Source organism: Rhinoderma darwinii, chromosome 2, assembly GCF_050947455.1.
Source record: "Rhinoderma darwinii isolate aRhiDar2 chromosome 2, aRhiDar2.hap1, whole genome shotgun sequence".
Lineage (NCBI taxonomy): Eukaryota > Metazoa > Chordata > Amphibia > Anura > Rhinodermatidae > Rhinoderma > Rhinoderma darwinii.
In genome coordinates, this window is record NC_134688.1 from 426688687 (window position 1) to 426799174 (window position 110488).

Here is a 110488-nt window from a genome sequence, read left to right on the forward strand (position 1 = left end):
TTAAGAAGCAACGGATTGAGCTTCCACTGGGATTGGTGTAATATCGGGGCTTGCATTGTTAAGGATAGCGTGACAAGGGCATGATCTGAGAAAGAGATTGAATCAATATCGGCGGCCTGCAAAATTGGGAGTGAGCGATGTTTGACGAATATTAGATCGAGTCTGGAGTAAGTGTCGTGGACGGATGAGTAAAAAGAAAAATCTTTATCACCCGGATGTAGAAGGCGCCATGTGTCCACAAAGTTATGCTCGTGGAGCGCGCGTTTAATACGGCGCAGTTGGGAATGCATAACTGAAGATGTTCCCTTTGAGACATCCATGGTGGGCTCCAATGCGACATTGAAGTCACCTCCCAGGACAATGGTACCCTCCCCAAACTCCTCTAGCTCATCCAAAAAGCCAAGCAGAGCTGAACCTTGACCCACATTGGGTAGGTAGAAGGAAGCAAAGGTGTAGATCTGCGAATTAATGCTGCCTTTGAGTAGTAGCATTCGCCCCATCCCATCACTGCGAGAATCCAGAAGAGAGGAGGAGGAGGGGGGGGGGAGGAAGGTAAGAGGAGAGAAGAGGGGGGGGAGGGGGGAGAGGGTGTGAGGAGGGGAAGGGGAAAGGCGGTGGGGAGAGGGAAGAGATATGTAAGAGACTCATCAGAAGGAGCACTAATGCGATACTCAACAAGATACAGAATTAAACAAATCGGATCACAAATTAGGTCACAGGTAGTGAATGAAACCTTATGTATAATAATACTACCGCCTGTGACAACATCATGTGGCCTTGTGTATCAATACTAACAGTATATCGTACCACGAGCAGCTTCCTGACAATTCACGGGGGGGAGAGAGGGCGGGGGGGGAGGGGGAGGGGGAGGAGGACCAGAAAAAAAAAGAATGGTAAACTGTATGTCAGGTCATATTTACAGTTCTGTAGGCATCTGTGGAATCTTCGGTGACAGCTCACTGTCCAAGGAAGTCTCGGAAAGTCACGGAAGGAGTATTGGGACTGCTCACAGAGTTCCATTGGGAAAGGCACTCCTCGAAGGAGCTGTCAGGACAACCTGTAACAAAAAAGAGACGCTAGGCGCTGTACGGAGCCCAGCGCTGTAAACTGTAGATCAGGCGTTGCCATGGAGATCTGAGGATTCTTCAGAAGGGTAATCCACGTCAGGCCTCAGGAGGTAGTAGCAGCGAAAGATCCGGCTGGGACCTTAATGATTCTCAGAGCGAAGGCCTGCTGAGATGTTGGCTAGGGCGCCGAGTGCGCCGGTGTTGCGCTGGTTCCGGCCGGTCCGATGCCAGCCAATCCGGGACTGGAAATGACTCGATCCGCAGGAAATTGAAAAAGGCCTCCAAATCTGAGAAATGGCGCAAAAGGAAGGTGGCTGATTCTTTCCTGACGACCACGTGGAACGGGTGACCCCATCTATAAGTGGCTCCCGCAGCTTTGATCTTCTCTAGTAGTGGGTGCAGGAGGCGCCGCATGTAGAGCGTGCGTGGGGAGACATCTGGATATATCGTGACCCTGCATCCATCCACTGTAACCAGGCCATGTGACCACGCACCTTGAATGATTAAATCCTTGTCCGAGTAGTAATGCAGTCTACACAGCACATCACGAGGGTTGGCTAGTTCGTTTGGACCGGGTCGAGAAACCCTATGAACACGGTCCAGTAGAAATGTCGCTTCCAACGGCCTATTAGCGACCGTGTTAAAGATGGCAGTTATCCTGGTCGGCAGGTCATCTCTGGGACCCAGGTCTGGGAGGCCTTTCAGTCGGATATTGTTCCTACGACCCCTGTTCTCTTGATCGTCCAACTGTAACGCAAGGGACTGTATATGTGTTCTGCTGGAAATGGCTGCCTGCTCCAGAGCTAGCACTCTGCTGTCAATATTGGAGACCGTTTGGTCCGTGTTGGTAATCCTAGTGTCCACCCTATCCACTTCTTGTTGTAAGGCAGCGATGTCTTGTTGGTGGGACTGTTCAATTCTGGTCACCAGGGAATCTAAGTCCTGCCTGGTAGGGAGAGCTTGGATCAGTTCCCTCAGCAGGTGCAAATCTGCATGTAATGCGGGCTGTAAGGGGACAGAATCTGGGCTTCTGGGCAGGGACACGGTGGCTGGTTGAGGTGCAGGACCAGATAGGACAGGGGACACAGGGGACACATGTGGTACCTCATTGTTGCTGGCCCCAGGCTGTGGTGCGATCTTCTGTCCCTGTGTTTGAGCTCCTGCTGCCGCGTGCTGAAGGCCTGCAGATCTGCACGTGGCAGGATGCAGTGCCGGGTCCGCCATGACACCTGGGAGTACTTGAGAAGCGGACGCCGTTGATAAGAAGCGCTCCATGCTAGCACTCTGCGTCTGGAAGCTAGGTAAGGAGCGGGAGGGTGTAGTGCCTTGTCCCCTACGTTTTGCTGGCATCTCCTGCCGGTTTCAGGCGGGCTCAGGCTGCTATTTAGCACTCTGCTGCACGGAGCTCCCCCAAAACGCGCGCTCACTCCGCCATAGCTAAGCCCCGCCCCGGCTCTCTTCTCCTTGTGTCTGCCTTTCGCTTCATGTGATCGACCGCCAGCAGAATAGATGACCGGGTTTGCAGCCAGATCCGTAGAAAGTCCCGGAATGCAGAGTCAGCTGCAGGCACCTGTGACGTAGCTGACGCAGGGAGAGGAATTAGTGGCTGTTGGCCGTAGACAATAAAGAACGGTGTAGAAGCAGTGGACTCCCTTGTGAGGAGAATTCGGCCCAAGGAAGAAGCTGCACTCAGTCATCATGCTGCCTGGAGATGAAGTGTCATAGATAGTTCTCCATGAATTGGTTGATCCTCTCGTCTTGGCCATTGGACTGGGGATGGTAGACTGAGGAAAAGTCCAGCTTTACATCAAGGAGTTTGCAGAGGGCTCTCCAAAATTTTTAGGTGAACTGAACCCCCCCGATCCGACACGATATCCAGAGTTAAGCCATGCAGGCGGAAGATGTGTTTTATGAAGAGGTCGAGCCAGTCGAGAAGCAGAAGGTAAGCTGTTCAGCGAAACTAAATGAGCCATCTTCGAGAATCGGTCCACCACCACCAAGACCGCACTGCATCCAGCAGAGGGAGGCAGGTCCGTGACAATGTCCATTGCTATATGCTGCCAGGGAGGATTGGGCACAGGCGCGGCAGGAGCAGGCCAGCAGGCTTAGAGTGAGCAACTTTGTTAGCCGCGCACACCGTGCAGGACGAGACAAAGTCCATGATGTCTTTGGGCAGCGTGGGCCACCATAACTGACGGGCAATCAGGTCTCGGGTTTTACGGGCACGTGACCTGCCAGTTTGGAGCTGTGTCCCCAGCGAAAGATTCTCCCTCTGTCTGCCAAGTGCACAAAAGTACTCACCGGAGGGATGTCTCTTACTTGCAGAGGTTTGACAGGGATAATGCAGTATGGATTAATGATATTTTGTGGAGACTCCAAGGTGTCCTCTGTCTCAAACGACCTGGACAAGGCATCGGCCCTCACATTCTTGTCGACAGGGCAGTAGTTGAGCTCAAACTGGAACCGGGCAAAGAACAGCGATCACCTGGCTTGACGGGAGTTCAGTCGTTGGGCCGTCTGGAGATAGGTGAGCTTCTTGTGGTCAGTAAATATCAGGATGGGATGATCTGCGCCATCTAGTAGATGTCTCCACTCCTCCAGGGCCAATTTGATGGCCAGTAACTCCCGATCCCCAATCGAGTAGTTGCGCTCTGCGGAAGAGAAAAGTTTAGAGTAATAGCCACATACCACTGCCTTGCCCTTGGGACCTCTCGGGAACAGAAGTGTGCCAGCACCAACAGAGGAGGCGTCCACCTCCAACGAAAACTGTCGAGATACATCAGGATGATGGAGGGTAGAGGCTGAAGTGAAGGCATTCTTCAGGCTATTAAAAGTGGATTCTGCTTCTGAATCTTCTGAATTCTTGAGTCCACACCTTGGCATTCATGCTTTTTTTGGTGAGGGTAGAGATGGGAGCTGTCAGTGAGGAGAAGTTTGGGATGAACTGCTGGTAGAAATTGGCGAATCCCAGGAAACGCTGTATGGACCTTAAGCCTTGAGGACGTGGCCATTCCAGGACAGCCTTTACCTTCTCAGGATCCATCTTGGGACCTTGGTCCGAGATGATGTAGCCTAGGAAGGGTAGGGCATCTCTCTCAAACACGCACTTCTCCAGCTTGGCATACAGGCGATTCTCCCTTAATCGCAGAAAAACTTGACGGACATGTCTCTGATGAGTCGTCGGGTCTGGAGAAAAAATTAAGATGTCAATCGAGATAGACCACAACACAAACATAGAGGAAGATGTCATTCACGAACTCTTGGAAGACCGCGGGAGCGTTACACAGACCGAAGGGCATCATCAGGTGTTCATAGTGCCCGTTTAGGGTGTTAAATGCCATTTTCCATTCGTCACCCGGCGAATCCGGATTAGGTTGTAGGCCCCATGCAGGTCTAGTTAAGAAAAAAATCGTGGCTCCTCGTATGCGATCAAAAAGTTCTGAAATCAGTGGCAACGGATATCAATTCTGGACCGTGATCTGGTTGAGACCCCCTTTAGTCGATGCAGGGTCGAAGAGATCCGTCCTTTTTGATGAAGAAGAACCCGGCCCCGGCCGGAGAGGACGATTTTCATATGAAACCCCTCTCCAAATTCTCCTTAATATAGGCGGGCATACACTGAGTCTCTGGCAAGGAAAGAGGGTATACCCTTCGGGAAGGGATGCGTCAGGAACCAGTTCAATAGGGCAGTCATACGCCCGGTGTGGGGGCAGCGTCTCCGCCTCCCTCTTGCTGAAGACATTCGCAAACTGTGAATAGTGAGAAGGCAATCCTGCCAATGACTGAGACCGGGGAGGGTGGGCTGGATGGATCTGCCCCAGGCAGCGGTTGAGGCATTTGGGACCCCACTGGAGAACCTCTCCAGAATTCCAGTCCAGAACTGGGGCATGTAGTCGAAGTCAGGGCAGGTCCAGCAGCACAGGGTTGACGGCCTTGGGCAGGACAAGAAACGAGATGAGCTCAGAATGAAGGGCGCCCATTTGGAACCTCAGCGGTTTGGTCACAGCTACAATCGGGTATGGCAGAGGCAGTTCATTCACCGAGGCAACGGTCAAAGGCCTCTACAGGGGGGTTGTGGACAACTGTAGAAGCTCCACCAGGTCTCTCTGAATGAAGTTAGCCTCGGATCCAGAGTCCAGATAGGCATAGACCCGATGCGTCTTTTATCCGGACACTATGGTCACGGGGATGGACAATTTGGAAGAACGTCCCTCTTCACCCAGAGTTGTCTCTCCAACCAGCCCTAGGCTCTGGGGTTTTTGGGGGCACAAATACACAAGATGGCCTCCGAGGCCGCAATACAGACAGAGTCCCGAAGTGCGTCTGCGTTGTCTCTCCTGGCTAGACAGCTTGAGATGGTCCATCCTCAAAGACTCCTCTGGTGGAACAACTAATCAGGGCCGCAGGGGTTGCAGAAATGTAGGAGCCGGACTAGGGAGTCCTCCCTCCCGACGAGCCTCTTGGAACCGTTCTCGGATCCTTATGTCAATCCGGGTGGCCAGAAGAATGAGGTCATCCAGGGTAGATGGCAGATCTCGGGCGGCAAGCTCGTCCCTAATCTCAGGGGACAGTCCCTACCAGAATGTAGCCACCAAGGCCATGTTCCATAACAACTCTCCTGCCAGAGTGCGGAAGTGAAAGGCGTACTCGCCCATGGAAATGTCTTCCTGGCGAAGGTTCAGCAGGGAGGCAGCTGCCGTCCAGGCTCCTCAAACACTGTGCGAAATGTCCATAGGAACTCCTGGAAGTCACGGGTCTCTGGGCCTTGTCGTTCCCAGATAGGGTTTGCCCATGCTAGGGCCCTGCCAGTGAGGAGAGAGACGATGAAAGCATTCCTTGTACTGTCAGAAGAAAATGCTCTGGCATACAGGCTGAAGTGGATTTGGCACTGGTTCAGAAATCCCCTGCAGGTCCTCGCGTCTCCATCATAGCGATGAGGTAGTGGCAGAGAAAATCGGGGGTCAGCACTGACAGGAAGTGTAGTCGGGGGGTTCGTACTGCCAGGTGGTGTAGTAGGAGGAACAGCCAGAGCAACAGGAAAGGATGTCGAGATGACTGCAGTTTGTGCATCCAGCCAATGCGTAATGGCGTTCACCGCCTGGAGGAGTTGGTCTTGTCGTAACTGGCAGACTAGCATATCTGATTGCATGGCTTGTGCTGCCATCACAGGCTTGGTTTGACCAGCGGGGTCCATGCCCTGAGCCTACTGTCACGATCTGTGGGTATGTGGACCCACTGGGCCATACCGTCGTAGCAGGATAGCAGCTGGCCAATACAGAGTACCAAGTAAAGTCTATAGTTCAAGCAAGGGTACCTATGGTAGTTCAGACAGTAGCGATGACTGGACTCAGATGGGACCTTGGCAGCAGACACCAGGCGTGGTGTAACACAGCAGACAGACCGGTGGTACAACACGACTCCAACTCTTTAAGGCACAGGAACAAGGTAGCACAGGATACAGGTAGCAGGTACGGGAACACTGGGAACTGGAAAACACTAAGGGACCATTTGCTAGACTGACACGGGAAAACACAACAATGCTCAGGCAATGAAGGAAGGAGCAGAGGCCTTCTTATAGTCCAGGGTGATTTGGGAGCAATCAGTTCAATCTTACACGTGTGCTCTCTATCTCTTTAAAGCCGGGACTGAGCTCGCGCACGTACCCTAGTGGTCACTGCGGGACAGGACGGTCGCATGTGCTGGCATCTTCGGAAAGGAAGGCGTCGCCAGGATAAGAGGAGTCTGCAGTCAGTGACCGTGGATGTTACAGTACTACAGTGCCCCCGCCTTCCGTGACACATTGTATTCTCCCTAAAAAATTACCTCTATAATATATAATGCGTTGGAACATGCCCCAAAACTTCTGTGTACCTCTGTATAATACCGGAGGCACACATATATTAACCCATACCAGTCTGTGGACCCAACACGGATCCATAATATAGCTGTGTATGGGCCCTCAGGGTGCTTATGATACATGGCAGTCCTTTCATGGAGCCCCCTTTATGACAACTCCCTAACCTTCACCATACAAGTGCATAGTTGGCAACATTTGAATTTTTTTTTCCAGGGACACTTAGGGTGTGGCGTCTTTGGTGGCTGTGTCTTATGGGGCGTGGCTTTCCAGAATTTCTGCATACAAAAAAAAACTAACAAAATTTCTGCACTGGCTTGGCTGACAACTACCATGGTGCCGGTATCTCTCTGGTTATCCGCTTATTTACAGGCAGGTGATGTCTCATTTTATCACTAGGGCTAGGCGATATGGCCTAACCACTACTGGTAGCGTAAAAAACAGCGTAGATAGTGCCAGGCACAGTGCCCCTTGTAGATGATGCTCCACACTGCCCCAGTAGATATTGCCACACATTGCTCCCAGGAGATATTACCACACACTGATCCCTGTAGATGATGCCACAGTGCCCCATGTAGATAGTTCCACATGGCCCCCCCTGTAGATAGTGCCACAGAGCCTTCTGTAGATCATACCACAATGCCCTCTGTAGATAGTGCCATGCCGCTGTTATGGAATCACTGGTTGCGCAATTCCCAAAAGGCTGCTGGAGACTGTCAGGAGTAAGCTTGCAAATAAAACCGAAACTCAGATCGGCAGAATCTAAGGCTACTCTGAGGTAGTCACCAGAGACCACCGCAAGGCGGGATGGTTTTTGCTGCACAGTACCCAGATTGTTCTAACAGAGTTCAGTATTGGATAAGGGGTTCAATGCAGGCTATACCTTAAGGTCTCATGCACACGACCGTTGTGCCAATTTTTTACAGCATCCGAGTGTCACCCGATAGTCATTCACTTTAGCGGGTGAATCAGGTCCGTGAAAAATGGTCCGAGTCTCCCATCCGAGGAAAGATAGAACATGTCCTATCTTTGCTCGGATCACTGACGGGACTTGGATGGCACACACTGTTGTGTGCATGAGGCGTAAACAGGTAACCAGACAGCCAGAGGGTAAACAGAAAGCCCAAAACAGAGCAAGTGGAAATCAGGTACAGCAGAGCTCAGAACCAGCCGGGAGCAGATAATAAAAATCGGTAAACAAGAGGATAACGCGAGACAAGCCGAGGTCAGTTTCCAAGAAGTCCAGAAGTCTAGGGCACAGGGTAAGCCCTTATTTGCATGACAGGGTTTCCCGGCCGGGTGACAGCCGTTCATAAAACGGCCGTCACATGGCCGCAGTAGGAACAATAGACCCCTAATGGGGCTATTCACATGACCGATATTTTGACGGGCCGGGTAATACACGGCCATCACTGGAATGTGTCCCGAGTGACGGCCGTGTCTACCATCGCTCGCTTTCTCCTCCTGACAGCGCAGAGTGCACGTGAGGAGGAAGAGTTTATGCCATTCGGACGAAGCGCTGTATGCTGCAGGTGAGTTTCTACAATGTGGGGTTGCCCTTATACAGGGGTACTGCGTGGCAGGGCCGGAGTGAGCAGCAGGTGGAAGGGGGCGCTGCGCTGGCTCCCTTCACCTGCTTGTTTTAAAAGCGCCCTTTCCCGGCGAATCAACAGCTGCCTTTCCGCCCGTGCGCTTCATCAGGCATCGATACCGCTATAGCAGCCATAGTGGCTGCTAGCGGCGACACCTCCCATGGCCGATGGCACCGCTAGCAGCTGCTGCGGCTGCTACTGCTGTAGCGACGCCACTATAGCAGAGCAGGGAGGTATCTCCCTGCTCTGCTATATGCTAGCCCCACTTTAGCTCCCTGAAGGAGCGGAATCCCTGTGTGTTCAGGGACTCCACTCCTGGCCGTTTTGCATCCATTCCATTTCCATTTCGGGCCGTGTTCTCGTTTTTAGCGGCCGATTTTGACCCGTTTTGCAGCCGTTTTTTTCCCTGTCTATTTTAAAATCGGATGAATTTCATTTGTACATTTTTTTGCCACACACTTCCCTCTGTAGATAATGCCACAAAATGCCCTCTGTACATACTGCGACAGCCCCCCTGTAGGTAGTGCCACACAGCCCCCCTTGTAGGTAGTGCCACACAGCCCCCCTGTAGGTAGTGCCACACAGCCCCCCTGTAGGTAATGCCACACAGCCCCCCTGTAGGTAATGCCACACCCCCCTGTAGGTAATGCCACACAGCCACCTGTAGGTAATTCCACACAGCCCCCTGTAGATAATGTCACATAACCCCCTGTAGATAATGCCACACACTACCTTCTATAGATACTGCCACAGCTCCTCTGTAAGTAGTTCCACACAGACCCACTTGTAGGTGGTGCCAGACAGACCCCCTTGTAGGTAGTGCCACACAGCCGCCCTTTAGGTAATGCCACACAGCCCCCCTTGTAGTTAGTGCCACACAGCCCCCCATGTAGGTAGTGACACACTGCCCCCTGTAGGTAATTCCACACAGCCCCCCTGTAGGTAATGCCACTGTCAAAGGTGCGGGGTGTGGACCCACTGGATAGCAGCTGGCCAACTAGGTACAATACAATGTCTATAGTCCAGAAAGGGTACCTGAGGCAATGTAGACAGTAGCGGTGACACAACTTGACTTTCACTGTAGATGGCACAGTAGATGCAGCGGAAGACATGACTTGACTTACACTGTAAATGACCCAAAGGCACGGTAGCACGGGATACAGGGTACAGGCAGCAGGAACGGGTAACACTGGGAACTGGAAAACACTAGGAGACCATTTGCAAGACAAACTTTATGTATACAACAACGCTCAGGAAAGGATCAAGTGGGAGCCCTTTTTATAGTCCAGCAGCATTCTGGGCTAATTACTGATTATTAACAACTGGACGCGTACTGGCTCTTTAAGGCCGTGCGGGCGCGCGCGCGCCCTGCGGGAAACAGTCTCAGAACCCGGAAGTGAATGCCGGCGTCTCCCTGGAGGGAGATGCCGCCGAGAACACAGATGTCCATGGCCAGGGCCATCAAAGGGTAAGCCTGAACGACGGTCCGCGGCCATAGACGTTACAGCCCCCTGTAGATAATACCACACAATACCTTCTATAGCTACTGCAACATCTCCTCTGTAGGTAATGCCACACAGCCCCCCTTGTAGGTAGTGCCACACAGACCCACTTTTAGGTAGTGCCACACAGACCCCCTTGTAGGTAGTGCCAGACAGACCCACTTGTAGGTAGTGCCACACAGACCCCCTTGTAGGTAGTGCCTCACAGCCCCCCTGTAGGTAGTGCCACACAGCCCCCCTGTAAGTAGTGCCACATAGCCCCCTTGTAAGCAATGGCACACAGCCCCCTGTAGGTAATGCTACACAGCCCCCTGTAGGTAATGCTACACAGCCCCCCTGTAGGTAATGCCATACAGCCCCCCTGTAGGTAATGCTACCCAGCCCCCTATATATATGGACAGTAAAGTCAGGGACTTCTGCTAGAGCGGAGACACCGGCCACATCGCTGGGGATTCTGCTTCAGAAGTCCCTGACGTCACTGTGTCCATATATGGACAGTGAATGCAGGGAGTTCTCCTGGAGCGGAATCACCGGCCACATCACCAGGGATTCCGCTTCAGAAGTCCCTGCCGTCACTGTGTCCATATATGGACAGTGAATGCATGGACTTCTCCTGGAGCGAACTCCCCCGCCACATCACCAGGGATTCCGCTTCAGAAGTCCATGATGTCACTGTGTCCATATATGGACAGTGAAGTCAGGGACTTCTCCAGGAGCGGAATACCCAATCCCCGGCCACAGCGTTGCCGAAGCTGTGGATGGGGATTCCGCTCCTACAGGGAGCAAATAAATAACCTCCTCCTATGCACTTCGCACTGTGAGGAGGAGGAGGAGGAGGAGAGAGGGAGCGACGGAAGACACGGCTGTCACTTGGAGCACATTCAAGTGATGGCCGTGTATTACCCGGCCCCATAGACTTCTATGGAAGCCGGGCGGCCGGGAGAACGGACGAAAATAGGGCATGTCCCATTTTTTGACGGGTTGTCAAAAAAACGGTCGTGTGAATAGCCCCATTTGGGGTCTTTTGTTCCTACTGCGGCCGTGTGACGAACATTTTTTGAACGACCGGGAAACCCTGTCGTGTGAATAGGGCCTTAGGCTTAATGCACACAAACGTATTTTTGTCCTCCCGTAAATACTGGCGTAAATACGGGTCCTTGGTCACACGTATTCGACCCGTATTGCACCAGTATTTACGGACCCGTGTCCGTAAATACGAGTCCGGTGTCAGCAGTATTCCACCCGTATTTACGGGCACGTTTTCGCTGCAAAATTGCACTGCAGTAATCGGCAGCCCTTCTCTCTATCAGTGCAGGATAGAAAGAAGGGACAGCCCTTTCCGCAGAAAAAGTTAAAGAAATTCATACTTACCCGGACGTTGTTTTGGTGACGCATCCCTCTCTTGACATCCAGTCCGACCTCCCTGGATGACGCGGCAGTCCATGTAACCGCTGCAGCCTGTGATTGGCCTGTGATTGGCTGCAGCGGTCACATGGGCTAAAACGTCATCCCGGGAGGCCGGACTGGAGGAAGAAGCAGGGAGTTCTGGGTAAGTATGAACGTCTTTTATTTTTACAGGTTGATCTATATTGTGATCTGTAGCCACTGTCCAGGGTGCTGAAACAGTTACTGACGATCGTTTATCTCTTTCAGCACCCTGCACAGTGACTATCCCCTGACGTCGCCTAGCAACGCTCCTGGATTACGGGTGCACACACGTAGTCATCTGTAATTACGGGAGCCCCATAGACTTCTATGGGCCTGCCCGTGCCGTAATTACGGCCTGAAATAGGACATGTTCTATATTTTTCAATGGCACGAGCACCTTCCCGTAAGCATACGGGGAGGTACCCGTGGCCAATAGAAGTCCATGGGCCCATAATTACGTGCCGTAGTTACGGGCGTTTTTACGTTTGTGTGCATGGGGCCTTAGTAAGAGCTTTATCACAACACCTAAGGAGAAAATTCACAAGCAAAAAGAGGGAGGAGGCCAGGTTTAAATACCCCTCTCTACACCTGACAGGAATAAGACAGAGAAGTGGGATAGGCTCAGGAAGTAAACAGAACAGCCCAGAAGCTAGATCAGTAGTCATGACGATCTTAAAGACACAGACGCTTCCTAACAGCAGCCCCCCTGTAGATAGTACCACACAGACCCCCTGTAGATGATGCCACACACCCCCCTATACATGCCACACACACACACCCTGTAGATGATGCCATACACAGCCCACTGCAGGAGGTGCCCCTGACATCACTGCCCTTATATAGACAGTGAAGTCATGGGCTACTCCTGGAGCACCGGAAACCCCAGCCAAAGCGTTGCTGACGCCCTGACCGGGAATTCCGCTCATAGAGAGAGCCCTGACTTCACTGTCCATATAAGGACAGTGATGTCAGTGGCACCTCCTGCAGCGGAATCCCCGGCCAGGGTGTCGGCAATGCTTTTGCCTGGAGATTTCTCTCCCGGAGGAGTGAATGACAGAGCAGGAAGTGGATCGTTTCCTGCTCTGTCATAGTATTCAATTGTATTTGCGTCCTGAGGACGCAGATACAATTGAATGTAGCAGTTGCCGGTACATGTCCCGGGACAGTAATTTGCTGGGACTGTCTCTGTAAATTCGGGACAGTCCCCGGCAAATTCGGGACATTTGGCAGTATGCATATGCCTCCACTAGATCCCACACTACTACCAGACCCTACAACCACAGACATTGACTCACACACTTCACTAGATCATGATATAGAGGAGTGTGTGAGAAGCTATGTGAGAGGCTAAGAGGCCCCTTATTCAGACTCCTTACCAGACCAATTCTCATCACTTTGCTCGCACTGCTTACTAAAGCCCCACCGGCAAGGGGGACTCGCATACCATGGAGTAATACTAATAATCTACATAGTGCCGAGAGACTGGTGCTGGGAGAGTAAGGCTGGGTTTACATGACCTATTTTCAGACGTAAACGAGGCGTATTATGCCTAGTTTTACGTCTGAAAATACGGCTACAATACGTCGGCAAACATCTGCCCATTCATTTGAATGGGTTTGCCGACGTACTGTGCCGACGACCTGTCATTTACGCGTCGTCGTTTGACAGCTGTCAAACGACGACGCGTAAATTGACTGCCTCGGCAAAGAAGTGCAGGACACTTCTTTGCAACGTAATTTGAGCCGTTCTTCATTGAAGTCAATAAAGAGCAGCTCAAGATTACGGGCGTCAAAGACGCCTCGCATAATGCGAGGAGGAGCTTTTACGTCTGAAACGACGCAGCTGTTTTCTCCTGAAAACAGTCTGTCTTTTCAGACGTAAAAGACAGTTCTCGTGTGCATATACCCTTATAGATAAGTGAGCGTCTGCTTAAAGGGAAGGTGTAAAGGATCTGCCAGGCACAGCTTCGGGGTTAACGCCCATAGATAATCAGTCTGCACCTGCTTCTATGTCTGTGAGACTGACTCCATCTTCCACCACTCAGGGTGGCAGGCTTAGGAGTGGGAGAACCTATCACAGCCTGGCCAGACGGAGCTAGCTCCCGCCCTCTGTCTATTTATACCTGCCTTTCCTGTTCCTCCTTTGCTTGTGATTCTTCTCGTTTGGTTTACTGGCCCTGCTGCAGCTCTTGTACTATTGTCCTTGCTTCATATTGACCCCGGCTTGCTGACTACTCTCCTGCTCTGCGTTTGGTACCTCGTACACTCCTGGTTTGACTCGGCTTGTTTACTACTCTTCTGCTCTGCGTTTGGCACCTCGTACTCTCCTGGTTTGACTCGGCTTGTTCACTTCTCTTGTTGCTCACAGTGTTGCCGTGGGCAACTGCCCCTTTCTCCCCTTAGCTCTGTGTACCCTTGTCTGTTGTCTGTCGTGCACTTATTGAGCATAGGGACCGTCGCCCAGTTGTACCCCGTCGCCTAGGGCGGGTCGTTGCATGTAGGCAGGGACTGAGTGGCGGGTAGATTAGGGCTCACTTGTCTGTCTCCCCACCCCTGTCATTACATAATCACAAGCCCATACCTAGTCTACCCTGGTCCCTGACACCACTATGGACCCCCTTGAGACCCTGGCTCAGCAAATGCAGGGTCTCTCCCTACAGGTCCAGGCCCAGGCTCTGAGGGTCAACCAGCCTGATGCTACCATGGTAGTCCCCCGCACCTCACCTCTTGAACCCCACCTCAAGTTGCCCGACCGGTTCTCAGGGGACCGGAAGACTTTTCTCTCCTTTCGGGAGAGTTGTAGGCTCTATTTTCGTTTGAAGCCCCACTCCTCAGGTTCTGAGAGCCAGCGGGTGGATATAATTATGTCCCGGCTCCAGGAAGGGCCCCAAGAATGGGCCTTCTCCTTGGCTCCTGACGCCCCTGAACTTTCCTCCGTTGATCTTTTCTTTTCTGCTCTTGGACTCATCTATGACGAGACTGACAAGACTGCTTTTGCCGAGAGTCAGCTGGTGACCTTACGTCAGGGTAAGAGACCTGTTGAGGAGTATTGCTCTGACTTTAGGAAGTGGTGCGTAGCTTCTCGGTGGAATGACCCTGCCTTAAGGTGCCAGTTTAGGTTGGGCCTGTCGAACGCTTGAAAGACCTGCTAGTTAGCTATCCCTCTTCTGACTCCCTAGACCAGGTTATGGCTTTAGTGGTACGACTTGACCGACGTCTCAGGGAACGACGACTTGAACGTCTTGATGTTTTCTCCTCTGACTCCCCCATGATGCCTCCCGAGGTTCCGTTGCTTCGTTCCTCCCCGGAAGACTCAGAGGTACCTATGCAACTCGGGGCCTCCGTGTCCCCCCAACAACGTAGAGATTTCCGCAGGAATAATGGTCTCTGCTTCTACTGTGGGGATGTCAAGCATCAAGTGAAAAACTGTCCTAAGCGTAAGATTGCAGCCGGAGAACTTCCGCGCCTAAGTGATCATCGGGGAGGTCACTTGGGCGCACAGGTATTTCCTGTAAATATGAAACGTAATAAAATCTTGCTTCCCTTTCAGGTCTCTTTTGGTGGTAGGTCTGCTACCGTCAGTGCCTTCGTGGATTCAGGGTCTTCTGCTAATATCATGTCTGTGGAATTTGCTATGTCTCTAGCTATGCCTTTGATTGATTTGCCTAAACCTGTCCCGGTAGTGGGTATCGACTCCACTCCTCTTGCTAATGGTTATTTTACACAGCATACCCCTGTTTTTGAACTCCTTGTTGGCTCCATGCATTTGGAGCAGTGCTCTGTAATGTTAATGCAGGGATTATCGTCCGATTTGGTTTTAGGCCTACCCTGGTTGCAGTTGCATAATCCCACGTTTGGCTGGAATTCTGGGGACCTTACCAAGTGGGGTAATGAATGCTTGACGTCATGTTTTTCTGTTAATTCTATTTCTCCCCCTGAGGTGGTGAACACGCTACCTGAGTTTGTTCAGGACTTCGCCGATGTTTTCTCTAAGGAGGCCTCCGAAGTGTTACCTCCTCATAGAGAATATGATTGCGCAATCAATTTGGTACCAGGAGCTAAGCTCCCTAAGGGTAGGTTATTTAATATCTCTTGTACCGAACGTGAAGCCATAAAAGAGTATATCCAGGAATGCCTGGCCAAGGGTTACATTCGCCCCTCTACTTCTCCGGTAGGTGCTGGCTTCTTCTTCGTAGGGAAGAAGGATGGTGGTCTTAGGCCATGCATTGACTACCGAAGCTTGAATAAGGTCACTGTAAGGAACCAGTATCCCCTTCCTCTGATTCCTGATCTCTTTAGTCAGGTTCAGGGGGCCCAATGGTTCTCTAAGTTTGATCTACGGGGGGCGTATAACCTTATCCGCATCAAAGAGGGGGATGAGTGGAAGACTGCGTTTAACACGCCCGAAGGTCATTTCGAATACCTCGTCATGCCCTTTGGGTTGTGTAATGCTCCCGCGGTCTTCCAGAATTTCATAAATGAGATTTTACGAGACTACCTGGGGGTATTTCTTGTAGTGTACCTTGATGACATACTTGTGTTTTCCAAGGACTGGTCCTCCCCCATTGAGCATGTCAGGAAGGTGCTCCAGGTCCTTCGAGAAAACAAACTGTTTGCGAAGACCGAAAAATGTGTGTTTGGGGTGCAGGAGATACCATTTTTGGGCCAAATCCTCACTCCTCATGAATTCCGCATGGACCCTGCCAAGGTCCAGTCTGTGGCGGAATGGGTCCAACCTGCCTCCCTGAAGGCGTTACAGTGCTTCCTGGGGTTCGCTAATTATTACAGGAGGTTTATTGCTAACTTCTCGGTCATCGCTAAGCCTCTTACGGATCTCACTCGCTAAGGTGCTGATCTCCTCCACTGGCCTCCTGAGGCTGTCCAGGCTTTTGAGGTCCTTAAGAAGTGCTTTATCTCGGCCCCGGTGCTGGTTCAGCCCAACCAAATGGAGCCATTTATCGTGGAGGTTGACGGCATTTATCGTGGAGGTTGAGGTGGGGGCTGTCTTGTCCCAGGGTACCAGGTCCCTCACCCATCTCCGTCCCTGTGCCTACTTCTCCAGGAAGTTTTCACCCACTGAGAGTAACTATGATATTTGCAACCGCGAACTCTTAGCCATTAAATGGGCATTTGAAGAGTGGCGCCACTTCCTGGAGGGGGCTAGGCACCAGGTAACGGTCCTTACCGACCACAAGAATCTGGTTTTCCTAGAATCTGCCCAGAGGCTAAACCCGAGACAAGCTCGTTGGGCGTTATTTTTTATCAGATTCAACTTTGTGGTTACCTATAGGGCTGGGTCTAAAAATGTTAAGGCTGATGCACTGTCACGTAGCTTCATGGCCAGCCCTCCTTCGGAGGAAGATCCTGCTTGTATTTTGCCTCCAGGTATAATAATTTCCGCTATTGATTCTGATTTAGTCTCTGAAATTGCGGCTGATCAAGGTTCAGCTCCCGGGAGCCTTCCTGAGAACAAGCTGTTTGTTCCCCTGCAATTCCGGCTAAGGGTACTTAGGGAAAATCATGACTCTGCACTATCTGGCCATCCAGGCATCCTGGGTACCAAGCACCTCATTGCCAGAAACTATTGGTGGCCTGGGTTGCCTAAAGACGTTAAGGCCTACGTCGCCGCTTGTGAAGTTTGTGCTAGGTCCAAGAATCCTAGGTCCCGACCAGCGGGCTTACTATATTCTTTGCCCATTCCCCAGAGACCTTGGACCCATATCTCCATGGATTTTATCACCGATTTGCCTCCATCTCAAGGCAAGTCGGTGGTGTGGGTTGTAGTAGACCACTTCAGTAAGATGTGCCATTTTGTGCCCCTCAAGAAACTACCCAATGCTAAGACGTTAGCTACCTTGTTTGTCAAACACATCCTGCGTCTCCATGGGGTCCCTGTCAATATTGTTTCTGATAGAGGGGTACAATTTGTTTCATTGTTTTGGAGAGCCTTCTGTAAAAAGTTGGAGATTGATCTGTCCTTCTCCTCTGCCTTCCATCCTGAAACTAATGGCCAAACTGAGAGGACTAATCAGTCTCTAGAACAATATTTAAGGTGTTTTATCTCTGAGTGTCAATATGATTGGGTCTCATTCATTCCCCTCTCCGAATTTTCCCTTAATAACCGGGTCAGTAACTCGTCAGGGGTCTCCCCCTTTTTCTGTAATTTTGGGTTTAATCCACGGTTCTCTTCCGTTTCACCTGGTAGTTCCAACAATCCCGAGGTAGAGGTCGTTCATCGAGAACTGTGCACAGTCTTGGCTCAGGTTCAGAAGAACCTAGAGGCGTCCCAGAGCATACAAAAAACTCAGGCAGATAGAAATCGTTCTGCTAACCCCTTGTTTATGGTCGGGGATCTGGTGTGGCTATCGTCTAAAAATTTGCGCCTTAAGGTCACATCCAAGAAGTTTGCTCCCCGGTTTATAGGGCCGTACAAGGTCATTGAAGTCCTCAATCCTGTCTCCTTCCGACTGGAGTTGCCCCCATCTTTTCGAGTACACAACGTGTTCCATGCCTCCCTCCTTAAACGCTGCTCCCCGTCCTTGGCTCCCTCGAGGAAACCTCCGGTCCCTGTTCTCACCCCTGAGGGGGCAGAATTCGAGGTGGCCAAGATTGTGGACAGCAGGATGGTCCAAGGCTCCCTCCAGTACCTGGTTCATTGGAGAGGATACGGGCCTGAGGAGAGGACTTGGGTACCCACTCGGGATGTTCACGCTGGGATATTGGTCAGGAGGTTTCACCTTAGTTTCCCAAGTAAACCAGGTCCACTTAGAAAGGGTCCGGTGGCCCCTCATAAAAGGGGGGGTACTGTAAAGGATCTGCCAGGCACAGCTTCGGGGTTAACGCCCATAGATAATCAGTCTGCACCTGCTTCTATGTCTATGAGACTGACTCCATCTTCCACCACTCAGGGTGGTAGGCTTAGGAGTGGGAGAACCTATCACAGCCTGGCCAGACGGAGCTAGCTCCCGCCCTCTGTCTATATATAACTGCCTTTCCTGTTCCTCCTTTGCTTGTGATTCTTCTCGTTTGGTTTCCTGGCCCTGCTGCAGCTCTTGTACTATTGTCCTTGCTTCATATTGACCCCGGCTTGCTGACTACTCTCCTGCTCTGCGTTTGGTACCTCGTACACTCCTGGTTTGACTCGGCTTGTTTACTACTCTTCTGCTCTGCGTTTGGCACCTCGTACTCTCCTGGTTTGACTCGGCTTGTTCACTTCTCTTGTTGCTCACAGTGTTGCCGTGGGCAACTGCCCCTTTCTCCCCCTAGCTCTGTGTACCCTTGTCTGTTGTGCACTTTTTGAGCGTAGGGACCGTCGCCCAGTTGTACCCCGTCGCCTAGGGCGGGTCGTTGCAAGTAGGCAGGGACTGAGTGGCGGGTAGATTAGGGCTCACTTGTCTGTCTCCCCACCCCCGTCATTACAGAAGGTGTCATGATTTATTTTTATTTTTATTATATTGCTTTTAATATAATATTAACAAAATTTTTATTTAATTGTGTTCTTATTTTTTACTTTTACTTCTCTATGGGGGCTGCCATTTTTTCTTCATCTCTGTATGTGTCGATTAACGACACATACAGAAGTGGAATACGGCACATACAACCCCATAAAGCATGCGAATGGGAGCCGTTCCATTCTCAGAAGCGTACGCCGTCTGTGTGGGAACGGCACATGCGCCGCTCCCATACAGACCAAAACGAAGCTCGTTCGTAGAGCGAAATCCGGCAACATTTTCATGTGGACCGGAAGCCGCTGCCGGACAGTAAGATGACGACTTCCGGCCGCGGCTTCCGGCCATTGTTCAACATAGCGAAGGCGCAAGGAATAGGAGCATAGACCAGCGGAGGCGGCAGGAGCAGGTAATTTATGTTCGTGTATGTGATGTGTGTATTATGTTCGTGTATGTTCGTGTTATACGGTCTGCTGAGCCCTGTATCCAATCCTCCTACACTGTGCAGTTGGTCAGAAAATGGCAGCACACAGTGTAGGAGGTTTGAAGACATTGAAACCCTTCCTTCTCCTGGCACTAGCCAGCATAAAGGAGGGGGGATTGTGTGAGGACACTAGAGGAGAGTGTGTCCACCCAAAATTTGCAGCATAAATCAATGAGGTGGCTTTACCACAGTGACCATGCTGCAATTTTGGGAACTGCTCCCTCTAGTGGCCAGCACATGGAAATGTTATAAATTAGAATCTAATTTATAATATTTCCTGACTTGTGAAAAAATTAAAACAATGTGTAATCATTTAAATACTAATTGTTTAACTGAAAATTTTTTTTAAATAATTTCTCGCGACACATTCCCTTTAAATGTCCCTGGCATTGTGCAGAGGTGCTGGATCAAGGAGGTGAGTGTATTTCTAGTTGAACAAATGACTGGCACTTTTAACCCTTTCACGCCGTAGCCATTTTTCGGATTTTCACTTTCGTTTTTTCCTCCCCACCTTCCAAAAGCCATAGCTTTTTTATTTTTCCGCCAATATAGCCGTATGAGGTCTTGTTTTTTTCAGGACGAGTTGTAGATTTTTTCCTCTGGGACCCGCACTTACTAAACCCCGTTCTAGTTTTTGTGCTCATGCTGACTCCCGGCCACTTCCTGATTATATGGTCGGGAGTTACGCTGTTTCCGTAACTTCCATAGTTCTGAATGTCAGTTATGGAAGCAACGTAGCATGCGAGCCAGGAGTGAGTAGAGAGGGCCGATAGGTGGTCTTGTGTGGTGTGGCCCGGGCTCCAGAGGTTGGATGGGGGCTGCCACCAATGTAAATCCAGCCCTGGTTACCACTATTGCCCTTAACCCCTTAGTAACCACCAATAGGCCTTTTCACGGCGGTCACTAAGGGGACTTAGGCTAGGCCGTCGCCTTTTCACGGCGGCCCAGTCTAAGTCCTGGACGGGTGTCCCGTGCATGCTGGAGCCAGGGCTCGGCTGTCTCATGAGAGCCGGGCTCCTGCTCCAACAACCGCAGTCGAAGTTAACTTAGATCGCGGCCGTTTAATCTGTTAAATGCCGCTGTCAATAGCGACCGCGGCATTTAACTTGTTCACAGAGGAAGGGAGCTCCCCCTCTCACCCATTGGCGGCCCGCAAATGCAATCGCGGGCCTCCGATCTGGTGTCATGGCAACCGGGGGCCTGATAAAAGCCCCAGGTCTGCCCTGGCTATATCAGATTTAAACTGACAGGCAATAATGCTTTGGTATACCAAGTATACCAAAGCATTATAGCAGCAATCTAAAGATCGCATAATAAAGTCCCCTAGTGGGACTAATAAAATAAGTAAGCAATGTGAAATAAAAATTATAGCAAAAAAATAAATAAAACCATTTTTTTCCATAAAAAGTGGTTTTATTTAGTAAAAGTGTAAAAAATAAGTAAACGTACACATATATGCTATAGCCGCGACCGTAATGACCCAAACAATAAAGTTAATATGTCATTTAAACCGCAAGGTGAACACCGTAAAAAAAACGCAAAATACAATAGCGAAATTGCTATTTTTTTCCATTGCCCCCAAATAAGTCATAAAAGTTAATCAATAAGTCCCACGTACCCCAAAACAGTACCAATCAAAACTACGTCTTGTCCTGCAAAAAACAAGCCGTCATATAACTTCATTGACGGAAAAATTTAAAAATGACGGCTCTTGGAAAGCGACAATGCAAAGACAAATAATTTTAGTTCGTGTTTTTTTTGCGCAAAAGTCGTAAAACATAAAAAAACTCTACATATGTGGTATCGCCATAATCGTACCGACCAATAGAATAAAGGTAACATGTTATTTACGCCGCAGAGTGAACGGCGTGAACTTAAAACGCATAGAACAATGGCAGAATTTCAGGGTTTTTTTCTATTCCCCCCCAAAAAAAAGTTAATAAAACGTAATAAAAAAATTATATAGCTCTTTGAACGCGACCATAGAGAAACGAATAGCTTGGTCATCAGGGCCTAAAATAGGCTGGTCACTAAGGGGTTAAAGGTCCAATCAGGGACCTACAGGAGGTGGAGAGGTTATGGTCGCAAATAGGCCCTGGAGTTAGAAAGGGCCCAAAAAGTCTATCTACCCCATTTAAACAGAACAGTATTATAAATGATGTACGCCAGTTGGGGGCTATTACAGATTTTGCATTGGGGCCCAGAAGCTGCACTTCTGGGTCCAATGTCCACGCCCCTTGATTGGAGGCTCACGAAGCTGAGGGGACGTGAGGTACGACTGCCATAACAGCATCGATAATAGTTCTCGAGGATGTCCTGACAAGCCACGCCCCATAACCACTATTGGTTATTGGTATCCTATGGGCGGGTTTTAGAGTCTTAGCGTGGGTATGTGTTGTCATTATCATATGTCAAAGAAGGGGCGGTCCTCGACTATCTGTCAATCACACAGGAAGCCGGAAGTGAGGCAAAAATGCAATAAATGCGTTGAGATACTGTCAGCCCTGCCGGAAGTGAGGCACAAAAACCGGAAAGAGGGTCTCTAAGTGAGTGGGTTGGTTGCTAGGTTCAGGCAGGAAGTCGGGAGGTGGGGGTGACAGGATGATGGCAGCTGTCCAGTCTGGCTGGGGCAGGATGGCGATGCCTGTACGATGTCTACCGGTTTGCTCCGTGCTTCTAGTATTCGCAGCGTTATTTAGCACGGTGCTCCCGGCACATATTAAGAAGGCGATGGAGGAAAGTCCGGAGACGTACAGCCAGTACTATAACCACAATGAGCTGAGCGAGCGGTTGCACTCCCTGGCACAGACGTACCCGGAGCTCTGCCGGCTCTCCAGCCTTGGCTTATCTGTGGAGCAGCGCGAGCTCTGGGTCATGAGAGTCACCGCTGACCCTGACGCCGCACCCCCGGACCGACCGCAGTTTAAGTACGTCGGGAACATGCACGGAGATGAGACGGTGTCCCGCCAGGTGCTCATCTATCTCGTTCAGTATCTGCTGGAGAACTACGGCCGCGACTCGCGCATCACAAGCCTGCTCAACGCCACCGATATCTACATCGTGCCCAGCCTGAACCCTGACGGCTTCGAGAGGGCACAGGAGGGGGACTGCCAGGGGCTGAAAGGCGGCCGTGAGAATGCCAGGCACCTGGACCTCAACCGCAACTTTCCAGACCAGTTTTCCAACCAGCAGCCGCCTGATCCTCAGCAGGTGCCCGAGGTGGTGGCCATGATGAAGTGGATTCAGGAGAACAGGTGAGCTGGTGTGTGAGGAGGGCAGTGTATGGGTCTAGTCATGGGTATGATGATGCCCATCACATGTTACTTACATAGCACATTGATATGACTGTTGCGTTGGATGCTGCAGATTTTCCTGCCTCGACTGACGCGTGTTGATTGTAGCTCGTTCGCTCCATTTATACGTAGCAATGTTAGCAAATATAGGAAATACGATTGTTTGTCCCCGTACATTTTGCATTTTGTTGGTTGTACATTCCCGGTTTATGTAGGGAGATGTGCTGCCGATTAGCGGGTTCCAGCCCGTGATGTGCCATAAGCTTCTAAGATGGGAATACCCCTTTAAGCTCCTTTTAGACACTACTGGCTGTGAAACCGTGTCGATCAATGATGCAGCTCGTTGATCGGCACTTGTTATCTGCGGTCACAAGCAACAATGATCAGTTATGTATGGGAACGAGCGATCGTTACTACAATCGTTCTTTCCCATGCGTTTACATCGTGTAGACACTGGCCCGTCTCCCTGTTTACGCAGGAAAATGTGCCGCCTTTCTTTTGCACTAGTTTTAATAACTGTATTGAAAAGGTTGACCCATCAGGGTGACCCCTTTCTATATGTCCTATGAGGCGCATGTATTTTATATAGTGGTGTCCTCTGCTCAACACCCAGAGAACTGCGTATATTTTTTGGACGTCTGTTCATTTGAATGGACCTAGTGTTAGGCTGTGTTCACACTGGCGTTTTTGCCTTTTAGGCTGTGTTGTTTTGCTTTTTGACAGTGAGCGTGGTGTAGTCTGCGATGCTGGTCTAGCCATAGGTTTGCTTGAAAAGTAATCTGTCATCGCTCCATTATAACGGAAGCCATGACTCTAGTGTGAACAGACACTCTGCGTTATTCGTCAGACCATAACAGCTGATTGCTGGGGGACTGTCTCTTCATGGGTCGGTCCCTCTAAGGATTTTTATTGATGTTGTCAGATAATTTGAGTCCACCCTCCCTATTCTATTTTTTATACTTTCTGATATAAGAAATAGATATCAGAGGAGCTGTTCATCTCTCCATTCGGGGCCTCCGTGGCAGAGGTTACCGGAAACAATAGCGCAACATGCTGCGCTTTTTCCGCTAAAACCACTGACACCCTTACTGAAAGCCGTCGGAACCATTAAAGTCAATCGGTTTCATTGCCTGCTGGTGGTGTCCGTCGTGCAACGGAACATTCACTTCCAGTTTTCCCTTGTTCTGCTCCTCTGACGGAGCCAAACAACGGAAAGCAGCGACGCAGGTGTGAACGTAGCCTTAGTGGTGGAAACTACAGCTGTTTTTTTTTTTTTTCAGTCGTGACAACTTTTTATCCTTCGTTATATAAAGAGCAGCTTTCACCAAATGTCAATCATCACGTTTTAGATGTCCCTATGAACTGCTAGTGCACAGGGAGAATGACAACTCTGATCACTTGTTATTGTATTACACGGCCGCCCATTCATTAGAATGGATGTCGTTTTGAGGTAATGTGTGAGTGGCAGCATCTTCCCTCAGCAATCACCGCTGATCACCAGAGGGACTACATCTAGGAAGGAGTTTCTATTTGCTGGACAACTCTTTTAAACATTAAGGGTATGTGCACACGACCTCTTTTTAGACGTAATGGAGGTGTTTTACGCCTCGAATTACACCTGAAAAGACGGCTCCAATATGTCGGCAAATATCTGCCCATTTCTTGCAATGGGTCTTACGATGTTCTGTGCAGACGAGCTGACATTTTACGTGTCGCTGTCAAAATACGCCGCGTAAAATGACGGCTCGTCAAAAGAAGTGCAGGACAATGCTTGGGACGTTTTTGGAGCCGTTTTCTCATACTCTATTGAAAACCGGTCCAAAAAACGCAGCGAAAAACGTCTGAACATCAGGAGCTGTTTTCCCTTGTGTTTTCAGACGTATTTTGTTAATCGTGTGAACATACCCTAACCGTTTTCCATAAAATGAATTGTCTGAGTTAGGGTGCAGTCACACTCAGAACCGATAAAAACACAGGGACATATACAAAAACACAGACAAAGGCCATACTTGCAAATGGACACAGCCAGGCCAGAAATGCTGATGAAAGGGCGAGCAGGTGCTTTAAATAATAATAGCCACTCCCACTAGTCTTGAGGGGAGTGGTGTGTGGTGCATGGGATGTGTAGTAAGAAATAATAAATGAATAGTGTGTGTGCAAGTGTAATACTATAAGTGAAATATAGGGGGCAGTAATAAATGAAGTGCCTCAATAGAAATAAATGGATAATGGGGTGCAAGTGAGTGAAACATGGAGGGATAGTGTGTACGTCATGAGGCACAACGTGTATAGCCAGGTAGAAGCCTATTTGTGACGCCTTGATAATTCATAGAGCGGGCTACCCTGCTTGCTATGCCAAACAACAACACACCATGCTCTCCCAGCATCAAAGACCCGGCTGTGTCCAAGAGAAGCGAATATACATAATAATGAAAAATACCTGGGGTATTGGTAATCATTTTGGCCAAAAGGACGCAAGCTCGCAATCCACGACAAGGATCCCCAGACTTGCGAGTCCCTAACTCCTAAACTGGAACAGAACGTTCCTGATGCACAAACAGAACCGATAAAAACACAGGGACATATACAAAAACACAGACAAAGGCCATACTTGCAAATGGTCACACTCAGCAGATTTCGTTGCACAAATTTCTGCGACTAAAAATCGGTACCGTGTGTGCCGCCCCAGTCCCGTCCGTGATCTGTAGTAAGACAGGACATATTCTATCTTTCCACGGATCGCAGAGTGGATCCGACTCACCCACTGAAGTGAATGGATCTTTGAAAACTATCGGATGCCGTGAAAAACGTCCCAAGTGGCACTTGTTTGTGTGCAAGAGGGCTTAAGTTGCCCTAATGAACATGAGGAACAACTTTGTCTTCTTAAGGGTCGGCGTCTGTATGAAGTAGAAAAATGTGAAGTTGTTTTATAACAAAAAAATAGCCTCTGAAAACAAGGCGTTTTTGAGCCAGATTTGCCAAATGTTTTTGAGGTGTTTCTTCAAAGCGTTTTTGGCATTGCTCATAGAAAATGGTCCAAATCTGCCTCAAACGCCTCAACAGGTGACATGCACTTCATTTTTCGTGTCGTAATTTTACGCTTGTTTTTTTTAAATAGCGGCATAAAATTCTCTCATATGCACTACCTGGCTTTTGACCTCTTGAAGGCATGTTTCGGAGCAAAATGCGACCATTTTACTCTCTGAAATACGCCTGAAAAACAGTTTGAACACACCCTAAAATTGCTGTCCATCATCCGCATAATCCTTCTTGACCGATCTGCACACGTTTACCATCGGCAGTTTGTTGTGCCGTTCGCCCACTTGCTTACTTTAAACTGCTACGGGTGTTGTACCTGTAATGTGGCAAATTCCCAGAACTGGCTCTAGCAGGATCAAGATCTCCAGGGCTTGACAACTGGGTTTGCCGTCGTTTCTCTGACCTGAAGGGACACAAACTTCAATGCTTCGAAAGGAGGAATGCAGCACAGTGAAAGATACAAAATACTAAATGTATTACCCACATGTAGAGAGAGCATACAAAAAAATCACTGAGTAAGCATTTCGAGCTTGTGAGCTCTTAGTCATAGCTTAGTCAAAGCTATGACCGAGTTTGTAAGCTTGAAGCGCGTAAGCAGTGTTTTTTTTTTCTTTGTGCACGCTCTACATGTGGGTAATACGTTTTGGGTTTTACAGTTGCTCAGTGCCGGATTCCTTCTTAAAGTTTGTGGCTGCTGAGTACTAAATGGTTCAGGAATTCCAAGAGTGGCGCTAAGGCCGAATTCAGGTGACCGTGGTATACGTCTGTGTGACGGCCGTTAAAACAACGCATGTATTTCAATGGGGCCGTTGTCTCAACGAACGGTGTGACGGGTCATTTGAAAAATAGTACATGTTCTGTTTTCACGGATCCCTCGATAGACTCAAATCTCCGTCCGAGTTTTCCCACGTTCGTCTGAATTCGGCCTAAGTCTAAAAATCAATAATGACGGGGGAGATTTCAGCTGCAGCAAGTTACCTCCCTGGCAATGACAAAACCGACTCTTTCACACGGCAGTATTGTGCATTAGTATTTGGAAGCCAAAACCAGCAGTGAAACCTACACAGAAAAAAAGTATGATGGAAAGATTTGCTGTTTCGAATTTTTTTTGGACCCACTTCTAGTTTTGGCTTCTAACTAAATATTGTCCAGAATACTGCTGTGCAGAAAAAAGATCCAATACTAATACATACATTCCCCTGCCAGCCTATGCGGATCTGGTCTTGTTTTTCTTAGGACATATAGGGCTTTGATATTACGTAATAAAATAAGTGATTATATTTAATCTTTTTTAAATATAGAAGGAAAAAAAACAAACCAATAATTTTCCTTTAGTTGCTTCTACAATGAAAACTGATACGGCAAGTGGTTTTACCACAAATTGGCACAATTTTGCAATCCTTGTTTATGATTGCGTGGCTTTTGCAGGTAAAATGACTGTTTCACCTGTAAAAAAACGAACACGGACATAGTCAAGCATTTCAAAACTGCTGTGATTTGCGGTAAAAACAAGATTGATTTCTTTTTTTCCCCCTGCTGATTGGTCTCCGGGTAAAACGCTGTGATTTCAGCTGTCTGGAGGCAGTGTGGTGACGGAGCTTTGATGGAGTGGGAGGGGTGAAGTCTGCAGGACGTTTTAAAACGTCCTTGCAGAGATAGGTGTGGACAGCCATGACGTTTATAGTCTACGGACAACTGGTTAAGGAATTAAAGGGGTTTTCCCACAATGTATCCTCTATCCACATGATGGGGGATACATGTGTGATCGCCGGCGGTCCGACCGCTGGAACCCGCAGCAATGAGGAGTATGGGGGACCAAAAGTTCCCGACGTGCTTCATGAGGATGGCGCGATGGTCGGCATGCTCGGCCAGGGCTCCATTCATTTCTATGGGATTTCCGGGAACTCCATAGAAATAGACAACCTATAAATATGTACATACCCATAGGTAACGAAGGGATATAAGATGAATACTAGGCACTACTACGATATACAACCAATCACTATAGCCATAGTTCCAAAGATATAAATCATTGTGCGAAAAAACAAAATTACCTTTATTAGTAATCCATAAAAGACCAGAACAGCTGTACACAGCTATACCCATACATTACATATACGCTAAGGACATGTCAAATCGCAGAGTGTAGAACAATGGGGGACACAGCAGGTAACAAATGGTATTGATGCACATAAGACCAATGTCTCAATAATAATCAAGAAAAAAAATTCAACAATAAGTAGGCAATGACTGATATAAAGTGTTTGAATGCAATGCGAACAGGCAGTAAATACTGACACAAGATGCAAAATTAGTTATTCATCCCAAACATAAGGAGAAATAAAATATAGACTATTTGTGTATGTTCCATAATTTGTGATACACTTCTACGGTCCGGACACCTTCCCGCGAATATACGGGAAGGTGTCCGTGGTCAATAGAAGTGATTGTGTCCGTAATTGCGAACGATTTCTAAGGTCGTGTGCATGGGGCCTAGAGGTATGCAAACTAAATGAAAGCATAAAACAGACCTGAATTGGCCATGTTGCAAATAGAAATGACTGGAGCGCTGGACGAGCATGTGCACCAGATCTTCATTCTCATGGAGCACTTGCGGGAGACTTTCGGTCCCCCATTCTCCTCATCGCTGGGGCTCCCAGCGGTCGGACCCCCAGCGATCACACATGTATCCCCTATAATATGGTTAGGGGATACATGTGTTTTGTGGGATAACCGCTTTAAATAACAGGACCCAAAAAAGTGATTGAAAGACTGCGACAAACTGATCCATTATCATGTGTTAGAAGAAACATGCCCCATAAATTTCCATTGTCAGCTCCGCTATGAAATGATAGAACAGACTTGAGCACATGGGCTTGTCCACACGTAACGGAATTGCTGTAGAAAATTTCTACAGCAATTCCGCAGAAACCAGCAGAAATGCGCTGCGAAAAAACCACCATTTTCCTGTGTTTTTTTTTTTACTGCAGAAAATGATGCAGACTTCGCAACGTTTTTTCAATACTAGGAGATGGTGAGATCTCCTCTGAAAATCGCAGCAATTCAGTCCACTTTCCACAGCAGGAATTGAAATGCTGCGGTACGAAAAATACGCACCGCATGGGAATTTCTATTCTATCTAACCCGTTTTGCTGCTACTTTATTCTGCTGCGTATTTTCCGTCCGCAATTCCGGACAGAAAATACGCAGCAATTTAGTTACGTGTGAACGAGCCCCATGAGGCAGGAGTTGTCTCTGCTGTAACCATCTTTCTTCCACTTGGTAATGGTGAACAGCTGGACTAGTGAGACTGGTTTGTGCTCTTGTCATGATCAGTAAAAGATTACGCAGTGCTTGAGGTTACCGTAGGGTGACTGCTGTGGTTTGTGGCGAAAGCGTTTATTTGTTCAACAGCTGCTATTACCACATGCCATATGTCAACCGTGTTTGGTAACTGCATGACAATATCTGGACAATATCCCATTAGTGTATTCATAGGTAGCTATGCCCACCTGTTTATTGCACTGGCATCATGCAGTTGGCTCAGTATAGTGTGAATTTGCCCTTTTAGGCCCTTTTCCCATTGAGGTTTTTTTCTTTTGCAGGCAGAAAAATCTGCCTCAAAATTCCTGCCAGCGGCGGCCATACCAGGCAAAACGGGGGTCAGGACCCGCATCTATCAGACGTTTATGGCAAATCCTACAAATATGACATAAATGTGTGAGTAGAGCTGGGCAGTTAATCGACCCCCCCCCCCCAAACTGAAATTGAGCGCAATTAATTTACATAATCTTGCACCTTTTTTAGTTTGGTTTTTTTCAAAAATTGTTTTCCCCCGGTTTAAACTGTGTCTGCATTTTTAGGACACAGATACAGTTGAATCAAATGGTGGATCAGAGGCATTATACTGTGAGGGGGCAGCTATGGGGGACTTTATATTCTGTGGAGGGCAGTTATGGGGGGGCATTATACTGTGTGGGCGCAGCAATGGGGGACTTTATATTCTGTGGCGGCAGCTATAGGGGGCATTATACTGTGTGGGGGCAGCGTCCGCTTTATGTTATATGCAGTAGTATACAGCCGGCTCAGAGGATAAATATTAATTAAATGGCGTAGCATGCAAATAGGGGGCGTGGCATGCACAAAGGTGTGGCGTAAATAATCTTTATCGAGGTTACATATTAAATTTAATCGTGATTTTGATTTAGGTCCTAATCGCCCAGCCCGTTGTCTAAGTTGGGAATAACCCCTTAATTTTCCCTGTGTTGGTACTGCAGGAGAATTGAACACTTGTTCCCAGTTTCCCCTTCAGATTACAGCAGAACGCCCTCTGATCAGCTTATCCTTGAGGGGCTCATAGTTTGTTGGCCAATCAGTGATTTAACAGAACGATAAGTAATCTCTATTTAATGTATTGACCAAGTTTCATTGATAATTGACACCAGTTGATTGACCATAGTCCGGTATTGTTACAATCAGTCCCGTTTGAATTAAGTACAAAAGTTAGTCCGCACGATCTAAGGCTACGTTCACATGTGGACCCTGCAAATTTTCGTCTGGAATTTCCATGCGGAAATTCTGCAGTGTTTTCAAAAGAGAAATTGACAGAATCTGCAGCACAGGTCAATTTCCGCACGTGTCTTCAAGATTTTTCCCACTGCGTGTGGATGAGATTTGCTGCTAATATAATACTTTGTAGAAGTTCTGCATGGAAAAACCAGCCAGAATCTCTGCAGTATTTACGCTGTGTATGGACATACCCTTAGGCCAAATTCAGACGTGCGTATATCTCGTCCGTTTTTTTAAGAAGCATGTATTTCAATGGGGCCATTCACACGCCGTTGTTTTAACGGACTGTGTGAAGGGCACATGAAAAAATACAACATGTTCTTTTTCGTCCGTTTTCACAAATCCCTCAATAGACTCAAGTTTAAGATTATTTTATATTGCTTTAGTGCTATTAGAATAGAGTACAGTTAATTTTGTAGGCCCAGGAAATAGGAGTATGTTTAGGCCAGGGACTCCTCTGTATGAGCTCGACTTGTCGTGGCCGGTGCGCTCACACACTTATATGCTGGCATCCCATCTTGTGTAAGCGTAGCAGTAATGCAATTTATAATCTATATATACAATGTTTGTGTTAGTCGTACCGCTCGCAGTGTCGGATAGGCCAGACCATACAAGTGTGAAATATACAGCAGCAAAGTATGTGACTGGAAACCTCTGCTTATGAGCGCACGCACCTCTTTTCAAAGGACGTTTTTTGTGCGATCCTTGGCAATAAGGCCAGGCCTTTTGTCTGGTCTTGTCTGTAAGCTTAGGTCCATATTAATGCTAAAGATTAATTAATTTTTAGGTCTATCAATAGGAATCTGTAGTTGTATAAATGTATTATCAATGGATAGTTAGGCTTTCCTCTACCTACACTGTCTGTCTCCATTAGAAATGTTCATAGACGTCATGATCCGTGGAGAAATGTGTGGAATAGGGTCACTGGACAAAACCGTTTCATCAGAACTCCTGCAATGGATCAGAAAGCTGCTATACCTTTCTTCCGGAGTTGTCATCTGATGTTACTTCGCCCTTAGCAATTGCTTTTCTTCGCATTATAGAAGAAAGCTGTAAAACCTGCTGATTCAGTTTTACCTGTAAAAAATAAATCCTTAAATGTCACTCTCTGTACTCATAACCCACTTATACTGTACATAGGACAACTATCTGATAAATGACAGCCAGCAGATATGTGACCCCCACCCATAAATATACACGTTCACCTTGGCCGAACTTATGTCTAAAGGCCCTATTAGACGTAGCAAATATCGTACAAATTTTTGTATAATCGCTCAAATGTAAGGGATAATTGCAACGTGTAATAGCAGGCAATGATGAAATGACTAAGGGTATGCTCACACGGAGTGTTTTCAGGCGTATTTCGGGGCGTTTACGCCTCGAAAAACACCTGAAAAAACTGAAGCTGAACGCCTCCAAAAATCTGCCCATTGATTTCAATGGGAAATACGGCGTTCTGTTCCGACGGGGCGTTTTCTATGCCTCGTTTTCCAATAACTGTGCATTAAGACGCCAATAAAAAAGAAGTTCACATCACTTCTTGGGACATTTTTGGAGTAGTTTTTCATTGACGCTATAGAAAAACTGCTCAAAAAACAGCTGTAAAAAACACTGCGAAAATCGCAAGTGGCTTATAAAACGTCTAAAAATCAGGAGCTGTTTTTCCTTCAAAACCGCTCCGTATTTTCAGACGTTTTTTTAGTAAGCGTGTGCACATACCCGAACTATAAATTGTTGAGTTTCCGTGGATCGGCCATATCTGCCTGAGTGAGAGATTTTGTCACGCCACGTTCCATCGTCTAACCAGAAATCTTCAAATCGTTATCAGTCCAGAGATGGTGTGGGCGAACGAGCAACGATCTTCGTAACAACTGAACAGTGAAAATCTTTAGTAATTGTCACGTGTAATAGAACGACTTTCAAATGCAAACGACGTGCTAATTCATCTCTAGTTGCTCGTTCATGAAAGAATTTCTGCCTGTCCGTTTTGCGGATAACACACAGACCCATTCATTTATATGGCCCCATGCGCACGTCCATGATGTTCACGGATCCACGTGGGGGCCACAATTCCAGGCTGCAAAAACTCAGGACATGTCGTTTTACTATCCGTATTTGTGGCACAGGCTTGTCTAGGGGATCATGAAAATTGCGGACTGTATACGGGATGTCTGTGTGTCGTATACGATTGCGGTATACGTTGCCATGTGATTCAGTGATCATGTGACATGGTTGGGACAAACTGGTGACATTAATTCTAGCCTTCTTTTTTTTTTTTTCCTGTGAATACTAATGCACATCGAGGGGTGGGGGGCCACAACTATGTTCAGAATCACCAATCTGTTGCCCAGAGAGTAGAGCGGTTACCAGGATCGTCCCTTGCTCTGGAGGAACCGGTTTTGTCCTGCATTACACAGACAACCCGTGTAATGCTTCTTTTCCCCTGTAGTGGCGCTGCAGGGATATTGAGTATTTACTGCCTGGTTTCTCCACAGATTACTAGTGGTTGAGGACTTCTTATTGCCAAGGGACCTATTAACCAGTGGAGAATATAGAAAGTGGAGCTCCCTTTAACAAGCTTTTACTGAAACATTTTTTGGAACCAGAAGCAAAACGACACCACAATTTTATCTATATACAATTATATGGGGAAACCACAGACTTGTTACGGAAATGTGACCGCAAATTAAGCAGGAGTGGCAGGATACGTGCACTTCTAATCTGTATTTTAGCTACTCAAGTTTACACCATTTTGGCCTCTTTCACTATAGAGGTAGATTCACACACTGCAGATTTTCTTGCAGAAATGTCTGAAAATGAAAATCTCTTACATTTATCTGAACTGAACTTACAGAAATCCACGTGAAACAGCCCCATTCAAATGAATGGAACTGATGTTCAGTCTAAGAAATGTTTTGCAACAAAATCTGCCACGTGTGACTCAAACGCATTTCGCAGCACAGAATGAAAACCCAGTCTAAATGTGTTTACAGGTGAGCTTAAAGGATATGGGAGTTAATAGAATCATATCCTCAGGATAGACCACAAATATCTGATCTGTTGGGGTCCCTCTGCTTCCCTCTTCAACGCACACGCTGCTCAACACGGTCATACGCCTGGGAGAAGGTTGTGATACTGTGAAACGCCACTACAAGCGTATAGGTGTTTGACATTTATTGAGCAGCGAAGGCGCGCTGCGGCCCCTTCAAAACACCTGAACGGGTGCAGAGAGTCAGACCCCCCACTGATCAGATATTGAGGATCCATCCTGAGACTAGGCCATCAATTTTCTCTCCCAGGAAAACCCTTTTAAGGTTGGTTAGCACAGGCTGATGTGCCCACCTATAATTACAGTTCGATCGGCGCTCATTTAAAGGCCCTTTACGTGGGCCAATGTAAACTGTATGCAAATGAACTATCGTTCATACGATCACACGTTCCCCATACAGTTTACATAATGTCGGCGGCACATCCCATGTTTACACTGGGAGATGTGCTGCCAAAAATGATTATGTTCATTGCAGCATAAAAGATCAAATCGGCCAACGAACATGCTAGTTCGTTGACTGATTGCTGCCCAGTTTACACAAGGCAAAAATCGGGATTAAGCGTTTGTGTGCGCGCTCGTTTGTCCGATCGTTGTGCGTGTATATGGGCCTTTACAAAGATGACTTAAAGAGGATCTGTCACCAGATTTTGCAACCCCTATCTGCTATTACAGCAGATCGGCGCTGCAATGTAGATTACAGTAACGTTTTTATTTTTAAAAAACGAGCATTTTTGGCCAAGTTATGACCATTTTTGTATTTATGCAAATGAGGCTTGCAAAAGTCCAACTGGGCGTGTATTGTGTGCGTACATCGGGGCGTGTTTACTACTTTTACTAGCTGGGCGTTCTGATGAGAAGTATCATCCGCTCTTCAGAACGCCCAGCTTCTCGCAGTACACTTGACTTTGATGTATCCTCCTCATCGGAGAGTCTGAGCAGTAGACAAGATGTCTAAAAATCCCCATGTAATTGTAGTTCTTCCCATTTTTGGAATACAGCCCTATCTGTCATGTTTGTGTGTGGCCAGTTTAGGGGTATTTTCAGAGAACATCCTTTTTAGCAAGTATACTTACATATTTTAAGATCTTTTAACAAACTTTTTAATATTTTGCCTTGCACTCTAGGTTTGTACTTTCTGGCAACCTCCATGGTGGCTCTATTGTAGCCAGTTATCCTTTTGATGATTCCAGTAGTCACACGGATACCGGACTCTACAGCAAGTCTTCTGATGACCGAGTGTTCCAGTACCTGGCAAAGGCTTATGCATCTAACCACCCAATAATGAAGACGGGTCACCCAAGGTGCAAGGGGGAAGAAGAAGTGTTTTTCCCGGGTGGAATTACTAATGGAGCCCACTGGTATGATGTTCAAGGTATGATATCAGATCTAATGTATCACAGAATAGTGTACCAAGTGAAATAAATCAAAGGAACCAGTAAAGAGCGTTGCGCTATAAAAGCTGAACTAATGGGCGCAGTTGCACCCAGTAAATAGGTGTTGACATCTATTGTTTTGAAACATTAAACTTTAAGGCTATGTTCACACTGAGTTTTTTGACAAGTTTTTTGACGCAGAAACCGCGCGGCAAAACTAGTCAAAAACGGCCCGAAATGCCTCCCATTGTTTTCAGTGGGAGGCGGGGGCGTCTTTTTCCCGCGAGCGGTAAAACCTCCTCGCGGGAGAAAGAAAGGACATGCCCTATCTTCAGGCGTTTACGTCTCTGACCGCCCATTGACTTCAATTAGAGGCAGAGATGGCGTATTTCGCTGCGTTTTATGCCCGTGGTGCTCAATGGCTGTGGGCGAAAATCGGCGTGCAGGGAGAGGAAAATCTGCCTCAAACTTCCAAACGGAATTTTGAGGCAGAAATTCCGCCTACAAAAAACTCTGTGTGAACATACCCTAAAAGAATAGAAAGAGGATGAATAAGCCATTGCCAGACTCCTCTGGCAGTAGCAGATCTCCCATGCAAACAAACCATTGGCATTTGTCGACACACAAGCTGGCCATACACATTAGATGTATGTCGGCCTAACCCGCGATTTCAGCGTGCCCGGCCGACCGTCCAATGTGTATGGCCCGACTTACCCCCCCCCCTCCAACGACAGATTTCAGGGAAGAGAAGGGTCGAGCATGTTGAATTTCAACATGCGCAAACCTTTTGTTCGTTATTAGATTAGCCACTGCCAAAAAGTTCTTTCTCCCTGAAAACACATGTGGTCGTGTGTATGGGGGAGTCAAGAGGAATAGCTGTCGGCCGAATGAGCATTCGGCCAACAGCTATATAAAATATGTGGCCAGCCTCAAATTGTTGGCTGATGACAGTGGCTTTAGTTGACTTTGTTCTCATTGATGGGCCAGCTTAAGATCCAGTACCAGGTTTGATCCACTTATCTATTTAATCAGGGTCAAGCGAGACGTCTTAGATAAATGTAGCGCACAGTTACATATTCTCCAACTAAATCCAGAAACGGTTCTTGTGAAGGGCACACATGTCAACGTTGCAGTAATTTGTATGACTACTTTCTATTTGGTAGCAGTGGATTTGGCTCCAGGTCTCGCAGTCCCTGCTAATTGGAGACGTTGCTTACGTGGCTCCTGTGTTTGCACTTTGTATGGCTGGATGAGGTGATTTAGATGAAAATTGTGTGACTCGAGATACTGTACCAGGATATCCTGCAGAACAGATTAGCTTAGTCACTTTGGGCAGTCTCCAGTAAATATATGTATAGTGTTAGTCAGTGAGGTCACCACAATTCAATTACTGTATGCACAGAGCTTGAAAACGGTAAGGAATAGATACAAAGTACTGTATATTAGAAAATTGTACAATGAATAAGCTTTACTTGTTGAAACCGTACTGTCCCGTTTAAGTTGGCTCCTGAATTTAAAGTATGGCCATGTTCAGGCGTAACGGAATCGCTACGGATTCCGCTCCACAAATCTGCGGCAATTTACAGTACAAATTATGTGGATGCGGTTTTCAAACTTCCACATCTCAGCCTTTTTTTTTTTTTTTTACCCCTGTAAGTAATCAAAAGTTTTTAGTTGTTTTTTATTATCTCCGACATTTATGAAGTATCCACAGGATGTGCCTTAATGTCAGATGCGGGTCCCACTTCTGGCCCCTGCACCTATCTCTAGAATAACTCCAGTCCTACTGATGCTGCTCTACGGCCACTGAGTTACGAGGTGGCTGGGAGTACGGAAATAGCTGAGCTACACTATTTCTGAAACTTCCATTCATTTTTATGGAATATACTGAAAACGCACAGCTCAACTGCTTCCATAGTCCCGGCCAAACTGTAACTCCGTGGCCGGAGAGCAGGGTCAGCGGGACAAGGTAGGAGGAGGGTCGGGATTTAGCTGGAGATAAATTCGGGTTTCAGAAGTGGGACTTGCTTCTATCGGACATTTAGGGCACATCCTGTTGATATGCCATAAATGTCCGAGATGAGAATACTACCTTTAGGCTATGTTCACACAGGGCAGATGCGCTGTGTAAAGGCACACCGCGTATCCACCCTGTGCACCGCAGGGATTCCGGACGAAAAACTGCACTAAATTGTGCCCGGAATGTCTGCTGCGGAAGACTGCACACATTTAAAAAAAAAAGTTTTGTACTTAAATAGCCATGACGACGCATCCTTCAGCCCGGTCCCCCGGGATGATGTTTCATCCCATGTGACCGCTGCAGCCTGTGATTGGCTGCAGTGGTCACAAGTGATGAAACGTCACCCCAGGAGGCTGGCCTGGCTGAAGAAACAGAATTCTGGGTACGTATTTTGTTTTTGCAGAGAAATCGCTTCTTTTCCACTGCAAGAAATGCAACGTCTATTTGTTGCGGGTTTTACCTCCCCATTGAATTCAATAGGGAAAACCCGCAACAAATAAGCAGCGATTACGCAAATACAATTGACATGCCGTAGATTAAAAAAAAACAATGTAGATAAAATTTTGCGTTTTTTTCCGCTCATTTACTTAGCGTGTGGATGAGATTTCCGCAAATCTCATCCACTCTGCTGCTATTGTATTATGCTGCTGATTTTCCGCAACAAAATTTTTTGCGGGAAATCTGCAGTATTTACGCTATGTGCGAACTCCCCTTTGAAGTAATACATTAGAATATAATATTAGTGGGGCCGTATAAAAGGCAATTTTGGTTTTTACCCAGCTTTCCCGGAAAAGGAAAAAGCGGATTAGAACTTTAATAATAAAACCATGAGTTGACAATTCAAGAATATGTATGTATATGTGTAATGATCGTGACTTAAAGAGGCTCTGTCATAAGATTTTGCAACCCCTATCTGCTTTTGCAGCAGATAGGCGCTGCAATGTAGATTACAGTAACGTTTTTATTTTTAAAAAATGAGCATTTTTGGCCAAGTTATGACCATTTTTGTATTTATGCAAATGAGGCTTGCAAAAGTCCAAGTGGGCGTGTTTAAAGTAAAAGTCCAAGTGTGCGTGTATTATGTGCGTACATCGGGGCGTGTTTACTTCTTTTACTAGCTGGGCGTTGTGTATAGAAGTATCATCCACTTCTCTTCACAACGCCCAGCTTCTGGCAGTGCAGATCTGTGACGTCACTCACAGGTCCTGCATCGTGTCGGCACCAGAGGCTACAGTTGATTCTGCAGCAGCATCAGCATTTGCAGGTAAGTAGCTACATCGACTTACCTGCAAACGCTGATGCTGCTGCAGAATCATCTGTAGCCTCTGGTGCCGATGTGTCCTCGCTCGTCTGACACGATGCAGGACCTGTGAGTGACGTCACAGCGTGATCTGGCAGAAGCTGGGCGTTCTGAAGAGAAGTGGATGATACTTCTATACACAATGCTCAGCTAGTAAAAGTAGTAAACACGCCCCGATGTACGCACATAATACACGCCCACTTGGACTTTTACTTTTCAACACGCCCAGTTGTACTTTTGCAAGCCTCATTTGCATAACTACAAAAATGGTCATAACTTGGCCAAAAATGCTCGTTTTAAAAAAAAATAAAAACGTTACTCTTATCTACATTGCAGCGCCGATCTGCTGCAATAGCAGATAGGGGCTGCAAAATGTGGTGACAGAGCCTCTTTAAGGAGGATTTTTCTTATGTTGCTTTATTTTAGATGGCATGTTCCCCTTTTAGCTGGGGTTGTGACTCTTGGCATTCGTGACCGTGTTTTATGTGATCTTGTAACATGAAGCAGAAAGCCGTTTCTATATTAGTAGCAGTTACATTTTAATGTGTAGGTAAAATACAATGACCTATTCATAGAGCCAGAATCTCTGCCGCAGAGACACCGTATACTTTATTATTTGTGACTGAAACCGGAGCCATAACTTAATTAAAAGTAAGAATAGGCCTATGGGATGTTGGTGAGAGGACATCATGGATCTGTTATCAGCGATATCCTTCTCATGTGGACTCGTAGTGCTGGGGTACAGTTACCTGTTTGACCATTGTTTTTTACAGGGTTTTTTGTTTTTTTTACATAAGGGCCCCTAAAATTACAGGAGATATTACACACCTTACAGAGAAAGCAAGTCTCCAGCACAGTCTGCTGACTGCTGTATTTATATTACTCCCGTTGACTTCATGTATACAGTGAGCTCCACCTTGTGGCAAATTCAGGCAGTGAGAATTATATCCTTATATGGCTGCATGAAGGGAAGCATTGTGTGGGCACTGTTTACCAGGGGGTTCTTTGCAGGTATTATTAGTAGCTGTACTTTGGTCGTTATGGGATGTGGCCTATCATTGTGGGCAGGCTTTTCTTAAAAAAAAAACCAAAAACAACAAACCCCAAAACGTTCTATTTACGGGGGGCACTCTGACATTGTTTATAAAGGGGCATTGTGCTGCTAGGATTTTGGCTGTGGTTATGTGGACATGTCTGTAATTGGGGGCGAGTTTTACTTTTATAATTTTCTGGCGTGGCTTAAACATCATATGTCAAGTCTTACTAAAAAAATATTTTTAAATTGGGCAAGTATGTATGGTGCTGTAGGAAAATCTATGCACTATAGGTATATATAACTGTATATATGCTGTTTGAGACTGCGTTCAGTAGATTTTGCTGTGTCCGTACTTTGGATGAATTGTGCTCTATATTGGCAGTGATTATGCTTACGAGACAACTCTTGGACAACGATCGTCTCATGTAGAGAATTTCTACTGCCCACAGGGATGCTGCGAACGTTGGCTGTGCTCCCAGCATCCCTCAGGTCTGCAATAACCGCGCCGCACACATTTCAATGAGCAAAAAGTTAAATTATAGTGACATGTGCAATATGGTCGCAACCTGCTCGTAGTTTATTGGAGATGGTGGTCATGGCCACGGCTCATGGCTTATCGGGAATATCCAGTTACTCTTCTACTGACACCGTCTGATATAACAGTCTTACTATGAGAGAGCTGGTGTCAGAGGTTCAGGATAGTGGCCTCCACTTCTTCCACCAAATCTGGCGTATTTATAAAAACTGAAATATGAAGTAAAAGTGCGTCCTAATTATTGTCTATAGTCATCGCCTCGTTTTTATAAATGTGACTTTGTTGGCATATGGACATATTATGTTTTCTTTTGTGCTTTCTATGTCGGCTAGCTATAGAAATGTTATGCCCATGGCTCCGGTTTCAGTCTCAAATTTGTATCTATCTTTTGATGCTGAAATCCTATAGACGTCGGAACCATAGAAGAAAGAGTAGATTGAGAATCCGTCCGCCTTACAATGGCCTCACCAGCAACAAAAGCTTGGCCCCTGTTTGATGTGTGAAATGGAGATCGAGTGTCGCCTCACGAAGTGAATATATGACCAATTGAGCGAGAATCCGGACTTCTATCCTAAAGCTGGTATAAATAATCCCAACCAAGAAATCGGCTGGAGTCTCCTGTTCAGGACCCCATAATGTTACCCTCCTCGAATATTGTGTTTGTCTCCTTTTTTTTTTTTCTATCTTTTGTTTATTACCCTGTTTATAGTGACCTGCAGCACAGAATTACAGATTCTCTAATTTACTGTGTTGTTTGCAGGAATTTCATAACCACTCCCAGACCAGTCATTGTAAATATGCGCCCACATTTTCTTGCCATTTTGCAGAACCAACGTAGATCTGTCCGTTCTTTTGCTGATGTGTGTCCCGCCCAGCAGCCCCAACACCCCGATCTGCATGTTACTAACAGCCTCTGGTCCTGGTCACATCATTGGGACCTAAATGGTTCAGGTCCCAATAACATGATCACGATGACAATAAATTATGGCACGCACAGGAAAACTGACGCAGTAACAAATTTTCCCAGGGTCTGTGCTGTATAAACTCCTGTCGCTCCTCCCGTCTCATGTCCGACTGAGACCTGAGGAGAGACAAAGCTATTAGACTGTTTGCATGATGTGTTTTTGTTGCGTTTTATAGCATGTGGTTTTTTTTGGTAGATAAGCTTTTCAGTATGGGACAGTATTCCCGTGGGGAGGCAGTGACTCACAGCGTCATACATAACTAATGCTAGTAGCCCGGCTCCCTTAACTGTCTTCGGTCCGGGAAATGCAGCCAACATGCGGTCCGTATATCACAGACCGAACACTGTTGTGTGCATGAGTCCTAACGCCACATGCACACGACCGTGTGTGCCATCCGAGTTCCGTCAGTGATCCGAGGAACGATAGGATATGGTCTACCTTTCCTCTGATCGGAGACTCGGACCATTTTTCATGGACCCGATTCACCAGCTAAAGTGAATGGATCCGTGAAGACTATCGGGTGCCACTTGGATGCCGTCAAAAACGGCCTGAGTGGCACAACAGTCGTGTGCATGAGGCATTAGGCCTCAAGCGCACTTCAGTGAAATGCTTCAGTGTGCTATCTGTTTTTTTAACGAATAGCACACTGACCCATTCATTTCCATGGGGCCATGCACACTTCTGTTATTTTAATGGTTCCATGCGTCCGTTCCATGAAAAATAGAACATGTCCTACTCCTGTCCATTTTTTGCGGATCAGTCTCTGCCTTTCTATTTTATCCGATAAAACAATGGACCGCACACTGAAGCCATCCGTGTGCGTTCCGTGTTTTGCGGATCCGTGATTGACGGCTATGTATTTGGCAACGAACGTGTGCATGAGGCCACAAGTCCGTAAGATTTTGAAAGTGGAATATCACCTCTGACATGGTATGACATTTCCTTAGAATACTTGGCCCCTAAGTCCTCGCCCTAATTTTTGTTCTTGTTGCTGTATTCTGTTAACGGTTATCCGGGAAGCAATAAAATGTTTTAGTAAGGGCCGCAAATGAAATAAATAAAAAAAGCAATACCTACCTTTCCTTGCCCCCGGCGATCCAGCACTGAGGCACCGGTGGCATTCCCGGTGATTATTTACATGCACGTGGCATGTATATGCTACTGCCAATCAGAGGGCTCAGCAGGACTCTGTGGCGACAAATCGTATTTCTGACATAATGCCAGAAATACAACATATGACCACTGAGCTCTCTGGCTGCAGCGGTTACATGTCATGTGCATGTAAGTAATCACCCGGAGTGCCACCGGTGCCTCAGCGCTGGATCGCCGGGGGCAAGGATAGGTAGGTATTGCTTTTTTGATTTGTTTTATTTGTAGCCCCTACTAAAAAAGTAACTTCCCTGATAACCCCTTTAATTGTGACATTCGCATTTCTAGTGCCCAGTATAAAATGACGTTTGTGTGTTGTCTTCCTACCTTATTTAACCTCTTGCATGCAGTCTCAGGAGTAATAGGCCTTTTACATGAGGCGATTATCATGTAAAACTTTGTAATATCCAACTAAAAGTTTGCAATCATTGGCCACCGTTCACATGTTTAAGGATTGCACAACCAGCATTGGCCTTAGGCCTTATTCAGACGAACGTTGTATACTTCTGTGTGCTATGCGTGAAAACCTCAGACCGCACCCGGAGCTATGCCACTCAATTCGTCTATTCAGACATGCGTGATTTTTCGCGCAGTGTTTCCTTTGCATGAAACTCACTGCATGCCTGTTTTGGTCCGTTTTTGCGGATCACGCACCCATTGAAGACTGGGTGCGTGAAAAATCACAGACTGCACACAGACGTCACCCGTGTGCTGTCTGTGTTTCACGCAACTCTTACTAAAGAAATGCAGAGAAAATAAATAAATGTGCACCAACACGGACCTGAAAAACCGATGGCACACGGAGCGCACGCACGCACACTGCGCGCGCGCGCGCACACACACGGCGCGCGCGCGCACACACACACACACGGCGCGCGCGCGCACACACACACACACGGCGCACGCGCGCACACACACACACACACACACACACACACACACACATGCCACACACACACACACACACACACACACACATGCCACACACACACACACACACACACATGCCACACGAAACACACACACACACATGCCACACGAAACACACACACACACACACACACACACACACACTGATGGCACACGAAACACACACACACACACACACACTGATGGCACACGAAACACACACACACACACACACTGATGGCACACGGAACACACACACACACACACACACACACACACACACACACACACTGATGGCACATGGGACACGCACACGGAACACAAACACACATACACACACACACACATGCCACACGGAACACACACACACACTGATGGCACATGGGACACGCACACGGAACACAAACACACATACACACACACACACATGCCACACGGAACACACACACACTGATGGCACATGGAACACACACACACACACACACACATGGAACACACACACTGATGCCACACGGAACACACACACTCACACTCTGATGGCACACTGATGCCACACGGAACACACACACACACACACACACACACACACACACACACACACTGATGGCACACGGAACACACACGCACACACACACTGATGGCACACGGAACACACACTGATGCCACACGGAACACACACACACACACACACACACACACACACACACACACTGATGCCACACGAACACACACACATGCCACACGGAACACACACATGCCACACACACACACTGATGCCACACGGAACACACACATGCCACACACACGCACACACTGATGCCACACGGAACACACACTGATAACACACACACACACACACTGATGGCACGCGGAACTGCAACGCATGAAAAACGCTGCGTTTTTAGTTAAATACGTTAACCACTCTCTATATCATCGATTGGCGCTCATTTAAACACATCTGCAGGTGTAAAAGGACCCTATAGACGTTGTCTAGCCATAGTGGATTTATCTGATCTTTCTATTATCTAGAAATGCTTCGTACACAAATCCTTCTTACCTTGTAAATGGCAATGTAACAAGTTTTGTTTGGCCATGATAAAAGCGTAAAGTATACAGGAGGGGATGGTACCCGGGTGTACATAATGGGTGGATAAGTGTAAAGGTCACCTTTTCTGCTTTGTGTTTGAATATATCCTTCCCGTATATATATTTATTTTAGCATCAAAATTGTTTACTTAGTTTATGAAGTAAAACGCGTGTTTCTTTCATAGTGTTTCTGCCTCCGGTACGGATACGTGTGTTTTAGATCACATTTCTCTGTCGTGGTCTTTCTACGCTTACATGGCAGTGTTTAAAACTGGCCTTAGGCTAAATTCACACTTGCGTTATATAATCTGTTAATCTGATCTGTTTTTAGATCTTATTCTGATCAGTAAAAAATCCCATCAGTTAGCATATGTTATGTTAGTCATCCGTTTTTTTAAATTGAGATATTAGAAGTGCAGAGTACAGGACTTTTACTCCGTTCAAAAAGCAAATGTCTAACAGGTGGGTTATTTTTATCATTGGAATCCATGTAAAACGGATACAAACGGCTTGTAATTCGTTTGCATCCGTTATTTTGACTTTAATGGGATTTTTAATTGATCAGTTTTTTTAGATCAGAATAAGGATAAAAACTGATCAGAATAACGGATTATACAACGCAAGTGTGAACTTCGCCTCAGACTTCAGATTGCGGCTGAATGAAGTGCTCAGCGACCGCTAACGAAGCAGTCGTACCTTTCTCATTTCTGATGCAGGTTAAAGGGGTTGACCTGTGATTAAATATGACATGATCTATTCGACCATATAAAAAGATAACTCTTTAAATTGGAATAAAAAACATTTAAAATAAAAAAAACACTCCTGTCTAGATATTGCTGTTACATATTTGTTATGGCGCCCACTGGTGGTGGTGTGATTCTCAGAACATGCACCTAATCGGTCTAGCCGCTTCTAGTGCGCCGATTCTTATTAGCGGACCTTCACAATAGCAGAAATCACTCCACCGATTGTATTAAAGAAGATATGGACGTAGGACTGCGATTCGGCCGTTTGGAGAGGGTTAAAAACACCAGGGGGCGCCATAACAAGTATGTAACAGCAATATCTAGACAAAAAGCTGAATGAAACGGTTATTTCTGAGGAAGGAGCAAAATAGCGGATGTCAGACTTTGGACAAAAATAATAAAATGTAGTATCCGCCATACTAGAAACCAGTTACATAACAATTGTGTGGTCAATGGATAGAGGAGGAAGGGAGGGGGGATGTTGGGGATGTCCACCAAATATATACAAAGCAAAGCAAAATGGTGGCGACGTGAATGTTTGAAGGCAGATGGAATTACTTGCAGTGACATTCGCGAGTATTCTAGATTTCATGGGTAAATATTAGTAGTCCTGGCATGCTGTAAATTAATAATGTACATTAATTTGCCTGGTACAGAGGATTACCCTTTGTCTGGGCTCAGATATAATCAGTAAACATAGTCCAAGGTTACGAGGATACAGTATAAAACAACCCTGGACGTCATAGAAACCTTATTCTGCACCAGTCCCGTCAGGACTATTAAGATCGCACCGCCGCCTTCATCACTGATTAACTTTACTACAGAGAATTTCGTACCAGGCGCCCAAGATTAAGATTATCCATTTGTATTTGTACGCTGTTCGCTGTGCATCAGAAGTCCAGTAATGTTCCTGTGGTTTCGCACCGTTCCAATAACCTTAATCTACATACAGATTTTCTACAATTAGGAAGGTTTTCATTATTTAAAGAAATAAATAAAATAAAAACCCTTCCATTCATCAAAAACTTCACCATGATACTTCCCTCCCCTACATGGAAAATTCTCGAAGATTACTGGTGTTTGGGTGCAGGGAAGAAATACCAGATCCAGACTAATAATAATAGTTTTATCATCGTTTCTACTTTACTCTGTAGTTTTCCTTTACTCATCGGAGCGTTTTTCATAGATCCAGGCTCGTATGAATGTATTGCTGTGTACAATGACCATAAAGTAGAGCTTCACACTGCAACTTGTAAGAGGTTATTCACATAAGCGATTTAATTGGCCGTGTGACGTTTTTTTTTTTTTTCTTTTTAACGGTAGTCCCACAATGTACTTCTATGGGGCACAGCTGTTCACACAGCCGTTGTTTTAATTTTTTTGCCAGTTTTCATGAATCTTTCGATACTCAATTCTATGAGAATCTGTGAAATAGTCCGGCACGGATGCAAATCGGCAATGAGAAACTGGAGTTTTTCAGTCCCGATTTGACATACGTTCGTGTGAATAAGCCTTTAGTGTCTGCACCCTGTCCTATTAGCTGAGACATTCTAGTCACTATAGGTTGGGTTGTGGTATTACCAGATTATTCTAAGGGCCAATGCATACGACCGTATTGGTGTGAGTTTGCGGCTCGGACAACCGCTGATGTCATCCGCGGGCCGCCCACAAATCACGGACCGTGCACATGGCTATGTGCATTCATTTCAATTAACCTGGATCACAAAATGCGGCCGTAATAAAACATGTCCTATCTCGTTGCGGTCCAGGCTGCCGGGCAATGCATGGGCCCATAGAAATTAATGGGACCGCAGTTCACCCACAGATTTGCGGGTGAATTGTGTCCGCAAAAAACATGTACGTGAGGCCTAAGCATATATTTAGATGGGAGAACCTCTTTAAGGCAATATTCACACACAGCATTTTGATGCGTTTTTCTTGCCATTTTTTTTTTTTTTTTTTAGTGCAACCAGATGTTTAAAGTCTTGTAAAATCTAAAATACTCTACATACGGTTTTGAGTGGGGGTTAAAACACTGCGACGCACGTGAAAATGACGCACGTCGCACGGCCCTCTGTTAGTCAATGGGGCTGTTCAGACATTCCACAGCGTGTGTCCGCTGCGTAAAACTCACGTCATGTCCTATACTTGGGCGTTTTTCGTGCATCACGCACCCATTGAACTCAATGGGTGCGTGAAAATCACGCGCAGCACACGGAAGCACTTCTCGCCAATCGGCTGTTTTGAAGGGGCCGCAGTGCTCGTACTTAATTTCCTTTACTGCTTGTACTGTGAACCGCTGACACACTTGTAGCGGCAGTTGACCGTATTAGGGTATGTTCACACGTACACGTCAGATACGCCTGAAATTACGGAGCTGTTTTCAGGAGAAACCAGCTCCTGAATTTCAGACGTAATGGCATGTGCAGGCGTTTTTCACAGCGTCCATTACGGACGTAATTGCAGCTGTTTTTCCATTGTGTCAATGGAAAACTGCTCCAATTACGTCCCAAGAAGTGACAGGCACTTCTTTGACGCTGGCGTCTTTTTTTTTTTTTTTTTTTTGCGCGCCGTCTTTTGACAGCGGCGCGTAAAAAAAATGACCGTCTGCACAGAACATCGTAAAACCCATTCAAATGAATGGGCAGATGTTTGCCGACGCTTTCAAGCCGTATTTTCGGCCGTAATTCCAGGCATAAAACCCCTGAATTACGTCCATAAATAGTGCGTGTGAACATACCCTAACAGCCTTCTCCCATTGAAGTGGAAAGTAGGGATATGAAGTCATGCTGGCTACACATGAGCACGGCACATGCACGTCATGTCATTGAGCACATCCTGGAGGCGGGAGTGTTGATCAACTAGATGGAGGCGGAGTTTCCTTCCAGACACATGAATACCCCGGGCACTGCCTCTGTGCCTATGCCAGGAGTTTGCAGGGCGTTCCAAAGTGCAAATTTACATACGACACAGGAAAAGTTTTATTGCGATTATCAAAGGCAAGGGGCATACTTGTAAAACTGTAAATGGGAAGGAGTGATGTTTCATTATTTTTACATGGTAGTGTGCTTTGGGTCACAAAATGGACCTGATCGGTTCCCTTTAAGACTGTATTAATAAAACTCCCCATAGTGTTTTTGTTGCGTTTTTGGGGGTCAGTGGTTTTTTCTTCTATCTACGGTTCTTCGCCACATGCTTGTCGATTTTTTTTAAAACGTTAAACACCTGTACAATATCCATGTACAAAATTACATAAGTTTAAGGCCTAATTTTGATTTGGAAACCGCGTCTGAATCGGCACCAAAAAACTGCCAAATCTATTTCACATTGATTTCAATGGAGGCGGAGACGCTTTCTTCCCAGAGCGGATTCTAACTGTAGGAAAAAAGTGGCATGTTCTTTCTTGCCACGGTTCTGCCTCTGAACTCCCATTGACATCAATGGGAGGCAGGAAATGCGTTTTTCGCTGTGTTTTTTGCTTGTGGTCCTCAATTGCCATGGGCGAAAAGTGCAGCAATAACCGGGGCAAGAAGGTGCCGTGTGAATAGGGCCTAAAAATTTTTTTAAAAAACCTCTTCGAGCTGCTGCTGTTTTATAAGATTTTTTTTTTCAAAAACAGAACAAAAACCTTGTGTGGAAAAGGCCTAAAGGTGTTGTCCAAGTAGGACAAGCTACTGTCTTGGCAATAAGCTGATTCTTTGGGGGTCAACTGATGGAACACTTGAGAATAAGCTGTTTTTATCTCCAGCGGTGAGTTGCATTTGCATCCACATATACAATAGGCCTATGCACAAGGGATGAAACGTCACCTGATGTGATTATGGCATCAGAAAAAAACCTTTTAAAGATACCAGTTTATATACACAGTCGAGTCACATTATTAAGACCACCAGCTAATATCCAGAGTAACCACCGTGTGCAACACTGGCAGCAGCTAGACGGGCTGGGAGTGACTCAAGGTGCTGGTAGGTTGTCGCCGGTATCTGGAGCCATGCTGACTGCAGTACATCCCACATTTTCTGGAGGTTGTGTGGGTGAGGATCCATAGAGCGAACCAGACGATCCAAGTCCCACAGATGCTGAATTGAGTTCAAGTCTGGCAAATTAGGGGGCCAGGGGAGTACCTGGATGTCTTGGCCGTGCTCTTCCAACCACTGTCTGACATTTCTAGCCATTTGACATGTCGCATTGTCTTGCTGGAAAATTCCATCTGCCCAGGGAAGACTAACCGTATGTAGGGGTGGATGTGATCTGCAACGATGGATTTGTACCCAAATCGGTTGAGTGCCTTCCACATGGATGAGTGGGCCCAGAGAATGCCATGAAAAAATTCCCCAGTCCATAACGCTGCCGCCACCATCTTGTGTTCTTCCAGCAATGTTTGCAGGGTGTTTGTTCTCTGTTTCTCGCCTGACACGCCAACGTCTATCTGTCTGATGAAGCAGAAAACGTGATTCGTTGGAGAAGGCAACCCTTTACCAATCAGTGGTCCAAATCCAATACCACCGTGCAAATTGAAGCCTTTTTGTCCAATGCACCTTTGTTAGCAGAGGAGCAGTGACTATCCGTCTTCTTCGGAGCCCCATGCGCAGTAGTGTTCGCTGAACTGTTTTAGACATGTCTGGTAGCCCCCTGGTTGACTTTCATGGCGAGCTGCTCCACTGTAGCTTGTCGTTCGGCCCTCGCGCACCTTCGTAGCCGACGTTCACCTCTCATCAATGGCACGTGGTGTTCCGCAGTTTCCACATCGGTTATTCCCAATGGGGCCATTTGTCTACTCACGATACACTTTCACCACAGCAGTACGGGAACAGTTCACAAACTGCGCTGTTTGAGAAGTACTGCCACCCTTGCCCTGAAAGCCAATAATCATCCCTTTTTGCAACTCTGGTAAATCGCCCCTTTTACCCATTGCAATAACGAGTGATATGTGTTCAGACAGCCTATCTCACACTTTATATACCCACCAAGCCAGCCCACGACACATCACTTCCAACATGGGCTACACGCTGCCGACGGCGAAAGTAGGAGGTGGTCATAATAATGTGACTCGACTGCATAATAAAGTTTATGGAATTTTATCTTATCCTTGACATAAGCTGCAGTCGATATTATAGTCCAGAGCTGCATTCACAATTCTGCTGTTTGATATTGAAACCAGTAGACAAGCTTGTCCTTATCTGAGCTACTATAATCCAGGGGGAGATTACTGTACACTGATGAATAGACAACACTTTGTAGACACTGAGCAAGCCAGAAATACTGGGGAATTTTGGCTCTGAAGACTGCAAAATTGTGAATGCAGCTCTGGACTATAATGGAATCTAACTCCGGATTAGTAAAACAGAATTAGTGCAATGTATTCACAAAGTTACTCAACTGTTTATGTAGGTAACTAGATCTATGTATATAAGTAAAGAGGTGTCCAATTTTACAGCAACATGGTGATATTAGTTGCTCGTAGCCCTGACCGTATCATCAACTGTGGATGGTCGGGTGCTATGGGGACCGGAGATGCACTCCTGATTTTGAATCCCAATGTGCGTTGCTGCCTTCTGCACATGTGGAAGGCATGGTTTGAGTGTTGCGGTCAGCTGACTTGGTGATTTCAGCCCATTGGCGCTCTGCAATATGTAGGTAAATACAGCGTCATCGTCCATAGAGCTGAGATACATGAGGATGTGATCTGTCTATATGCCACCTGCTAAATAAAAGCCTTATGTCTTTATACCAAGGACAGGATATTTTTTATTTTTTTCCCCCAATCGTAATTATAAAGTAAATAGTAAAGGCTATTACCACATTGGTGCCAATATTTATTTTGGCTGTCTCCCTCGACAATGTTACATGTGTGATGTTGTAGTGACGAGATGTGGCCTCATTCAGTGTGTTTGCTGTCACAGATCTGCCCTAGATAATGTTGGCACCACATGTAAACTTTACCTAAGCTTCCAAATGTTTGACAGTGCGGATTCATGTAGCGAAGCGACAACGTATTGACTTTCCCGTGTCCCCATTGATTTGTGGTTGTGTGCGGTTTACAAAACTGGACTAATTAATACCCAATTCATTGCTGATTTTGTTTGGCGTGCGTGGTTTGCCCACCAGCATGGATGGATATGTCCTGATACTAAAATGTTAACTATCCACTGTTTTCTGTAAACAATTGTCCATTATGTGGAAGATACAATGGGATGCTGTGTGGATTGTGAACATCTGTCTATGGGAATCTATGGAGCATTGTCAATTGTCACAGCAGATTGGAGCATGAAAATATATGTACATAGAAAATGAGGGGGTTTTGTTCTTGGTAAAATTGTGCAGATATTAGGAAATTAACATATGTCACTAAACATTCATATCATAAGTGAATCAAGTTAACCCCTTTCTGATCGATATCCTGAAAAAAAACCAAAAAAAAAAACCCCCGTCATCAAAAAAGGATCAATGTGAGTAGCGTTTTGTTTTTTTAAGAGGCAAAGAAATTAATAAAAACCTATGGAGGTCTATGGGAGAAAATGCCATTACTTGCTGGAGGAATTCGTAAGAGCCCTGCTGCAATTTTGAAAAGACGCCACTGACCCAAAAACGCAAGACCATTTTTATATCCCACCTAAAAAAACTAGGTTATAGCACGTTTTTATACTTCCCTATGGACTATAAGCTCACATCTGACTGCAGCGTGTTTTGGTTAGAACAAACGCCATGTTGTTTTACCCTAATGCTCTTCAACTGCAATACTGAATACCGCATTGCAAAACGCTGGCGATCCGCGGTAAATGCATGTGGCTTTTACGATCCATTTGTTACAGCAGTTAATAAGTACATGAAAATCGATACAAAACTGCAGTAAAACACAATCAAAACGCTGTGTGGAATCCCAGCCTAAAGGACAATTTTTGCATGTAGACTCTTGTACACATTATTGCGGTTTTCTTTTTAAGGTGCAGATTATATTTTAGACCCTGTATAGATTGGTGAGAAGAATGCTGCTACAACATTCTCTCCAAACTTTTCCATCTGTCTGCCTTTTCAAAAAGCCGCACTGCTGCCTGTTTGTTGTAATGGTGATACTGCGTGGCAAGGGTGTACGCAACATTCTGCCCCCCCCCCCCCCGCTGGAGAAGAGGGGTCTCTGGCGAAGTTGCCGGTGTCCCTTATTTTAAAGGGTGTCGATCCCTAGGTCCTACAGTAAAAGCAAACCAGCATGTAAGAAATTGCCCCAAGTATCCTGTATATGAGATAAGGTGCAAACAAGCACCGTCCTCCTCTCCCAGTTGGTTAGTGGTGTGGTGGTGTTAACCATCAAGAGAAGGGGGCCCTATCTAAGTGTTTGCTATGGAGCCTCCTGCAAAGAGCTAACCTACCCACTCAAATTTATTTTTTGGCCTAGTTTGTTTTTTCCCCCTAGTGTTTTTGTATAACTGGGTCTTTCCATCAATGTCTTTGGCTCCAAAATGCATACCTCCCAACTTCTAAGTACGGTAAAGAGGGACCACTAATGCGCTGCAATATTGTTTTCCACGCCTCTAACCCCCTGCCCATACACACCCAGTTCAGCCCCCACAGTATCATACTCTTAGTGCCTCTCCACAGTATAATGCCCCCATAGTGCCCATCACACAGTATAATGCCCCCATGCAGTGTAATGCCTCCATGGGGACCAATAGAAATAAAATACTCACCTAACCTATTCCCACGACAAGTGGAAGAGATCCCTCTGCTCCTCCGGTTTAAGCTCTGGGTGGCTCGGTGCAGACCGGCGCAATAACTTCACTGCACCGTGCCTGTCTGCACCGAGCCCCTCACACCTGGAGTTACATAGTGAATGGTGGAGCAGAGATCTGATGGCTCCCTGCTCCACCATTGGGTTCACCTGTATTTGCTGACCCAGGACCATTGGGAGATTTGACAAAATGCACTCCTTTAATGGAGACTACTGCTGTAGTAACCAATTTGCAAGAAAAAGTCACTAGAAGCCACCATAAAGTGTGCATAAATGTTACTTTTTTTTTTTTTTTTTTTATTGGGCTAGCACATAATGTAATAGTAATGGGTAGTGCGTTTTACCTTTTTATGAGTTGCTGAGCATATAACTAGTAGGTTGTACATTTATAATATTACGTAATTGGATAATGATTGATGAAATTATTAGTCCTCAGTAATATAGCCGTGTAGGTCTGTGTACTACTACTGTGTGTAATTCTATTCCCTTAAAGAACTAGAATACCCTTTTGTAAGTTGTGTGTCCTTTCTAATAGGATTCCTGAATAAACACTCCAACAAATAAGTGGCCTTGTTGGTCATAGCAACCAACCAGTCATTCTCCGCTGTAAAAAAAAAAAAAGAAGCTTTTAGTTGATGGTGGCAACTAGGCCAGTGTCTTGGTACAGGTGGCCCTACATTACATCTACAATATAGGATCGTGAACATTCTATTTACATTGTAAGTTCTATGTTTTGTGTTTTCTGCCCTCTACAGGTGGGATGCAGGATTACAATTACGTATGGGGAAACTGCCTGGAAGTCACATTTGAACTGTCCTGCTGCAAGTACCCAGTGGCATCTGAATTGGCTCAAGAATGGGACTATAACCGAGAGTCACTTATCAAGTTCATGGAAATGGTAACCATGTTTTTTCTCTTTATTGTGTTTTACCTTTCAGTATTTCAGTGTTGTTTGTTCTGAGTTACTGCTCAAAAGACATCTTGTGATAGTTATAATGGGTCGCCAAGATGTATTCTTAGCCTGACTTGTGTATTACAGATAACTGGACTTCTTCCTTCACTACTATGCCGGTGCGATGCATTGTAACCTAACAGACCCGACTTTTCCAACAAAATTTACTTTCAATAACTATCCGCAATGGCAGTCTAAGGCTATGTTCAGAGTTTTTTGACGCGGAAACCGCTCCGCAAAACGTCAAAAACGGCCCGAAAATGCCTCCCGTTGATTTCAATGGGAGACGGGGGCGGGTTTCTCCTGCGAGCGGTAAAACCACCTCGCTGGAGAAAGAAGGGACATGACCTATCTTCGGGCGTTTACGCCTCTGACCTCCCTTTGACTTCAATGGGAGGCAGAGAAAGCATATTTCGTGGTGTTTTATGCCCGCGGCGCTCAATTGCCGCGGATGAAAAACGCCACAAAAAAGCAGCGAAAATCGGCGTGCAATTCCAAACGGAATTTTGAGGCAGAAATTCCGCCTGCAAAAAACTCTGTGTGAACATAGCCTTACAGTGGGCGGCCATTTATATCTATCCTGAAAATAGGAAATAACACTTGTTTACACCTAGCAGTCACCTCAACAGGACAAAATACATTTTTAACCACAATGCAAATGTTTACCGTGTTTGATTAAAGTGTGTCAATTTTTATGTGTAAAAACCCATATTTCTCAGTGTTCTGTGTAAGCCAGGTTGCCAACTGTAATGCTTAGCAAACTGCAGTTTGCGTTATACTGTTGGGTCTTCAGGGTAAAATGCAGCGGATTTTAGTATGTTACCAGAACGTTCCACGTATTTCAGTAATTACATATCGCAGGATTATGCCGTTACTTGTTGATTGGAAGGGACTTGACTGCTGTGACCCTATCTGATTACCAGGATTAAGGGGCTGCCACGCCCTGAGGAGCCCCATGGCCCCTTGTGATGTTTTCCCTGCACAGCACCACTGCCCTCCAGCAGCTGTGCAGGTACTGCAACTCATCCCTATTCACTTGAATGGAGCTGACAGGCAGTTCTCTGCACGTCCGTATGGCAGCGGCAATGTGTAGAGAAAATGCCAAATAAAATTCTGCCCCTTTGTTCTCTTGATCTGTGTGCAGGGATCCTCACCGATCTACAACTGGAATTCTAATCACAACATCACATTAGACAATTGCCAGTTATGCAGTTCTCTTCCATGATCTTCAAGCGGCTCTATAGCTTTTTTTTTTTTCTAAACAAAACGTTGTGTGAGACCATCGTAGATGCTATATGGCTTTTTTTCTCAAATGAAGTGTGAAACACTAGAGCTGGAGTCAGCAAACCGTGGCATCCGTGGCACATGTTTCCCTGGAACTCTTCCCTCTCCTGATGCAGCGCTGCCTTATGTGCACTGAACTCTGGGTGTCTCTCTCGCTCGAGCGGGCCTGCATGGTTCTTCATTACTTTTTTTTTTTCTTGCTGTACAAAAAAGGTTGTAGACCCCTGCACTAGAGTAATGTAGTTTGTGTCATTTGCTATCATCTCTGTAACTCATCCTCTTGCTCAGTGGGACCCGCTCAGGTTTCTCAGGCTACATTCCTACCGTATACGTTTGCTGTATACTCCTGCAGTCTTTGGGCACCAATGATCCAGTATGTAGTACATGGTCTTGTATTAGGCTTTTTCACAAATCTGCAGCTACTAGGTCCAGCATTAACACTTGCATGTACACTCACTAGTAAGAAAACATTTCCTTTAGTTCAGCACTTGGGGAAGTTGGGATTGTGTCATTGACCTTTTCCTGTAAGTGACTTCCGGTGCCTCTTTACGTTCCTGTCTTGCGGAATGTCTTTCAACGCTTATACTAGCTGTGTGCTGAAACATCTGTAAGGTTTTTCTTTGATTATTCCGGTTATGACTAATAAATTCTGTTCGACGTCTTCTGCCACTTTTGTTGTGACGGAGTTACTTGTCATTCGAGCCTTTGTGAGAAGGCTGGGAACACAGGTGATACTTTAACCATTAGCCAGTCACCTTACAAGTGTCTTCTGAACTGTAGAAGGAAACTACTGAACCTCAAAGTTCCAGATTCTAAGAACTTTTATATACAAAATCTTAGTGGTGCTTTCTTTTTCCGGCCTATGTAGATGTGAATGGATCTTCTGCTGCTGTGCACTGATTTAAAGGGAAGGTCCACCTACTCAACCCATCTACATTTTTATTTATTTTTTTTATCTCAAAGCATCTAAAACAAAAAATAAAGCAACTTTGCTTATGGTTTTGATCAACAATTTCCTATTGTTTGGTGTCTACAGATCCTATGTATCGTATCTATGGTAACAGACTGCAAACTTGTATTCTGATGTCCTCCTTCTTACTAACCTACATTTGGGTACAGATGGAGGATAGTATAACTGCAGGATTCAGATTTGTTTGTAGTCTGTTACCATGGAGATGCATAGGAGCTTTGGACACAGATAATAGTTGGTTGGAGAGGTGAACATAGCCTTTTAAAACAATCTACCAAAAGCTATCCATATATGGCTGTAATATAAGAATAAATTATCCAATATATATTGTTAAACCGCATCAAATTATGTGACAATGTGTTAACTTTAAAGAAATGATTGACATAATGACACAAGGGCTTGGTTGAAATAGTCACTAGTATTTGTAAGCGTGCGCATATACACGAGGTTTTAACATGAATTACCGCATTTTTTTCGGATCTGTTTTTGGTTGCACATCTCACAGGTAAAACCTGTTCAAACCAAAAACCGTAGTAATATTTGGTAAAAAGGTGTGCTGTTGTGTCAGGCGGTACTTGTTCCCACTGCACATTACCACAAGGTGTGTGTGCATCCATTATTTGTAGCTATTTACATACACGCTAAACATAGGCTAGGTTTACACCGCGTTTATCCCCTAAGAGCAATGTCCATGTGGGTGGTTTCCCTCCCGAGTGAGATTAAGCAGATCATCTTCTGATAAACATCAGTCTACACTATTAAAATCAGATACAACTATTTGTTACATTGTATTTGTCACATATTGTTGACGCATAGCTGGGGTTTTTAGGGCCTTTTTACATTTGCGTTGAAGGCTCCATTAGGGGCCACCGTTGCAGATCTGCCCAGAAAATACAGGAAAGAGTGCAGCATGATTGGACTGTCAGACTGTAGTGACACACCCACAACTGAAAACCGTTTGTCAATTTATTCATACATTTCTAAGAGGAGTAACAGAGGAATGACACAATGCTGCATTTTACGAAAAGCTGCTCCAGAATTGTTGTTTTATGGGGAATGCAATTATTTAAACAGACGTGTCAGGAGAGGTGACTGGTCCTCTTTAAAAGCGTTTTATGCGGTGACAATACGGTTACATGTTGTTATTTATTTGGTTGTCTCCTGTTTTGTTTATAGGTTCACATTGGAGCCAGAGGCTTTGTAAGAGACACTGTTACTCAAAAAGGGATTGAGAATGTGACTATATCTGTATCCGGGATTAAACATAATCTCACCACTGGGAATCTGGGAAACTTCCAGAGATTGCTAGCTCCGGGGTCCTACAACATCACTGCTTCAGTTACCGGGTGAGTAGTCCTATAATCAGTGGATAATACGGGGCAACATAGCAAATATCAAAATGGGACCCCCATTATGGTGCCGGGTTTACCCACGCAGGACAGAAGAGCCATTACCCTTGGGCTAATTTCTCACCCCTATGCTTTCTAACATAGCAATTTTTCTGGAGAGGGGAGTCCTGCACAGGTCCTCAACACCCAGTTGCAAAGGGGATGAGACGAACAAGGAGGATATATGGAGCCATATGGGCTCTGTTAAACTCCATATGTACAGTGATCTTCTCTACAAAAAGCAATGCTTCTAGGGGAACATACATACAGAGTCTGACGGCGCATGCCATCAGATATCGTGCGTATGAAATCTGAGGCATATGTAGGCACAGTTGCGGCCTCCTAGACCACTACATGAGAACACTCTATATGCTAAAACAATATTTTGCTTAATCACAAACCATCGACTAACCTGCATATCATATCCTATAAAACTAGTTGAGTATTCTAAGTCTGTGTTTTACCTGGGTCTTCTGTCAGATGAAGGTCCGAGCTCAACGCTAACCGTAAAGATATCGTCTTGTTAAGGTTTCACAACCATTGTAGAACTAAATTAATTCTAACCAGACCCCAAAATTAAAGTGACTCTCCAGTTTCACCAAAAAAAAAGTCAAGCTAGGGAATTCATAGTAAATGTACCTGGTGCCCTCCCTTTCACTTATTGTGCCACCACTTCCCGGGCCCCTCTACTTTCACCTAAGTTGGCAGCAACACTTCTCAGACTTCCCAATGCATCCTGTGCTTCGGTAGTCTGCGACCCTCTGCCCTGCCCTCTGATTGGTTAGCACTGCTCATGTGAGTGTCATTAATTTCTTAATGATACTTGCTACTTGATTTTTAATATACATATCGTGATAACTAACTGTCCTTTCACCTAGGTACCTGCCACAGACTATTACTCAGGTGGAAGTAAAAGAAGGACCAGCTGCCGTGCTTGATTTCCAGCTCAATCCTTCAGTATCCATTGAGGCCTATGATCCGCCGGACACTACTAGTGCTCCACTACCTGTGACTGAACCTCCAGTGACACTGAAAGCCGAGAACATCCCTCCAGTTCACAAACCAATCCAGCCCCAGGACTTCCGCCATCACCACTACTCTGACATGGAGATATTCCTGAGGAAGTACAACAGCGAATATGCCAGCATCACACATCTCTATTCCGTTGGCAAGTCTGTGGAGTCACGAGAGCTTTATGTGATGGCGATATCGGATAATCCACACGTTCATGAGCCAGGTAATATTTGTCAGGTGGGGATTGCAGACCTAGAAACTTGATTCCACTGGAGGTCGGCTTTGCATGGTAATCCCACAAAACCTCAGGATTTCAGAGAAAGAGAGACAGAGAAAATTAAATAAAAAAATAAATAAAATATATATATATATCGATCACCGTGACCATTGTCCATTATGTACACCTAATCTTGAAATTATTGCAGGTGAACCAGAGTTCAAATACATTGGGAACATGCACGGTAATGAAGTGGTGGGAAGAGAGCTGCTATTGAATCTCATTGAATATCTGTGCAAGAACTATGGAACTGACCCAGAAGTCACACAATTGGTCAACACTACCAGAATACACATCATGCCCTCAATGAATCCTGACGGCTACGAGAAATCTCAAGAAGGTAAAAACAAAAACAAAAAAAGTATTAATGGCTCAGCACTAGATGGGAAAATCTCATTTATTTAACACTGGAGGTTTGTTTTAAAGTCAGTGCTCTCAGATCCTGTACAGAACCTTTCCCTTCAAAGCATAGCCACTTTTGCTGCAGACCTCTCCATCTTTCCCAGTCGGTTTGCTAGCTCACATTACATTTGCCACCCCCACCTTGTTAGGATACTCCTAGATACTGCTGGAATTAGTGCTGAGGCTGCTGGAATCACAGGACTGTTTTTTCCCCTCTACGGACACACATATCAACTTGTTATACTCTGCTTGGGTAAACTATTAAAAGGAGTTGTCCGGTTTCAGCAAATAGCTGTTATATTTTTTTGTATAAGTTATACAATTTTTAACGTGCTTACTGTATTCATGCCTCACGGTTTTCAAGATCTCTGCTTGTTGTTATTCAGTAGGAACATTCATGGTTTCCTTCCAGTGGATAAAATTCTGTCCGTGATCATGTGATGGACACAGGTGATGGAATCGGTAGAAGTCACGGCTCTGATACCTATACTGTAATAAGCCCTGCACCTGTGTGTACATCACATCACCATGGGCCTAATTTATCATGGACTATATATTATGGAATAGTGTAGTGGACTAAGTTTTGGTGTTTTTTTTTTTTTTTTTTTTTTTTTGCACACATGGTAGCCTATGGATGACAGATGCCACTGTATGGCATCCATTAAACTGTTAAGTCATGAGCTTTTCAACATATTTTTGTGACTTATCCGTTAAATGGTAGCCGTACTAGTCTGACGGATGCGTTTAATGGATGCTCAACAATGGCATTTGTCACTCTCCGACTATAATAGTATCCGTTTAACTGATGCATCATGAAAGGGGTTCTGAGAGTTTATGATGTATGGTTAAAAGTCTATGGGTGACAAATGTCATTGTTAGGCAATTTCTCCGACATATATGCTGGAAAAATCTTCTGCTTCATTTCTGATCAGCTTTCCTCTGAGTGGTGTCCGAACTCAATAGTAAGTCTGAGTCCGGACACCCCTCGCTCTGCTTTACGAAGAAAGCCGATCAGAAAGTAAGCAGCACATCGCTTACCTGAGCACTTTTGCCGCTTCGTTTTAGCGATCGGTGGGGTCTCAGTGCTGGGACCCCACCGATCAATCAAAACTTCTGACATTTCACTATGACATGTCAAAAGTTTTTTAAACGTTTAGTTACCCTTTAACTTCTTTCATTTTCCAGCAGTGGATTTTGCAGTGAGCTGCCTCTGGATCAGCGTTCCCAGATTACTATAGAATACTGGCTGACATTGTTCATGTTCTCTTCTCTGTGCAGGGGACCGCGATGGAGTTATTGGCAGAAACAACAGCAACAATTATGATCTTAATCGTAACTTCCCTGACCAGTTCTTCCAAATCACAGACCCTCAGCAACTTGAGACGTTGGCTGTTATGAGTTGGCTGAAGATTTACCCATTTGTCCTGTCTGCTAATCTCCATGGAGGTAACTTATTCATCACACTTGTCTCTTGTGTCTTCTACAAGAGTGTCGAAGACAGTTTTTATAATCTAACCACCTGGATTTTAAACAAAGCATATTAACCCCTTGCCGTTATTTTTTCCTCTCCACCTACCAGAAGCCAAAACTTTTTTTCATTTTTCTGGCGATAAATCTAACGTACTGGGAAACTGGAAAAAAGTTATTAGTGGGGTGTAGTTGTTTGTTTGGGTTTTGTTTTCACTCCATTCACCGTGCTGTAGAAATGGCATGTTAACTCTAAATTCTGCGGGTTCATACGATTACGGCGATATCAAATTTTTTCGGTTTTGTGTTTTACTCCTTTTGCAAAGAAAAAAACGAATTGTTTAAAAAAAAAAAAAAGTGTTTTGTGTCGGCGTGTTCTGAGCTTGAACTAGCTCTTGCACAATATTCTGCAATACTTATGAATTGCAGTATACTGCTTTTTTTACCGGCTCCTATTAAGGGATTAAGAAGTATGGCAGACCTGGGGGCCTTCATTAGTTATCTCTGATCCCAGCCATTGCAGTAAAGTGTCACAAGCTCCGCTCATGAGCCCGCTCCATACTTTACCGGCTATGACATAATGCAAATACAAAGCTTGGGCTGGCCGTACACATTAGATAGCTGTCGGCTGACCGTTCTTCCTCTTAATCCCTCCATACACGTCCCGGCTCGGCTGGACGGGCATGTATTCAGAATGTGGAGAGGAGTAAGCCCCTGCCAGACACTTTTGGTGGCGGTTTATCTTCCCTGAGAACAAAGGGATCGTTCATATTGAAATCCAGCATCGTGAACCTTCTCTCCAGCATCATCTGAGGAGGTCCCCATACACCTTAGACATTGGACTGTTCCTGCCAAAGGTTGGGCCAACAATCTAATGTTTACGGCCACCGTTGAAATTCACTCCAGAACTTTTATCATCTTAATTTTTCATGAAAATGATGATAAATAACGTAAATTTACCGCAACATTTGTATTGACCAGAGAAATTATTACGACGGTTGTCAATTTATTCACACATTTGCAGGAAGAGTAACAGAAGGACGGCACAATGCAGAGTTTTAAGAAAAGATGCTCCAGATTTGTTATTTCATGGGGAATACAAGCATTTGCTAAAACAAACCCGTCAGAGCCCACATGTCCTCTTTAAACAGCAGGGATATATTTTTCTCTTTATGGCCCACTTTATGAGAAGGAACGTAGTAGTGACAGGGAAGTCACATCCATTGCTGCTGCACTCAAACCTGTCAGCAGAATATACAGCAAGTTGTGCCGCTGTGGTTTATATGTTCTGCATCTTGTATATTACTGATTGTATTAAAGAGGCTCTGTCACCAGATTTTGCAGCCCCTATCTGCTATTGCAGCAGATCGGCGCTGCAATGTAGATAAGAGTAACGTTTTTATTTTTAAAAAACAAGCATTTTTGGCCAAGTTATGACCATTTTTGTAGTTATGCAAATGAGGCTTGCAAAAGTCCAAGTGGGCGTGTATTATGTGAGTACATCGGGGCGTTTTTAATACTTTTACTAGCTGGGCGTTCTGATGAGAAGTATCATCCACTTCTCTTCAGAACGCCCAGCTTCTGGCAGATCACGCTGTGACGTCACTCACAGGTCCTGCATCGTGTCAGACGAGCGAGGACACATCGGCACCAGAGGCTACAGTTGATTCTGCAGCAGCATCAGCGTTTGCAGGTAAGTAGCTACATGGACTTACCTGCTAACGCCGATGCTGCTGCAGAATCAACTGAAGCCTCTGGTGCCGATGTGTCCTCGCTCGTCTGACACGATGCAGGACCTGTGAGTGACGTCACAGCGTGATCTGCCAGAAGCTGGGCGTTCTGAAGAGAAGTGGATGATACTTCTCATCAGAACGCCCAGCTAGTAAAAGTATTAAAAACGCCCCGATGTACTCACATAATACACGCCCACTTGGACTTTTACTTTTAAACACACCCACTTGGACTTTTGCAAGCCTCATTTGCATAACTACAAAAATGGTCATAACTTGGCCAAAAATGCTCGTTTTTTAAAAATAAAAACGTTACTCTTATCTACATTGCAGCGCCGATCTGCTGCAATAGCAGATAGGGGCTGCAAAATCTGGTGACAGAGCCTCTTTAAGATGTAATTCAGAGGCAGGGACTGTCACCTCCATGTCTTTTATTCCATTCAAATCCTCATAAAAATGCCGTGCACTAGTGAATTACGCTATGTTTTTAAGACTAGTTGACCTGAAGATGCCGGCTTCTCCTTCTCCTTATTATCTCCATGTACCTGGTCGTGCAGCCGTGTACTCCTGGGAATGGGAAGTGAATTTTGTAGCTGGAGGAAATCTATGTCCCCTGGGAAGAAGAGCTGGTGTCTGCTTGTAGGCTGATTTTCCAGTATTTATTGTTGGAGCCCTTCCACTCAGAAAAGGAGCAATTCTGAGAACAGATGTAAATGATGGAATTGCTGTCTATGCCGTTCCCTATATGTGGAGATTCATTTTTAAACGAGCTCGATTTTGCAATTGTCATTTCCTTTTGGTGGCATCGCTTTTCCTGTAAATGATCGCTGCTTTGTGGGTAATGTAGCATGGTGTGTTGTCAGGATCGTCTGACCAGCTAATGTATATGGGCCCTGCCGACACTCTCCCGAAAACAGATGTTGATGAAGAAAAGGATCGGGCAGTTGGATTTCAACATACCCGATTCTCAGGGGAGATAATCCGCTGTCAGCGGGGCTCATGTTACCCATTTGCAATACATGCACACTCGGCCGAGGTAACTGGGAGTCGTTTTGTCAGCATGAGGGACATTCTGCAGACAGCTCGTGCTTCACAAGTTCCCTGTTTGGGAATTTGGGGGGGCTCATCAGTGAATATTTCTCATTCACTAGCTTAGGATTGTTAAAGGAAGATTATATGTAAAGCCTATTCCCCAGAGAGGTGGTGCATGACAACGGGATTCAAAGAGCGCGGAAGAGATAATCCTGTGTCATGCCAGAGGGGACGTTGCAGAAGTGTTTGTTTTTTTACCTGAGCGTTCCTGTTGGCTCTGTTCACACTTCTGTCTTGATTTCCATTTTTACAGGAGCCATGACTGGTATGTATCCGTTGTGATCAGTTATGACGGATCAATCATGTTTCCGTCAGGTATGCCTTTGGTTTTTTTCTGGATACAATGCTGCAGCATGCTATACTATTCTGACCATCAAAAATCAATGGAAGTCTGACTGAAAAGAACTCACGGAGGTGTGAACAGAGACTTAGGGCACTTAATAGATACTCCAATTTTATGTAGGTCTGTTTCTGTGACAGATTGTCTGTAAAGTGATCCTAACACCTACATCTGTGTATGCATGTTCTCATTTCTTACACGTTGGCAGCTTGTGGGTTTTCTAACAGATCTGACTTGTGTCTGCAGGTTCTCTTGTGGTTAATTATCCGTACGATGATGATGAAAAGGGATTGTCCATGTACAGTAAGTCCCCCGATGATGCCGTGTTCCAGCAGCTGGCTCTCACCTATTCCAAGGTGAGGCTTACAGCAACCAAGCACAATGTTCTGCCAGTGCCAGCAGTAGGCACGGTGCCCTGGACGAGTCTGTGCCTGGGTTATTCCTGCCTGTTATCAATATCACGTCTAAGTTTGACCTTGTTTAATATTTCTTCACTTCTACAGACTTCTAAAATGTACTTCATCCATTTTTACCAAACACCTGCTTAAAGGGAAATTCCACTGTCGTTTAACTTCTGACATTTCCTAGAGACCAGGCTCCCACTGATTCGCAAATCAAACCTTTAATCCACCTGTTGCTGGGTTTAGAATTCTGTTAGGTCATGTTCACACAGGGCAGATGCGCTGCGTAAAAGTGCACAGCGTAACCACCCTGGAGCCTGCAGGGAATTCCACCCGGAAAACTGCACTAAATCGTTTTATCTCATGTGACTGCTGCAGCCTGTGATTGGCTGCAGCAGTCACATTGGGATGACACGTCATCCCAGGAGGCCAGCCTGGACGGAGAACAGAGACACGTCGCCATGACAATGGAGAACGGGGTAATTTTTTTGTGGGGTTTTTTTTCCTTGCGTTTTTTGCAGCTTTTCCGGCAGAAAAATCACAACATTTGCGGGTTTTACCTACACATTGAATTTAATGGGGAAAGCCCGCAAAAGAAAAGCAGAGCTTCCAAAGCATAAATTGAGATTCCGCGGATTTAAAAAAAAAACTCACTGCGGGTCAATTTATGAATGTTTTTTGCTGATTTTGTAATTTTTTTTACGCAGTATGTGGATGAAATTTGTTCACATTTTATTCACTCTGCTGCTACTGTTACACTGCGGATTTTCCACAATGAAATCGGTTGCGGAAAATCTGCAGTATTTTTACGTTGTGTGAACTTACCCTAACTGGAAATCCCCAGCAGAGCTCGTAGTGCAGCTGCAATGATTTTGGTTGATTTGTATCATGTGTTCTCAGATTCCACATTTCCTATCCAGTGGCACCTTGATTTTAGGTGATCGGGCTCCTGTACCCCCACCACAGTTCTGAGCTCTTCGGACATCATTTGCAGCAGCAGTAGACTCTAGTTTCTTGCCACAGTTGTGTTCCATAGAAAGGCTTTTTCTGCGCTGATTTGATTATGGTCCAAAGCAAAGACTTGAAATCTTCTCCCCATTTCTCCGCAATAACATGAAGCAATTGTGTACTTATTAAATTCTTCATCATACAAGTCTGTATTTGCAAGGAGACAAAGGCATGGATTACACGTAGCCTTTTTTTATTTTTTTTCTAAATGCCAACAGAAAATAACAGACCACAGCCATAAATAAGCACCGGGTCTAAAGAGGAGAATTGGGTTTCAATGTAATCTGTCCCACTAAGAAGAAAAAGAATTACAATCTGACCACCATTATCGCAGTTTGTAGCTGATCCGGGAAAAAACAAGAACACTGTGGAAAAAAGCAGCCCCCCCCCCCCCCTTGATGTGGTTGCCACAATAGCAAAATATCAAACTAAGAATTATCCTGATGTTCTAATTGGGGCCGAAATGTAAATTTGTAAATCTGCTCTTTATTGTTATACATTCATACAGTGCTAAAGATGCATTCCAAATGCCCAAAGCATTGTGTGTAGGGGTGTATTCTGACATTGCGGTTGGGGTGCCGTAAAATACGCTTACAAAAACTGCTCGTGTACAACGCACCCGCTCTATGTTCCACTGCTTTTCATGTTGCAGACGAGACAGAGCCACAAACACAGGACCTGCTCCAAATTTTGTGGCTTTGTCCCACAGCCCGCATAACGCATCAGCGGAATACCCGGTCGTGTGCATGGGGCCATTAGAAATGAGTGGGTCCTTGTGCTATCCGTTGAACAATCGATGGCACACGGAACAGTCGTGTTCATGGGGCCTAGGGCTACATGCACACATTGCTGCAGAGAATACGTATCAAACACAGGACATTCACAGGAAAAACACGCACCTAATCGCACGTTTTCCGATGCGTTTTTTTACGCTTTCAGTAAATCGGTGCGTTTTCATGCTGCGAGTTTTGCTGCGTTTTTCCTTGGAACTAGGCAGATACAATTCGCAAGCGGTAACGCAAGGTAAATTGACGTGCTGGGGATTTTAAAATTCGCACCGCAGGTGAATTAACATGCCGGAATAAAAAACAGCGTGTACATGAGATTTTCTGAAATCTCATTTACTTTGCTGGTACTGTATCACACTGTGGATTTTCTGCACGCAAATACGTGCTGCAAAGCGTAATACGCATCGTGCGCATTGAGCCTAAGGGTATGTTCATACAGCCATTTCGTAAACGGACGAAAAATCGGAAGCAGAACGCCTCCAAACATCTGCCCATTGATTTCAATGGGAAAAACTGAGTTCTGTTCCGATGGGCCGTGTCCTTACACGGCCGTTTTGAAAAACGGCCGCGAAAAAGTGCAGGTCACTTCTTGGGACGTATTTGGAGCCGTTTTTCATTGACTCTATAGAAAACCGCTCCAAAAAACGCTGCGAAAATCGCCAGTGGCTTAAACGCTTGAAAATCAGGAGCTGTTTTCCCTTGAACATACCCTAAGGGTATGTTCACACGCTAACGGCAAATACGTCTGAAATTACGGAGGTGTTTTGAGGAGAAAACCGCTCCTGAATTTCAGGCGTAATTGCTCATACTCGAGTTTTTTGCGACGTCCATTACGGATGTAATTGGAGGTGTTTTTCAATGAAGTCAATGAAAAACGGCTCAAATTACGTCTCAAGATGTGTCCGGGACTTCTTTTGACGAGCCGTCTTTTTACGCGTCGTCTTTTGACAGCGACGCGTAAAATGACAGGACGTCGGCACAGAACATCGGCAAACCCATTGAAAGTAATGGGCAGATGTTTGCCGACGTATTGGAGCTGTCTTTTCAGGCGTAATTCGAGGCGTAAAACGCCTCCATTACGTCTGAAAATACGTCGGCAAACATCTGCCCATTCATTTGAATGGGTTTGCCGACGTACTGTGCAGACAACCTGTCATTTACGCGTCGCTGACAAATGACGCATAAAAAATACGGCTCTTCAAAAGAAGTTCCGGACACATCTTGAGACGTAATTTGAGCCGGTTTTCATTGAAAAACACCTCCAATTACATCCGTAATGGACGTCGCAAAAAACTCGAGTATGAGCAATTACGCCTGAAATTCAGGAGCGGTTTTCTCCTCAAAACACCTCCGTAATTTCAGACGTAAATGCAGTTATCGTGTGAACATACCCTAAGAGTTGTTGCACAGCAAGACTGCTCACTTTAGTATAGTGCCACCTTGTGTGGAAAAATGAAAGCACACATGAACTAATTTACTGCTCCGTTCTACTGAAATGTGGTTTTGTATTTTTTTTTCTTTTTAAACTCATTGGTCAACTAGTTAGTACAAGTCACTATATTTTGTGTGTGTGTATATTATTATTATTATTTTATTTTATTTTGTTGTAAAAAATTTCCACCCAAAATGTAAAAGTCATTATATATTAGTAAATCAGACGTTGGAGCAGTAGGCAGGACTTGCAGCTATATTTGATGTTTACTTTTGAGCAACCTCTATTAAAATGATCATTTGTCATGTTGTCAGTTGCTGAGAAGCTAATCAAAATGTCTGTTTTGCACATTATTTGTATAGCATTGTAACAACTTTTTTTTTTTTTTTGGTCTGGGTTCACACCGTGCATTTTTGTTGCATTTTTAACATGCATTTTTAATTTTTTTTTTGGGTTTAAAAACTTCTGTTGCGAAATTTGGGATTTATCTACTAAATAAAAAAAAAACTCTGTTTAAGGCCTCATTTACACGAGCGTATTATACGCGCGTGCGACGCGCGTGCGACGCGCGTGCTTTTCACGCGTGTCGTACGCACCTATAATAGTCTATGGGGCTGTTTAGACGATGCGTGAATTTTGCGCTGCGTGAGTGCGTTGCGTAAAACTCACGACATGTTCTATATTCTTGCGTTTTTCACGCAACACGCACCCATTGACTTCAATGGGTGCGTGAAAACAACGCATGCCACACTGACGGTCCTGCGTTGCATGCGCGAAAATCACGCAAGAGCTGTCAAAAGGATGAATGTAAACAGAAAAGCACCACGTGCTTTTCTGGTTACAAACATCCAAACGGAGTGTCAAATTAGAGATGAGCGCACCGAACTTCACCGGGTTCGGCCGAACTCGTTTTAACCGAACCCGGCAAAAAATGTTCGGGTACGCGACGTCAGGAGACAGTCACTGCCCACGGTGCTGAAAGACTTAAACTGTTTCAGCACCATGGACAGTGACTTGCGATCACAATATACATATACGTGTAAAAAAAAAAAGAAGTTCTGACTTACCGATAACTCCCGGCTTCTTCCTCCAGTCCGACCTCCCGGGATGACAATTCAGGCCAAGTGACAGCTGCAGCCAATCACAGGCCAAGCACAGGCTGCAGCCAATCACAGGCTGCAGCGGTCTCATGGCCTGCCGCGTCATCCTGGGAGGTGGGGCCGGATGACAAGAGAGGGACGCGTCACCAAGGCAACGGCCGGGAGACCGGACTGGAGGAAGCAGGAAGTTCATGGTAAGTGTGAACGTCTTTTTTTATTCACAGGTTGGTGTATATTGTGATCGGCATTCACTGTCGAGGGTGCTGAAAGAGTTACTGCCGATCAGTTAGCTCTTTCAGCACCTTGGACAGTGACGGGCGTCGACTACCTCATCTCTATGATGGCGGCTGCGCGAAAATCACGCAGCCGCGCATCATACACGGATGACACACGGAGCTGTCAATTGCCTTTTGCGCACGCAAAACGCAGCGTTTTTTTGCGTGCGCAGAACGCACACGCTCGTGTAAATGAGGCCTAAAACACAACAAAAATGCCGAGCCTCAGCACACCCTTCACCATTCAGCTGATCACAGGATATCCTGCTGCTGGGACCCCCAGTGATCGGCTGTATTTTAAACCTGCTTTGCTTCAGTGCCACAGCAGGGGACATGAAACGTTACACCCTTCCCATTGCAGTCAATGGACTGCCCATGTAATGCACGGACGTGCACGGTACCCTAGAGCGGGAGACTATCTATGTATTCACTCTCTGTTCTGACTAACATGAGGAACCCGAATGTGGAACCCCCTCTCCCCTTAATTAAGATATAAAATAGGGTATTTAGAGAAGAATTTTCTAAACCAGACCATTCTTTCTGTTTTTAATAGGAAAATCGTAAGATGTTCACTGGCAGTCCATGTAAGGAGATCTATCCCAATGAGAATTTTCCTCAAGGAATCACCAATGGAGCAAACTGGTATAACGTGCCAGGTAAAATAGATCTGTGCTGAATATAAATTATTATTAATAAAAATCATTATTGTACTTTGCTTCTAAATTGTCAACACATTGCACATATACACTGCAGACGCCATACGCGGAGGGACCGAGGAGTCTCTCCTGAGATGGTTGACTTTCAGGCTCTCCTTAGACATTACAGATTACATAAAGTCAGTAATTGTTCTTGGGAAACCGGGTTAAATGTGAACAATACTGTTAAAGGGGTTTTCCAGTCATGAGAAATTGATGGCCTATCCTAAGGATAGCCCATCAGTATCTGATCAGTGGGGGTCCGACTCCCGCACCTCCATCGATCAGCTGTTTTGAAGGGGCCGCAGCGCTCATGTGGGCGCTGCTTCCCTATTCTGTCGCTGCTTGTACCGTGAATCGCCAACACGTTTGTAGCGGCGGTTCACAGGATTACAGCCTTCTCCCATGCACTTGAAGATAGGCCATCAATTTCTAATATCTGAATAAAAACCCTTTCAGGGGTTTGTTTTTTTGTTTTTTTTAATTAGTATATGATATTACCGCTATATGAATAAACTATTCTTACTTGTGTAATACCTAATAATAATAAAGGCCTGTTCACATCAGCGTTTGGGTAATGTTCAACCTTTCCGTCAGAGGAACCGATGAACGGAAAGCCGAACGCAAACTATAGCTTCCTTTTGCATTACCATTGATCTTAATGGTAATGCTTACGTTTCAGTAGGTTTCCGTTCTTTATTTTTTTTTTTTTCTGTTGAGGGGTTAACCTGACTGAGACCTCCGACGGAACCCCTCAACGGAAGGGCAACGCCGATGTGAACAGGCCCTTAATCATTTCCCATTTTTTACTTGTGTTTCAGCGGTTTTGTGTAAATAAATGGCTGTATAAAGCAATAGACAAGTGTTAGATTGTAGCGGATTGGATTTTATGAAAACCTGTTCACACCGTGCAGTTCCAGAGGCTGAAAACCCATAAATGACCTAATATTGCTCACAGCTGAATGGTAGATTCAATTATATAAAATAGATACCGGTCTTTTTTTTTTTTTTTTTTTTTTTTTTATCTAATTTTGGTTTATAGCATTGAAGGTGGTCCTATTAATACTATGAACAAGAACCTTCATGAAATATAAAAATAAAACCGTTCCCAATCTTCATTAAAAGACACGGGTGACAAATATTACAGGCCTCATGCACACGACCGTAGCCGTGTGCACGGCCGTGATTTTCTGGTTGGCCGGCTGCGGACTGTCAGCCGCAGGCCGCTCGCAAGTCACGGGACATGCACATGGCCGCCGCCATTGTTTTCAATGAGCCCGGACCGCAGAATAGGGCCGTAATAAGACATGCCCGTTCTTTCTGCGGTCCGGGCTCCCGGGCCGTGCAAGGACCGCAAAAACTACGGTCGTGTGCATGGCCCCATAGAAAAGAATGGGTCCGCAATTCTCCCGTGGATTTTCGGGGGAATTGCGGCCGCAAAAACACGTTCGTGTGCATGGGGCCTTACTCGGCCACTATAATCTGCTCCAGAAAACCTGTGTTGTTTACATACAGCTGTGGGTTTTCTGAGGCAGTGATAGCTGAAGAATTTTTTTTATGAAGTTTCGTTGGTAAGTGTTTTCTTTTTGTATTTAAAGCGGGTACCTACCTGTTTAACCCCTTCCTGCCCAAGCCATGTAAATTTACCTGGTTAAGGGGCTAGTTCTTGTGCCTGCTGCCAGTTCATTCACGTGCTGTCTTTAATGGCACTGCGCGCACCTGTACTATGACAGGGAATTGCAATATTCTGTTCCCCGGCACAAAAACCCTAAGCACAGCGCTCATATTGAGTGAAGTGTTCCCAAATGCAGAAACCGCTGGTTTGTGCGGGAACTCTGTGAAGTCAGTACGGATGTCGCTGGGATTTCATGTGTAAACGGGGCTGGGAAGGTATACAGATCACTGGTAACAGTGTGTTTCCTGCTAACCGGTGTCCTTATAGGGTACATTTTTTTTTTTTTTTATTTAGAATACAGTCAAATGTAAAAACAATTATATATAAATAAAATAAGGATTAAAATTGCACATCTCCAAACCCACCTGCACCAATTTTAGACATTCTGAGTGACTCTAAAGCGTTTTGCATGGACATCCGGTGCTTAGGCATTAATACGTATCGGTCAGGCAGAATATCTGTTATGCCAAACCGAAAATAATTACCCCCAACTACCAATTTTAGTCTATTCTACCCCGGCCCGATCTACTTTTGTGTCTGTACTTGGATAATTATCCTGTACAGAAGCTGCGTCTAAAGTTAAAGGGGTCATACTTGTTTCTTGGGAAAAGCCCTTTAAGGGAGGGAGATAGATTTAAAGCTAAAAGAGGGTTTTTGTTCTCTGTGTTATAGCGACGTCATACGTTACACAATGTACACATATTTTAAATCGCTATGTGCGGAAGAATTAGAGGGTTAAATTTGAGGGTAATTATTAATTGAACAAATTGCATTAAGGGGAACCTGTCACACTATGCGGCCTGATCTGCAGCGTAATGTAAAGCAGGATTTGCGGAGTCAAGTAATATATAGTTTTATGGGAAAAGATTCAGTATAAATTGTAAATTATTGATTTTAATCTCTGCTAACGGCTTAGGAGTCCAGTGGGCGGTCCATCCCAGGGATTGTATGTACACTCAAACTGGGAAGGCTATCAAAGATAGCTGTCAATCACGACGTAGCACCGCCAAATTTTTCTTATGTCAAGTTCCCCTTTAAAGTAAATAATTGCAATGTGTATTAATGAACAATATGGAAGTTGAATGTAACTTTCTCCTATTTTTACCTTCTAGGTGGAATGCAGGACTGGAACTATCTGAATACCAACTGTTTTGAAGTGACTATTGAGTTGGGCTGTGTGAAATATCCAATGGCTTCAGAACTTCCTGCCTACTGGGAAACGAACCACAGATCTTTGCTGGAGTTCATACAGCAGGTGAGTCAGTTCTGACACCATTTCTGTTACAATGTCCTATGTACAAAACACCAACCCTGATTCCTTGTTTAGGTACATAAAGGAATCGAAGGATTTGTACTTGACGCCACCGATGGAAGAGGCATTTTCAACGCAACCATCAGTGTAGCTGACATTAATCATCCGGTGACCTCTGACAAGGCTGGGGATTACTGGAGATTGCTAGTCCCAGGAGCGTATAAAGTCACCGCCTCCGCAAGAGGGTAGTTATCTCTACTACTATTTTATGGTCTAGTATTCTATAGAATGGAAAGGGTGCACCGTGACAGAGCAGAGAATCCGGTAATGGATAAGGGGTGGTTTGTCAAACAGAGTAAAATTTCTAGGGAATTTTGTGTTTTAGTTAAAGGATATGTACTCCTTTTGAAGATTTTTAGCGCATGATACAGCTTTTATGTATGCGGGATACATTGAAGCTGTGTCTGAAAAAGTTAAAATTTATTTTAATAAAATTAAATTACAAAGTTCAACAAAACACTCAAACACTTTTAGTAAAAAAAAAAAAAAAACCTCTTCAGGTGTACGTTTAGCCTTTAATAATCTTAAGGGTCTATTCACATGTTGCAGTTAAGGTGCTGTTACAACTGCGTCTGGAAACTTTGCAGTAAAAACGTATGATTTGGTGTGTTTTTCGATGCGGTGAAGTTTTTTGCCACAACCGCATCAAAAACGCACCTGATCGCAGGGAAAATGCATGCGGTTTTCTAATGTGTTTTTAAATGCAGTTCTTACCGCACCTCAACCGCAACGTGTGAGTGGACCTTATTAGTGGTATGTGAGGGACCCCACCATTGTCTTCAGGAGCAATCAAAAGCCTGCCGTGTGCCAGAATATCAGGGGTTTTCCTGTTGGGGTCCATTCACATGTTGAGGTGTTAGAACTGCACCTAAAACCCAAATGTGTTTTTTACGGCAATGTTCGATGTGGTTGTGGTAAAACACGCAACTGCATTGAAGAACAAACCAAATCGTGGTAAAAAAAAAACAAAAGCATGCATTTTTGGGATGTTTTTTTGTTTATTTTTATTTTATTTTATACGGTTCTAACTTTTTTATCTTCTTTTTGCATGAAAAACATTTTTCCAATAGAGTTTATTACAAATTTTGCTTAGTCATTGAGATGCAGCTTCTATGCATCCACTATTCATAGAAGCTGCATCTCAGGGCTCTAACCCAAATCAGTCAGTCCAGCAGACTTACGGCGTGCACTGAGCTTCTCCTGTGTTCATCTATTAGATCTATAAGAAAAATGTTTTTCGTGCCAAAATACATAAAATTCAAAGCAAAAAAATATTGCAAAGGGTTGCGGAGCCTTTAAAGAGGCTGTGCAGTTCCTCTTTCGCCCGATTTGATAATGGTCATGTAGAGACCCTGCTCCACGCCGGTCAGGACAGTTGCCCAGGTAACAGTTTGGCGCCCGGCAAGTATCGATTTCTCTCCACTCCCCATGTCTGATTGGGTGGAAGAGAGAGGCACTGCACTTACCCCCTTATGTTGGCCTTTAGTAGTTGCAGTGTTTGCTATACTTGAGCCTGTAGCACACCAGCATGTCCTGTTATCAGATCTGATATACCATGCACTCATCAAGGTGTTGGAGAGAAGCGCTTGTCAAAATTCAGTGTCATCCTATTCACTCTTTCTTTCCAGATATGTTCCTGTTACAAAAATGGTCAATGTGACACAAGGAGATGCGGCGGTGACAAACTTTACCCTTATTCGCTCTGGCACAGATTTACACAAAGAAGATAAAGGAAAAGAATCGGTGATCGAGCCAGAGAAGCTGGACCCCAACACACAGGAATTTGAGACCCTAATAAAGGATCTTTCAGCTGAGAATGGTCTTGAGCACCTGCTGCTGTCCACCTCAAGTGATATAGATCTGTATCGGTATAGACCTTATCATGACCTCTCTGAATCACTGCGAGGACTGAACCTGAACTACCCAAACGTTACTAAACTGACTAGGTATTCTTCATGATTATACTTTGCCACATGAAAACACAATCTGAGGTGGGGCGGGGGGGGGGGGAGGCGGGGGCTTATCCGCTTGGACTTATAAGGCTGGGTTCACACGTGGCGGAATTTCGCGGACACTCCGCAGCGTTAATCCGCAGCGGTGCCGTTTGTCGATTGACTTACACTTTAATTTAGCAGTGTTCGTTTAGACGAGGCGTAAAATTCCGCTGCGGAGCATAGGCTGCGGAGCGGAATTTGGTGTCCGCAGCATGCTCTGTCTGTTGCGGAGCAGTGGCGGACTCATGGCGGAATTTCTCCATTGACTTCAATGGAGAGTCAAAATTCCGCAATGAAGTCCGCAGATCTTATGTGTGCTGCGGAGCGTATTGGTTTTACTACCATGACATTTCTTCATTCTGGCTGGACCTATGTATTTCTAGGTCTACAGCCAGACTGAAGAAGTCAATGGGGCTCCCGTAATGACGGGAGCGTTGCTAGGAGATGTCTGTAAATAGTCACTGTCCAGGGTGCTGAAAGAGTTAAGCGATCGGCAGTAACTGTTTCTGCACCCGGGACAGTGACTACCGATCTCAATATACATGTATCTGTAAAAAAACATATAAGTTCATACTTACCGAGAACTCCCTGCGTCTGTCTCCAGTCCGGCCTCCCAGGATGACGTTTCAGTCTAAGTGACGGCTGCAGCCAATCACAGGCCAAGCACAGGCTGCAGCGGTCACATGGACTGGCGCGTCATCCAGGGAGGTCGGGCTGGATGCCGAAAGAGGGACGCGTCACCAAGACAACGGGCGGTAAGTATGAAAATCGTTTACTTTCACTAGGGAAAGTGCTGTCCCTTCTCTCTATCCTGCACTGATAGGGAGAAGGGAAGCACTTTTCCCGCAGTCCGCAGCAGCTAGTCCGCATCAATGTACTGCACATTTTGTGCAGATCCGCAGCAGAATCTGCAACGCAGATTCTGTGCGGCATTGATGCGGACAGTTGCGGAGGAAATCCGCCACGTGTGGTCATGCCCTAAAGGAGAATCCTTTATATATTTCTCCCTGGTCTGAATGAAATCTGAGACCGGAGAGGATGACATTGAGGCCCCCTGCACATGCTGCATATTTGCTGCAGACTTTCCATCCGGGTTTTTCATGCGTAAATTCTGCAGCCTTTTTCGCAACAAAAATTGACATGCTGCAGATTCTGTATCCGCATATTAGGTCAATGTCCACACCTCTTTTCTGTGGATTTGTTCTGCAGCATATGGATGAGATTTATTCAAAATTCGGACAGAAATTCTGCAGTAAATACACAGCATGTGCACGGGTTAAGTGCTAGAAACATGCAGCCGCAGTCCTAGGTATCTTTTTAAAAATGTGTCATTTTATTCCAAAATCTTTTTTTCTCAAAGCTGCATAGAACTGTTAAAAATGAAAGGTTTATGCTGATGTTAACAATTTAAGACTGGGTTCACATGTCGCAATCCATTTGCATTTGCTAAAATCTTTGGCGCGGTCTGCCGCAGTTCAATCAAAAAGCGGATTTTGACAAACATACGAACCCATCTTGGTATTTTTTTTGCCTCCGTCCAGCACATTAATAACCACACTTTCTGTGCTTACACTTCTTAGGTTGGGTCAAAGTGTTGAATATCGCTACATTTGGTCTTTGGAAATCTCAAATAAACCAAACATTTCTGAACCAGAAAAGCCAAAAATCCGATTTGTTGCTGGAGTTCATGGAAATGCACCAGTTGGTACAGAGTTGTTGTTGACTTTTGCAGAATTTCTCTGCTTGAATTATAAAAAGAACAGCGCAATTACAAAGGTAAGGGAGGTGTCATTAGTTAATGTCTGAGATGTGACTTGGGCCTGTAAGGCTGGGCTTTACACTTCGTTTTTAACATCTGTTTGTTTGTTTTTTGCCATATGAACTCCCAAACATACGCAACAAAAATGCTCAGTATGAACCCAGCCTGAGGCCCCATGCACATGACCGTGCCTGTAATCGGAGCCCACAATTGTGGGAATGGCAGTTTACTGAGGGCTGCCCACATTTTCGGGCTGTGCTTCCATACAAAGTATGGGAGCACGGCCCGTAAAACATGAAAAAACTGACCTGCTCCATAATTCTCGGCAGTTACACGGCAGGGACACCCATCCGTAGCGATACAGAAAGGTGTCCGCAACCAATAGAACTGAATGGGTCCGTAAAAACGTGGACCGTGTTACGGTCCGCGGTTTTACAGTCTTATGTATGGGGCCCAAGATGTAATCTGGAAAGTGTATCAAAGGGAAATCTGGTCTTCAAGCACACTATTATATCTTGTGCCCTTCGATAGACTGTGGTTGAACGCTTGTGGCAAGCAGCAGGAGTAATTAACCGGTTAAGGACTAGGCTGTTTTACAGCTAAATGACCAGAGCAAATTTCACAATTTTGCTATGCGCTTCTTTAGATGACTATAACTCAGCAGGTGAATAAAGTTCATCTTTGAATTTTACACTCTTTTTAAAGGACAGATAGGGCTTTGTTTTAGTGGCATTTGTCAGTATATATCATTTTTATTTTTTTCTCTAAAGTGGGCAAAATTGGAAAAAAATGCAAGAATTTAGCAATTGCGCCATTTTATGCTAGCATTTTTCACACACGGTATGGACCACGGACAAAATTAATCTCCTTTCACATTCTTCCACTTCTCCCGTGCATGGGGATACCAAATATGTGTGCCTTATTCACTGTGCGGGCATGTGCCAGGGCTTGGCATAAAAGGAGGCTTTTTGGCCTTTTCGGTCCAGGAATTTTGCATTTGATTTTAGAGCCGCATACTGTTTTCTGGGGGGCGTAATGCTGCTGAAACATTAGAATCACCCCATAAATGACTTCATTCGCACAAGTAGACCCCACAACCTTCAAGGGGTTTATCATATTTTTAGCCAGTCCAGTTTTCTTCTGAAAGTTTCTTGAATAAGATGGAACAAAAAAAAATCAGCACTTTTTTAGCAAATGCGTCAGTTTAGGCTAGTATTTTTCACATACGGCATAGACCACGGACAAAATTCATCTCCTTTCACATTCTTCCACTTCTCCCGTGCATGGGGATACCAAATATGTGTCCCTTATTCACTGTGCGGGCATGTGCCAGGGCTTGGCATAAAAGGAGGTTTTTCGGTCCAGGAATTTAGAATTTGATTTTAGAGCCGCATACTGTTTTCTGGGGGGCCTAATGCTGCTGAAACTTTAGAATCACCCCATAAATGACTTCATTCGCACAAGTAGACCCCACAACCTTCAAGGGGTTTATCATATTTTTAGACAGTCCAGTTTTCTTCTGAAAGTTTCTTGAATAAGATGGAACAAAATAAAATTACCTTTTTTTTTTTAACAAATGCGTCAGTTTATGCTAGCTTTTTCACACACAAAATGGACCACGGACAAAATTCATCGCATTTCACATTCTTCCACTTCTCCTGTGCATGGGGATACCAAATATGTGTGCTTTATTCACGGGCATGTGCCAGGGCTTGGCATAAAAGGAGGCTTTTTGGCCTTTTCGGTCCAGGAATTCTGCACTTGATTTTATAGCCGCATACTGTTTTCTGGGGGGCCTGATGCTGCTGAAAGATTAGAATCACCCCATAAATGACTTCATTCACACAAGTAGACCCCACAAGGTTTCCTTCAAGGGGTTTATCATATTTTTAGACAGTCCAGTTTTCTTCTGAAAGTTTCTTGAATAAGATGGATCAAAATAAAATTAGCAATTTTTTAGCAAATGCGTCAGTTTATACCAGCATTTTTCACACACAGCATAGACCACGGCCAAAATTAATCTCCGTTCACATTCTGCCACTTCTCCTGAGCATGGGGATACCAAATATGTGGCCTTATTTATCACATAGAGATGTAGGAGGGCGGAGGATAGAAGAAGATTATTTCACAAATCGCTTTTTTTCAAAGCTGGTTTTACAAAACTCAACAGAGTTTCTATAACACTTCCAAAATATCTGCTCTTGAAGCAGAAATCCCAAAATATTCATCTAGGGGTATAATGGGAATTTATTTTTTTGGGTTTTCTAAAATAAGAAATTGCAGGTTAATGCAAATGGACTCTCCAGCAGATGAACCTTAGAAAATATGCAAACATGACATCCACCCCCCACCCATTCCCTCCCTCACCCTTGGAGTAAAATCAGGGGAAAAATAAAAACGTAATGTAGGGCAAATATATTTTCAACGAATTAACTAAAATCTAATAATTCAGAACAGTGTGGTATTTTTTAAAACATGGCTCAATGCACAGGCCTGGTTATGAGGGACAGAAATATCGGGAATCTTTGCGGTGCCCGTCTTTTCTGCAGACGCGGCACTTTTTCTGGGGGTTGCTTCTGGTTGGTGTTGGGGGAATCCGACTGATGAAGTGTCTTTCAGTCAGTCGCGTGACATCCTCAGACTGGGGGCATTCTCGGGTGTCCTGAACATCAAAAATGAGGCCTTCAATAATTTTTTCCTGGAAATCCAGGTATGTGTCTCTGCCTCTGTTTTTTTTGTAGAGCACAAATGAGTTGTGGATGGCCACCTGTAACAAATAAATGGCCACCTTTTTGTACCAGGTTTTAGTTTTGCGTTTTACTAAATAGGGCTGTAAAACCTGGTCGCTTAAATCCACCCCCCCCATGTACTTGTTATATTCGGACACGCTCACTGGTTTGTGCTTGTCCGATGTTGCCCCCCTTTCCCTCACTGCCACTGTTCCTGCGGTATGAATCGTGCTTAGCACATACACATCTTTGCGATCCCTGAACTTGACCGCCAGCAATTCTTCAGATGCATAAGCACAGGAGTCCCCCTTTACCATGCGCTTCCCCACTAATTGCTGAGGAAAACCAATTCTGTTTTTGCGCATGGTACCACATGCCCCAGTCCTTGCAGCATGCAAATGCCTAAACAGGGGCACACTCGAATAAAAATTATCACAGTACAGGTGGTACCCCTTGTGAAGCAGAGGCTGCATTATCTCCCACACGATCTTACTGCTGGTGGAAAGATCAGGGGGGCATCCAGGAACATATATTGTGCGGGCGCGCCCTTCATAAGTCCTGAAGGCGGTGGTATATCCTGACCCGCTTTCACACAATTTGTAGAGCTTAACGCCATATCTTGCCCTTTTGGAAGGTAGATATTGGCGAAAGCTAAGTCTGCCATGAAAGTTGAGGAGGGATTCGTCCACACTTACATTCTGCTCAGGGGTGTAGAGTTGCAGAAATAAATTATTCAGGGAATTTATTAGCGGTCTTATTTTGAACAACCGATCCCGGTTTGCATCGGTACTTGGGGGGGCCTGTGCGTTGTCATTGAAGTGGAGGAACCTCATTATTGTCTCATAACGAGACCTGGGCAATACTGCAGAATATACTGGGGTGGCTTGGGCGGGTCTTGTTGACCAGTAAGACCTAATGGAGGGCTTTTTGACAATACCCATATTTAGGGTGAGCCCCAAAAAAAGTTTTAATTCCAGCAAATTGGTGGGCGTCCAATCTCTGGCATGGGTGGATGAAGGTTTCTGCCTTATATATTGAGTGGCATATAAATTTGTTTCGTGGACAATCTGATTTAGGATGTCGTCCGTTATAAATAAATGGAAGTAATCCATTTGGACAAAATTTGTATTGTCCACGGTTATGCCAGGAGTGGCAGTAAATCCGTGGATTCTAGGCCCAAAAGATGGGGCAGGTGCCCATACAAGAGCCTGGACTGGAGGGACCAGGCTGTCCCGTGCTACAGCGCTACTTGGCCCTGCGCTTTCATGTTCTGCAGTTTCAACTGCATCAGGGACAACGTCCCCTGAAGATGAACCTGAAGTGACGCTGTCATCGTCACTACCTAAAACAGGTTCCATCTCGGGCGCCATCTCTGATGCGGTCTCCGACTCAGACCACAGCATGGCGTATGCCTCCTCGGCGCTAAACAACTTCCTCGCCATAACGTAACTAACACTAACTAAACAAATTGTTTTTTTTTGTTGTTTTTTTTATATAAAACACACAAACAAACTGCTATATATATCTACACTACCGCTAACAAAAAAATAAACCGCTATTGCTATATATATTATATATATGTGGATATATATATAATTATATACTCCCTACCTGCCTATTCTAATAGAATAAAAGAAAGAAAGGTAGATATATAGAAAAAAAGATAGATGGATAGATAGATTGTATAGATAGAAATCTATCTATACAGAGAATGTTTTAGAGTGTAACTGTATTTTTTGTGTAACTGTAACTGTAATCTTCTGGCAGCAATTCTCCCGAGTCTCTTCTTCTCCTCAAACTGAAACAATGTTTGAGGAGAAGAAAAGAGGCAGGAGATTTACTGCCAGAAAAGTCAAAATAAAACAAATGTGGTCGCTGTGATAGGTTTTCACAGCGACCACATGTTCAGGGACCATCAGATTGGTCCCTGATACTCTGCCCAGTGCCCAGAGCTGTTGGTAACAGCGTGGGCACAGGGCTGTGTGCACGCGATCGCGTGCACACTGTTTTCTATGCAGAAATGCATGTGATCGCTGTGATTGGTTGTCACAGCGATCACATGTTTAGGGGCCAAAAGATTGGCCCCTGACATTCTGCCCAGTGTCCATGGCTGTTAGCAACAGCCAGGGCACAGAGCTGTGTGCATGCGATCGCGCGTGCACAGTCTCTGAAGTGCCGCCGTAAATAGTCTATACGGCGGACTTCAGAGACCCTGACCGCTGGCCGTATAAATACGGCCAGCGGTCGGGAACCTGTTAATATGAGCCTCTAATAGTTTATTAGATTAACCCCTTAGTGATCAGCCTATTTTAGGCCCTAATGGCCAAGCTATTTTTTTTCATTCAAAGAGCTATAACTTTTTTTATTTTTCTGTCGACATAGCCTTGCTTTTTTGCGGGATTAGTTGTACTTTTTAATGGCGCCATTTTGGGTTTTTTTGTTGCAACAAAATTTTTTATTGGGTTTTACAGTTTTATCAGTAGAAATGACATAAAACGCAAAAAAGGCAGAGGTCCGCTTGACCCGTGGTTCTCACATCGTAAGGAAAATAACATCGGTATTACAATCAAAATTTTAAAATAAAGAGAAAATGATAGCGTACATGGAAAGAATGATACAGTATAAATAGCATGACGATTTCCGATCCAGTTAGCTCTCGTTATCTGAATAGGTATTGAAATGTAATGGTTGAGACATGAAAAACGTAGAAGTGTGTGTGTTGTACTGATATATATATATATATATATATATATAACACTTACGTGTACGGAGAATGAGATAGTGGTGGAGATCAGGCCCGGGCATCCGTAAGGTGAATGTATTCAGCAGACGAGACTTAAGTGGATCCAAAGGGACCACGTTTTGTCAACCGCTTCAGTGTGCTTCCTCCCGAAGGTGGTCAGGTGTTCCATGCGCATTATTTAGTTAAGCCTACATAACCATTGAGGAATGGTCGGTGGTGAAATGGATTTCCAAAGAGCCGTGATACATGCTCTCGCCACATTCAGAAGGTGTTTTATAAGCGAGCATTTGTATTTATGCAAAGTGATGTCGCTGTGATGGAGGAGGAAGAGTTCCGGCTCATAAGGAAGGAAGTAGCCCGTGACTTGAGAAGTTAGGGAATGAACTGCTTTCCAGAATGGGGAGATAAGATCACAAGGCCGTAATACATGCAGAAGAGTACCATTCTCCACTCCACATCTCCAGCGTAGAGGGGAGGTTGCAGGAAATATCTTATGCAGTACTATCGGCACTCTGTACCAACGAGAGAGTTTACTTCGTAAACTTTGATCGCTACCGTTGGAGCTCCCGCTCCAGCCTGTACAGAACACCTGTGCAGGACGTAGACTGGACTGCCGTGAAAAAGTGATGGCCTAGCCCAAGGCCCCTTAGTGACCGCCGTGAAAAGTCGTATTGGTGGTCACGATTGGGTTAAAGGGTTATTCCCATCTAGGACATTTGACCTAGTCACAGGATATGCCATAAATGTCTGATCAATGTGGGTCCCAGCTCTTTATCAAGAAAGGTGATCTGGCTGTTTCCATAACTCCCAGAGTAGTGAGAGGCGAGTACTGCGCACATGTGTGCCCACCTTTCTAGTCATTCTCTGACTGGATGCGGTGGCTGCCTCACCAGGCAGGGGAGGGTCTGGGTACCCCCCGTTCTCACATAGGTGTGGGTTACAAAGCTGGATATGCCATAAATATATCTTAGATGTGAATTACCCTTTAAACACACAAAGGTCATCTGTAGACCTCTCACACCGATCAGCACTTTCCTCAGCGCAGTGGGCACCAACCAGCAACTTTTTTTTTTTTTTTTTTTTGAAAAGGGAAGGATCATAGATGAGAAGTTCGAAAACCTCTGCTTGTACAATGGGGAATGCCAGTGGTTGAAGAACAGAATGGGAGTTATGGTTTATGAACATCTTATATTGTTAGAGTATCATGTATTTATTTTTTGTGTTATAAAAGAGAAATCGTAAGATATATTGATTTTTTAAAAACATTTCTGAGGACTGCCATATTGGATTATAGACCATGCAGCAGGGTGTGTGCTTTATGGCGGCTGCAACGACTAAGTTAATGATCATCAAAGTGTCAATAGACTAATAGTCTCCAGTAAGTGGTGGAGTACGTTCCCCCACCAGGGAGTCCTCCCAGAAACCAGGGAGTGACAGGGGAGCTAAAGAGCCTTATCTGTGTGTCTGGTGTTACTATTCTGACTTATTACGACCCTCAGAAGTACAATAAAGTCTAAGCTGCAAAGCAGAAAAGTGAACCAATCGCCTTTCGTGTGTTCTCCAGATATTCTCACAAAAAAAATAAAAAATATAAAAAATTCTCGGCATAAACTTATGGTTAAGAGCTTGTTTCTATCGTGCTACTTTCGTGTTTTGCACTTATTTTGTTTAATAAATTAAAACCTGATTGACGGAAAATTGTTTATCATAGAACTTGTTTTTAAATTGTCATTTTCTGATCCGTTCCCTTTACCAGTATTTGTCTGCAGCGTTTGAGTGTGCAGGAGTTTAATTGTCGCACAGATTATATTTATAAATGTTATCTGTTATATTTTTTAGCTTATCGACCGAACAAGAATTGTTATTGTACCATTGGTTAACCCAGACGGTCGAGAAAAAGCCACAGAGAAGGATTGTACCTCAAAGATGGGTCAAACCAATGCCAATGGCAAGGATCTGGACACCGACTTTATAAGTAAGGAGCGCCTCGTTCTTCCTGATGTATTTTACACCTGTCTGTTATTTTTAGTGTGACCGGTATTTTTGGAAAAACAGCTTGGCTGCGGACGTGACTTTAAAATTCAGAGCATTTCTGAATATGAGCAGTGAAAGACTTTATAAGGTCACATCTTACAAAATTGTCGTTGTACAATTGTGCAAGCTTGTGTAGCCCACTGCACATGAACACTTGCCAGGGCAGCTTTACCAGGCACATATTTGATCCCAATCTTGTACATACAGTACAATATCGGCGTAAATATGAATGAAGAAACACAACACAGAGCTTAAAAATCAATACAGACATAAAACCGATCCAAATAAGGCTGAAACATGCGTAAATACAGACACATAATCGTAACCGGGTTTAAGTCGACCTTTTCTTCTATTTTCTAGGTAACTCTTCTGGACCTGTTGGAGAGCGAGAAAAAGAGACGAATGTCATTATTGACAGCTTAATCTTGAAGCAAGATTTCACACTTTCTGTCGTTTTAGACGGTGGCTCTCTGCTCGTTACATACCCGTATGATAACCCGGTACACACAGGTGAGGAGCACGCTGCCATCTTGTGACAGTCCTTGTAATGCACCATCTCCATGATATTTTCATTTACACTAAATTCTGTGATTTCTTTTATGGCTTACTTTTATTGGCGTCTTCAAAACTCAGGGGGTATTAAGCATTCAGCGAGTAAGTTATTTAATGTGAAATAAAAGTTATACATTTTTCCAATATACATTCTGTTATCAATTCCTTATGGTCATCACAAGCTCTGCTTGCTGTCATTTAATAGCAACCTTCATTTAAAGTGCAGCTAAACTTTTGACCAACTTCTGACATGTCAGAAGTTTGGATTGGTCGGGGTCCGAGCACGGAGACCCCCACCAAATCGCTAGAACGAAGCAGCTGAAGCGCTCGTGTGAGCGCTCAGCCGCTTCATGTCTCCGTCTTTTTCCGGAAATAAATGCATTGTGTACGGACTCCATAGAAAGTCTATGATCCCGTACTCCGATACATTGGCTTTCCGTAAAAAGCCGAATAGACACGAAGCGGCTCAGTGCTCTCACGAGTGCTTCAGCTGCTTCGTTCTAGCGATTTAGTGGGGGTCTCAGTGCTCGGACCCCCAACAATCCAATCTTCTGACAGGTCACTATGACATGTCAGAAGTTTGTCAAAGGTTTAGCTACACTTTAATAGTAACCTTCGTTGTTCTCTTACAGTAACATTCTGTTATGTGATTGATACAGGTGCTTGGCTCTTTATATGACAGAGCTTTGATAACTGTAACGAGCCAAGCACCTCTGACATTATCACATGACCGGAACAGATTTTACTTTTCCTGGAAGTAAACCAGGATTGACAGAAAACCGATATCTTTAAAACCATGAGGAATAGAGACAAAGTATATTGGAAAATTGAGTACATTTTCATTATACAAAAGAAAAACATTTGTTAAAATAGCACTTTAAAAATTATATATTTTGTACATTCATACAGCGATCTTTTTTTTCTGGGTAAAGGTTAGGCTTCATTCGCATCTGCCTCGGGACTCCATTCATCGGTCCTGCCGGAGCTTTGCATCAGGGGAACCCATGAACGGAATCCAAACTGAAATAAGTGGAAACCATAGGTTTCCGTTTGCATCACCATTGATTTCATTGGTGACGCATCCGGTGCAAATGGTTTCCATTTGTCACCTTTGTGTTAGGATTCAGTCGGTTTTACGGAATGAATAGCGCAGTAGACTACAGTATTCATTCCGTCAAAACGACGGAACCCTTAAACTGTGACAAATGGAAACCATATGCACTGGATCAGTCACCGTTTAAAACAATGGTGATGCAAACGGAAACCTATGGTTTCCGTTTGTTCCAGTTTGGATTCTGTTCATGGGTTCCCCTGATGGAAAGCTCCAACGGAACCCATGAACGGAGTCCCGCCGCAGATGTGAACGAAGCCTTGGACCCCATTAAACTCAATAGAGTCCGGCAGGTGCCCTTGTGTCCATCGTATGACTGATCTGACCCTATCAATTTAGTTTCTCTGTTCCTACGATGTCAGATATGAGCCTAGCTTTATCTGTCGTTTTGCCTTGATAGAAACACACACAGCATTCAGTAGTAAAACTGTAACTGATGAGTTTTGGTGTTTTTTTTCTTCAACAGTGGAGAATAAAGATACTCTGAAACATTTAGCCTCTGTCTATGCAGATAACCACCCTACAATTCATATGGGACACCCAGGATGCCCTAACAAGTCTGGTTAGTATATATAATGCAAATTATCCATGTGTGGCCTGCGTTAAACCTCGTTTTGGGGATTTAGATTTATGGAAGATGTATTTCTTTCTAGATGAGAATATTCCTGGAGGAGTGATCGGCGGTGCTGAATGGAGAGGACATCAAGGCAGCATGAAGGTAAAGCGCGTGATCCAATTGATCTATAGGAGATCCCACACACACAAGTCACAGCTGATTGCAGTGCAGACAGTAACAACTTGCAGATTCCTTTTGCTTTCACAATATTTCTAATATCATTGTGGATGTTGCTGAGGAGCACCTGGAAATCTCAATGGTGGAAATGGCTGCCTATAGGATTTTGTTTCTTTACGGTCTATGCTTTACCAACTTCTAGACTTGTAGTAAGTGTGTGTAGATCTGTGTGGGATTTTATTTTATTTTTTCCATTTATTTGAGCACTTTAGTTTGTACTATGGATGGGGGCAGGACCGCTTCGGCACCCCTATGGTCTAATAAGTTATGGTCCTGATGAAATCAATGTAACAAAAAGCGTCTTTAGCATCAGCTTTTTGGCATTTTTACGCATTTGATTGTCCCTGTAGATCCTTTAATAAGTCTTGCACTTATGTTTTGGTTTCAGGATTTCAGCGTAACTCACGGTCATTGCCCAGAGATCACAGTCTACACGAGTTGCTGTTTATTTCCTAGTGCTGGGCAGCTGAAGTCCCTGTGGACCGATAACAAAAAGGCACTTCTGGCCATGCTGGTAGAGGTAAGTGCGGAGAGCCAGCTTTATTGTGGAACTGCTTTTACTTCCACTCTCTTTCCCCCGTAAATTGTCTGGATTATATTGGAAATATATATTTTGATCAGATTTAGTTAGCATTTAGGCAGATTTTGAACCACATGGAATCCTTGATTTTGATCATTTTAATGCATAATCCTATGACTGTCTGCATTTTTCTAATTTCTTAGCAGATTTCAAATTTCAGAAGTCATGTACAGATGTTTGAAAGATGCTTTTCCACGTGACTTCTTCATTACCACCTTCAGGGCGTATTATATGGTGTCTCGCTGGTTGTAACTACTTTTCTGTAGCTCTTTGATGGTGCCTTCTGACTGTAGCCGCTTTGCTGGTATTGGAGTCGTTCCGAATTCAAGGGTTTGTGAATATTGTGTAGCATGGGGCGTGTGAGCTGGTTTTCAGACTGAAGAATGTTAGTCGAATAATGAAAAAAAATAACCTTTTGCTAGTTATTAAATTCTGAATTAGTTGTATGTAGTAGGCCGAGCTCAAAGGTAAGATTTCGCACATCCAAGGGTTAAAGAAATGTAACGAGATCCGGCGATAACGTAAATGGAAATTGAACGTGTAATAGAAGGCGGATTTAACGGCTTCCATCAATAAGTGATAGGAACTGAATACAGCTAGCGCTGCTCACCTTGACTCTGACAATAGAGCTCACAGCAGAGTTCTCAGCAGGCAAGTGTGCGTTCACCAAGTTGTTTCTTTTAACATTGACTTATTGTATAATACGATTTCTCCTCGTGTGTACTGTGCTCTATTTTATGATTTCTAGGGCATTTAAAGCACCAATGATTTGGCTGTCCTGGCAGTACCCTGCTCCTGCAATAAGGCACCAGCAATGCATCATTATCTCCTGGGTGATTGCATACGGATTATGTTCGTTACAGACTATTTCTCATGATCGGTTTTTTTGTCCTTACAGGTACATAAAGGAGTACATGGCATTGTAAAGGATGAGAAAGGAAATCCTGTCCCTAAAGCAACAATTATATTCAATGAAGGAGTGAAGGTGTACACTAAGGAGGGAGGCTATTTCCATGTTCTGCTTGCACCAGGCTTCCATAATATTAACGCTATTGCTGAGGGATTCCAGCAGCAGCACACACAGGTATTACTTTCTCAAATGGGGTTACCCTATTCTTGTCATGCTTAGACGTGAAACGAGAGCTGTAAAAAATGTTTCTGACCCCGCAGGATCCCCCTGGACAGCTTGACGTTAGTTTAGCTCCCCAGAACATATATCAGGGTTGAGTAGCCCATTTTAAGGCGGTTTTCTAGAAAATGAATTGAAATGCGTTCTTTTTGTTTGAATACCTTGTCCATTAATATATTGTAAGAAACTGCAAGGTCTGTAAAGTCCGTCTTGAGATCAGCTCTTGGAAAGCAAAATACTGTGGAAGGTATTTATTCAATCTATTTCACATCCTTTGCATTTGAATTCATTTTGTTTGTGCGATCTCGGAGAACAGTTCTAACTAGGTTTTTTTTTTTGGTCTAGACGAGCTACTTCTCTAAAAAGAAAACATGCCATTGGACACTTCCAAAACCTTGGCATCTGCAGTAAACCTTTAAACACATCAGAATTATTATGCCACGTTGTAGCCACCGCTTAAGACATTTAAAGGGTACATTCACATTACCGTATGGGCGTCGTGAAGCTGCACCATTACCACCCCACATAAACCCCATGTATTTACATGACTTTTTTGTAAGTTTTGGCGCACAATTCTAGGGAAATTCTCCTAGCAATGTTTCCATTCAAAACTGGAACTGTAAATACTTTCTGCCACACAATTAACGCCATGTGTGAATTTACCCTAATAGTAGGGTTTGTCCAGCACTGACCTAATTCCATTCTAGCTAATACTGTTGTGCAATGTGCGGTCTTAGGCGCCATGCACACAACTGTAGTATTTGTCCGTAATTGCAGTCTGCATGTACGGACCAATTCACTTCTTTTGACCGCAGACACCCTCCTTTATTTTTTCGGGATCGTGTCCTGGCCATAGAAAGCTTCCGCAAAAGATAGGACATGTCCTATCTTTTTTGCTTTTTACCGTCCGTGCTTCCATACTTTGTTGGCAGCCGGCCGTGCACGAGATCGCAGCCAGTGATTACGGGCACGGCCGTGTGCATGAAGCCTTAGGTTTTGGGTATGGTAGATGTAAGTTTGTCATTTTAATTGGAAACATTTTTTTTGCTTTGTTTCCTATATACACTATTAGGCTCTGTTCACATCTGGTTTCATGGGGTTTTGTTGTAAATTCTGTCAGATTTTACAGGAAGAATAGCGATGCATGTAACGCCATTCTGCGACTGACACCACATCGAAACCTGACGGACCACATTATAAGCCAGTGGGACCCGTTGGGGGCCGGTGGTATCCATCATACAATGGAATTCGGCACTTAGCCGTGGTTTCCGTTATAAACCATGATGCAGATGTGAACAGAGTCTTAGACCGTCTTAATACTGTACAGTTTATTTTTTTCATGACTGCTATGTTTTGTTTTAAGGTTCATGTTCGGCACGATGCAGCCAGCCTTGTAGAAATAATCTTTGTCATGGATAATCGTATATTTGGACTGCCCAGGGAGTTGGTTGTAACCATTGCAGGTATGGCATCAGTTGTTTGTTTTTTTTGTTAAATTTGCATATTATCATGATTCTTAAGGTTACATGTAAGAGAAAATGCCTGCTTTAATAGGGTTTTAGAAGAACGCTCGTTAAGGTCCTATTACATGGACCGATATGAGCTGTGAAGACTAGCACCGATTAATGAGACCGCTTGTTGACTGGTTCTCGTTTGTGGCTTTCACAAGGAGTAATGATTGGATACGTATAGGGACGAGCGCTTGTTACTTTGATCGTTTGTCCCCATACGTTTCCATGATGTCTGCAGCACATCAGGGAGATCATATTTTCGGCTGCATAAACAAGCAGATTTATATATATATATATATATATATATATATATATATATATGTGTATGTATGTATATGTTCATATACCACCAGATACGTGGGAGGGAAAGGTTTTGCACGGATAAGGGCCCAACCCAATGATGAGTATAAAAAGAGTATCCAGCAAACCAATTAGAGATGAAGGTAATTTTTTTTATTTTGTTTTTAATGCCAGTGGCAGAGTGCAACGTTTTGGTCAGGGCGAACTTCTTCAGGCACTGAGCCGTGCTGGTTAGACTGCATGGACGAGCGCGTGTCAAAATAATGGCGGCTGGCCGCTGTGTGATGGCGCTCTGCCACTGGCATTAAAAACAAAATAAAGAAATTACCTTTATCTCTAATTGGTGTGCCGGATACTCCTTTTTATACGCATAAACATGCAGATCAGCCGATGAACGAGTGTTTGCGCATTAATCGGCTGATCATTGCCCTGTTTAGACAAGGCAATGATTGCCATTGTTGCCATTGTTTCTGCTTGCTGATAAATATTTGTAAATGCTCTTGATCTCAATGGTGACGGAAACTTTGCTAGTGGTTTCCGCAGTCGACTGCACTATTGATTCCGTCAAAATAACGGAACCCGTTCACAACGGTGACAAACGGAAAACATTAGCAAAGCTTCCGTCACCATTGAGATCAATGGTGATTCAAACGGAAGCTAAGGTTTCTGTTTGCCTTTCCGTTAAGGGGTTAACCCGACGGAAAACTCAGACGGAACCCCTCAACGTTAGGGCAACGCTGATGTGAACAGGGATTTTCCACTTTCTGGCAACTGATGACCTATCCACCGGATAGGTCATCCGTAAATGATTGGTGCGAGTCCTCTGGGCATCGGACGACATTGCCGGAAGCAGGTGATTTCGGTCAAAGAATAGCGGCCGTTCAGAAGTACTGCAGCTCTGCTCCTATTCAAGTGAATAGGAGCAGAGCTGCAGTTCCGCCGAACGGCCGCTATTCTTTGACCGGAGCCATCCGCTTCCGGCACCAACTACTGCATACCGTTCAATACTTCTGGTGTCCGGAGGTAGCTGGTGCAGCTGATCGGTGCGGGGTCCGGGTGTCTGACCTGCACCGATCATATACTGATGACCTATCCGATGGGTAGGTCGTCCGTTGTCAGAACGTGGAAAACCCCTTTAAACTGTATTGTCCGTGGTTTCTTTTCAGGAGCGACCATGACTGCTCTACTACTCACAGCCTGCATCATCTGGTGTGTCTGTTCAATCAAGTCCAATAGACACAAAGATGGATTCCATCGGTTGAGGCAGAACAATGATGACTATGAGGATGAGATCCGCCTGATGTCTGCAGGATCTAAGAAATCTCTTCTCAGTAATGAATTCCAGGATGAAACCGACACAGAGGAAGAGACTCTCTATACCAGCAAGCATTAGAAAAACAGCCTGGACAGTTGCTCCAGGCAGGATACTAAGATCTCTCCACCCTTGGGAACAATTCCTAGTTTGGCTGCGGCAACGTCCTGTGATTTGTATCTGCACATTTGCCATTGACCCTTTCTTGAACTACTTTTTGTGTTAAGTGCTCTTTCATTTTTACAATATTGTGTTTGTATGTCTGGATTTCATTGTCTACTAGCAAAACAACGTGACGATTAATAATCGCAACACCAGTGGATTGCTTATGAAGCCTTACCAGCTGCACGTTCTCACCACACAGAGACCCTCTTGGGAGGGTCAGGATTTATTGCAATACTTGGCGAGGTGCTTCACTGAGCCGCTGTACTTCTTTCTATTCTAAAATGTCTCTACATAAGAACAATGTGACTCTTGGGTGAAGTTTATTGTATTTGGTAACGGATTGGGATTTTGTATTGACCAGATTTTATTTCTGCCATTGGGGGAAAAAAATGAATGTTTCACCGGAGAACAGTTTTATAATAGTTGCAGATGGTTTGGGTTCTCACGGTTTTTTGAAATGGGGTTCTGGAACAAAGAGTCTTTGTAATTTAATGTTCTTTTCTAGACACTACAAAAATGGAGGTGACGTTCTAGGTACAGCCGACTGCCGCCTTGTCAATAAGCTGCTGACTGGTCAGCAAGTGTTCATTTTCTTATCCTTTGGCCATTTCTGCGATGTGGCAATAAGCACATTTTCCAGATTTCGATGATCGTGATTGCTCATTTATCCATCTTTCAACATGGTTAGACAGAACATTTTGGCAATCCGTTCTTGCTATTTAATTCGATCAAGTCCACACTAAGTAATGCGCTCATTTCCTTTTCTTTGATTGCAAAATATTATAACCGGAAGTCTGGTCTGACTTCTTAAAGTGGAATCCAGTCAAGATGATCTTCTGATATGTAATAGACCTATTTGAAGAGATCACATTGGTGACGTCTGAGATTTTGATCCACCGCTGATTTCCAGACGGAAAGAGCTCTGAAATCCCTTTTGCGCAATGACTTTTGTTACTGAAACTCTGACACCGCATTCTAAACAAAGGATCGTTCACATCACTGACTGTTTGCTGACAATGTTGTCAGGTTTTCAGTAACAGAAATCTATGAGCAGTGCCAAAGGGGTCTGAGCTCTCTATAAAGCAGTCCTTATGGAAATCCGTGGATGTCCTAGATCATACTCCACCAATGTGATCTCATATCTGATCATTTTGACTAGATTTCCTGGTTGAGGTTGACTGTTCTTGCGGTTCTTTCCTTCCCTGTATAATCTAGTCACCTGCATTGTTACAGTTCAGTTTAATTATTTAAGCTCTTGTCATATATTTATGGCCAGTATTTAAACTTTGAACGGTTATTCAGTACTCTCCTTGATAGCTGCCAAATCCACTGCCTTATGATTTATTTTAATTTTTTTTGCTGCTCAGTCAGATTTTTGTGTATTTTTTTTTGTTACTTATGCAGTAATTTTCCCTGCACTCCAAAATTGCATATTGAGATTTTATGTAATAATTAAGTGAAGGCTTTACATGTAATGTTTCCATTCCTTTTTAGGGCATTCATCTAATATTGTGAACCTTAAAGAGGCTCTGTCACCAGTTTATAACTTGCTATCTCCTACCTAATCTAATCGGCGCTTTGATGTTGATAACTGCAGGTTGTTTTTTTTTATTTGTTTTCTTAAACATTTATTATTGAGCAAGTTATGAACATTTTTCGATTTATGCAAGTTTTTTCTAAATGCCCAACTGGGTGTGGTTTTTCTATTCGTTAAGTGGGCGTTGTATAGAAAAGTGTATGACGCTGACCAATCGGTGTCATACACTTTTCATTCCAGCCCAGCTTGATTCACAGCACAGTGTGATCTCGCGAAGATCACGCTGTGACGTAACTTCCGCAGGTCCTTCACCGCAGCGACGGAAGGCTGTACAGACATCGCCTCCAGCCGTGCCAGTATGTTTATCCGTATCTGCGGCGGCTGGAGGCGATGTCTGTTCAGTCTTACGTCGTTCCGGTGAAGGACCTGCAGGGGGGAAGTCATGTCACAGTGTGATCTCTCAAGATCACTCTGTGCTGTGAATCAAGCTGGGCTGGAATGAAGAGAAGTGTATGATGCTGATTGGTCAGCGTCATACACTTTTCCATACAATGCCCACTTGGTGAATAGAAAAAAAAACGCCCAGTTGGGCATTTAGAAAAATCTTGCTTAAGTCGAAAAATGTTCATAAAAAAACCAAACAGTAGTTATCTATATCAAAGCGCCTATTAGATTAGGTAGGAGATAGACAAGTTATAAACTGGTGACAGAGCCTCTCTAAATTTGGTTTTGCTAATTCATTGTTACGCCAAAAGGGAGCCTGTTACTATGTTTGGGGCCACTTAACCATCAGCTTGTCGTTATGCAGCTGGGGTTTGTGTTCCAGACCGGCCCTTCCGGCAATAGTTATTAAAATAACTTACAAGTTACTGAGATGAGTCCGAGAGATAAGTCCGGAGCATTGCGCACATGAAATCGGTGAAGCAAGGTATAGTGTCCTCGGCCTAATGTGCACAATACTGATGTGCCCAATGCAACTGGATTCATCTCCAGGACTCCTTTAGATAACTCTGAAGTTTTTTTTACGAACTATTGCCAGACGGACTGTTTTGATGTTGGCATGCTGTATCACAACTGCATTATGATATTCTGTTGGTTTAGTGGCTCCGAACCTTGTGAGGTTCCCTTTAAAGAGGAAATCCAATTAAAATTATCTTTCAATATGTCACGTACTTATGAGAAAGACATAGATGAAGTCTCAGATCTTGGAACGCAACTGATTTCCAGAACCAAAGTGCTCTAAACAAAGCTCAAAAGAACCAGTAATCTGACACCGCATTCTCCGTACACTGCCATGCCATTCCTTTTGCTTTTTTTCAAATGTTGTTTGAGTGCTCTACAGAACCCTTTTTCTGGAAATCCATGGTGGTCCGAGGTCTGACTACACGAATGTGATCTTTTCACGCATATCTATGACGTGGACTGTACTTTCCCTTTAATAAGACTACATTTGAGAATTGCTGTTCATGCAATTTCTTAATATGTTAGTATATGTTTACTAAAGATGAACCTACAGTTGCAAGAAAAAGTAAGCCTTTTGGAATGACCTGGAGTTCTGTATTGATTACTAATAAAATGTGAACCGATTGTTATCTAAGTCACAATTGTAGACCAACACAATCCTACTAAACTAATAACACACACACACACACACACGGTTGTACTGTTCATGTCTTTTGAGTAAACCTCCACATTGCAGGGAGAAAAAGTGAACCTTTGAATTTAATAACCTTTAGTAGTAACCATTTCCATTAAATATTTCCACAACATTGAGGGGAAATTTTTCTCCATGCAAATATGTTTTCATTTACCCATATTTCTGGGATGCCCTGGCGCACAGCCCCTCCAGGTCAAGTCACAGCATCTTGATAGGGTTAAGGTCAGGACTCTGACTTGGCTATTCTAAAACACAAATCTTTTGCAACCATTATTTAGTTGCTTCTCTTGTGCTTTGGGTCATTGTCTTGTTGCCCTTACGGTCTTTTGTAAAATATTTTTATACACCTTTTAATTCATTGTTCCCTCAGTCCTCACAAGGAGTCCAGGCCCTGAGGCAGCAAAGCAGCCCCACACCATGATGCTCCCTCCACCATGCTTCACAGTTGGGATGAGGATTTGGTGTGCAGTGTTCTTTTATTCTCTAAACATAGTGTTGTTCATTTGTGCCATAAAAAATTCCACTTTTGTCTCATCTGTCCATAGAACGTTTTCCCAGAGGCATTGGGGAATATCCAGGTGGTCTCAGGAGAACTTGAGACTGGCAGCAATGTTTTTGTTTTTACAGCAGTGGCTTCCTTCATAGTGTCCTTCCATGACCACCATTCTTGTTCAGTGTTTTTCTGATAGTGGACACCTGAACAGAGATTTTTCAGTAGGTCTTCTGCTGTTTGATTCTTTCTCACCTTTTTCAGGTTTGCCGTTGTGCTCTTGGAATGATCTCAACAGACTGCCCACGCCTAGGAAGAGTAGCAACAATCCTGAATTTTCTCAGTTTGTAGATAATTTGTTTAACTGTTGATTAATGTACACTCAGGTCTTCTGCAATGCTTTTGTAGCCTTTTCCAGCTCCATGCGTCTCTATAACATGACTTCTAAAAGTTGTTTGCCTCGAGGCATGGTTTACACTAACCAATCTTTCTTGAGAAGAACAGATTTGTTAGTAACCAGGCTTTGTGTGCCTTTAATGAGCAAAGCACCTGTGAAACCCATACTTCCAATCTCAACTCCTGAGCTGAAACACCTTTTGCCAATTGGCTCTTAGAAAAGTCATTAGCACAGAGGTTTGCTTTACTTTTTCTCCCTGCACTGTTATTGAATACAATGAGTAAACATTAAGACATGAACCGTACAACTGTATGTGTTATTAGTTTAGATTGTGTTTTGTCTATAATCTTGACTTGGATAACAATCAGACCACATTTTATTAGTAAGGGCCTGTTCACATCAGCGTTCGTTTCCACTGAGGGGTTCCGTCTGAGGTTTCCATCGGGTTGACCCCAGAGCAAAAAGACAAAACGTTCAAAACGACGGAACCTTGTCACAACGGTGACAGATGAAAACCATTTCCGTCACCATTGAGTTCAATGGTGAGGGAAGCGGAAGCTGAGGTTTCCGTTTGATTTTTCACTGAGGGTTTAACCCAACGGAAACCTCTGATGGAACCCCTCAGCGGACACTAACGCTGATGTGAACGCAGCCTAAGCATTGCAGAAATCCGTTATTCCGATGTATGCTTTACGCTGTGGCGAAAGTACTACATCTCTCGTAAAATATTGCTTTTCTGGCCTCTACGTAATATATGCAACAACCACTGAATCCATATATTTGTTTATTTTAACAATATATACCAAGGCCATGCAGTATTATGTGCTTATATCAATGAGGCACTCTGGACCTTTTATTTGCTTTTCCTCCCATGCTGAATAGATAGGTAGTAACTCCTGAAGTGCCTTGTTGCAGCAGCTGCAGCATTTTCAAGATTCAGTATTGTGCGTGGCAATGCTGCAACACTTTACATAGGGAAAGTGGATTTCCTTGATTTCATTGATTAAAGTTTATAATTTGCTTTAAGAACCATCATTGTGTTGTAGTTGGATATTAATCTTGGATACTGTTATTAAACTGGTACAACATTGTTATGCATTGCACTTGTGCCTGTTAATAGCACATTCTACATGGAAATGTTCATTTTCACTTTGTTTTTTTTTTTTTTTTATCTTATACTTTTGTGGAAATAAATACTGGATGCATATTTGTGTGCAGCTAATTTTACCATTTTTTTCTTTACTCCCTTTAAACGACATTGTAACTGGAACATCTGATGTGACCGGTTTGCAGAAGTCATATTTTATTTCTTGCAAATGATGTAAGTAAATATTTGAGAAGAAACAAAAAAAAGTCCTTTTTTTTTATTTATTTTTTATTTCAACAAGTTTTATTGAGATTTTACAATAAAAATAGATAAATGCCAACCTTTTTATGCAAAAGATTAATAAGTAACCATCATATGATACATCAGGTCTCAGTCTTTGCAAGAAAAATAATAACTATAAGGCCTCATTTACACGAGCGTGTGCGTTTTGCGCGCGCAAAAAACGCAGCGTTTTGCGTGCGCAAAAGGCACTTGACAGCTCCGTGTGTCATCCGTGTATGATGCGCGGCTGCGTGATTTTCGCGCAGCCGCCATCATAGGGATGAGGCTAGTCGACGTCAGTCACTGTCCATGGTGCTGAAAGAGTTAACTGATCGGCAGTAACTCTTTCAGCACCCTCGACAGTGCATTCCGATCACCATATCGAGTAACCTGTTGGAAAAAAAAAAAGAGGTTCGTACTTACCGAGAACTTCCCGGCCGTTGCCTTGGTGACGTGCCTCTCGACATCTGGCCCCACCTCCCTGGATGACGCGGCAGTCCATGTGACCGCTGCAGCCTGTGCTTGGCTTGTGATTGGCTGCAGCTGTCACTTGGACTGAATTGTCATCCCGGGAGGTCAGACTGGAGGAAGAAGCCGGGAGTTATCGGTAAGTCAGAACTTTTTTTTTTACACGTTCATGTATATTGGGATCGGAAGTCACTGTCCAGGGTGCTGAAACAGTTTAACTCTTTCAGCACCCTGCACAGTGACTGTATCCTGCCGGGTTCGGTCAAAACGAGTTCGGCCGAACCCGGCAAAGGTCGGTTCGCTCATGTGTAAGACACTCCGTTCGGATGTTTGTAAACAGAAAAGCACGTGGTGCTTTTCTGTTTACATTCAGTTTGACAGCTCTTGCGCGAATCATGCAGTTCGCACGGAAGTGCTTCTGTGCGACCTTCGTGGTTTTCACGCACCCATTGACTTCAATGGGTGCGTGATGCGCGAAAAACGCACGATTATAGAACATGTCGTGAGTTTTACGCAACGCACTCGCGCTGCGCAAAATTCACGCATCGTCTGCACTGCCCCATAGAGTAATATAGGTGCGTACGACACATGTGAAAAGCACGAGCGTCGCACGCGCGTATATTACGCTCGTGTAAATGAGGCCTAAGGCCTCACTCACACGTGTGCAAAAACCACTTAACAGCTCCGTGGGGCATCAGCATATGATGCGTGGCTGCGTGCTTTTTGCGCAGCCGCCATCATTATGACACTCCATTTGGATGTTTGTAAACAGAAAAGCACGTGGTGCTTTTCTGTTTACATTCATCCTTTTGACAGCTGTTGCGTCCGTGTGGCATGCATGGTTTTCACACACCCATTGACTTCAATGGGTACGTGATTCGCGCAAAGCGCCGAAAGAACGGACATGTCGTGACTTTTTTTTTTTTCCAGCGGACTCACGCTGAGTAAAAATCACTGACATGTCTGCACGGCCCCATAAACTAATATAGGTCTGTGCAACCTATATAAAGCCTAAGTAGTAAAAGGAGAGAAAAGTAAAAAAAAAAAGTGAGAAAGGGGGAAGGAAAACCGGAAGGGTTATAGGGACAGGTCTGTCACAGGTATAGAAAAAGATTACAATGCAGTAATCGTGGTGGTGGGTACATGAGGGTAGCCGTACCTAATCCTAATGTTGAGTAAAATGCTGGTGAGCTTTTCATTAATAAATATTTTGATCCATTCTGGATCAGACATCCGCAAAAGTAACATAGCATTTTTTCCAGGATTGAGTAAGTCATTTTGGCGGCAAGAAGAATGTAGGAAAGTAGCTGAAATTGTGCATGAGTAAGCTCGGCGGGTTTAAGATGGAGAGCTAACTTGGGGTCCTTGCGAAGAATTGTACCAAATAGGCTCTGGATGAGGCCAAAAACTCTGCTCAAGAATCTAGTGAGCTTAGGACAGAACCACCATATGTGGAGCATGTCGCCGGGTGAGGGGCAACTATGGAAGCAGGAGGCAGAATAAGTAGTAGGAAAGGCATGTGCAATTCGGCCAGGGACTAAGTACCATCGTATCATGACTTTAAAGGCAGAATTAATAATAGTCGTGTTAATGGAGCAATGTGAAACTGCACCAAATAGCACGCCAATCTGCTGGTTCAATCCTGTTGCCATCTATCAACATATGTATGAGTAGACTGGGTTGGATTACAGAGGAGCCATTTGTATAGTATAGATATTACACCTTTTAGAGGTTGGGCATGTTTCACAGATTCTCTTGAACTGAGAATAAGAATCCGATTCAGCTTTGTTGCTGAGGAGAGAATTAATCCAGCTTTAGAGCAAAGTGGTAATGATCTTTGGGATGTGAAAATGTGGTCAATGCGGCTAAAGGTGGAGTGAGGGCAGGAGTAAAAGGTGAAATCTTTCGTTGAGGGATTGAGTTCATGCCAGAGATGGAAATGTAGCAGGTCTTTGAAATCAGAAGAGGGCGTATAGGGTGTAGATGCACTTGGAGCCAGGGATTTATCTAAGGAGGGGTTTATTAGATTTGAGTCACCTCTGACCAGTAAGAGACCCTGGCGATGAGCTTTTTTGAGCTTAAATAAGTGGGGGAAAAAAGAGTGTCTGGAAGTCTTTGTGGCCATAATAACCTACCAAAGTCACATCGACATATAGTGAACCTAATATCACAGAGCGACCAGTAGGATCAATAATTTCCTTGGTACGGATGAAAGGGAGATTTTTCCTAAAGGCAATAACTACTCTTCTCATGAGCGTAAGCACCACTGAAGATGGGAAAGTGCGAGTGTAATTATTGTGGCCTAGAGGTGGCAGAAAATCTAGTTTCCTGAAGGCAAATGATGTCGGCGTGACTGGTTTTGTAGACGTGGAAGGCCTTTGAGTGTTTGTGGGGAAGTTAAAGCCTTGGACATTGAGAGATTATTTTCAAGAGAGGTGGAGCCATATCAAGGGCCTAACAGTACTGATATTGATCCCTGACTGACAGAAGGAGGAGAGAGGGGGGGGAGAAAGAAAAACACATGTAGAAAACGAGGAACTAGGTGTGCTTGGAGAGGCAAGAAAAGTTTCGGTAGTATAGTGGATACTACTTGTGAATGTGGGGGTCACCAGCACCTGGGCATAAAGGTGCGGTAACAACATTGTGATTGAGGCAAACTATAAAGTGTAACAGAGGTGTTAGGGAAGGGGTATATTTATTATCAGCAGTAAATGTAGACTAGAGATGAAGATCATCGACAATAATATAGCGGGCCAAACACAGTGCTACCAACCGGCAAAGCAAAACGTGTCTGGCAGGCTGGACGTTAGAGCACTAGACTGATAAGGAATTGGAAGATCACGTTCTGTACATTAGGTAAGGGAGAGAGCATAATATATACAATGAGTACATGACACAGGTAGCAGGAGTATACTAGAGGAGAATAACAGTATGGACATTAATACAGTGGGCCAGACATACAGTACTACCAAGCGGCAAAGCAAAACATGTCTGTCAGTCCGGACAACGGAACGTCAAGCTAATAAGTGGGAAGCCCATATTCTATACATAAGGGAAAGCACATAGCATACACGTGGCAGATATGCCGCAGTTACAGGTATGTACTAGAAACTAACAGTATCATAGACCGTAACACAGCGGGCCAGACACAATGCTACCAAGTGGCAAAGCAAAATGTGTCTGGCAGGCCAGACAGGGAGGTCGTGAGGGTTTGAAAGGGAGAAGGATAACGAAAATTTACTCACCGAAGTTTTTATTCCCTGGAGTCCGTAGGCAGCACAACACATGGGTTTTAGTCCCCTAGGTACAATCAAGCAGAGACAGGTTAATTAGCAATAAGCATTAAACAATTAAGGACTTCCCCCTATAAGTATGTACCGGAAACTGGGCCCCAGTGTATTTTTACGAAGCAATACTCATAAGTCCTGCCAGGGGGGGAAGCTTGTGCTGCATACGGACTCCAGGAAATAAAAATTTAGGTGAGTAAATTTTCATTGAACTGATCGTCCTTGGCAGCACAACACATATGGGACTTGCCAAGCAATAGCTATATGGGCGGGATAGCAGATGCCATTTCAAGCACTCTTTTGCCAAATAGCGAACCCTCTGATGCCAGTGAGTCGAGCCTGTAGTGCTTGACAAAGGTTAAAGCGGATGCCCACGTAGCAGCTCTGCAGATGTGATCCAGGGGCATATGCCTGACTTTGCCCATGTGGTAGCTGTAGAGCGTGTGGAATGTGCCCTGATCTGCAGAAGAGATTGAAGGTCACTGAGATAATAGCATTTTTCAATAGTTGATCTAATCCACCTTGCTAGGGTGGCTTTACTTGCTTTTTATCCCTTATTAGGGCCGGCATGTTGAATCAACAGATTTTCTGATTTCCTAAAAGCCTTTGTCCTTTGAATATAGGTGAGAACTGCTCTGCTCACATCCGGTGTATGCCAATTTTCCTGATTTTGACCTTGGGGATGAGGGAAGAGAACTGGCAATAATATCTCTTGATTTATATTCCTATAGGAAGGAACTTTAGGCAAGAACCCAGGCATGGTACGTAGTAGAATACAATCTCCCAGGTCCCTCAAATATGGTTCTTTGAAGGAAAGGGCCTGCAGCTCGCTTATGGGCCTGGCCGACGTGATTGCCACCAGGAAGAAGGCCTTGAAGGATAGAAATCTGATGGATGACTCTTGCATGTGTGCAAACGGTGGCTTTGTTAGGCTGGATTCACATGAGGTCATTACGTCCGTAATTGACGGACGTATTTCGGCCGCAAGTCCTGGACCAAACATAGTGCAGGAAACCGGGCTCCTAGCATCATAGTTATGTACGATGCTAGGAGTCCCTGCCTCGCTGCTGGACAACTGTCCCGTACTGTAATCATGTTTTCAGTACGGGACAGTTGTCCGGCAGCGAGGCAGGGACTCCTAGCATTGTACATAAGTATAATGCTAGGAGCCCGGCTCCCTGCACTGTGTTCGGTTCGGGACTTGCGGCCGAAATACGTCCGTCAATTACGGACGTAATGACCTCGTGTGAATCCAGCCTTAGAGCCGACACCACTATTGAAAGGTCCCAGGAAGGAGAGGGTACCTGAGAGACTGGGTTAAGGTTTCTTAAAGCCTTGAAGAAGGTCTTCACCAACTGCTGGTTGGAGAAACGATTTTGCAATTGGGCATTAAATGCCGTGAACTGCACCTTAAAGAGGCTCTGTCACCAGATTTTGCAACCCCTATCTGCTATTGCAGCAGATAGGCGCTGCAATGTAGATTACAGTAACGTTTTTATTTTTAAAAAACGAGCATTTTTGGCCAAGTTATGACCATTTTTGTAGTTATGCAAATGAGGCTTGCAAAAGTCCAAGTGGGTGTGTTTAAAAGTAAAAGTCCAAGTGGGTGTGTATTATGTGCGTACATCGGGGCGTTTTTAATACTTTCACTAGCTGGGCGCTGTGAAGAGAAGTATCATCCTCTTCTCTTCAGAACGCCCAGCTTCTGACAGTGCAGATCTGTGACGTCACTCACAGGTCCTGCATCGTGACGGCCACATCGGCACCAGAGGCTACAGTTGATTCTGCAGCAGCATCAGCGTTTGCAGGTAAGATCGACTTACCTGCAAACGCTGATGCTGCTGCAGAATCAACTGTAGCCTCTGGTGCCGATGTGGCCGTCACGATGCAGGACCTGTGAGTGACGTCACAGATCTGCACTGTCAGAAGCTGGGCGTTCTGAAGAGAAGAGGATGTTACTTCTCTTCACAGCGCCCAGCTAGTGAAAGTATTAAAAACGCCCCGATGTACGCACATAATACACACCCACTTGGACTTTTACTTTTAAACACACCCACTTGGACTTTTGCAAGCCTCATTTGCATAACTACAAAAATGGTCATAACTTGGCCAAAAATGCTCGTTTTTTAAAAATAAAAACGTTACTGTAATCTACATTGCAGCGCCTATCTGCTGCAATAGCAGATAGGGGTTGCAAAATCTGGTGACAGAGCCTCTTTAAGGGTATTTAGCTTCAAACCTTTATTGAAGCCCTCCTGAAGATATTGTAGTATAGTATTCAGAGAGACTACGTTTGCTGAATTTTTACACCAGGAGGTAAACCGGGTACAAACTCTGTTGTATACTTTGACCGTTGAAGGTCGTCTAGCTGGCAGCAAACTTCTGATGAAAGTCCCATTTCTGTCAGGTTCTCCCGGTCCGTCTCCAGGCCGTGAGATGTAGACTGCGAGGGTTCGGGTGATACACCCCTTTCTGGGACAGGAGGTCCGGTGATACTGGTAGTTTCAGGAACCTGCCCTTCGAGAGAGCTAATGCTAGGGAGAACCAGGCCCTGCGGGACCAAAATGGCAGGATTGCAATAGCTTACGCTTTCTCGTCCCGAACTTTTTTCAATACTCTTTGTATTAAGGGGAGTGGAGAAAAAATATAGATTAATTTTCCTCCCCAACTGACAGGCCATCTAATACTACTGCATGGCGGGTGTGGTACAGAGAACAGAAGCTGAGGACTTTGTTGTTCTCTTCTGATGCCATCACATCCATGTCTGGCATTCCCCACGTGGCAGCTAAGCTGCTGAAAACCTGAGGGTTGAGACTCCACTCCCCTGGATGGAGGATATTGCGGCTGAGGAAGTCTGCAGTGTGGTTCAAGGAGTCCTTGATGTGAACTGCTGAAATTCCCAATGAATGTAGTTCTGCCCAACTCATAAGTCGTCTGCACTCGGTTGACATTGAGGCATTCCTCGTTCCTCCCTAATTGTTTACATAGAACACAGTTGCAAGGTTGTCTGACTGGATCAGGATTTGGGTATTTCTCAGATGGGATTGAAAGGACATTAGCGACAGTCTCACTGCTCTGAGTTCCTTCATGTTGGAGGACAGTGACACTTCCCACTGACTCCATCTGTTCTGAACCCATAGGTGATCTACATGGGCACCCCAGCCCCAGGAGGAGGCATCAGTTGTGAGGACTTTCTGTGGTGGGGGAACCAGAGATTTTCTGGACTGGAGAGTGTCCGGGATTAACCACCAGCTGAGGTCTTGAAGGGTGAAGTTGGAGACTTTGAAGAGGGTGTCCAGATTTCTGACATTTTGTCCCAGGCTCTGAGGATGTCGAGCTGTAATGATCTCATGTGGGCTTTGGCCCAGGGGAACGCATCAATGGATGAGGTCATTAGACCTAGGATTTTCATAACTCCTTGAACCGATATATTCGAATGGCAAATAAAGAGTTCTATTGAACCCGGATTGCAGCAATCCTCTCTGGAGACAATTTGACTGTCACTGACTGGGAACTCACCAAGAACCCTAAAAATTTCAGATTCTGTGATGCTGAGAGCTGTGACTTTCTGAAGTTCACAAGGAACCCGTGAAAGTGAGGAAACTCCAATGTGGTTTGGAGATGTTCTTGTAGAAGGGACTCTGATGATGCTTTTATTAGCCAGTCTTCCAAGTAAGGGACCACAGATATCCCTTTCAGCCTCAGTGCTGCTGTTAGGACCAACACGATTTTCGTGAACACACGGGCTGCCGACAAATTCCCGAAGGGTAGGCAGGTAAATTGGAAGTGCTGTACTCCGCCTTGCGTCTGTACCGCCAATCGGAGGAACCTTTTGTGCGCAGCCAGAATCGGGACATGCAAGTATGCGTCTGTGAGGTCGATTGTTGCCAGCACGTCGTTCCTTTCCAGAAGTTTCATCACTGACCAGATAGTCTCCATCTTGAAGGTTTTCCTCACCAGGTATAGATTGAGGAAAGTCTTGTCTGTTACCAGCCTCCAACTGCCGTCTGATTTGGGCACAGGAAACACTCTGGAGTAAACTCCTTGCCCTTTTTCTGAGACTGGGACATCTTCCAGGGCTGCTTTCTGGAGAAACACTTGCAGAAGCTGATGGACTATCGGGTTGTGATGCCTGTTGAGGAAAAAGTGGTCTGGGGGGAGAGTTCTGAACTTCAAAGAGTATCCTCTCCTGATGGTTGCCGTCACCCAGTCGTCGGATGATGTTACCGACCACCGAGAGGAGAATCTCTGAAGCCTTGCTCCTACTTGTAGGATTGGCTGGGCGTCATAAACTGTTTGGATTTTGAGCAGGGTTTTTCTTCCGAAAGGAGGAAGGGTTTTCCCGCTTTGTTTTAAACGTGCGATCACACTCTGGAAACCTTCTTTTGAACTTCGGAGATTTTCTTCTCTGTTCCCGAAAGTAACGCCTGGTATCCTTCCTTTTAGGTTCAGGAAACCTAGCCCCTTTTGCCTTCCCCTAAGGAATTCAAAATATCTGTTAATTGGGGACCAAACAGAGATTCTGGCTGAAAAGGGAGGCTACAAAAATTATTTTTGGAGAGATTATCCCCAGACCATAACTTAAGCCAATGAGCCCTTCTGGCCGCATTTGATAGGGACAAGGCCCTGGATGCATACTTGATGTTATCCAGCTGGGAGTCACAGAGGAACTCCGAAGCTGACTTCATTACTGGGACTGGAGAATTTCTGCCCTTGGGACTCCATCTTCTAGATGCCTTGACAGGTGGCTTAGCCAGACCCGGAGTGCTCTAGCCGCCGTACTGAAGACAAGGAGGCTTTGCACGAGCCCACTGCTGAAGTATACACCTTCTTCAGAAGGGAATAAACCTTGCGATTCATGGGGTCTTTCAGCAGGGCTGATTCATCGGGTGGAAAAACTTCTTTCTTTGCCAATTTAACCACTGGCAAGTTCAGTTTTGGAAAGTTCTCCCAATCTTTGGAGCCAGTTTTATCCAGTCTGTAGAGGTTTTTGAACTGAGAGCCCAGTTCTGATTTCCTCTCACGCTTATCCCAATCCCGTTTCATCCATTCCGTCGGCACAGGATGGCTGGGACCATTTTTCCCCTTCGTAATGGGAAAATAAAACAGTCTGTCCTTTTTAGGCTTATGCTCAACCTCTTTCCCCGTCTCCAATGTATCCTTCACCGCTCTGAGGAGATCATGGAGCTTATCCTTACTCAGGATGTAACATTCCTCAGGGGTCGTCAGAGTCTGGGGAGTCAGAAACCACCTCTGAATCTGAACCTCCTGCAGAGGAGGAATCCTCCTGGTATTGAGAAGGTGGAGAGGGAGAGCGCCTGGCCCTCTTTAGCATGGTGTGATGATTTTACATCCTCAAAAACTACAGACAGTTGTTGTTTAAACCATTGCATAAATCCCCTAGAATCTTCCCTGGGAGGGGAGGCGACTGGGTGGAGCATTAGATACACAGATCTGACACAATGTCATCAGGCAGAGGCTGGAGGCATTCCCTGCAAAGCCTGTGCCTGGATTTGTGGGTCCTTTTCCTAGCTTCTCTTCTGGCACACATCTAGACAAGAGGCAGAAAGAATCGCATGGTAGGAAAATGTGCATAGCCATCAGCATCAAGACACATCAGGACCCATCAATGTAAACAGCCTTACTAACCTGAGCAAGCAGAGGGCTGTACAGAGGCAGAGCGTGCCAGGTTTCAAACAGGACGCTGCATTCGCGTGTCACATCCGGGGGGGGGAACGATTATATCACTTCCGCCCCAGCCATGCCTCTGTAACGCCGAGCAGCACTTCCGGGTAACTGGGAGAGCGCAGATGGTCGGTCTGGAATCCACTTCGGACCTAGACGAACGGGGGATGCTCCAACAGGGGGTCCTCCTCCCCTGCTACCATTACAAGAATCAGGTAAGGTGCCCCGTCGCCGTGTACCAAGACGTTGATCTTTGTACACCTTCGCGACTGAGGTACAGAGGCGCAGCCCCGTATGCTGCCCGGAATAATCTTTCCCTCTGTTAGAAGGATAGGGTACTGTCTCCGTACTGACCTAAGAGAGAGAGAAAAAATAAGCTGGGGCCCGGTTTCCGGTACATACTTATAGGGGAAGTCCTTAATGTTTAATTGCTTAATGCTTATTGCTAATTAACCTGTCTCTGCTTGATTGTACCTAGGGGACTAAAATCCATATGTGTTGTGCTGCCAAGGACGATCAGGAAAAAGGGAATTACACATTACATACACATAAATACAATTGAAATATCGATGGCGGTAGGTCAGAGGGACATAGCATAATCGTACAGAATAATAGTTTCAAAACAAAGATATATAACTTTTACATGGAGAGGAACAATCCACATAAGGCGATGGCTTAGCCGAATTCTGAAAAGGATACATAGCCCTATATAAGAATCAGTCCCTATGTTGGGGAGATGGCATTGTACAGGGATTAGTGTGGGCAACAAGATAGTATAATTCCAAGTCAAATGGAGGAAGGTCAATCAGACCATAACAGTAGAGTGAATAGTGATAAGGGTAAAAGTACTTATCCATCAGGTAGGATCGTCATGTACTCTGGATACGGTGCTAGGTCTCCCGGTGGGCCACGATGGTTTGCAAGGAGGCACTTTGTCCCAGATGGGGCGAAGTCGAAGCCCTTCAAGAGAAGACTGAGCATGTTGGCTCGAACGATCAGCATCAGCAGGCAGGAGTTGCAGAGCGATCAAAGTTTGGTTGAGGTCGTCAGCAGAGCTGGAAGAGTACGATTTATTGTATAGGGAGAATTGGAGCTTAAAGGGGTGTCCCCAGCGGTATCTGATCTGGCGTTGTTGAAGGACGGCCAGGAGAGGTTTCATGCTGCTTCGTTTCTGAATGGTAATAGGAGAAAGGTCAGCGAATATTTGATACTCATGACCCTGGTATGACAGGGTGGATGCCGCTGTAATGGCAGGAAGGAGGTGAAGGGAACAAGTGAGCCCTAATCTACCCACCGCCCTGTCCCTGCCTACTTGCAACGACCCGCCCTAGGCGACGGGGTACAACTTGGCGGCGGTCCCTACGCTGTCTAAGTGCAAGGGAGTACAAACCGGGAACACGTCACGCAAGGGAAGGGGCAGTAGCCCACGGAACGCCGCGAGGAAACGGAGCGGTGAATGAGTCAGTCAGGATCAGGATGTAGTGGAGTATACCAACGAGAGCACGGAGCAGGAAGCAAGCCAGGGGCAAAGCGAAGCAGGATAAGCGGAACTGAAGCAAGGCAGAAGCACGGCAGAAGCAGGCTGGAGCAAGGCAGCAGTGGGGCCAGGAATCCAAGAAGAATAACAAGCACTGAGGAAGAGAACACGGCAGGTATAAATGGACAGGGGGCGGAGCTAACTCCGACTGACCAGGCCGCGATAGGCTCTCCCACTCCTGAGCCTGCCACCCTGGTTGGTGGGAGCCGGTGTCAGTCTAAGAGGTCTGGCCTCAGGTGTCGACTGATTAATCCCGGGAGTATACACAGACGTAGTACCTGGCAGATCCTTTACAGCCGCCCTGGCCTTTTGAGTCAGGGTTTCTTTAGTGCCATAATATGTCAGCTTCACCACTATGTCTCGTGGCTTAACGTCCTATCTTTTAGGGCCAAAAGATCTGTGAATGCGGTCCATCTCTAACCTGTCAATAGAGAGATTTGGCGCCTGTTCTTTGAGTAGCGCTGTAATGCAGGAGTTCAGGTCCTCATAAGTTTCAGGTAGGCCTCTGATTTGAAGGTTGCCCCTTCGTGCACGATTTTCAAAGTCCTCCAAGCATAGCTTAGCAGATTCTAGGTCCATTCTCAAGGAGTCAAATTCGGCTTTGTGCACATTTAGGACTTTAATGGCGTCGTCCATTTTAGTTTCCAGGACATTCGTCCTGGCTCCCAACTCACGTAACTCCTTTGTGAGGTCCCAGGATAGCGTAGAAGCAGTAAGTTGCAGTTCCTGTTGAAGTAACAGTTTGAATTTCTGCAGCAGGGAGGCATCCCTGGTGGTAATCTGCTCGGCTGGCGGTGACCCTTCCTCATGGGAGTCAGCAATGAGCTCAGGCGAGGCCTGCAGTTTGTCCTCCGATATGGCCGACATGACGGGATTATCTGCATTCTCTGGTGTGGGGGCAGGGGCAGGGGACTCCGATGATTTTAAATCCTTTCGCCTTGCTGCGGTCCTCCGGACCATGGACAAACGCGTCAGGGGTTGTCAGGAGTAAAAAATTGAGTAATGGGATGAGATAATTTGCCTCCAAAGTTAGCTGTAGATAGCTGTTGTGCCCTGCAGTCTCTCTACCTTGCGTGTGAGAATGTAGGCTTTCCGGGAACTTCTTGATTTCCCGTATAGGTGACCACCATGTGATTATATGTAGCAACATATACCAAAGTGATCACAGGACGGTCTGTCTGTTTATACTTTATACTGCCTCACCATGCTACACAAACTTATTTTGGTCTCTCCCAGTCAGGCAGCTAAAAGCTTGAGAATACTGCCAAATAATCTTCGTCTTAGACTGATGTCCATTAACGTAAATTATAGTAAGTATACTATATAATATTCTATTTCAGTTGTTAAAGACGTTGTATGAGATTAGAAACACATGGCAGCTTTCTTCCAGGAACCGTGCCACTTATGTCCTTTGGCTATGTTTGGTATTACAGCCTGGCTCTATTTACATAAATAGGCCCATAAATAGGCTTAGCTGCAATACCACACACAACCCATGGACAAGAGTGGTGCTATTGCAAGAACAAAAGCAGACATGTTTTTCTAATCTCATACAATACATCTAAATGGCAAAACATCAAAAAACTAAACCTTCCTGCACCATGTAGTCTGTGACAACTATACTCACTTGGTTGAAATTGCTGCAGTGTCAAGAAGATAGATTGTGAGGAAGCAGGGTGGTGTTTTAGTATCCGTAACACCTTTCCCTCATTTTATTTTACGTTAGATGTGTAACCTCACCCAGAACGGATACTTGCGTCTTAGAAAGGGCTAGTATATGTTGCTGTACTGCCAAAAAGCCATGTAATAACCCATAGAAACTACGTAATAGGTTAGTTCTTTAAAAAAATAAATTTAAATGGAAATGAAAAAAGTGGTTCACGTTTTAAAAAAATAAAAATAATTCTATTATTGTTTTGGATGTCTTTAGCAGAATTCGTGAGAATTCACAAATGTCACATTCTATTCAGGACCCTTAACTATGACGGAGGCAGTTTCCACTTGTGTGGCCATCTTGACAATTCTAGATCAATGTACTACTTTCCAGAAAGTGCTGATGCGCAAATGAGATTATTGATCATATAAATCAAGCCTTGCCTTATCCGTAATATATCTCACGCTTTCTTATCTACTACTAATCAGGAGAAATGAAGCAGGTGGCTCTTTACCATGTACGCTAACTATAGACTGATGAGAAGTTAACAAGTATGTATTGGGCTTTGAATGCCTGTCACTATTAACAAATTATTTGTCTGTTGGTAATTTATCCATATTTCACGGAAGAAAAGAAAAAGTGCAAAATAGATTACAAAGGTTACAGTCTAATTGTCTCATTGATTTGTGTTTCAAAATGTACATAAAAGGAAAAAAAATACAGATCCTGCTTGAAGAAAGAGATAGCTGCTAAAATCTCCCAATTCCTACTTTGTGTCACTGAAATAGGAGCTCATCATACTCAGATCTACTCTGAACGTCTACTTCCGGAGCTGAAATGTTTTATTTACCAAAAATATCTCTGATTTCGTAACCTTCAAAAAGATTACTTTCATGATTATGTGGAAAAGTGCGGTCATCTTCTATAGCACGAGCCCATCACCCACGTTTAGCTTCAAACTATGTGCTATCGGTTAGGTCCCCCGGTGACACCTGGGCACAGGAGTCAGATTTTTATCCTCTTTCCAGACTTATTAGAAGTCATTTTATAATATTGCTGGTCAATATGGACCTCTTCTTCGTGTGATAGGATTTCTGAATATGTTTTCTCCATGGCCCTGTCTACTCTACCTTCTGAAAGGATGTACTCTGGAAGTCCACTTCTCAGAACTAGAATTAATAGCCGGATGGTGTCTTTGTCCACTTTTTCAAGACTTTCTGTGATTCAATTACTCTATTGTTCAACTCTGAATCGCCTCCTTTTACATGACAATTTTTGGAGTCCCACGTAGCAGTCATTCTCAAACTGTGGGAGTATACCTCCCTATGCGCCAATTATCATCCAATTTCCCTCATTAATGTAGATTAAACTATTATATTTTTAAAGCCCTGGCCAACAAGCTGGCTCCCCGCCTTCCCACCATAATCCACAATGAACAAGCAGGGTTATTCCTGGATGTGAAGCTAGAGATAATACCAACAAAACCGCCCTCTTTCTTTCTCATGCCAGAAAACATTCCCTACGAATGTGCAACCTCTCTGTCAATGCCGAGAAGGCCTTTGACAGAGTGAGCCGGTCCTTTATGCGCACTTCGCTAGAGCAGATCATTCTCTCTTGAACGTTCTATTTAAAATCTTGTCCCTCTATAATGGCCCCTCGTGAGTGTGGGTCAATGGACTTCTCTCCAGTCCTCCCGAAATCCGCAATGACACTTGTCAGGGGTGTCCACTCTCACTCCCGCTATATATGGTAGAGAGCACCTGGCTACTGCCATAAGGGACAACGTGAACTTTTCAGGTATATGAGTAATCAGCAATATAAATTACTCTTTTATGTTTCCCAACCCCAAGTCTCCTCTCCATTAATCATCAAATAATTTGAGTTGGGCACCTTTAGCAACTTTAAGATAAATTATGATAAATCT

At 44.9% G+C, this 110488-nt stretch overlaps 1 protein-coding gene across 1 annotated transcript; it reads left to right on the plus strand.

The window, feature by feature from the left end:
- Window positions 1-21908: 21908 nt before the first annotated feature.
- CPD (carboxypeptidase D) lies at window positions 21909-95658 on the plus strand. The gene is made up of 21 exons (XM_075854343.1): window positions 21909-22628; window positions 34449-34696; window positions 52925-53067; window positions 56552-56721; window positions 57642-58000; window positions 58203-58394; window positions 59735-59902; window positions 63332-63441; window positions 68643-68745; window positions 71572-71714; window positions 71787-71956; window positions 73400-73717; window positions 75346-75541; window positions 82836-82971; window positions 83391-83540; window positions 85160-85255; window positions 85347-85411; window positions 85875-86006; window positions 86965-87150; window positions 88559-88658; window positions 90173-95658. The coding sequence occupies exons 1-21, from the start codon at window positions 21976-21978 to the stop codon at window positions 90397-90399; spliced, it is 4065 nt and encodes a 1354-aa protein (XP_075710458.1). The 5' UTR covers window positions 21909-21975; the 3' UTR covers window positions 90400-95658.
- Window positions 95659-110488: the final 14830 nt, after the last annotated feature.

Excerpts from the sequence above, each read along its gene's own strand:
- CPD (XM_075854343.1), top strand. The coding sequence starts at position 21,976 with ATGATGGCAGCTGTCCAGTCTGGCTGGGGCAGGATGGCGATGCCTGTA. Across the intron at positions 58,001-58,202 it reads TCCACACGTTCATGAGCCAG|GTGAACCAGAGTTCAAATAC; the intron begins GTAATATTTGTC and ends AAATTATTGCAG. Across the intron at positions 63,442-68,642 it reads TGGCTCTCACCTATTCCAAG|GAAAATCGTAAGATGTTCAC; the intron begins GTGAGGCTTACA and ends TGTTTTTAATAG.